This window comes from Cyprinus carpio, chromosome B3 (genome assembly GCF_018340385.1).
Source record: "Cyprinus carpio isolate SPL01 chromosome B3, ASM1834038v1, whole genome shotgun sequence".
Classification (NCBI taxonomy): Eukaryota; Metazoa; Chordata; class Actinopteri; order Cypriniformes; family Cyprinidae; genus Cyprinus; species Cyprinus carpio.
In genome coordinates this window covers 27,497,540-27,613,033 of record NC_056599.1, presented here as the reverse complement: position 1 = coordinate 27,613,033, position 115,494 = coordinate 27,497,540, and the positions used below count along the sequence as shown (strand labels likewise).

Sequence of the window (115,494 nt, the reverse complement as noted above, 5' to 3'; positions counted from 1 at the left end):
TTTGCTTAAATTGAGTATCTCTTTTTATGGTCATGCTGATCTGGCTCATTTTCTATTTTTTTTGGTGGGGGTGGGGAGGATAGGTTTCTCTGCAGTTTCTGGCAGTTAGATGGAGTTTTATCAAGAGTGCGCAGGAGTCTAGCCTAAAGAATTGTATCTGTGTATATGCTCTTATGTCTGCTAGAACCCTAAATTCTACCTCTTATCAATTAACCTAATCACCTTTCTTACTCAGTGAGGTGGTTTTAGAATTCCTGTAATTTGCCTTCAGGCTGCTATGTTCATGATCCTCCTCATCGGATGTCCGTCAAGATCAGACTTTATTTCACATAATGCTCAAGGTACAGTATAATACTCTTAGCAAACTACTGGCGGTGACTACTTCTCACATGCTCCCCATGTCCAGTTTATCATGGTTTTTCACACACAATGGTCTATCGTTGTCATCTACACACAAGGCTTTCACATCACATGGCTTAAAGAAAAGTACATTGCCTATCAACGTAATGTAATGCGTGTGTTTAAGGTAAATTAAGCAAATACTGGTGGTGGTGGTGTTACACCTATTCATTACATTTACTCTTCCACCGCCTCTCGCAGGCTTCCGTCATGGCCTTAGCAGCTATACTCTCTACGGTCTCTTGTAGCGTTCTTTCACGGCCTATCGGGGCCTTTGTCTCTGCGGCTGGTTCAGCTCAATGTAGTCATGTTTAGAAGCTGCGGTCTGTCACCGCTTCTATACACTGGTCACTAATGCTGTTGAACTCGGAGTACAAACATCAGATATGAAGCTACTGGGAAGATGGTCATCCTCCGCATTTGAATTCCACATTAGACCTGAAATACTTAACATCTTAAGGTATATCAAGCTGTCCTCAAGGTAATCTATATGCAAATAATGGTGGTGGTACAATTCCTCTTCATATCACTCCCAACAACCTCTGATTACTGTGGCTTAACTTGTCCTTTCTTTTTGCGGCCCGTCTTTCGTGGCCTTCCCCTCTGTTACCCATCTTGTGGTATTCCCACCGTGGTCTAATTACATGGCCTTCCTCTCTGTGCATACTGCATTTCACTTCATTCTACGGCCTCTTGGCTTTCTCACTATGGTCAATTTGGACATCCTCCTCTGCGGCCTAGCTAGGCCTTTTCTCTGCGGCCTTCGTGGCTTTCTTTTGTGGCCCGCCGGGGCCGTTCCCTCTGTGGCCCGCCGGGGCCGTTCCCACTGTGGCCCGCCGGGGCTGTTAACCATTGTGGCCCGCCGGGGCCTTTTCTGTGGCCTATCGTGGCCTGCCTCACTGGCCTGCCTCACTGTCCGGCCTATCGTGGCCTGCCTCACTGTCCGGCCTATCGTGGCCTGCCTCTCTCTCTCACTGTCCGGCCTATCATGGCCTGCCTCTCTCTCTCACTGTCCAACCTATCGTGGCCTCTCTCAAAGGCTCTGTGGTCTATCTTCATTGCCATATAAGCTAATACTTTAGCTATAATCTGATGTTGTATTCTTATGTCTGGCTAACTATTTCAATTTATATCTTTCGTTCATGTTCCAGGATCCTCTAAGAAATACTTCATCTGGTGCGTATTACATTATTCTTCTTTCTTTTGGGGTAGGCTCCGCCCTGCCTTCGTCTTCGGCAGGATTAGCTGCTATCTACAAACTTCAGATCCACGCTACGGATGGGGCCTACGCCAAAATAATTATATTTTTTGTGTTGTTGTAAATAAATACTTCAGTCTTATCTCTACCTCCTGAGTCTTTTCTGGTAGAAATGGAAGCGTAAGCGTAAGTTCTACTAGGAAGACTAAATGTCACGTCACATTACAATTAAGGTCTAGCCAATCGACTTTCAACACGATGGATATAAAAGCCCACTACTCACATCATATTTTGTGTTTGCAGATACCGCCGCTGTCATTTCCCTCCATCCCCCCCACCACCACCAGGTTGGCCCTGTCCATGCGGGGGGGGTAGGCTCCGCCCTGCCTTCGTCTTCGGCAGGATTAGCTGCTATCTACAAACTTCAGATCCACGCTACGGATGGGGCCTACGCCAAAATAAATACTTCAGTCTTATCTCTACCTCCTGAGTCTTTCTGGTAGAAATGTGGATAAACTATGAGATCAGATTTTCTTTCTGAACAAAAACAGGGTTGTGTGCCATTCAGAATTACACTGACAAAACCTGTAAAATTCCAGTTAAATTTCTTAATTTGAAATTATATACTGTTATAACATAGGAGGATTCGTGACGAAGAAGTGGGAATCCAAGTGCAATTTTTAATTCAGAGAGCGTAGTAGAAACAGGCAGGGTCAACACATCAGCAAACAACAACAGCAGAGACAACGCAAAAGAGTAATCCAGATAAACAGGCGAAGGTCAGGGCAGTCCGCAAAGTATCAAAAACAAGGAAATTGTCCAAGATCAAAACACGGAAACATGGAAGGCAAGACAACGGGAGGCTAAACATTCAATCACTAGCGAAGCCAGAGAGTGTGTGTGCTACTTTTAAAGTCCTTCTAATGTGAGACAGCTGTGAACTGATGATGAGCTCTGATGAAAGACAGGTGATGACCTCTGGTGGTGAACAAACGGAAATTCGTAGACCAGATTCATGAGAACTTTACATGGCAAACAAGATGTAGACATTTGAAATAATGGAATTTGAATTAGCAATTTAAAATACTGTAAGGAAATAGAATTTAATTGAAATAAAAAATGTTGTTTTTTTTTTACGACAGAAGTGAAGTTTGTCAAGATAAACTTTAAATATTGTTAAATTTTAAGTTGTATCTATGATTGATTGACTGACTGAGGAATGGTTGAATGAACCATTACCTGTACTGAAATCAGTAATTTCCTCTTCCTACAATTAAAATTCCTATTCAACTTCCTGTTGCGGGTAGCTAATTCAGTTCAAATTCCATCGCATAGTTTGAAAGGAAGACAACTTTTCAATCTAAATTTTGCACAAACCTATTCAAAATTAAAATACTGATTATATCCCAGACTATGTATTATTACTCAGGATAGCTTATTTACTTTCAAATGAATGAACGAATGAATTAATAAATAGATACTTTAAATGTATTATATTTTATTTAAAAATATATATATATATATGTTCAGAGTGTCAAACTTGTGTTTCTGTTTTGCTGTTTTTCTCCCCATGTGCTTCCCGTGACCCAGTTTCTCCCTCTCATTTTGATTAGTCATTTGGTGTGTCCCGTAAATTACCCTGGTTTGTCTATGTATTTATGCCCCATTCTATTCAGTCTTTGGTTGTCCAGTCACCATTATGTTATGCTGTGTTGTCCCTCACCATTCTGCCCGTGTTCTAAGTTTCTTCATTAAATAAAGTGAGTTTGAACTGCACCTCCTGTCTTCACCTTCCTTCCTGCATCACTGTGAAATATGACCAGACCTAATAATTCTAACTGGGCTGAGGACCATCTATGGTGCCTGCCGCAGGGTGGTTGGCCTTCAGAGAGGTATGTGGATGAATTTCCTCAAGCTTACCAGTTGAGCTGTCAAGATGCTGCACTCGGTGCTTGTTTTCAGTTGGGTCTGGATGAGGAAACGATCCGTTGTGATCTTCCTATGAGTGATTTTCCCTTGGTAGAGTTGATTAATCTCATCCTTTATTTGAATGGTTCTACTTTTGAGGTAGAAGAAGTTAAGAAGAATGAGAATCATCCTCATCCAGCACCCTCTTTTCTCCTGTTTCCCCACGCTGGAAAATGGACTTTTAACAGCGTTTGACCTGGGGGCCAAAGTTGCGGACCCTGCATTCCGATCTGTCAGGTCAGCACTAAAATCTACATCCCTTCTGCTGTCTCCAGCTCCAAGAGCCTTTCCAGTCCTCAGCCCAGAAACGTGCCACAGTCAAGCCACTCCACAGTCAAGCCTGCGGGCCACTCCCCTGTCAAGCCCGCTAGCCGATTCACTCCCAAGCCCTATGATAACAGCAGCTACCTCTTTAACCTCAGCCCAAAAAAGGAGAAAGAGGAGGAAAAAACTGTTGGCTCTAGCCCCTGACCAGAGTCGTGAGATGGCTTTAGCCCCTGACCAGAGTCGTGAGAGGGCTCTAGCCCCTGACCAGATTCGTGAGATGGCTCTAGCCCCTGACCCGAGTCGAGAGAGCTCTCCAGAGTCCGCTCCAGAACGCTCTCCAGAGTCTGCTCCAGAATGCTCTCCAGAGCTCAACAGGGAACCACTCAATTCACATAGCTCAACAAGGCGTCCAACCCTCCTTCATCTCCTGAGTTTCCTTCACCTCCGCTGTTCCCGTCCAGCCCTTCTTCATCTCTTGTTTCTACATCAAGCCCTGGGAGGGCTCCTGTTCCCACGTCCAGCCCAGAGAAGGCTTTTGTTTTACACGTCCAGCACAGAGAGGGCTGTGGTTCCCACGTATGGCCCAGGGAGGGCCACAGATCCCAAATCTATTCCAAGGAGGGCTCCTGTTTCAACGTCCAGCCCAGAGAGGGCTCCTGCCCTCACGTCAAGCACTGAGAAGGCTGCGGTTTCCACGTCCAGCCCGGAGGGGGCTTGTGTCCCAAGTCCAGTCAGGAGAGAGCTTCTGTTCCTGAGAGCAGCCTGGTACGGACCCAGAGCCAGTCCCAGCCAGGGGACCCGGAGTCTCCGTCAATAATTTTTTTTTTTTTTTTTTTTTTTTTATGTGGCTATATGTCTCCGAATGTAGTGGCTGGGCCAGGTGTTGAGGGCCAAGGCCAGGGAGGCCGTCCAGCCATGGCCCCCTGAACTACCTGTTCTGCCATGGTTTCCTAAACTGCCTGCTCCGCCATGGCCTCCTGGACTGCCTCATCCACCATGGCCTCCTGAACTGCCTGCTCCACCATGGGACCCTGAACTGATACTGCCCTGGATTCTGTCCTGTACAAGACTGTCCCTAGAGGCTTCCAGAGTGCCCATCCCCGCTCCCCTCTGGAAGTTAAAGGGTTAGTTCAGCCAAAAATGAAAATTATGTCATTAATGACTCACCCTCATGTCGTTCCAAACCCGTAAGACCTCCGTTCATCTTCGGAACACAGTTTAAGATATTTTAGATTTAGTCCGAGAGCTTTCTGTCCCTCCATTGAAAATGTATGTACGGTATACTGTCCACGTCCAGAAAGGTAATAAAAACATCATCAAAGTAGTCCATGTGACATCAGAGGGTCCGTTAGAATTTATTGAAGCATCGAAAATACATTTTGCTCCAAAAATAACAAAAATTATGACTTTATTCAGCATTTTCTTCTCTTCCGGGTCTGTTGTGAGCGCGTTCACAACACTGCAGTGATGCCGCTGACATATGACGCTGCTGACGTGTTTTCTTTGTTATTGGGCGCACCAGGAGAACACGTCAACAGCGTCATACGTCAACTGTCACAGCAGTCGCGTTCACAACAGACCCGGAAGAGAAGACAATGATGAATAAAGTCGTAATTTTTGTTATTTTTGGAGCAAAATGTATTTTAGATGCTTCAATAAATTCTAACGGACCCGCTGATGTCACATGGACTACTTTGATGATGTTTTTATTACCTTTCTGGACGAGGACAGTATACCGTACATACATTTTCAATGGAGGGTCAGAAAGCTCTCGGACTAAATCTTAAATATCTTAAACTGTGTTCCGAAGATGAACGGAGGTCTTACGGGTTTGGAACGACATGAGGGTGAGTGATTAATGACATAATTTTCATTTTTGGCTGAACTAACCCTTTAAGTGGCGCAAGGATGTGCCTTCCAGGAGGGGGAGGTAATGTCAGACTTGTGTTCCTGTTTTGTTGTGTTTTTCTCCCCATGTGCTTCCCGTGACCCAGTTTCTCTCTCGTTTTGATTAGCCATTTCGTTCAGGTGTGTCCCGTAAATTTAATTTTAAGTATTTAAGCCCCGGTCTGTTTAGTCTTTGGTTGTCAACGTTATGTTAGGCTGTTTTCCCTCACCGTTCTGCCCGTGTTCTAAGTTTGTTCATTAAACAAAGTGAGTTTGAACAGCACCTCCTGTCTTGGCTTTCTTTCCTGCATCACCGTGACACAGGGAGAGTGAGTAAGAACAGGCAAGGATTTAAAACAGACAGAACTAAAAAACCGAGTGCCCAAGAGCACAACAGCTCTTTATAGAAGAACAATTTGCTACTCTTTGTGCTGGAGCTCTGACAGAAAATAACAGAAACTAATTTAAAGTGACTTTGTCTTGCTGTGTTTGTTAACAAAACAACAAAAAGTAAAGTATAATTATCATGTCTGCATAATCATAACTGAGTGTCGAGTCCATTTACATTCATTCAATATGGATAGTTCAGCAGCATTTGCAGAAAATGAGAACATTTGTTCGGGAGAAATAATGGCAGTGTACAGTGATGCAGCAAACAGGATTTGTTGACTTTTGTTGTAGAAGAGCAGGAGCAATATAACGGTTGTTTGATGAAGATACAACCTGTCTCTAGCTGAGACCTTTATGACACGAACCCCAGATCTTCCCCTGTAAGAACAGACCGCTCCTCTGTTATGTAATCGCTTAGCTTCATATGCTGAGGAGGTTAACCCAGACGTTTCCAGTAACCAGGGGAACCGGGGAGAATCGCATGCAGCTGAAGGAGGTTAGCTGGGGGAGCACTATATCTGTGTCCATATATGCAGTGTTCAGTAGGACTATACTTTGTTGCTATAGTGATATGTTGTATGAGTTTCTTGCATGCTGTCAAAATAGGAAACATGCAATCATTACTTTAAAAAGTTACTTGTTTGACCTTTATATAAAAATGTGTTTTTTTTTTGTTTGTTTTTTTTTTTGGTGTAACCTCACATAGTCAGGTCAATTAAGACACATTAAAGAAAATGTTTTACTTGAATCAAACCAACTAGGGGTGAAACGCTACTTGAAAATTTTACAATAGGAGCTTTTCAGTTCGCTAAACAGGTTTTTTTTAACCACTGCACGTGAGGTTAACACATGTTCCCTGTGTGAAAATGTAGTTTTAAATTCTGAGTTTCATATCTAGGATAATGCAGTTATAGTTTATTTCAATATACTCTGTTTTGAACACATATGAAAAATAACAAAGGACACAGACCGAGCTTCTGCCCTACTGTCAGGTATATATGTTGTTCAATTCATTTGAAGTGTTTATTTCCTGAAATCACCACTTGCACCTTATGGTTGTAGTATACTTGTAAATGTTACAAAAATTCACACAAGTATTTCCTTTTTGCGTACAGTAAATGTTAAGCCAGTTATTTTATTTTATTTTATTTTATTTTATTTTATTTTATTTTATTTTATTTTATTTTATTTTATTTATTTTTGGGGGATTTTGGCCATTTATTTACACAACAACGTTTTGAGTGCCTGAAAATGCAAACTTTTAAAACCAGCTAGTCTTCGAAGTGCAAGTTTTTCTCTGTGTAAATTACAAAAACGTAAATTTGTGAAAACAGTGACAATATGCAAGTATGTATTACCTGTACATGTTCATTCTGTAGTAGTGTGTTTGTGCACAGGTTGTATCACCAACTACTGGCCTTGCATGCATAATACAGCATTTTTACTTGTTTAAGTGGATCCTTGTGAACAGGGATCATTTTGACAATGTTGTCGTCTATGTGCAAAAAAGGTTAAAAAAAAAAAAAAAAACTCAAGCATATATATTACATGTAATAGTCAATTACATTTAGTACAAACCTCTGTTTAATAAAAAAGTAATAATAATAATAATACATTTCCCCTATTGTATCAAAAACATACAGAACCATGACTTCAGAACCTACATATGTACCAAATTGTATTTTTTTGTGTGTGTGTGTGTGTATTATTAACACCCCTAGATACAACACGAAGAACCTTTTAAAAACCTTTTTACAATGCACATTATTTATCATCAGCATGTACTCTATATGTTAAAAATTACTATTTACATGATATTACATTACATTTACATATATATTTCTACAACCGTCTACACATTACTCCCTAATGTGTCTAATCCATAGCATGCAGTGAGGAGATCAGCATTATTACTACAACTCACTGCAGCAGAGTAATCCAACTCACAAGAGGCCTGAACAACACCTGCCTAATCTGCCTGACATTAACACATACGAATGAGTGCATTCATCTTTATTATATTAAGGGCTTGTGTTTCTTTCTGTTTCCCCCAAGTGAAAACATATGCACTTCCATAATTGACCAAAATCCTCTGTGGTTTGCATGCCTTGCAATTCAAAGATATATTGTAAAGAGTAAATGGAAATTACACAAATATGTGAACAAGATTTGACTTAAAGGGGTCATATGACGTTGTCAAAAAGAACATTATTTTGTGTATTTGGTTTAATGCAATGTGTTTATGCGGTTTAATGTTAAAAAACACATAATTTTTTTCACATAATATACATTAGTGTTGCTCTGCTTTCTGAAACACGTCAATTTTTACAAAGTTCATTGTTCTATAATGCGAGGTGTATGCTGATTGGCCAGCTATCCAGTGTGTTGTGATTGGCTGAATTCCTCAAGCGTGTGATGGAAATGTTACGCCCCTTACCATACTGTGATGCTGCGTCCCGGCGCAACAAGACAAAACAATAAAACCCATTATAAACAAGGCATTTGTTGCATCCAGTGGGGACATAAGTACTGATTATAATGACTTATACTGTCTTTTTACGCGTTGCGTAGCGTATCGCGCTGTGAAAACATAAAACCATGTCTGCATTTGTGATCAGAGAAACGACAAACAACAAGTGCTACTCTACACTGCTCAAAACTCGCATTTAAATCATCAGTGGCAAATTCTTTAAATATGAAAATACTACTTACAGACTGTGAGTCAGAAGCGCCAGACTGTCCTTGCAAAGTTGGAATTGCCCCACTTTATAGAAACAGACACCGGCATTGTAGGCTACTGGTTCAGGAAATAGTCCTCGTCCTCTGTAATATGCGCTGCACACATCTGAATAGTTGGGTTGAACTTTTCCAGAACAGTGTTATAAATACAACTTAACCACTGATTTCTAGTTGTGTCCTCTTTTGGAAGGCCAAACAAAGCAGTTTTATTTTCACAACAAAACACAGTGTCTCCATGACATGGTGCCGGCGGCAACAGCGAGAATAAAAGTTACGCCTTCTTTCTTTGCGTGAACATTTGGGTGGCGTTATACAAATCTTCCCACATCGTGACGTAGATATGTGGGGGCGTGTTAGAATGAGCCGTTTTAGGAAGGCGTGGTTGACTCATAACTTTTATAAAGAATATCTCTTTGGATTTGCGACTTTAGTCTTTGCAACTTTACAGATCTTCTTTATGCACCAAGAGCTTGTAACACTCCAAAGAGAAAGGAAAATTAGAAATTGCATCATATGACCCCTTTAACTTAACTTAAAACTCAAGTTAGGGTTATGTTGCCAAAACATATTTTTGTAACTTTGAACATGTTCTTGTCTTTTAAAACTGCCAGATGCACAAACTTTGAGAAGCATCCTATTTATCATATTTTCCTGTAAAATCATACTTTTATTAAGGGTTTGACTGTTTAAGGCTCTAAACCAAAACCATCCACATAGCAAACGGACTTGGCCCAAATGTGTCCTCAAGCTGGCACTGCTGGCCTCCTGTCGGCAATGGCATGTACCCTTTCAGCCAGAGTTGGGCCATGTGTGGCAATGACGGCAGGGCGGGGATCCGGCAAACAATATGAGGGCCGATTGTTGGTGGGAGGAGTGTGGCCCAGATCAGTCAGGTGATACGTGGCCCAAATCAGGCTATGATCTGGCAGCATATTATGTGACCCATGATAAACAAGATAAATACAATTTTGCATGATAATGGTTAAATGATCACATACATTTATAATGAAGTGTAGTATTGTTAATATGTAGTCTTTGAAATGGCAAGTCAAAACAGAATGAAACATTATCATTTCAAAATTAAGCAAATTAGTCAAGTGCATTAAACTGCACTTAATTAAAATTTTATTAAATTTTATATTATTATACTTGGTACAAATAATCTTAGAATCCTTACATGAAAAGGGAGAGAGAGAGAGAGAGAGAGAGAGAGGAGAGAGAGAGAGAGAGAGAGAGATCATTTAACCATCATGTAATAATTATTTGGTTTACCATGAGGCACGTCATTATTATTAGTATGCTGTCATGCACAAGCATTAAATAAAATGATCATGAAAGTATTTTATTTTTTATTTAAATCCTCTGTATCCATGTGATGCTTGGTGTGAGGAACAGAACGGATCCCAAATTCAAACCGCATTCATCGGCGATATGTATCTCCTTCCTCTGTAGCTATAGTAACAATAGAAAAATGTTACTTTAATAAGTTTTACAACAAGTTTTACGGCAGCGACATCAAAACGCTCATTGGCTCTCGCCGGTTTCGTCATAGATTGCGACATGCCGTGTTTCCGGTGATGCGTGTTTTGAATGAGATGAACGCGCGCCTTAACGGAGTGGATCGGGATAGTATTTTCAGCGTTTAACAATTTAGATTATTCCCTGCTCCTCGCACTACTATTATATTCTGCCAGAGAGGACTGCAACTGCAATGTATCGTCACTTGGACTACTGTGGTACTGCTCTTTGACACACCTGTAATAAATTATTATGATTAAGTTACATGTGTCTATCTGTTACGTTTCTCTTATAGAATGCATTCTTTATATACTCACTCTTTATTGGTTGATTTGTTCTTTATAAAAATAAATAGAGAAAAATCAATGCAAAAGGTTTTTTTTTTTTATTTATTTTTTTTTTTAATTGCACAGTTACATGATGTTTGAGTTTTAAGTCTGATTTTCTATTCAGTTTAATGTACTTTATTGGCATAGTTTGTGTGTACATTAATGTACAGATGTGGGCCGGATCTGGGCCAACACTATCTTGCTGTCTGGTTTACCAAAGCATGTCACAAAATGAAATAATTGTGATTATAGTAATATACAAAGCAATAATCTGAAATATTAAGATTCTGTATTCCCAGACAGCAATATAGTGTTGGTCCAGATCCGGCCCACATCTGGCCCGCATGAAATCCAACAAACTGCTTGCTGTCTGGGTTGGGTCTGGGCTATATAAGGCTCAGGTGTGGCTCAGATTTGGAGATTCTGGTTTACTTAAGGCTGAGAATTGGCACCAATAATAAAACCTGTTTTGGCCCAGTTCAGGGACAGTTCAGGGTGATTAACTGGCTGAGATTCGGCCCGGTTATGGCCCATGTGTGGCCCTTGTCTGTAATCCAGTTCTGGGCCACTTCAGGGCCGTCATTCTTTGCGGCACTTGTGGCTGGGGTTAGGTGATTGTGTGGCCCGTGTGTGGGCCTTGTGTGATTTGCTATGTGGGTTTTTGGTGTTTATGTGTCTAAACCAATATAGCTGTTTTTAGTCTGTCCATCCTTAGTGAAGGTTACAATGTAAACATCCTGCTTTAAGTTAAATATGATGCTGTGCTGACAGATGAGAGTTCTTTTCTCAAGGACGAATGAAATAGTTGTGACCAATTTAATATGTATGATTATATATGGTAAGATGTTTTTGAGAGAAGTATTTTTTGCCCACCATTTGAACAAGTGTATGTATATATTCTCACTGTGAATTAACTATTAACTATGACTTTTGTCTCAATAAACTCCCAATTTGCTGCTTATTAATAATTAGTGAGGTGGTTGTTAAGTTTAGGTATGGGGAAGGATTAAGGGTAGAATAAGTAAATGCAGAATAAGGCATTACTATGTGCTTTATATGTACTAATAAACAGCCAGTGTGCTAGTAATATGCATTCTAATAAGCAATGATCCCTAAACTATACTCTCAATCAAACATGTCCTGTGACTTTCAGCAACAGCCTGAGTTCGCACTAACATATAATATGGTAGAGCAATTAGTAGCATTTTTGGCATGCTGTCCGGAGGGAGGGTTCCGAGCTCAGAACCCAGTGAACTCCCCCCCCATCCCAAGAATGGGATAAAATTAGATTAAGAGTGAGGTGTTGGGGTGGAGGCGGGATGCTGGAAAACTGTCGTGGAATAGAGGTAAGTTGGCTGTATATATACCCGTGTTGTGCTTGTTAAGGTGATTAGCTGACGAGCTCCAGTTGGGCCAGACTGATTGATTATCTGATCGTGCTCCTCCTGAACCTTGTAAATAAATCATCATTTAGTAAATTGCTTGATTATTATTTACTGTTTAAGTTTTTTAAGTCTGTTTGAAAGTCACCTTTCTAAAGTCACTTATGAGTCAATTTGCATGAAGATCTTTTTTACATAAAACCAACAGGTGTTTGCAGATGATTCCAATGTTTAATATTGTGGAAGGATATCAGTTCCCTTTCAGTTGGTCACTCTTGACGTCACGTCAGATGACTGACGAATTGGGATATTGCTTCGATAGACCAATCTAATTTGAGTGTAAACTAAACGAGCCAATGAACATTGGCATGCAATTATTGCATCCAGCTGCAGCTGATCACAGCATGAGCATAAAAAGGCAGCAGGTGCATTGCATACCAGGTTTTCGCTTCGGAGCCGAGCGACAACATCGTTCTGCTACATCCAAGTGTCTTCAGTGAGCTACGAGTTCAAAAAGATCTTGGAAGCTTTTGGTGTTGGCGGTACGGAGCTTCAGCGGTGGTTGTTCCTGTGTCGAGTGGGTTGCGCACTTTTTAAAGATGCCGTTTTACCCGTGCGTTTCTGGATGTGGTTGTTACCTGGCGCTGGGTGATTGTCATGATCACTGCCTCACGTGTCTGGGCAAACACGCTGAGGCGGCGTTCGTGGATTAGTCATGTTCCCATTGTGGGAAGATGACCTTCTCTGAGCTGCGGGCCAGGCTCTGTTTCCTCCAGGGGGGCGGAGCTCCATTGCCACTGCCGTGATCTAAGGCTCGTCCATCTAGAGGCCTCGACCTCTTCAAAGTGTATACCAGCGGTATCCTTCGGTGCTCCTCCCGATGACTGGATGTCGATCGCTGCATTGGAGGGAGAGCTCTCTGAGGAAGATTCGGCTGCGCTGCCGCCCTCTGGGATGGTGGCAATGCCTGAATCAGATCCAGAGATGACAGCTATGCTTTCCCGGGCCGCCAAGAAGGTAGGGCTCGAGTTGGAAAATCTACCGCGTCCCAAGCCTTCAAGGTTGGACAATTGGTTTCTTGGGGTGGCTCACGCTGTTTCTCAGCACCACGCCTAGGTGCCTTTCTTCCCAGAAGTGCATGAGGAGCTCACCATGTTGTGGGTGACACCTTTTACTGCCAGAAACCAGCCTGATGGTTCTTCCTCCCTCACCACCCTCGACGAAGGTGCAGCGAAGGGGTATACGGGGGTCCCCACTGTGGAGTGGTCGGTTGCAATGCAGTTGTGTCCTAATACCACCTCCACCCGGCAGGGAGAACTGTGTTTTCCCTCCCAGGTCTGTAGGTACTCGTCTGGCCTGTCTGGCAATGATTATATGGCCTGTGGAGAAGCTGCCTCCGCCTTACATGCTATGGCGTTACTGCAGGTGCACCAGGCAAAGGCACTGTAGGACCTGCACCAGAGTGGTCACGATCTGGAAATTCTGAAAGAGCTCCGAACTGCCGCTGACCTTGCGCTCCAAGTTACGAAGGTCACCGCGAGTGCTCTGGGTCATGCGATGTCCACACATGTGGTCCAGGAGTGCCATCTTGGCTGTGTCTGGTTGATATAAGGGACGCCGACAAAGATCGGTTCCTTAATGCCCCTGTGTCCCAGACCGGCCTCTTCGGCGACGCAGTCGAGAACTTGGCCCAGCAGTTCTCGGCTGCACGTGAGAAGACTGAAGTGGTCTGACCTTCTGCCCAGCGGGCAGCTGCTGCCTCCACCCATCTGCTGTCCGCAGTGCCCCAGCCTGCTCGTCGCCAAGGGCAGCCCCCTGTGTCCACCCTCACTCCCACGCTGCATCCGCAGCAGCCTCCAGGAAGTGGCGCCGTGGAGCTAGGCATAGACAGGCCGCCCCACCCGGGCGACCCAGAGAGAGAGGAAGCTGCTTTTTGGGGGATGGTAAAGGCACCTCACCCTCCCCCAGAGGAGGGCCGAGTGGAGAATCTGGAAATCTCGACAAGAGAGTGGTTTTCTCTATCTCTGGGTCCCAAGAGGGCACGGAGAGTTGCGGACGGCCCAACACCGGACCTTCTGCGGACAATCAGCCTCGGCTATGTGATTCAGTTCGCCCGGCATCCCCCAAAGTTCAGCGGTATCTGCTTCACTACAGTAAAGGCAGTTGATGCTCCTGTCTTGCGTGCGGAGATTGCAGTCCTACCGGCGAAGGATATGATAGAGCCGGTCCCTCTACAAGAGGCTGCTCTTGTTCTCCTCAGAGAGCAGGGTGTTCACATCCTCAACTATCTCGATGACTGGCTTATACTAGCACAGTCTCGGGATCAGTTGTGCGAGCACAGGGACTTTGTGCTCCAGCACCTCAGCCTGTTGGGTTTTTGGGTCAACTGGGACAAGAGCAAACTCTCCCTGATGCAGAGGATCTCTTTTCTTGGTATGGAGTTGGATTCAGTTGAACAGACAGCGTGCCTCACAGAGAAACGTGCGTGGTCAGTGCTGACCTGCTTGAATTCATTCAAGGGCAAGACGGAGGTCCCACTGAAGGTATTTCAGAGCCTCCTGGGGCATATGGCAGCAGCACTTACACCGCTAGGGATATTGCATATGAGACCGCTTCAGCACTGGCTTTACGGCAGAGTCCCGAGGTGGGCGTGGAAGTGCGGCACTCACCGGGTCAAAGTTACACCGGCCTGTCACCAAACCTTCACCCGGTGGTCAGATCTTACATTTCTACAGGCAGGAGTGCCCCTGGAACAGGTCTTCAAGCATGCTGTGGTTTACACGGATGCCTCCACCACCAGCCAGGTGGCCACATGCAACAGGCATGCAGAGGTTAAATCCTTTTAACATAAATCCTTTCAATGTAGTGCTTAAAACACTACAGCAGGGCCCATTTGAGCCCTTGCACTCAGTTGAGTTAAAGTTTCTTTCGTTGAAAACTCTGCTCCTGCTTGAATTGGCCTTTATTAAGAGGGTAGGGGACCTGCACCCATTTCAGTCAATGATTCGTGCCTAGAGTTTGGGCTGGCTGACTCCCAGGTAATCCTGAGGCACCGGCCTGGCTATGTGCCCAAGGTTCCTATTACTCCCTTCAGGGTTCAGGTGGTGAACCTGCAAGCGCTGCCCCCGGAGGAGGCAGACCCAGCCCTAGCTTTTCTCTGTCCCATCCGAGCCCTGAGATGCTACGTAGACCGGACACAAAGCTTTAGGACATCAGACCAACTCTTTGTCTGTTATGGAGGCCGGCAGAAGGGGAATGCCGTCTCTAAGCAGAGGATGTCCCACTGGATTGTGGATCAGGCACAGGGTGTGCCCTGCCTATTCAGGTTGTAAGCTCACTCAACTAGGAGTGTTGAATCCTCCTGGGCACTGGCCCGTGGTGCCTCACTGACAGATATTTGTAGAGCTGTGGGCTGGGCGAGATTCGCTAGATTCTATAGCCTTTGCATGGAGCTGGTATCCTCTTGTGTTCTCACCTCAAATTGGTAGTGGCACTGAGGGGCCCCGGTTAGTGATTGCTTGCTAAAACCTCTCCAGAGAGTCCATATTGTAGATCCTGTTGGGCTCCTCCATCCCCTCGGCAGCCAGACGTGGCAGAGCATCCGGCGCCAGGCCATCAGTCACTGAATCCTTGAGAACTGGTAGAAGGCTGGGTTCCATATGTGAGACCTAAGTGGATCCCATACGTGTAAAGTCCATGGTATAGCCTCAGAGCCCGTGTTTCCCCGGCAGACTTCTGCCATTTCCAAAAGGGTTGGAATCACCTCCAATTTTCCATATGCACCTAAACAGATGTTCATATGTGTATTTGCTCCCGAGACCTCCTTCAGGAAGGATGGAGCTTCTGCAGTGTCCCTGTTCCAAGTGGAATGGGTACATTTTCTCAGTGTTATCCAATCTCACTGAGTGGGTAGTGCTTCGACAATGTTGAAGGGAACTTCTTGTTGCGACCTCCGGCCTACACCAAAAAGGGGTGCAGATGGCTCGCACAGGGCACTGGAAGGGGCAGCATCCATGGCGCTTTGGTAGGAATCCCAATTCGTCAGTCATCCAACGTGACGTCGAGAGTCACCAACTGAAAGGGAACGTCTCAGTTACGTATGGTAACCCTCGTTCCCTGAAGAAGGGAACTCGTTTAGTTTACATTTAAAGTAGATTGGTCTATCGAAGCGATATCCCAATTGGTCGGTCATCCGATGTGACATCTCCGTTCCCTCCTTCAGGGAACGATGGTTACCATACATAACTGAGACATTCTCACACTGTGTAAATGAGTGCATCTTTCATCTTTGTGTTGATGCCTTTCTTATTAGAAATGAAATCTACTTAGAAAAAATATTTCCCACGGCCAAAATGTGTGACCTAGAGTAAAAAGTATGCAAGTACACTGCTTCATTCAGAGTTGATAAAAGAATGCAATCAAAATGCAAATATCCATATATTATATACACTATGTTACAAATTTAGCATTTCCTAATTTTAATGCAGTAGTTAAAAAAAATGGTTTTGCTGACATACTGTAGTTTGGACCATCAGAATCCTTGTTCAGAGTAACATTGTGAACACAGCATTTCCACAACCAACCTGACTCGACATCTTTCTCCTGACAATTTGACAGTTCCAATTTATGCATTTCCTTTCCAGTTAAAATCTTCATGGAATGATATTCGATATAGAATCCTGTAACAGATACTCCTGCCCAGACTTATCTTTGACAGTCAGTCTCTGTTATTTTTTTTACCAAGAATTACAACATTTGAATTCCATACATCAAAAGCTCTATTCCCCAAATTTTATGCTGGCTAGATGAATCCTCTCCTGTTTGTCAGCTTATTAAGTTTTGGACTGATATTAGATGCCCTTTCATTGGGACTATATAACAGACCAAAAAGAATATTGGGACTTCTGATGTTCAGTTGATTCTGGGTAGTACAAAAAACAGCATTTATCAGTAACCGTATATTTTATTATTTAATAAATAAAAAAGTAATTCCCCTCCGCGTTACATTTTAGTTAAAAGCATAAAATGATGCAGGAAAAAGAGAATCTGTACTGTACCATAATTCCTTTAAGGGAAGTCAGCTCACTCGGCAGTCATATAAGTATTGCTTAGTCTACTTGAATGAAGAAAGACTGAAATCTCCACAACTGCTTGTAAAAATTGCGATGGTATCATAAAAAAGCTTATTTTGCTCATATCACAGTAAAACATTGTGTGACAATGACAGTAATAATATTTATAATGTTGCAAAACATTTATATTTCAAATAAATGCTATTCTTTTTAACTTTCTATTAATCAGTTTAAAAAAGTTTCATGGTTTACTGACAGCACAACTGTTTTCAGTTTTGATAGTAAGAAATGTTTCTTCATCACCAAATTAAATAGATTTCTGAAGGATCACATAACACTGAAGACTGGAGTAGTGGCTGGTAAAAATTAATCTTTGCCATCTCAGGAATAAATTACATCTTAAAATATATTAAAAAGGAAAACAGTTGTTTTAAATTGTAATAATATTTCACAATATTACTGTGTTAACTGTATTTTTAATCAAATAGATGCAGATTCAGATGAGCATAAGAAACTTATTTCAAAAGAATTTAAAACATACCAACTCCAAGCATTTGAACACTTGTGTATATTATTTTTTATCCTTCTCTTAGTTTTAAATTAAGTTTTTTATGGATGATTGGATGATGGTCCATTATGCCGTCCTCTGTATTGGTGCTCAGTGATTTTTACATTTCTTGACTGGCTGGGCTGCAGCTGTTGCTTAAAATCCCTGTTGTCTCTGACAGTACACACATTTGGATCTGGACTATAAACTGACTCCATTACAGGAAATGGCTTTAAAACACCCAGAGGATTACAGTCTGTTAAAGGTGAATGGCCAGGGGAAGTCCAGCAAATGTGTGTTTTAGAGCACTTAGCCTTTGTGGACCTTACAGTGACAACATGTCAAAGAAAACAATGATAGCAAGCTTCTAAATATATAAGTCTGGCTTCAGAAAGATCGCTTACTTACTCTGAAACACACTTTTGAGGTTACTTTTTCTTAGAAAGCAAGTAAAATAATTCAGAACTACCTTTACACCCATTCAGTATGTACCGAATGACATTGTTGACATTTATGAGTATCCATGTTATTCCTTTGACCTTAACTAGGTGTAGAGTAAAAAACATACATAGGTGATGAATGATGGATAAAGAGAGTGAGAATGAAAGGAATCCTTCTTTCTTCATGGCCATACAGTTGAATGAAGTGAAGTGGTCGTATCTCTCGCTCACTGATGCCTGATTTCTCACATGTCAGATTAAGGAAAAGCTTTCTCTGGGAGAATGAGGCTGATTTCGGGCTGAAGGTGACTCTCCATTGGAGTTCAACAGCTTTTCAGAAAGCCCTTTTCATTATTATTGAGCTATACACCCTATGACCTGTCAGACTGATTGAATGTAGAGCGTTCACGTGGCAAGACGTAGTTCACTGAACCCGAGTCTTTTTTCTTATTCAGCTTGCACTCTGTTTACTTTTACTTCTAAAGGCAAATAGCCTGTTCGGTTTGATCTTTTTTCATTTTTAGAATTTTTTCATTGTTTTGTCTTGCCTGCAGTGACTCCCTGCTCATGTACAAATGACATGGATATACAATTCTGTGGCTTGAAACACTGACGGGAAGTCAGTTATTTATATTCATTCATTAATAAGCCTTTATTGGATATACAGTGGAGTCCAAAACTTTGAGACCACTAGTGAAAATGCTTCTGTTTTGCATAGTTTAATACATATTTTCAGCATAATAATTTGAGTGAAAAGTTGGAGTGAAACATTTTTTCATGCTTTTTTCAATTTCTTAGTATTGATATGTTACAGTATATTGTGCTTTAATGATAGCAGCACTTAAGCTAGTGTGTGTCTGATGGTGTCAGATGAGTACAACTGCAAAGGCTAGAAATTATCACAAACAAAGATGTTATGTTTCTCCTTAATGGTTCCTCTTTGGCTGTGCTGTAGTTAGAATCACTTTGTGTGAATGTATGCTGTGATACAAGTCTTTTAAGATTTCAGTTCACTGCATCTTTTTTATACTTCTGTTTTGTGAATTATACTACCAGTCAGTTTGGCAGTATTTTATGCTCAAGGCTACATTTATTTGATCAGAAATACAGTAAAATATTGCATTTTAAAATAACTGTTTTCTATTTTAACATATTTCAAAAATTAATTTATTCCTGTGATGCAAAGCTGAATTATCAGCATTATTACTCCAGTCTTCAGTGTCACATGATCCTTCAGAAATTAAATTAATATGCTGACTTGCTGCTCAAGAAACATAACTTATTGTTATCAATGTTTAAAGAGTTGCCCTGCCTTACATTTTTGTGAAGATTTTAGCAATTATTTGAAAGTGAGAGAAGTGTTCTGCCGAGAGCTTGTCTTCAGAAGAAACATGCTGATATGTAAGGTAGAGTAAACTTGTTGACAGTGTTTCTCATCTGTCAGCAGGATTTCTTAGCATACACATTCAAACAGCAGGAACAGCCCTTCGGCATTTTAATCCCGTATTTAGCACATATTCCCACCGTAACATGAAGTGAAACTGTGAGATCTGCTCCCATAAATAATCAGAACATGTTCAGCATCACTTCTCATATCTCACCCACTTAAAATGTGTCCATTTTAACAACACATTTAGCTTTGGACATAACAAGCTATGATGTCCTATTTAGATTTGCAATTTGCCCTTCAATTTGTCTAAGTCTGTCTTCCTGCAAAAACCTTTAAAGAGATAATTCACATGAAAATGAAAATCATTATTTACTCACCCTCAAGCCATCCCAAACCCGTGTGACTCTACAGACTCTAAGTTATATAAAAAAAAATAAAAAATGAACCGATAAAGAAATATGAGTTTCCAAAACAATGTTGGAGACTGCTGACTTTAATTGTATAGATGACAGACAGAGAGAGAGAGAGAGAGAGAGAGAGAGAGAGAGAGAGAGAAAGAGAGAAACAGAAGAAACTCAGTCAATCAGGAATGACATGAGAGTGAGTAAAGGATGACTGACTTTGAACTTTGGATGAACTACCTCTTTAAGATTCATTGTCCTGAGAACAGAGTTTAACGTCTAATTATAGATAGCAACTGAGAATTAAAAGGCCCGCAAGAAAGGGTATCTAACATGATGTGTTAATTGGTCCATACACACACAATATAGAGCCATTTGTTGAATTTCTTAAACTGATTATAATGTTAAGCAGAAATTAGTGTTTAAACACGTTGCAGTGGCAGGCACATTAAACATCTTTTTAAAGGGCATGTGAGTCATGTTTCAGACCTTGTCACAATTCAGAGCTACAGTGCATGAGGAACAATCCAAAGAAAAGTATCGAATGGCATTTAAAGGGGGATTTGTGTATTTCCTATTATCAACTTAATTGCAGGCTGCTGCCAGATCATTTTCACACATGTCCATGTCTCATTTTCTAGTGCTACTGAAAAGCTGTCAGATGTACGTTTTGGAACAAATAGGTATATATTCCTCTCACACAAGAGAAGGTTAAGTGATCATTGGCAACAAGAGAAAAACATGCCAAGGTTGCTTCTGTGAACAAAGTATTATGCAAAACACATGTTGTTTAGCATTCGACCATGGGCTCGACATTCATTTGTATTATTCCTCATAATATTTTGATTGTAGACTATTGGTTAGGACATGTGATTCAAAACATTGTGCTGTTGTTTTGAGAGTGGTGGGAAGTGTCATTTTGAAATCCGCATCACAAGTGCAATGCTGTACCAGGTGAGATACCGAGCAAGTTTACCATGTCAGAAACGCAAAACATATGAAATGGATTATGTGATAAATTTTACTATTGTAAAAGTGTTTTGAGGTCATATAGTTTTGAGCAAGGAACTGGAACAGGGTTTATTATCAGTTATCTGCCTTGGAAATATTATTTGTGTGAAAAGGAATTAAAGTTGGAAACATTTCAGCTGGAAACTGCAGTGAATTGAATGTACAGGTACATTTTTGAAACTTTGCAAAAATGTAGAGGCCCCTTTTTTCCAGTGAGCCTAGGTAGGAAATATTAGAGATAGGTGATGAAGTATTTTGTCCAAATAAAGCATTAATTTTGAAAAGCTGTCATTTTTTAGGTTCAGCTAACCAGGGCCATGCTAATTAGCCAAATCATGACCCGTTAAGTTAGGTCATTCGATTTTTACTGTGTTTTGTTCAAATAAGTGCAGTCTTTGTAAACATAGACTTATTTCAAAAGCATTTAAAAATCATACTGACACCGATCTTCCCCAATTCGTGTGCTTTGTGTAGAATAAGCTGTTCTACCTGTTAGCATATGCTAACAAAATAATGGACTATTAAATCCTTGGAGAACTGGCACACGGACAAATCTTCCACGATCCTACAAAATCTAAAGTGTTCTAGTTAACAAAAGCTGCGCTTACCCACATGTGGTGATTTTTATTTTCTTAATAAGTCCAAACTGTAATAGCTGCATATCTCAGGTGGGCCTTATCATCATGGAAACAGTTGGCATGGCTGTTAAGTCCTGCTGTCCCTTCCCCCAATCTCTATTTAGGCAAGCTAAGAATTTGGCAACAAGAAGAACGCCCAGTAAATAAAAGGTGTTTACAGTGCCTCAACCCTCATCTGCTTTATGCCCCACAGCTGTCATTCCAGGAAAGTAGGTTAGAAGGAGAATGGCATATACCGGGTGCCCGGTTGCCGTAAAAAGATCAAACAGGAAAACAGACGAGGTAAGCCAGAAGTTTGCCACCAACTCCACCTTGACCTTGTTAGGTCCAGTTGTCCCAAAGCTTACAGGCATTGCTGACCCTTGATCCACATGTCATGGTGGAGTGACTGAGGAGTAATGAGTCTTGTGCGTCCATGGTTATGATGGCAAAGGACAAAAAGCAAGGTATGTTGGGTAATTATCGATATTCTATTCAGTGCCTGATTAGAAATGATGATGTTTGTGTATTTGTAAATAAAAAATAACATGTTTTAGTTTCAAAACCCTTTTCAGCCATGATACATTAAATTGATAAGTGACATTTATGATGTTACAAAAGATTTCTATTTCAAATGAATGCTGTCTTTTTGAACTTTCTATTCATCAAAGAATCCTAAAAATGTTTCATGTTTTATTAAGCAGCACAACTGTTTTCAGCATTGATAATAATAAGAAAATGTTTATTGAGCGCCAAATCGGCATATTAGAATGTTTTCTGAAGGATCACGTGACACTGAAGACTGGAGTACTGATGCTGCAAATTCTGCTTGCAACACATGAATAAATTACATAAAAAAATATCAAGACATAAAAACTGTTACTTTCAATAGTATTTCACAACATTATCGTTTTTACCTTGGTGAGTATGTGATTTTAACCTTAAAAAAAAAAAAAAATAATAATAATAATAATAATAATAATTAATCTTACCAACTCCAAACTTATAAATAGTAGTATACATATCACATTTTATTGCCAAAACTAAAAATCTAAAATAAGCATTTAATTTCTTTGTGCTTTAAGTAAGCTGATGGATAACAATCTAATGACTTAGGCTACAAGCTTAACATAGTGCTATCGGCTAAGAAAAACTCTTTTAATTAACTATAACAAGAATTCATGATAACATGCTTTCTAATCAGGCATTAAGCAAAGGAGGCCAAAAACAGCAAACCATATATGTCACACATACTTAGGCTACTTTTTTTCTTTTTCTTTTTTTCTTCACTTTTTTTTAAATACAGTCATGTCTTTTCTCACCAGGGTCAACAACTGATCCTGGACTGCCACTGGCACCCCCTCAGAAAACAGGCCCATGTCATCCCTTGTGCAGTCAGTCCATATTGGAGTCCTCAAATGTCAGACATTCACATGACCCTGTATTGAGGGCATCTAGCTGATAAGGACTGACAGTAAGGTTGATTGAACAACCAGATTTCTCTCGAGGTAAAAGCAGCTTTCTGCCAACAGCATCAGATTTTGCAACTACATTTGTAACCATAATCTGGGTCATACATGTAGAAACATTTTTTGATAACTTCTACCAAGAAGCTGACTCAGAACTGAAGAAGTATTGGTGTATGACTGACAGCCATTCTCCGTATTTCAAAGAATTCAGTTCTTCTGATGTCTTGAGAGGAAAGAAAATGAAGTTTGAGGGAAGTCTGAATCATTGCAGCGAGGTTTTTGGTTTAGTTGATTTTAACAAACTGTGAGGGACAAAAAAGTCCTCAGTCAACTTGAACTCCCTGTGCTTTGTAATGAAACTGATCAATCAATATTGTGAAATTTTCTTTAAACTGTGACATTCATCACTGTTTTCAATTCATTAGGGTTTTATTAGCTGTTTTTCAGCATAGGTTCATTGGAAAAACATGCCTCTACCTACATTTTTGCAGAACTTAAAAAATGTACACTGTAAAAAACAAGCCAGTAAAACATCAACAACTTTAGTACATTTCACAAAAATTATGATTATGGGGCAGAATATTAATTAGTAAAGACTTATTTTCACACAGTTACTTGCACAACTACTACATTTTTACATTTGCATCACATAACCAGCTCCATATGTATGACTTTTCTGGACAAAGTAAACTTGCTCGGTAGCTCACCTGGTACAGCATTGCTTTTACGATGTTGAGCACTTGGTTCTGTGAAACATGGCCAGATTTATGGTCATCTGTTTTGAATTAATATGAATATCTATGAAATGCCACTCACTGGATAATTTACTTTGAAAATGTTGCCATATGTGCAACATAGAAGAGGCAATGTAATATATTTGTGCAGACATGTCATTAAATTTGATGCTTTTACCCTAATTAAGATCCTAAATCATTTTTTATTTTTTTATTTTTTGAGATTTTGACTTCTTATGTCACTTTTTAGTGTGGTGAAACTATAGCTACTTTATTTTAAAGTGTAGCTTGAGTGGAAAAGCGTAGCTCATGAGTAACTTCTGACAAGCAACAGAATCTTCCCCAAACACTGGTTCATGACAAATCAAACTCAAGAGCTCAGCTTCAGACATTGTACTGTGGATGACAGAACAAGAATTCCCGCTAGCCCTTCAAATAACATAAAGGTGTATGCTAGATGGAATATCAAAATTGTCATAATTTATTATGCTCAGATTTGAAAAGGGAATATACTGTATAATGTCACTGTTTCCAGGAGCATAGCCTTGAAGGATTTCCGCGGGGCATGATTTAATATTCATATCTCTGCTAATAAATTAACCTTATGTGACATAGAATGTGTTCGCTCCTTCTCAGAGCTTTAAATATGTATGTGCATTTCAGGTCTTGTTCAGCTCTTTGGACAATGTATTGTGACCTACATTTTACAGCTCTTCAACTGGTGTTGTATTTTTACACAAAGACTCCATGTTTGGGTAGCTCTTCCTTTCTTAGTGTTTTCATGTCTATAAAATGTTTTAGACAAAATAGGACATATGCCACTCTTTTGTAAGCTTTCGGTTGATTACTTCTTTGAATAGATTTTGGCAAGCCTTACCAGATGAACTGCAAAATCATGGCTTAACACACCGATTTGGCAAACAATGTTGGCATCACCAACCATGAGTATAAAGGTATATAGTTTTACCACAAATTGATGAGCCAGGGGTTATTTGTTGTAAACCAAGAAATTGATTAATGGTCCAAATGTAATATTATTGATATATTAATTGTATTTCTTACTACTACAAGTAGTATGATGATGATGATGATAACAGCAGTGAGTAATAACAAATATAAGATGCTTGTAACACTATTATTAGTTTGTTTTGCTGTTATATTTTGTTTTACTGTTATTAAAAATTATTTTATACATTTTTATAATTATTAAAATTATTCACAAAATGTTATTTTTATTTTTTTAATATAAAATATTATATTTTTATTATATTCTTCAAAATAATACAAATGAGTAGATTATTATTATTATTATTGTTATTATTATTAAAGCATTCAGTAGTAATAACAAAAACAAGATTCTACTACACTATTATTTTATTTTATATTTGCTATTATTATTTTATTTATTTATTTATATTTCATTATACTATCATTTTAAAAATGTAATAATAAATGAATATACACTATATGATTGTATGGTTTACAATCTAGGGTACAGTAAATTTAATTTCATAATTGAGGCATTGTATTAGATTAAACAAACAAACAAAACTTTGCCTAGTCATTTCATAAATCTCAGATGATGTGTGTGTGTGTGTGTGTGTGTGTGTGTGTGTGTGTGTGTGTGTGTGTGTGTGTGTGTGTGTGTGTGTGTGTGTGTGTGCGTTGCACTGTAACCAGGTCAATTCTTTGTTGTCTGAGAGCTGCTTTGCTCAATTAGTGCTGACCTTGAGTGACTGAAATCGATGGAACCCACAGCAGAGTATGTTTTGTTATGCGTACAACAGACTCATTTCAGTGTGAAATGAGAGTGTGCGAGTCACATCATTTGCAGTGTACGTCCACCAAGCTCAATGACCTCGGGGGTATGGTATCACAGTCTTCAACAAGAGAGAGGGAGTGAAGTTGAGTCACTGCAGGCCAACCGGTGAGGACAGCGGAGACAACTGCATGAAGAATACACGCAGAACACCTCATTACCAAGCACTCAGAAGTATCCAGTGACAAGGACCTAAAAATAGTGGATTCTTTTCTGGCTTGTCTGAAAAGGTTGCATTGAACTGTGGCATTCAGAATTTGAGAGATAACATAACTGACTTGAGCACACTGCGGACTGTCCTCAGGTGCCGCTGAATAATTAATAGACAGGAAGTACTAATGGCTATTAGATTTTCATATTATCAGGACATAGAGGAAGATAGCAGTCTTAGAGCCACATTATTACATTGTCTGTTATATATGTACATTATAGCTGAAACCATTTGAATGTATATCTACTGTTATGATCTGGATCGTATCTGTTGAAATATCATTTGAGCATTGTAACATTTAAAAAAATGAACATGCCTGTTTCGGATGTATGTTTTTCTATAAAAGGGTGTAACAGAGTTTCAGAAATATGCTCTGGTTAGACTCAGACCACATACATTTTATTAGCTATGAATTAATTGCTTAGGCAACTGTAAAGAAATTTAGCAGGATGGAACGAAAGAGCTGAAGTTAGCCATTGCTAAGTGAGGGATTGTCATCTCTGAAGGTGTCTGCTTGAAGGTTTTTTCTTCTCTCTCTCTCTCTCTCTCTCTTTTTTTTTGATAACTTTGGATATTTTCTTGTGTACAGATGCGTACTGTAATGTTTTGTTATACCATTAGGGAGTTTAATAGCATTGCATTCTGAATACATTAATATGGAATTGGTCCCCTTTTGCATTTGTAATTGCCTTTACTTCTCTTGGAAGGCTTTCCACAAGATGTTGACAAGGTATTCACAGTCTCCGTTCCAGTTCATCCCAAAGGTGTCAAATCAAACGTATCCACCCATGTCTTTATGGACTTTACTGAGGTACAGTCATGCTGGAATGGAAAAAGGTCTTCCCAAAATTGTTCCCACAAATTTGGAAGCATGGCATTGTCCAAACTGTCTTGGTATGCTGAAACACACCAAAACTTCACTGGAAGTAAGGCACCTAATCCAACTCCTGAAAAACAGCCTAATACCATTATTCCTCCTCCACCAAAGTAGGGGTTTAAAAAGGAAATATCATTATCATATTAATTCATTATGGGTATACTGCGGTAGTTTAAAACCAACTTTAAGTGTTTTATTGAAAGTATGATATATTAAATGCAATGAACAACTCAATAAATACCATTAAATATGAAGTGTCTGTAAAATATGTGTTCTTTTATTAATTTTTAGGGCTTGTTGTGTCTGTTTTATGGAGGCTGTGTCTAAACAGGCCAATAAAAGGCTATTACTACTACTCTTCCTTTTAATTACATGCCTTATTTAAAACTGGAAAAACGTACCTGAAATCAGGTAAAAAAAACATATAAGCCTACATTGGGTCAATGGTTCAATGCTGGTGGGGTGAATGATTCATGGGTCCACACACACTCATGCATGCACACACACATACACGCATATATATCTACTGGGATTTTCACACACAACCATACAGAGAATGGTCAGAAAAAGAGAAAATATCCAGTGAGCAGCAGTTGTGTGGACGAAAATGCCTTGTTGATGTCAGATGTCAGAGGAGAATGGACAGACTGGTTAGAGATGATAGAAAGGCAACAGTAATTCAAATAACCACTCGTTACAACCAAGGTATGCAGAATACCATCTCTGAACACACAACACATCAAACCCTGAAGCAGATGGGCTACAGCAGCAGAAGACCACACCTGGTGCCACTCCTGTCAGCTAAGAACAGGAAACGGAGGATACAATTCGCACAGGCTCACCAAAATTGGACAATAGAAGATTGACTATGTGTGTGTGTGTGTGTGTGTGTGTGTGTGTGTGTGTGTGTGTGTGTGTGTGTGTTTGTGTGTGTGTGCGTGTAGTGAATTATTTTGTCCACAATAAACATGTAGTGGAAAATCTAATATCGTGACAACCCAACATCAAACTTTACAATTGGCACAATGCAGTCAGGCTGGTAATGTCCTCCTGGCACCTGTCAAACTCGCCCATCAGACTGCACACTACAAACAAAGAAGCATGATTCATCCCAATCCCAAGAAAATATGTTTTGCTTGAAATACTTTGATTACAGTAAGGACAAATTGATTGCATATCTGGACTTTTTTTTTTGGTTCCTTAAACCAAAGTAAATTATGTAAACAATACACCTTAACCCTGTAAGGCCCACTGTTGTAATATTATAACATCGGTTTTAGCTCCACTAAAATAAACCTGTCCTTGTTTTTTAGCCTTTAAGATCACATTTAGGCAAGGCAAGGCAAGGCAAGTTTATTTATATAGCACATTTCATACACAATGGTAACTCAAAGTGCTTTGCATAAAAGAAGGTAAAATAATCATGAAGAAAAATAATAACAAAAATAAAACAAGCAATTTTAAAAACATAAAACAGGCAAAAATTGATGTATTTAAAATGAATTTAAAACAGTTAAAAATAGAAAATGATTTTACATAGAATATAGTGAATATGTAAAATACAGTGCAATCAATTCGGACAACTAGTAATCAATTACACAACTGGTAGGTCCTGTCGTTCAGTCCTTCAGTGTTGTTGGGTAGTAAATTTTGTAAATAGGTCTGTTTATCTGGCCATAAACTTACACACCCTGCACACTTGCTTTAAGGGAATTCACCATTTTTACTGGACTGGATAAACCAACATGCAAGTAAGTATAATGCCTAATTTTCATTTTTTCCTTTTTTTTTAATCTTTCTGTGATAAGTAATATGTGTGGATCACACAGATATTAAGGTACTGTTAAATACTTAATACTTAATTAAAAACTTAGTTTTTGAGCTTGTTATGTCAGTGGTAACAAAATTTGCTTCTGCACCTTACAAGAATGAATTGTACTTCTAATTTGTTAGTAACATACTTTTTGACCATTTTGTCAGTGACAAAATATAATATTGATTTTTAATGTCTTATTTGTTACCATTATGAGTTTTATTCCAAATTAAATGATTATTACAGTAAATGATAAGGTCAAGTTGAATTAAATTTTTATTTTATTTTTTCATTTCATAAAGCTACTAGACAAGTAAGGTCATAATTTTATAATGTATATGTCATTGATGCCATCCAAAATGGGAACAAAGACTTTGAGATGGACTCCAGGCCAATCAAGAACTCAAACCATGTACCGTAACAGGTAAGCTGTCTGAAAAAGGATTTTATCTGTCTCAACATTAATTTCTCTGATTAGGATATCACTAATGATGCAGTCTCCCATCATACACCACTGGAGTACTTCTGAAGGTTTGTGTCAGAAGATATGATCAATGCTCTGATAGGTAACACCAGTGACTACAGTTTTTTGAATATAGAATGGTTATTATATTATGTAATTTTGAGACTATGGAAATTGAAAATGAGCTAGATATGGTAAATACCAGCAAATAGTTTTTGACTGAACATATTTTTATAATAAATATACTGTAATATTCATAAAAACATGACTTGTCTGATTATTATTGTGTCATTATTTGTGTATGGATATATAAGCTGCTGTTATGGGGCTACATAAGCAGTATACCTTGCAAATGAACCCTTAGATCCTCTTTAGATTTGCATTTTATTCTATTGTTTATGACGGAAAATTGAGTGCTGTGTTTATGCTTTCCTTTCTGGCTTCAACTCAAACCTGGTGACCTTTTTTCCAGGCTCAGTGAATGACGGACAGGACAGGTCACTCTGATTGTCAATAATCTCTGGGGGGGCTGGGATGTGGGCCAAGGGTTTGTTGTGTGTGAGCGTTTTTGTAGACCTCTCAGGTTACACTACGGTGGATAAAACCATAGTAATCAAATCACACGACACTGAATAAATCAGCAGAAACTGGAGACTAAACTCTGTGAGAGAGGCAATTATTCATAGAACAGTTTATTGTGTAAACATTCTCCGTCTCGCTTCCTTTTTCAGTCTGAAATAAGCATTGTGATGATAGATTATATGCGTTTGATGCATGACATCCTGAAGACATGCTTAATGTCGGGGCATGAGAAATAGAGCAATAAAGCCCAACTCAGTGGATTAACCATTTAAAAAAAAAAAAAAAACTTTAATCATCCTTAACACTATTTCATTAATTCCCCATTGCAGATATTTAGAGATAAAAATCAACATAAAATCAAAAGAAACCCTAATGCACTTTCGTATTCTTATTTTGTGTGATTAATAGTCTTTGTAATGTTTTGTTAACTAAATTAACTTGCTCTGCCCTTGAAATAAATTGCATTTTTGGCTAATGTCAGAAAATACTTTTCCAAATTATTATCATCTTGATCTATTTAAGTACACACTGTCACAATTTAATGATGTTCCAATAGATGAAATTAAGTCCTGAAGTACATTTTCTCCCCTTATTAAAAATCTTGTTACCCTAAATGTCAGATTATAGCAGTAAATTATTTTATTTTATTTTATTTTTAATTTAATTGTAATTTTTTTTTACTTTTATTTCTTTATTATATTATTTATTTATTTCTTTATTATATTATTTATTTATCTTGGCATCTCTTGCCTTCTTTTAGAGATAAATAGCCTGATTAGAATAATTTTGTAAGTTCACGTGCATTTATGATATTTGAGTGATAAATGTAAAAAAAATTATTTAACTTGCAGTCAACATATGGATGGGCTCAGGAATAGGAATAAACATACAGTAGAAAATGTATAGTAAAACAGAGAATAAACATACAGTAGAAAATGTATAGTAAAACAGAGAATATTTTTATAATTTTCGTTTTTATGGTGCTGGTTTTGGTTATGAGAAAGAATTTTTTATAGCATTTGTTTATAAGCAGAATGTGTCTTCCAAACAGAGGCAACAGGCTGAGGTCTGAAATGCTTTCAAAGACCTCTATAGAACGAGAAATGCAAGTTAGACAACATTCTGGTCATTAACTCCTCTGGAGAGGCGTAAGTGTTTGGAGCCTGTCATTATAGCTCGACTCAGAGACCTACAGATATCATTCTCAGGCTGAAAACTGGGACATAACATATCTGCATGACACATGAGTCACAGTCAATGTATTATTTCTATTTCTGAAACTCTGTTGGGTGGTGTAGAACAGCTTTCTGAACAGGATGGCAAAAGTCATAACTTAAACTCGGCATAATTTTCATCTCAGATAAAGATTAGAGGCTTGTGATCGAATGATCTCTGCTTTGCGCTGTTGGTTTGTTTCTGCAAACTAAAATGATCTGATCAGTCGTGCAATGTTACAGTGCACTCATTATTTTTTTCCACGAGGCATGCAAATGTTGTTTGGCTTCAAAAGGAGGTTGTGTTGTGTGGCATGTTGGCGTGGATCTCTTCAGCAGACATGCCCCTTGTCACCACCACATTCATAAAAAGACTAAAAAAAGGTTTACTGGGTATCTATACTGCACATTGCATTACGCGATGCCTGGGTTTATTTTAAGGTGGCAGCCAAGGTTTGCTGCTTTTAGTGGATGTTTTCTCTGTGTGTGTATGAGTGTTTTATTTTTATTTTTAGATGTTGTATAAATTATAGATCTAAATGAACCCTCTGATGCATGTTCAACCTATTTCGAGTGTGATGTTACAGTCAAATCGCCATGGATGATTACCTTTGACCCTTTCTAATAATATTTTATGACTATCCTCTCTATGTGTCATTGTGTTTTTTATTTATGACAACTTAAATTCAGTATGGCTGATGAAAGTGGCAAAGCAGCCGTCTATGAATGTCTACCTTTTATTCCAGATTATCCAGAGAATTTTTCATTCAGCTCTACTGCCATTTCTAAACTTACTTAAAATGAAATAATGATGTAACTTTTCACAAGATGTTTGGGGGGGATATTTTTTTCATTATTACTTTGTGATTGAATAATTGATGCATCAGATGGTTAATGGTGATCTGAGGGACCCATTAAGACACATAAATAAACATGAACATTCTTAACAGGATACATTTACTCACCTGTATTATTTCTTTTTTTTCTTTTCTTTTTTTTAATGAAAGACAGCATTTTTTTTAATGATTTTTGAAAAATATCCATACAATGAAAAAAAAAGAGAATAAAATGAAAATAATAACAATAAATAGACCCCAATGACCTTTATTTTGTATATTTTTTTATATTTTGACATTGACTAGAAATCGGACACATGGGTTATTATGGTTAACTAAAACTGAAACTGAAAACAACATGTTAATAAAAATAATTTTACTTAAAATAAAATAATAACTATAATGATATTATGAAACAACACACTTATTTCAAGCTATCTGCCGTTTTTTCTCATTTTAATTAATTTTAACTTGATGTACTAAAATAACTAAAACTAAAACTGAAATAAAATAAAAAAACTACATGCACAAAAAAGTCTAAAAATAACAAGAACACAAAAACATTATTGAAATGTGAATTAAAATAAAAATGTAAATATAAATATTATAATAAAAACATATTAACATATTTACAAAAACTATAATTGTATATAATAGTATCTCAATAATACTAAAATAACACTGTTTAGAATGACACGAGTAAACAATAATAGAATTTTCTCCTTTAAGTAGTAATAACAAATATGAAACAATGGGTAGTTAAAATGTGTGTGTGTGTGTGTGTTTGTTTGTTTTTGTGTGTTTGTGTGTGTGTGTGTGTGTGTGTGTGTGTGTGTGTGTACCTGGTATTCCCAGAAAACACAGTTTGTGCAGTTTGTGGAGTATAAAAATATAGTTTTTTCTATGGAATGTTGTGTCGAAATGGAAGTCTAAGGAAACTGAGTATTATTTTCATGCACTTGACCTTTGGCTTTTCACAAGAGCGTGTATGATGTCACCCTCTTTCTCTTAAATTAGCAGTGACGACCAAGACAAATTAAACAGAACAACAAATGAAACCATAAATGCCCTGCATCAAATGCCCTGCATCAAATTAGGCTGTTATGTTTAGACTGAAAATGAAAAGGCTATTCCATTTAAACAAGGGGAGGTTTTCTTTGAAGATATCTACACTGGACTAAACCAATTACCTGTGTGTGGGCTGAATTATTTCCTAAATAAATGATAAATGGGATAGATATAAGGAGAATCTCTCATTTACATTTCCAAGCCTAAAAGGAAAACAAAGTGCATAAGCGCATACTTTATTAATGACTATTCCTCTTGCTTTTATAGCATGCTTTTAAATTCAGTCTGCCTAAAAAGCCAATTCCCTTTGGGAGGACAAGATCACCCTTACCATTTCATTTCTGTTCAAAAATGCCCCAGTGACGATTAGAGACGATATGAATGAGTCATGTGAGCCATATAGAAAAGTGCACCGTGCGCCATCAAAACGGATGTCAATATGTCACAGCCGAGCTGACAGCATGCCATAAAGTAAAATGAGATGTATGCCACAGCAGGTGTTGTGATAATGAATGGTTTCGTCATGAATGGTTCTCTCGGAAAGTGTGGAAGTGAAAAAGAAAAAAAAAAAGATTTCTGACATCATGACATGAGATGTATGTAGATGGCAGATATTACATTCAAAAAAAATATTTAAATAATCTTACTTTTCATTTCTTTTGAATATATATAAAATGTTGCCATATGGCAACAGTGTACCACAATAGAAGATGGCCAAAAAAATTGTTTTTCTATTAAATTGTGATTTTCAATTGAAATCCACATTACTTTTACATTGTGATGCATCCAATCTTAATTTCCATCAAAATCTGCCACACACATACAGACACATATACACACGCGCACACACACACACACACACACACACACACACACACACACACACACACACACACACACACACACACACACACACACACACACACACACTCACTCATCGTTACAGTCACTGAAGGCCAACTCATCCTCATTGTCATTACATAAAAAGAGCCAACTCTGCACTCTTCATATTGCCCTTTCTGTGAAATATTGCTGTATTCATTTTCTGAAAAAAGAATAATAAATTTTCTTATCCATACATCAATACAACTATACTACAGTGAACACTTCAAATAAATAAATAACTGCAATCATATTATTGAAGTTACTATCTATAAAAAATCGAAATGGGGAAATACATTACTTCAGGTCCACTGTGGTACAGCGTTGCCATATGGCAACATTGAAATTTTCTATGAAAAAAATATTATTTTTTTTTTTTATTTTTTTATTGATTTTTGTATTTTAATATGTAATTTTGTTGAAAAATATGTTGATAAATAAATAATCCCCCTTAAAAAGAGATGTTCAGAAACAAGGTTAACAGAGCAATTTCTGGAGCACTTCAACAGGTGTCCCCCATGTGAGGAAAAAGTGTTTTGGAGGAACATTCAAATGTCATTTGACTTAAAAACAACACATCATTGACTACCTTAAGGCTGGCCCTTTGAATTACATTTTTTTTTTTTTTTTTAAATAACAAGGAAATAAGTCGATTTTTTTTTTTGCCATATGTCAAATCCATTCCATAGAGGGATATATATATATATATATATATATATATAATATATATATATATACAGTGTGTGTGTGTGTGTGTGTGTGTGTGTGTGTGTGTGTGTGTGTGTGTGTTTTGCCATAATGCAAATCATCGGAGTGACTTTCATTTCTTTTGTTCTACAAAAGAAAAGAAATGCATACAGCTTTGGAACAACGAAGGTTGAGTAAATGATGACAGAATTTTCATTCTTCTTTTTTTTTTGTTAAACTATCAACTTTAAGTTTAAAAAAGAGATCTTGTAATACAGCTATTAAAAGTAGACATTTATGACAACTTTCTCATAACAATTGTAATAATGCAAAAATGTTTTAATAAAACAAGTTGAATAATTAGGCATATCACTGTTCTCAGATCAGCTTGTGGAGGTAAATGCATTTTGAAACATTTCCTTTCTTAATAAAGCAACTGGACTAAAGTCATCTAAGTCTTTATAAAGCAACTGGAATGAACAACCACATTAATGTGATATGGGGAACGATTGAATGTAGCCAGTTATTCTTTTCAACACCTCTGTCCAGGACTTTCTGTGCTCCTGTGACAACCGGACCCTTTAAATCTAAAGAGGACAGTGTCTGGAAATACATGAGAAGGATTTGCAGTGCTGTCACCTTTAGACAAGAGTAGTCAGTGCTACAACAATACTGAACTGCAAAAGCTGAAAAATGACAGGGTATTAGTATTAATATGCTGATGTTGTCTACTTTAAATTGCATGTTGTAGATGTTATTGTAAGACGAAGGTTGAGTAAATGATGACAGAATTTTCATTCTTCTTTTTTTTTGTTTAAACTATCAACTTTAAGTTTAAAAAAGAGATCTTGTAATACAGCTATTAAAAGTAGACATTTATGACAAACTTTCTCATAACATTTGTAATAATGCAAAAATGTTTTAATAAAACAAGTTGAAATAATTAGGCATATCACTGTTCTCAGATCAGCTTGTGGAGGTAAATGCATTTCGAAACATTTCCTTTCTTAATAAAGCAACTGGACTAAAGTCATCTAAGTCTTTATAAAGCAACTGGAATGAACAACCACATTAATGTGATATGGGGAACGATTGAATGTAGACAGTTATTCTTTTCAACACCTCTGTCCAGGACTTTCTGTGCTCCTGTGACACCGGACCCTTTAAATCTAAAGAGGACAGTGTCTGGAAATACATGAGAAGGATTTGCAGTGCTGTCACCTTTAGACAAGAGTAGTCAGTGCTACAAACAATACTGAACTCAAAAGCTGAAAAATGACAGGTATTAGTATTAATATGCTGATTTTGTCTACTTTAAATTGCATGTTGTAGATGTTATTGTGAGAGATCTTTGATAACTGAACTATTAGAAGTTTTAAAAATGTTTAAAAAATAGATTTAGCTTTGAAAGAAGTGTAAATGGTTATAAAATACATTTATTTTGTAAATGTTTTAATGAATGGCTCATTTGTAAATATTATAAATGGATAGAATAGGCTATAACTTGACTTATTCGTTGGTTTAAAGTAAGATCAAATCCTGCGTGTGACAAGAATTTAGTATTGGCTATGCACACTCAATGAATGAATGAATAAATGAAGCTGAAGTCGGAAATGAAAACGAAGAGTACCGTGTGTTGTTTAACTTAAGAAAAACATATAAAGCACTTAAGTTCTTTGGAAAGATGAGATGACAGTTTGCTTTGGAACTAGGTCTGACAGACTCTGTGTAAAGAGAAGCGCGGGCAGCAGCGGCATCGAAGACACGCAACACCATCGCGTCCGTTTAGAATGACGCACGCATAAATGTGAGACAAAATATGCATCCACTAACTCTCCTCTCCACAGTTTCTTAATATACCTACCTAATATGAATGAGAGGCAAATTATCATATCCACTGTCAGCCTTCATTCCGAAGTAGACTACTAAAAAAAGAGCATATGAAACAGCATATCATAGATTTGCCATTAATTTTAATTTTTGCATGACAAAAACACCCCATTCGATCAAAGCGCAGAGAATGAGTTATTATGTAACCCCTAAGCAGCGACTCTGTGATGCTTTGATTTTAATCAGGGTGCGAATTAAATTCATTTTCGGGGTGGTATGAAGGAATTTTATTTTTTAGGTTATTTTTCAGCTCTTATAATCTGCGTCTCACGCAACCCAAATTGTTATTTTGCTGGATTAGCACAATTAGATCAGATGAAGTCAAAATATGCATTTGAATTGTTTTTGCGCTCTCATGTCATTTTGCCCTTTCTCGTGATCCTTCTCGGTGAGTCCTCGTGATTCTTTCCAAGACATGAACTAAATGATTTGAAATTTAATGTGGGCTAGGGGTTACGCGGGAAATTATCTATTATATTGCGTGCATATTTTTATGGTTCTTTGTTTTAAAGTTATTTAATTGCCACACGACATTAGCCTACACAATTTGGTCAGCATTTGACTCAAACGACGACGGTAACGCGATGTTGTTCAGAACGTTGTATATCCATTAAGCACAACTTTGTGGTGGAAAATAAAGAGCCAGTGACGTCGGTAGATATTCGTGTATGGTGTTCCAAATAAAACCGTAATGCGCCCTGTTCCCTCCAGAGAACACACTTCAAGTGCTATCCCCCTTCGGAGTGAGCGGGGTATAGTGATGCTCACTTTGGAATGGAATTGACTCATTATGAAAGCTGTTCAGCGTTGAGCCTGCTGCTATGCGCACGCGAGAGAATGAATGGGTTGGATAGGATGAAGACGCGCAGCCCGCGTGGGAACGGCACGGGTTAGAAGCAAGACTTCTTACAATTGTCGTCACATTCCGCTCGCAGTACAACATTTATCCGCACGCGCGCAAAATCCGAACGTCGATTTCTCTTATCTGCGCGCAGTAACGCCTCCTCGCTGTCATGTAGGGGCTTCATGTGAACGCATTACTCTTGACCGATGGGACGCAAACAGAGGGTCACTCTCTGTGTGAGGAAGCAACGTGAAGAGGGACCGTCGTGTTTACAAGGAACGAATCGTTTTGGAGAAGAATCAGAGCAAATAGTGACGGTACTCTCCAAAAAGTTGAATTCCAGCCGCAGGGGAGCAGGTCGAAACGCTTATCATATCTAACAGGGGACACTGACTGAGTGTTGCGCGTGACTTTGATCGCGCCTGAATAAACACCTGCCTCCAAGGACCTTAAGAACTCAAACCTGACAGAAGATTATTTACCGAGGATTAAGCGTCCATTTGCATCACAAAATAATAAGGATATATCCTCATGTATTAATTCTAACTAATCTGGAACTAGGTGAAAATGAGACGGCGGTTGAAATACGCGCAGAATTCACCCGTTTATTTCCAGTTCTAAGCGCTGCCCCGATCATCCTTTGGGTGCATATCTGTTGTTTTTCAAACAGAGGTCTGTCACCCCGGAGCGGAGCATCCGGACAGCTGCATCTGGAGCAAAGGAACTCTGTGCTGTTTGAAGGTTTCTGCAGAAAAGCATTGGAGCAATGAGTCGCATCCTCCATCCACAGGTACGAATATATCCCCATGAAAGCGCATAGTAGCTTAACTGGTAAAATGTTAGTGATTTTAACAGTGAAGCGAATGTAAACATGCTACGATGCAATAAAAACCTTTTAATTGGTTAACTGTAAATTACCTTTATATAGGCTACGGTGTAAAATTGTCGAAGACAACACGTGCAATTTTATTGTAACACTGTTTAAACTACAACGTATAAATTACATTATAAAAAGGCTATACACATACGTGTATGGCAAATTCTTATTCAAATAAAAAAAATTTTCCCTCGAGAAAGAGGCTTTCCCAGAACCCTCACAATCCCACACACCCACACAATCACAGTTGTTAACATGTCATTTAAAAAGTTAGATTCTCCTTATTTGTGTTAATTGTTATGCGCATTAGAATGTTTTTTGTTGTATTTTATGTTGCTTTAGTCATATCTGAAGCATTATTTTAGTATTGTGTGTGTTAATCTAATGGTATTATGTTTGTGTGGGTAACACTGTGCTCTTGTCAGTCTGTTGGTATTAGTGACAGTTACTATAAAAGTACATCGTGTGGCTTTCCATTGTATCACTAGTGTTTGGTGTGAGTGCAGTACAGTATCAAACAGATTTTAACGACTCAAGTAGATTGGTATTTTTACAGTGTCATTTACATATACGGTCATAAAAAAATACACCTTTTAACAAAGTATTTTTTACAGTCCACATTTTTGCCATTCAAACTTTTTCCACACTAGTTGCTTTTATCATCATTATTATTATTAATATTGATGCTGGATTAAAAAAAAGTCTTAAATTGATGTTGGATTTAAAAAGGCTTTTCTTTTCCTAATTTTTAATTATTTTATTGTTTGTCTTGTTTAAATATTGTAGAATAAGACTTGTCATTAAGCTATCATTTGACACTGAGATTTTAAGGGAAACAGCGGAGGTAATTAATGACTATCCTTTGACGGGGGAGATCATTGCCAGTGTGAGTCAGCGGTGTGTGGGTGTGCTATTGAATTCTGTAGACAGTAAATACAAGCAGGGACAGGACACAATCCCCTGCCAGTCCTCAGCTGAGCCGCAAGACATTTTAAAAGAATGTCAATTCTAGCTTATAATAGAAGCTTGGCAATGCATCATAAGCATATCATAGATTCTACATAATATAAAATGACATCACTGAAAGGTAAAGAAGAAAAGGGCCTTTATTTTTAACCTTATAAAGGATGCAGCAAGTTTATTAGTCTCCGCTCTGGACCGTGGCCCAGTTTGGCACCATTACGAAGTAATGTGCTGAAACTCTGACAGTCAAAACATACAAGCTTTTAGCTACCATTAATATGTGTTTTATCACCTTCAGCGCTGCGGATAGTATTTTTCCCAGAAATATGATTTGAGTGACGATTGATCGTTTCTGAGTTTTGAAATACTTAGCGAGTGAAGACATGGTCCTGTGATTTTGGCTTTGCAGCTTTTGCCAGTGTTATGAAATGTCCCATGTGGCTGGCAGGTGTGCAAAGAAGCAATTAGGATTCCACACAACTGCTAATTGACTTATATTTTACTCTTTTTCGTTGCCTCAGCACATCAGCGTGGTTGCTGTGATCTCAGAGGAAATTTTATATTCCAAAAATGCAATACCCACATTTCATTCCTGGCATTTGAAGGCTGACTAACCTTTTTTCCAGCAGCTACAGAGGTCAAAAGGTCAGATCCGAGATGATTGACTGGTTGTGCTGATGATTGTGATAAAATTGAGGCCAGAGAAAAAAAAGAAAAAAAAAACCGAGTCATCTGTGAGGAAGAAAGGCTTATGAATGGGTAATCTTGCCCTCCTTAGCCATGAATGACATCGTTATCATTTCATTCTCCTCCCTCTAGCACTTTTGATAGCATATTTCCATCATGATGTCGCCGGTTGTTTATAAGTCAATTGTTTGCCCTTCATTTACACCTTGGCACACCTGATGGGAGCTTGGAAGGCATCCTTTACAACCCGTTCTGCAGGAAACGAGATTCTTTGAGGTCATTCGCCTCACAGGACATGTGTTTGTTTGTGTGTTCATAGCACCCCACAGGAAGAATCATTTCACCTGTACACACGATTCCTTCAGCCTGGTTAAGCACAGGAAGCTTTTGTCAAATTACAGTCGACCCATTGCAGTTCAATAAGCACACAGGTCTAATTAACTCATCACAGAGATGTAAGGATGTCCACAGACCCAACAGCTTCAAGGTGAAGCTTTTAGATAAAGACAAACAACATTTCAGATGCATGCGATGGGCTTATCAGTTTCTCCTCAAGATGTCACAATTTAAATGTCAGAAGAGCCACAGTCTATTTTGTGCTATTTGTCGCAGTCTGGTTTGCTTATAAATTTGCTGCCTTGATTCATTGTAGTGGTTGTGGCTATTTGGATTCTTTCACACAATAGTGTACATATTGAATGGTTTACATGTCTCATTATGTTCTGTTTTGAAGAAGAAAGCCTGTTTTTCTGATTAATGATTGCATTCTTTTGGTATTTTTTGAGTATTTGGGTCTGTAGAGATGGTTTTTGATTTTTGTGTTTAGTTTTGGGGTTTTGAGGCTCATCCAAATGCATTCAGCACTCACTGTGTCTTAGCAACGGCAGGTACAGCCTATTATTTTTGTAGTTTTAATATCTCAGAGGTCAATATTGTGTCTATGATTTAGCATGGCTCATTTGCATGACTAATCGAACATATACTGAGCATAAACACAGAAGAAGATTCCCAGAGCAGCGAACAACCTCTTAAGTACTTAGAATTGGACTTTGCGTTGGGCCACATTGTTCTTTTTGACGACAGGCTCACTTTCTCATAACCAGTCAAGACAGTTATTGTTTTTTATATACTGCAATGTAAATGGTGGCTTATTTAGTGCTAAAGCCCTGCTAGGTAGTTTGTGTCAGCACCGTGTCTCTATTAGGAGCTCTTTCAGTGATTGCTCCTCTACCACATCTCCTGGAATTGTAGCTCATAATAATGACGTTAAGCCATTTGGGAGTTCCTTTTCTGAGTATATCCTTTCAAATCCCCTCTGCAATTCTCAAACTCTGAAAACGAGCTTGCTGCTGAGAATTGCAGGATCTCAAGTTTTCCAGCTCGTTGCCATTTAGGGATGGTTTTTATATGCGACCTTACGCTCCTCTGTCACTCAGAATTGAATAGCTTCAGATCATATTGGTCTTGAATTGGTTGTTTAAATATGTCTTGGTTCTCCGCTCTGGGTGTCGTGGGAGAGATTTGGGGAAAGTATGAAATTATCGTTTTGAAAACAGAGATTAGAGGCAATTGTTCACATAGCTTTAATCATTGCAAACTGCATAACAGAGATTAGAGGCAATTGTTCACATAGCTTTAATCATTGCAAACTGCATCAGTAAGTCCCAGGGGGTTCCAGAGGGCACTTGGAAACATTTTGGTTCTGCTTCTTTTAAATTGATAAAACAGAAATACTACCACGCAGAATCTATGCAGAATTTAGTAAATGCTACTACTACTACTAATAATAATGGGTTAAATCAAGATCAATCTTATATTAAATCTTATATTTTCAGTTCCTTTTTAAGGAAAGAAAGCACAAAGTATTACACAAATTATAGACACGCTGATTGAACTGGTTCACAAATTCATTCATTAATTGGACTGAATCTGTGAGTGTTTGTATTTTATTTTATTATTTTTTTTCTTGGTTTGAATGGATCGTACATATGTACAGTTCGCGATGAGCCAAGAACCTACAAATGCTTGAAAGTGTGTGAACCAAGGGTTTGACTGAAGTTTACCTGCATTATTATCTAAAATTAATCTACATATACATATTGGTACTGCTATAAATAATTATTTTAAACAATTCATTTTGGATTAAAGATTTTATTGTTCAAATGAACTGGTTAATGGAAAGGAGTCAGATTTTCCATCAGGTTGGGAAATACTGGTTTAAATAGTTTAACATTAGGAAAATAATGACTTCATAGTAGCTTCTTTCACCAAGAAAGACATAACAGATTTAACGTTGAGCACTGGCATATCAACCTCACTTACAAACTTGGTTTTATCACCCCCAGACTGTCGCAGTCAATTTTAAAAGCATATTGAGGGTTATCATAAATCACTTAAATTAATATTGTGCTTTACCTAATAAGGTAATTAGGGAATCGTTGGACGCTTTTGGACATTTTAAAAGCTGGATGGCTCGCACGAAATGCATTTGTTCTTTAAACTCCCTTAATTAGTCTAGGCATGGAGCACAGCCGGTCTGCCTGAAGTGAAGATAGCTGGCAAACGAAAAAGTGAGAATAAAAGTGTGTGTAAAGAGTGCCAAGGCTTGCGCAAAAGCTGTATTACACGATAGTGAACATACTCTGATGAAGGGGTCAGTGCATGATTTCAGAAATGGGCTTTTGATGAGGGAACAGGAAGAGCACTTTTGTTAAAGGCTGCACGGCATGTACTCTGTAAGAGCTGAGGTTGCGGTATAGATTTTGCATGAGTCGTTTAAAATGCCTGTGTTTAAAGCAAATGAGGAGTATGAATGAACCTGAGTTGGAGCTGGCAACCTGGGAGTCCTTAAAAACAATGGACCGGAAACCTATGGAAATACATCATATCTCAAGTACCCTAAATATAGCATTCTCAAAATGTGGTAACATCTACAAGCAAAATGAATGCTCCTGAGCTAAATTTCAACTGTCACAGATGAGGGTATGATTACTTATGCAATGGAATCATTTAAGTCTTTTTTATGTTTAATAAAGTTGCAAAGATGTTAAAAACTGTTATTTGCCTTTTCGTTATGGTGTATGGAGTGTAGATTGATGTGGGGATAAAAGTAATTTAAAGCAGTTTAATATAAGGCTGCAACATAACAAAACATGGAAAAAAAATGAAGGGGTTTAAATACTTTCGCAAGGCAATGTATATAACTTTGCTAGATTTACGATGTAATATTTGTGGAAATGTGTCATCACAATCTCTGAAAAAGGTCTATTAGAACATGTGTACAATTCTAAAATCTGGATAATTAAATTTGTTGCATAAGTTTCAAAAGTCCTTTGAATCTTTAAAAAGTCCAAACCTCTTTGAGTGACATAGTCTGGAATGCAGAAACATTTTGGAGAATTGTTGGACGTTTTAAAATGAAATATTAGCTGATGCATGAAGATGATAGTTTAGAAATACGATAAGGTCTGAGGAATTGTTGCCACATCTGGAGGATTTCATCATTTGAACATATTGTTCCATCCTTGATTTCCCATTAGTAATCATGAAACACTTCATTGAATTAGTTTGAGCCATTCATACGTTAAGTACAAAACCAAAAATGTCACATTGGTATGAAGTGGAAACTGACTGTTTGTAATATTAAAGGTGCTGTATGTAAGATTTTGACTCTACTAAAGCATCAAAATAGCATAATATGTTTGCAGATATTTAAGAAACATGCTAAGTTAACATACTTGTTTATCTGAAAAACGATGGCTCTATCAGTTATTCTCCTTTGAAAATGTGCATTCCAGGCCGGAATGTCGACCTTTGTTTTGATTCGTGAAACCCAACCACTGCCAGTTTACCCAATTGTTTTTCGAGACTCCAGGTTGCCAGTTGGAGGAAAACAGAATATTTAATTTCATTCATCGTCAAGTGCGCTCGTTCCTGTTTGTGTCGTCAATCTGGCAACCTGCATGTGCATGATGTCTAACGAGGAGGGGCCGGTTGAAAAAAACCCTCTCCAATATTTTGAATTTCGACTGCAAAACCTAATTCAACCACTTGGTGTCAATCCTACATACAGCACCTTTAATGCAAATTATTTTCTGTTTCACAGTCAAAACTGCATCTGACCCTGCCATGCGTTTTTTATTGTGACTTGGCAACCCCCACTCTTACAAGTTTAATTTAAATGTGAATGGGTGTTTTCTGCCACACTCATTTGCCTTCTCATTTTGGGCATGACGTTCTGTGCCCATGCAACACATGTTGTTTTGTGCTACAGAGAATGGTGGGATTCTCTCGCAGCTTGCCATGGTTTTATATGAGTAAGAAAGATATTCTGTTCGCTGAGTCAGTGATCACTATGCCTACTTTGTCCCAGATCCTGATCCTTTTTTAAATGAAATGAGTATATTAACTCAAATAGCCTGTCAGTGGCTCTTTACAAGCATCTGGTACCTGGCAGCTGTTGCATAAGAAAAGACAAAACCTCATTCACCCCTTTCCAATCGATTTTCCCTTTCCATCCAGCATTTTTCACAACTTGTGTCTCACTTTAAACGGAACACATTTACATCAGAGGGGCTTGCAGTGGCTTCCCAGAAGGCATTTCATCCTTCGTATTGGTTCATCGCAGTGCTGCAATGTTAGGAAAAGGACTGATGTTCTTGTTTGCTTCTATTTATTTTTTATTTTTTTACTTTTTTGGTGGAAAATGTTTTCTCACAGCAGATTAGACATGCAAATTAGTGAGAGCCGTTTGTTTTGAGAAGACTAAATTAGATCTCTGTTGAAAGCATATTTGGCTTTTGCATTCTTTTGTTCTTTCTATTCTGTTCTATTCTCTTCTGTTTGAAGAGATATAAATATGATCTGTTTAACTGTGTCAAATCCAAGATTTCATCATGAAAAAGTACAATATTAGCAAAGCCTTTCATCAAATCTTTCTCCCCCTTCCCTTGTGTTTATCGCTGCATCTATTTCCTCTCATTCAGTTTTCAATGTCAGTTTTCAGTTTTATTGGCAAGAACAAAGCTAACGGCATGTAACACACATCAGTTTAGCTATGGGCAACAAAGAACAGTGCAAAATAAAGGATGCTAAAATGAGAATGATTAAAAGACATTCTGTCAATAAGTTTTAAATAATAATTATAATTATAGTTAGTATAATAATAGTATAATATAGTATAATTATAACAATATATTATACTAATAATACTACTAATAATTATAATAATATATTATACTAATAATAATAATTAGTAATATTAACTTTATTGGTTTTTCATTAGTTATAAAATCAAATAGTACATAAATTATAAAATTCTGTCAAATAATGAAATAATTATTAATTAACTGAATCACTATTTATGGCATGTATCAGTATTTGATAAGAAAAGCATTACATTATTGTGATGGGCACTGAATAGATCTTACAAAAAGCAGCTTTAAAAGTTATTACCAATTATAGTAAATTATTATACAAGTAAAATTAAATAGCAAAGAAAGTTGAAAACGTATCTTTTAGCATTTAGTTAAATTTCTGCTGTATCTTTTTTGTTGATATATTGTTTCTCATGTATTATGTTTTTTTATTTGTCTTTTATGTGTGATGTATTAATGTTCATGCTTTTATGTAAAGCACTTTGAGCTTAATTAAAAGGCGCAATATAAATAAAGTTTATTGTTCTCCTTCTTCTTCTTATTATTATAGTAAAACATATTGTTACTCTGTCATGATTTTTTTTCCAGCATCTCGTGCCTTGAATTTTGATTTCTGTCCTTAGAAGTGGTTTGTTAATCTGGATTTGATTTATTTATTTATTTTACCTGATGATTAATTAGGTAATTTTAGCATGTTATTTTTGTTCCAATTAATTGCACTAAATGAATGTGTTAAATTGACAGCCTTAATTAAAAGTAAAGTAAGCATTCATCAGTTCATCAAACTAGTGAATAATCATTACAGCAGAAAGTGAGAAGATCGGATATTAATAAGATAATTGTTAAGATATATATTCTTTGTCCCTGAAATGCGTGACAGTAAGTCAAGACTAAGTGTACTGAGTATCTAACAGTCTGTGTGTTCATCTAATAGATGGAGTATTAAAGCCATTTCTTTCTCTATTGTCTGTGCATTTTGAACGAGGAAGGTAGCACATTTCCATATACTGTAGTTTGTACAGTGCCTTTTAAAATTACTTTTATGCTGACGGTGCACCCCATCCCCTATGCATGGTTGACACTGACACAACTTCAAATATACTTCACTCTACAAATATGGACCAGTGTTTATAATTCAGAAATGCTTATCAGTTCAAAATCACTGATGACCTTCAAAATCATGAAAGCATATTTGGAGTAAAATTTACAGGAAGTTCTCTTTACTGAGTCTTCAGTTTACACCATAACTTTTCTTTGTTTTAAACAATTCACAATCCTTAAATCTTTTGTTTATTTGTGGGTTTAAATTGGATTTTGAATCCCAGATTTTCAATGTGGTCCTTTGGACCCCATTGTATGTCCCAAAGGAATATAGTCCATGGCAACATCCTCTCTTCCAAGTATACTTGAGCAGTGTGTTTATTTGTGTGAGCATGTTTCCTGTGTTTAAAAGCACTTACGTCTTAGTAACGGTCATATTCACATGCATTCACACAGACGTTCACCCATATGCACATTATGATGGGGCAATAGAAAACACCCCTATTTATGCCTGCGCAAACTGATAAATGTAACTCATTAACTGTATATATTGTCTCACTCTCACTTTTGTGGGGTTACTGAATGAAGTGTGCAGGCAGGTGGAGGGGCACTGCATCCAAGCATCTTTCATTAATTACCCAGCTATGCTTGTGTGGAACGCTGGCATAAAAGATATTAACTCCTTGCGCTAACACTGCAGCCTGTGTCATCTCCATTTATCACAATTAACAGCCCCACAGCGAGTAGAGCCAAGCAGTGCAGCCTCAAGGTCAGGGGTACAGTATATTAAATCTGGGTAGAGACATGCAAACAAGCTCTAGATTCTATTTTTTATTTATTTATATTTTTAACTTTATTTAAAAAATCAATATTTTAAAAATGAAATATTAGCTGATTTTTATTTGGATTTTATTAGTAGATGATTTTTATTTTATTATTTGTTTTTATTTTATTGTATTATTGTGATTGCTTATTTTTATTCTTTATATATTATTCAGTTTAGTTTATTTATTTATTTATTTATTCTTGTTTTTAATTTTATTTAATTGTATTACTTTTGTCATCACATTTTATGTCCATTATGTTATCAATGGTCAGATTTATTTTAACTACTACTATAACAAAAACATAACATGCTACTGTATAATTTTTTTGAAGTTTTTTTTTCCATCCAAAATACCATCTACTATCTTTGCCAAAGATTTGATGATTAAAAAGAATGTGTGTATATTTAATTAAATTTTTTTATATTTAATTAGATTTTTTGTTATTTTTATTATTATTATTATTATTATTATTATTATTATTATTATTATTTCATTAATTGTTTAATCTAATGATTATTTAGAACAATTAATCAACTAATCTGGGATTATTTCACTGATTGATCAGTAGACTTTGATTATTCAGCTTTTGCAATTAGTTAAAATATTGAGTTATATACATATTCTAAAAAAAATGTTAATTACTTTAGCTTTTGAAAATCATATTATGTAATCACAATTATTATACAATTCATTTATGCAAATAAATATATTTGGCATACAAAATGAGATGACAGATAAATACTCTCATTCAGCATTTAATTAGCTACAGTATATGTGACCCTGGAGCACAAAACCAGTTACAAGTAGCACAGTTATATTTGTAGCAATAGCCAAAAATACATTGTATGGGTCAAAATTATCGATTTTTCTTTTATGCAAAAAATCATGAGGATATTAAGTAAAGATCATGTTCCATGAAGATATTTTGTAAATTTCCTACTGTAAATATATCAAAACTTAATTTTTGATCAGTAGTATGCATTGCTAAGAACTTCATTTGGGCAACTTTAAAGGTGATTTTCTCAATATTTCTATTTTTTTTTGCAACCTCAGATTCCAGATTTTAAAATAGTTGTATCTCAGCCAAATTTTGTCCTATACTATTGAAAGCTTATTTATTCAGATGACGTTTAAATCTCAATAAAAAATTAAAATAAATAAATAAATAAAAGACCCTTATTTTTTTGCAGTCCAGGGTCAAATATGAAAAAGTAACAGAATGACATCTCCTTTAGTAAGTTATATTGATAAGAAAACAAAACAAAGGTAAGTGATAAGACCATTTGGATAAACAATTTTATTCACAACATAATCTCTCTTAAAAAAAATTTATTATGATAATAAAAACTGTCCTGAGCTGGATCAAGCTTTGATCTCTGCAAACCAAACAATCATTTTAAATGACACACACACACACACACACACACACACACACACACACACACACACACACACACACACATATATATATATATATAAAAATTTCACTAATAAAAAGATTTTATCATTAGCTAGTTCCACACTGGAGAACTGCTTTATAACAGACAATCTAGTTGTAATTTTAACTGAAAGTGTCACTGGTTTTTCATGATTAATACTGTAAAGCTGCCTGATTTAAAGCTATCTATTGCATAAAGTACTATATAAATAAACGTGACGTTACTGGACTTTACTAGAGTAGGGTAGGGGTTCCTTGGTAAAATTTAAATTCCATGGGCTAAATATCACGTAATTGGGGTCATTTAAACCCGCGGACATGAAAAACAACCTGCAGCAACAGTGTTTAAGTTGCCCAATTCTGCAGGGAAACTGTGGACTTGGCAACACTGGGTTCAGCTGCGTTTGCGCTAATGTGCCGTGTCTTCTACTTCCCTGGAATTGCATCCAATTACAGTCTTGCGCTACAGCGCCACACTGGTAAAACTGCATTATTGTAGGCTCTTACATTAGGTGATGAGATCAAACGACAACAACAAAAATATTTGTTGACAATTTTTTATTGTTGTCGTTGTTGATTATGTTATGCAACTGCGCTTACGGCGACCCGAGTTTGATTCCTGTCTCAAGGTCTTTTGCCAGTCCTGCTCCCCTCCACCCAGTGCTTTCCTGTCATCTTTCTACTGTCCTATTCTAATAAAAGGCATTAAAACCCATAAAAAAATAACTTTTAAAAATCAGAATCAGAATGAGCATTATTGCCAAATATGCTTGCACATACAAGGAATTTGTTTTAGTGACATAAGCTTCCAGTATATATATTTATATATACTGTATATATATATAAATATCTACACACATATGTAAATATAAATAGACAAATATTGAAAAATAAATCGAAAAATAAATTAGATTGTATGAACAGTTGTGCTATAGATGATAGAATGGAATAGAATAGAGTGAGATGGAATAGCAGGAAGTGAAAACTTCTTTTGAATCCTTGCAGAAGCCTCTAACTCAGTTGAATTTTGAGGCATTGGGTTAGACTGGGGTTAAGTTGAGGATTTGTTTGGGTTTATCTTTGAAACAAGGTTGAGGTTAGGTTGAGGTTAGGATCTAGATTAGGCACATATCAGCCATGAAAACCTTGCTCTAGTTGTTCTAAATATAGAGGAGGAGAAATATGTAATGTATAATATAGATGATGTGTGTTTTCATACAGTGTCATTAGGCTTAAGTTAGAAGTCTCTGATCTGAGACTAATTTTAGGCAAAATCAAGCACAATTTCCCTTATGAAAGCTTGGCAAGTTGATGTGAAAGGCATTTCTGTACTCTTGCTTGCTTGTCATGCTTAGACCAGCTGTCATGTTAGAGCAGTAAACACACTGACTGAAGTGATTTTACGCTACTGTCACAGTTAGTCTCCAACTAGTATCTGTAGACATCCATGCACTCAAACACAAGTATAAACTATAATACACTCCGTACAATCTGTGCAAAAGCCACACATGGTTACTCATTCATCTGCATCCCACATGAGCGTGAAGCATCCCATGTCTGGAAGCACACACAGAAAGTTACGTTACGTATTTGTCCATGCACTCTAGCATACATTCACAGTACGCACACACACACACACACACACACACACACACACACACACACACACACACACACACACACACACGGACTTGCATAGCACCCATGTCCTTTGAAAGGACTTCCTCCTGAGTAAACATACGCGCGCACACACACAGATTATTATAGGGTAAATAAACAATAGGGTAATAGAGGGCAGCCTGTGTAAATACTATTATGGCCATAAACAGGCTCCTTTATACAGATGAAGAACAGCAGACACATCTTAAACAAACGGACTGGACACAAGCAAATGTTAAAACAGAAGACACTTTGCACAAATGAAATACATTTTGGTTGCCCACATTTATTTATTTATTTATTTAAAAGGCATCAAAGGAAGCCATTCATTTTCAACCATTCATTTATAGTTATCATAAGATTTTTACATTTTAAATTAAATTTATTTTCATATTTTTATGTTTTTTAAAAGCATTAAAGGAAGATTATCATGACATAATGTTGGCAGCATTTGTCAAGGTCAACCATTCATTTTCAATTATTAAAAAAAAAAAAAAAAATCTTTAAATTAAATGAATAGAAACACGCCTTCCACTAATGCAGTATACTGGGTTGACTATATTTAGTTATTTATTATTTTTATTTATTTGTGTGTGTTTATTTCTCATAGCATAATATTGACTACAACTGTCAAGCTCATTCATTCTTTTTTAGCTATTAAAAATGTATTTTTAATTTATTGGACGCCTTAGTGATCAGTAATTATAAACCAGCATTTTTTATTTATATTTTTAACTTTATATTTAAAAAAATACTTTTACAAGCACAATATTAGCTCATTTTTAGTTTATTGTTTGTTTTTATTTAATTGTATTATTGTATTTGATTATTTTTATTTTATTAATTTTTTTTATTCCATTGGAAGTAATTATAAACCAATATTGTTTAACTGAAGAAAAAAAAATAATACAAAATAATACTTTTTAACTTTATAAAGAAAACAGCCTTTAAAATAAAATATTATCAGATTTTTATTAGTAGAGGATGACAAACTCACATAAATCTGGGTTTTAAACTGTATTTAGACCAAATTTATGGCTCAAGCATATTTAAAACTGAGTAACTTCCCACATTTTGTTAACAGTGTTGCAAAAAAATTGCCTCATATAAAATTAATGGAAACTAAAACAGTTCATGCAATATTTAATTTTATCTTGTGAATTTGTCTGTTAACAGTTAAGCTGTGTCCATTTGTTGAAAGGGTGAAAAGGTTTCAGGCTCAATTGTGAAAGTGAAAGTATGTCTTCCTCACGTCTTTCTTTAATTGATGAGCGCAGCTTTCAGTGATCGTCATCTCAGTTTCCATGGCATCCATGATGCTTAGCGACTGGGCGACCGTTCAACAGCATCACGGGTGGAGTGTGTCTTAACTATGGATTTGAGGGGGAGGATCATTTTCTCACAGAGGGACTGAGCCGTGTGATCGGAGAGTAGCTAATCTAACCCTGACCACCTGTGAGGATCGCTTCCTCCTCTCAGCCCAACCCCACAGGCTTGCGTTGAGCCGGGGAGAATGTTTGAGTGCAGAAAGGGGTAGGATTCAATTTTCAGGGCTTGCTATCAGGTTCTCCCACAACTAAGAGGCAGCGGTGATTCCACGGATCAGTTTAAAGACTTTGCAACAAGCTGACCTACATATTAGAAGATTCGGTTCCTATTGCATTCCGCCTGCAAAAGCAATCAGCAGGAGCGCTCACATGAGACATGAGGATTCACAGCACGCTCTCCGATCCTCTCAGAGTCACTCTCTGTATTTTGCAATTCCCTTCCCTGTAAGTTTCAGCATTTGGGAAAGCGCAGGCGTTTGAAGTGTTGTAGGGCCCTAGAACTTGTGTGTTGTTTTGAAGGTACCTAAGCCATTCATCACTGTCATCACAAATAGCTATACATGTGAATTTCTGTTTTTACTCGGCTAGACTAGTTTTGCTCTTTCTCTTCAGCTCTAAATATATTGTTTGTGTCATGCAGAGAGAAGAAAAGGCAAAACGAATATAGAATCTCATCCCTCACTCCACATACTTTGGCCGTTCGGAGTCAATTCTAATCACAGTTCACTGTCTTGAACTTTATGACAGGACCAGACTTATCCTCATCATTTCAGTTCTTGGGTTCATGAAGTCCGCTTTATTTCTTAACTTTGTTTCACGGCAGAAACTCTCAAAAGAATGTCAGATTTCTAAACTTCTTGTGGTTTGCAAGCATGAAGTTGCTCTCTGGCAGAGTCTCACGTGTTTGAACCCCTGAGGTTAGTAATTTGGTTTTCATTAGACTGGTGCTTAAACCACAGATGTGTTTAACACTTTCAACACTCTCGTTGACCTCCATTGTGACAATTTAATGGCAGTTATAATTTTGTCTCGTTGTTGGCCTTTTCAGAATTGTAACTCAGGACAGCGATAAGCTGTAAATTTTAATAGCTTACTCCTTGTTTGCTAGTCACCTCTTTTAGGCAATAAAAAATGCTTATGCTGAAGTTCAGTTGCGCTCAAAACTGTTTACACAGCTGGCTGTGAAGTTTAGTTTTCTCCATATTTGTTTTTATTTTTCCCAAAGTGATAATAATAATAATAATAAACAGCAATGGCAATTATGAATGTGTTTCAAAACACTAGGTTACAATATTTCTTGAGCAGCATATCTGCATATTAGAATAATTTCTGGAGGATCATGGAACACTGAGGACTGGAGTAATGCTGAAAAATCAGCGTTGCATCAAAGGAATAAATTGCATTTTAAAATATATTAAAATAGGAAGTGCTTATTTTAAATTCTAATACTATTTCACTATTTTACAGTTTTATTGTAGTTTGATCAAATAAATACAGCCTTGGTGAGCATAAAAGTCAAATTTTTTGAAACATAAAAAAACAAAACAAAAAAAACTGACCCCAAACTTATGAATATTACTGTTGGTAGAAAGGAATCAAACAGTATAGTCTTTATTATTGTATTATTATTGTTCTGAATATAAGCATGATTGCAAGTGTGATATTTCTTATTGCAACTAATTGAGTAACTTGTGTGTTAAATTTGTATATGTTTTTTCCTCCATGTTTACAATAGATAGCACTCAGACTGTACAGATATTACAGTACAGATATTACAAAAAGACCTAATTTCATTTGATATATTTTCTTGTTTTAGTATAAAACAGTACTTTTGACTTTCCTACAAAAAAAATAAAGAACTGTTTTCTGAAACAAAAAAGGTGAATTAGTCTACATTCATGGGCAAATGTTTTGGCAGTGAAATAAATTTTGTGTTTTACAAAGTTTGCTGCTTCAGTATTTGTAGATTTTTTTTTCCACATGTTTCTATGGTATACTAAAAAACAATCATATGTATATCATAAGTTTTAAAGGCTTTTATTGGCAAAAAAATATATATAATGAGTCAATATTTACAGTTTTGACCCTTGCTCTGGCATGCTGGAAATTAGCTCCTGGGTCAAATCCTGACTGATGGCAATCCATTCCTGCCTTATTAGTTCTCTGAGTTGATCACAATTTGTGGGCTTCTGCTTGTCCACTCGCCTTTTGAGGACTGACCACAGGTTCTCTGTGGGATTGAGATCCGGGGAGTTGCCTGGCCACAGATCCAAAATTTCTTTGTAATGATCTTTAAGCCACTTCTTTATCACTCTTGCTTTGTGACATGGTGCTTCATCATGCTGGAAAATGCACAGATCATCACCAAATTGCTCATGGATTGTTGGAAGAAGTCGCTCTTGCAAGACATTTTGATACCATTCTTTATTCCTGGCAGTGTTTTTGGGCAGAATTATGAGAAAGCCCACTTTCTTGGTTGAAAAGCAACCCCACACATGGATGGTCTTGCGATGCTTCACTGTTGGCACAACACAGGACTCATGGTTGCGTTCACCTTTTCTCTGAACAATCGATTTTTCAGATGTCCCAAACAGTCGGAAGGGAGCTTAATCAGAGAAAATAACTTTGCACCAGTCTTCTGCTGTCCAATCCTTGTACTTCCTGCAAAATTTCAGTCTATCCTTGACGCTTTTCTTGGAGAGAAGTGGCTTCTTTGCTGCCCTTCTTGACACCAGGCCTTTGTCCAAAAGTCTTTGCCTCACTGTGTGTGCAGATGCTCTCACACCAACCTGCTGGCCCATTGCTGAGCAAGCTCTGCACTGCTGGAGACACGATTCTGTAGCTGACTCCTCAGAAGGAGACCATCCTAGTGCTTGCTGGACACTCTGGGACGTCCTGAAGACTTCTTCACTGCAGTCGAACCTCTCTCCTTGAAGTTCTTGATGATCCGGTAAATGGTTCTTTCAGGCGCTATATTCTTTGTAGCAATTTCCTTGCATGTGAGGCCATTTTTATGCAAAGCGATGATGGCTGCATGTGTTTCTTTGGAGGAAACCATTGCTAACAAGAACACAATGACTGGAAGTGCTTCTTCCCTCCTTTTATAACAATCAGTCTGCTCTTTCAATCTAATTAGTATGATAGTGATTAACCTGACTAGTACTGATTCACACTTTCACATGTGCTGCTGTTATGATTAGTCAGTTAATGTTAGTTGGTAATTTTGTCAGGATCAAAATAATTTTTTTTTTTTTTTTTTTTGTGAAAAGTTAATTTTTTGGACAATGAAGCTTTTTAGCAATTATTTTAAATGCATCTGATCACTCTATACAATAATCTAGAAACAATGTGAATGAACACCACAACAGCTTAAGCAGCAAACTTTGCAAAACACAAAATGTATGTCACTGCCAAAACTTTTGGCCATGACTTTTTAGACAGCAGGGATGATCATGTATTGAAACACTGCATAAGTAAATAATAAAAATCAAAGGTTCAAATGTCTTTATTTATCATCATTGTACAAAGCCATAAATTATACATAAGCAGAATTATATGAGACCAACCATCTGAGTCCAGGCAGGAATGCTGTGGGACCTTACTGAACTGATTTTAGGAGACGTTAGTGTCTCATAGTCTCTAAGCATCCTTCAGTTGTTCTCCTGCATTCACAGATAAATAGCCCACAGAGACTCTGCCTGAAGCTGTCTACCACTGCCAGGAAGACATGTGACAATTGAAAGCATTCTCTTGTTGTTCCCAAATTCTGACTGTAAATGGACCAACATAACACACAGAGAAAAGATAAATTGTGTGCCTGAGAATGAACAGAAAGCTCTCATCCTGAAATCATTGCTTCTGTGAGGCTTGTAGTGGTACTATAACAGCAATCATTCTTATATTAAAGGTTTCATTCATCCCAAAATGAAATTCGTCACCATTTGCTCACTTTCATGCTGCTCTATATCTGTGCTTTCTTTATTTCAGCCACTAAAGAAAATTATGTGTGTGATTGATAATGAATGGCAAACCATGTGCTATCAAAAGAAGCATTAAAGCAAATATTAAAATGAAAAAAAAAAAGCACTGTGAGAGACTAGAGAATAGCTCTACAGTCATTAATTTCTGAAAAACTTTTTCTCTGCTGTAGCTCTCAATTTGAATATGCACGTTTAAATTGTGGCATGATTAATTGGGAGACACAAGAAGCAGATGTTTGCATCATTGATGTCAAACCTGTCGTGCCACTTTTTTGCACACATAAAGCTATCAGATGGATTAGAAGAAGAAGACTTGAATATAAACCATGAGTCATAAAGACTTTATGTCTTTTTTGAAGTTTCACCATTTAGAAAGAAATAAATGACACAGATTGAGAGTGACAAATGAAATAATCTTTCTTTTTAGGTGAAGTAGTTCTTGCAAGGTGATTTTTCTAACTTCAACATCACTCTCTTTCTTGCCAGCCAGTCTGAAGTCACTTTGAAACGAGGCAAAATAATTCACTTCCAGATAATTTTTCTGATTGGCTACTTATCTGATTGGCTAAAACAGTGTGGGACACTCCCCTAGCTTTTTTGTTTGTTTGTTTCTTTTGGAGTTTTCAGAGCCTAGGGCTGGCGCAGACATGTGTGATGTCCGAGAGGACACAGATTTCAGTAATATCTGTATGGTAGTAGGAATATTTTGTCTAAAAAAATACGTCCTACGGCACATTTAATTATGTTATGTGTCTATATATTCAGTGACAGCTTCAGTGCTCAGACATAATGCTAAACTACTTCAGGTACAAGCAGAGTTATTCAAGATTCCAGATCTTACCTTCAAATTGTCCTAATTTGGAATAGAGTGAATTTTTTGGCAATTTTAGCTTTCAAGTGTAGAGGACCTCATCTGAAGAGATGAAGTAGATGAAGAGGAAATTGGTCCTCCTGCTTCTGCTAGACGGACTTATGACTGGGGTTTCTGCTTTGTCCACGGTTAACCAATTTACAGTTTATGTCGCAGCCAGGAGAGTACAATCTTTCAGTGCCTTTTTTTTCTAATAAAGAATAAATTATTTATACACTTCATGGAAATGTCTCTCCAGTGGGGCTGTAAATGCACTTGTCCAGATTGAAAAAAAAAAAAAGTCTTTTAAACTAGACATGATACCATAGGCAGAGTTTCACTTTTATTTTTTGGGGGGGCACCCACTGGCAGACGAGCCACAAACACTTTTTTATATGTTCTACATTTTATATATTTATATAACATATATTCAACATTAAAAATATATATATAAAAAAAAAACAAAAAAAAAACAAACAAACAAACAAAAAAACAAAAACAGAAAAACATACCTAATGCAGAAAAGCCACCTCTTTTTCCGAATTGCATAGATGACCACTGTCTTTCTTTCACTATCTCTTCTCTTCTGATAGCTTTCCAGTCAAATCATTCTCTATGTGCAGTAAAGAAAGATCTGAGAATCTGTCCTGTGCCAGTGAAGATTGGAGCCAGATTCTCCTCATAACTGAGAAACTTTCTGATGTAGCCGAACCAGTGTGAACTGCAGTAGTTTGAAAAAGTTTGGATATTTGTCCTTCCGTTGCCTACTTCATCTTTAAGTTTCTCAAGAGTAATTGGCGATGCGATCACACATTTCACAAGATCCACTTCAGCTTTCACAAGCCGAGGGTGAATCTTAAGGCTTGCGTAATGCTTAAACTGAATACTGCATCACACGCCACACTCAAGGCCATCGCTTCAAATCGGCCAGAAATGACTCAGTCCACCACATTTTTATTAGCAGGTTTATAAAAAAACAAAAAAAACAATGAATATTTGTTAACTTGATAAAGCGGGAAAATAACAAAAAGAGAGTCCTCTCAAGTTGAGAATCATTCACGACTCGAGAGGAAATGGGGCTTAAATAATTAATTTAGCCCAAAACTTACTTATTCTAACCACTAAAACAATAAGTTAATTCTAACAGAATGAGAACATGTGAATTATTTAATTTTTATATTTTATTCTCAGACAAAATCATTATTGGCTGTTGCCCCCCCCCCCCCCCCCCATATATATATATATATATATATATATATATATATATATATATATATGTGTGTGTGTGTGTGTGTATACGTGTCTGCATGCACGTGCACTAGTCCACACAACCACACAAACGCATGTGCACACATAAACTTACCCTTGTTGCTCTAAGCTCAGCTGCTCCAATACAATATTGATGCCAGAGAGTGGAAACCCAGACACACTGGGGAGAAAAGGCTATTTTTGTCTTGCTTTCGTAAGCATCAATACATTCTCATTCAGTTTCTAAGTCTGAAAGTAGAAAAAAGGTTAGCTATTTCCACACTAAGACTGATACAAAACACATTTGGATTTGGAGCCAAGCTGGTACTTCTTGCCTCTTTTCATTTTTTTTTTTTTAATCGTCTGATAATCTGTTAAAGTCTGTGGTCATATTTATGCTCATATATGTGGTTTCCCAACATGCACTGGTGTCTGTGTTGGAGCCAGTCATGTTTCTAGAGCGCGATGTCTTTGATCTGTTAATCTGTTTAATGTTCTAGCTGCTTAATTTCTTATCATTCGGTGATCGTTCATTAAGCTGGATGAGTTTGGGTGTGATGTTGTGGGGAATCTGCCATAGTGCATGATGACTCAAATCAAGCCCACCATCATCTAGACCTCATGTGAGCAGAGCTGAGAAATTGTACACAGACATTAGCTGTCCAAATATAGCCCAAAAGTATTCTGCCATGCAAATCAGTTTACTGCGTCCTGTGCTGCAACCAAATCTCCCGTGCCACAACAAAATCAGTCATGAGCTTATGAATTGTAGGCTTACTGATAAAAAGAAAGACTGGGTGCTGTAAAAAGACAAAGATATTGAAAGTAAACATAAAACAAAATGCAAATTTTACTGACTGTTTATGTGACACTGTGTAATCTTACCGAATGATTTGGATTAATGAATCAGTGAATCAGAAAGACAAACACTTGATTCTTTCATGAATGAACCAGTGTTTTTGAATGAATCTGATGACTAAATGATTCAATGACTCAGTCATAAAGGCTACAGTATGGTTGTAGTGTATAGTACGCTTTCACATACTGTTGTTTTGCCTACTATTTAGTAAGGAAGTATATTCAATCTTAAGGGGTGCTATTACGTTTTTTCATGTTTTCAACTTTAGTTAGTCAGTAATGTTGCTGTTTGAGCATAAAAAAAGATCTGCAAAGTTACAAAGCTCCAAGTCCAATTCAAAAGGAGATATTTTATTTAACAGAAATCACTTTTCAAAAACTACAACAAACGACTTGTTTGGATTACAACTCATATTTTCTGGGATTTGTGATATCACAAAGATCGACGAATGGGATGAGACCTGGTTGAGCTGCACTAGAGAAGGCAATGATTGCTATCACAATGTCGGAGATGCGCTAGTGTTCCCAAAACAGACGAGCTTAGAGTGGTTACAATCATCTGGGTTTAAATCACGCTCAAATTGATTTAATTTTGACACAATATTTACACTGAAGCTCACATCAGGCGGCTATGGTAAGAGGCAGGACATTTCCCAACCAGGTGCCGATAGCTGTCAATAACAACACACACTGGCCCAGCTAACCAATCACAGCACATCTTGTATTCCAGAAGGCGGGCCTTCATTTGATACAGGAACTATTTCAGACTTTCATGCAAGACTAGGGAGAGAGGTATTGTAATAATATAAAATATGTGAAAAATAATGTTTTTCAAACAACCTAGTATGAGAGCCTGTTCTAGTACATCCCCAAAACAAAATCAAGACTTTGTAAAAGAGCATAATAAGACCCCTTTAATTTGTTTAATTCGAGAATGAATCAGTGTTTTTGAAATCTTTTGTTGCCACCTACTGGTGTATTGATGTAAAATACACACAGTTAGAGTCACTGAACAAAACCCTACTACTATTCCCTACTATGATTTCCATAATGAGGAAAACATGCATGTATTTGCAGAATCCCATCATAAAAATGCAATTTACAGTATAATGTGGAATGTCATTGAATTTGGCCAATTAAGGATGAATATATCAAAAGCCTGTACACTTAATCATATCGCAATATGGTCTATTGTCAACGAATATTGAAGTACAAAAATTATTGCTATTTAAATACAAAGTTTACCTGTTCTGCCTGTCTCAGAGTGAATGAATATTGCAGTTTCATTTATCCACAGACTTACTGAAAAAGAAACACTGTTGATAAAATAGTCTCTGTTTTGCTTTGATTTTAGTTTCCTGTTAGGCTCAGTTGGTTTGTGGGAAGGGTGAGGGTATAGATACCACCCCTCCCAAATACAAATGCCAAGACTAAATCCTGTAGGAAACACTAGTCACTGCCATGCTATTCCATGAATAGTTTCCAATATGAACACCAACAGAGTTCATGTGGTGTTAGTCGGGTCTAATGAAGTTCTCTTTCATCTGCCATCAGTCTGGTCCCATGATGATGGGGCTTGATGCTAGATTCATAATTTGCTATATCCATTACCAGCCAGGCATGAATTAGTTGTGAATCCACCTGACAAGCTGAGCTTCAAGCACTCATTCACAGAATCAAAATGACTCTTTCATGTAGTGCTAGATGATTGATACTTCATATCATCAGGGCCAATTATCACCTTCTCCTTTTATTTTATAAACAGCTTCAGTGATTGTTCATAGTGTTAGCGGAGGTTATTGTTCTTGAAACCTGAACAGATTATTAGCTGCCCGAAGAGCATATTTCAAAGCTCTGCTTACTGCTTGTAATCAAGCAACATGAGAATGTATTAAAAAGCACCTGAGGGTTAAACAGATATGTGGAAAAGGCAAAATACAATGGACAAAATAATGTGAACACCCATTATAATAGGAGCTAATATAATTTGTGGAGGTAACAGTGAAAATAAAAAAAAGGAGAGAGTGGCATTCGAGCGGATGACGTAGGACGCAGGTGAAGCATAAGCTCTCGTGAGAATATGCTAGTTTTGTGAGTTGTGTGTTTTGTTTTTTGTTTGAAGAAAAGAAAAAAAGTTTATTTTTTTTTTGTTTTATATTATTATATTATTTCTTTTTTCTTTTCATATTTTTGTACTTCTAATTCGTGACCAGTGTTTTGTTTTGCTCTCTCCTCGATGCTTCCACATTCGTCTCTTCTCACCGGAGCTTACGCTTAGTATTTTTTTCAATACCGTTGAAGTCAATGGCTACAGTGAACAGTTCATTTTGAACATTCTTCAAAATATCTTCTATATTCAACAGAAGAAGAAAAAATCATACAGCTTTGGACCAAATTGAAGTTGGGTAAATGATAAATAAATAAAGAAATACTACCTATTTTCACATTATTTTATCTAACCCCTGTATGTCTATTAGCATTTAAAAACAATCAGAAGAACATAAGACACAGGGCACCGACACTTTAAGGCTCTTTAGTGTTTCAAACAATACATTTTAATAAAGCAATCCCAAACCACTAATGATTATTGGCACTGACAGACTTAAAAGCACCAAAAAACTGAGGTCATCGTCACGGCACTTATTTTTGCCCTGAAAGTAATTTACAATCTTCATGGTTTTGGGTCGCAGAGCTCATTAATTAATGATAATTTAATTAAATGGAGCTACATTCTCTCTCTCCACCAATCACGTCGCAGAAGACCACAGTGCTGGAGGTGTTCAATCAGGCAGCCAATCAATCGACACGTGGCAGAGGTTAAAAACCAAATTGTTTGCTCGCACACATGCAATGTTTATTGTTGCCCACGACAAAGCTTCTGCATGCTAATTACGGGCAACTAATCAAACGCATACTCGCACACATTCAGCATTAGAGCGAGCTAATCACACATACACGACGGCATGTGCATACGAGCCATCCCCGCCAACCAGACCAGTCATTAAAGCAGATGAAGAGACAGGAGCGTGCTTTCTGTGGGCAGATGAAGATGCATCATCATCACTGTGTGAAAAAAAAAGTGACACCCACCCCCGTCCATCTTCCTGGCCATTTAAGCCAGCCCAAGATAGATGGGGAGAGTTGTTTTCTTGCACCCTTTCCAAATTAGCACCCATGAGTCACTCGCTGGTTTCAGAACATTAGACGGAATGTTTGGACTGAGCTTTTTAAGTGTAGGGGATTGCATGTCTCTAAGTAGTGATGACGCATTTCGTTAACTAGCGATGTTGACATTTTGTTGCGAGCAAAATCCCAGGGCATCCTCGTGAGGAAAAGCGTTGACCCTGAGTAGAAGCGCATATGGCTGGGAGGAACAATCACTCTGTGTTCTAATAAGGGATGTGTCCATCTGCCTCCAAGGCCTTGAATGAGAATGCTTTTGTCTTTTTATCTCTAGGGGTCGTGAATCATGAGTTTAGCATTGTGTAAGGATGGTAAGAAATTGTCTTTATCAAAGTTAAGAGACTTGTGATTAATGTTAATGAGTTTTGATTGAATTTATTATAGAGTTGTTTCTTGCAACAGCAATTAAAAATGATGAATCAGCAGTTGGTAGGGATGAAATCAGCAGTTGGTAGGGATGCTGTCTTAGCATCCCTCGTTAGTTAAGCCTTGTTTGACTCATGCACTCTGGCGAATCACTTCGTGATTCACCACGGGCACAAGCACACCTGCGCTGAGAGGTGTTTATACTCAATTTGTTCTCCTGTCAAGCTCCAAAATTACACAAAAAGCACCATCAAAGTGTCATAGAAATGACATGTGGGTTATTTTCCAAGTCCTCCGTTGGCATATGATAGCTTCATGTGAGGAACAGACCACATTTGGAAATTATTTACTATATTGACATCAACTTCAGAAAAGTAACAATATGCTATTTTAAATATTTTAAATATATTATAATAGAAAACAGTTATTTAAAATTGTTATTTTAAATATTTTAAATATATTATAATAGAAGTAAATGCAGCCTTGGTAAACATGAAAGACTTGTTTCAAGAAAAGTAACAATATGCTATTTTAAATATTTTAAATATATTATAATAGAAAACAGTTATTTAAAATTGTTTTCAATAGATAACTTGATATAGTACACTTAAACAGGTTTGAACGAATCATTCATAGGTTGATTCAGTTCTCAAGTTCAACTCATTGACTTCAGTAATAAGGACTTTAATTATGATTATCAATGAATGAAGGCTTAAATTTCAGTCTGTTAGATGCACACAAACATTATATGACTTGGAATAAAATTGATATTTTTAATAATACTTTTTATTATGTTTGTTTATTCTATTTGACACATCTGCTTATGAATGTATAGTAACATTGTTATTAGTAACTTCCAGCGATTGATTCATCTTCAAAATTGTATCAAAGTTGTGTAAAGTCAACCAAACAGATTACAGTTTTCCACACTGAGAAAGTGCTTTCTAGTTTTGTGTGCAATATGTATGGCACTGAATGGACTGTGGGCAGCCTGTGGGTTGCTGTCTGAGACAGACAGTGGTATTGTAGTACAGCATTCCACCTACATTGGCAAATGAATGTTAGATGTCTAAAATTGTTAATGTAGACACACGTCATGAAAATTATTTGTTTCCTATATATATATATATATATATATATATATATATATATATATATATATATATATATATATATATATATATCTATATATATATATTTCACCCCAGTCCTATTAGTCACTTTCTTGTGTTCTCTTTCTCCTGCTTTGGCATCTCATACCATGCCATATGGTCATGGTGTGGTCTGTGGCTTGGCACTAAGACAGTCAGGAGCAGGTGAATGGCAGTGTGTTATGGTCATGGTGTGGTCTGGATGATGCATTGACTGACACATCATCAGCTAGACCAGGGGTGGCGAACGTGGGTCCTGGAGAGCCGCAGCCCTGCAGAGTTTTGCTTCAAGGTGAGTTTTAATTAGGGTTGGAGCTGAACTCTGCAGGGCTGCGGCTCTCCAGGACCGGAGTTCGCCACCCCTGTGTTAGACCCTTTGGATAAAAAATTGGAATTAGAGAAATTAGAGAAATGGACCACAATTCACCTGTGAGCTTAAATTGGCAAATAAACCCACTTTATTCTGTTGAATGTTACTACTGGTAAATGTTAGATTGTAAGATCTTTTTTAAGATATGAAAAAAAAAAGAAAAGAAACCCTGGTTAATTGCGTCTGTGAGGCAAATTAAGATTGATTGATTGTCAGTCTGTGGCTGCATGTATCTGTACACAATACAACATATCACGTGTTCCTGTGGCTCAGTGGTAGAGCATTGTGTTAGCAGTGCAAAAGGGTGTGGGTTCGATTCCCAGGGGAACACAAGTTAGGTTAAAAAAATGTATAGCCTGAATGCACTGTAAGTTGCTTTGGATAAAAGTGTCTGCTTTTTGCATAAATGTAAATATTACAACATCATGTATCAAACTGTGTCATGTATGAAATTTGTGAATAGTGATGTCTGCCTAATATATCTGGCAGCTGTTAAACTCTGCTATATATATATAAATCTATGTAAACTACTAGTTGTAGTAGCTTTTAACTATTGTGAAAATTTGAAGCTTTCCAGGTAATGATCACTGAATTTCTGTAAACTTATTTTAGTTGTTTATAGATAGGGCTGAAACGATTAGTCAACATCATCGACAACGTCGAGAATTAAAATTATTGACAAATAATTTTGTTGTCAAGTAGTCATTTTATCTCATATGACCTAATGAAGAGCCTGCAATAATGCGGTTTGACCAGTGTGGTGCTGTAGTGCAAGACTGTAATTCACCTCTCCCGATGCAGTTTAAGAGAAGAAGACACAGTGCTTCAGACAGAGCAAAAGCAGCCAAACCTGAGGCTGCTGAGTGGTGTTTGGATGAATATGTAAATATATACTGAGCTCTTTCATCTTAATAACAAAATAAACACATCAAAAACTGACAGCGGGGAGAAAGCAGCAGTTTAAAATGCATCTGATTACAGCGATGTGGATGTTTGTGCGACGTTCATATATATAGTACTTTATGCAATCAAGCAGCTACAGTATTAAACATGAAAAACCATAGGCTGCATTTACACTGCAGGTCTTGATGCCCAAATCCGATTTTCTGACTATATCCGATTTTTTTGAGGACCCGCTTACATCATCTTTTAAATGTGACCCGTATCCGATTTTTGCATTTACACTATACACTGCTGAAACTACCAAACGTAGACGTTCTGACCCGGAAAAGGAAGTAAAACAGCATGAAATACAATGGATGCAGATGTAAATAAAATTATACAGTGTTTTGCATTCCACAATATTTTGAAAAGTCAACAAAAAAATCAGCAAAACATTGGTCTCATACTGCGGGGAGAGAAGAGGGATTACTTGACATGAAACCTCCGCATTGCTCCACTGTGTGTATCCTTCGTCCTCCATCGTCACTTTTTTAATGACGTACAACTCGCATTTACTGGGGAATATCCGATTTTTCTGCTTACATGGCACACGCAAATGCATGTATCCGATTCATATCCGATTTATTACCACATATGAATGAGGCCTGAATCCGATCTGAGAAAATCGGAATTCATGCGTTTTTTTCCTGCTTACACGTTCACCGGTAATATCCGATCTGTACCACATGAGAGGAAAAAATTGGAATTGGGTCACTTGAACCATGCAGTGTAAATGGGGCCATAGTCAGTTTCGCTATCAGTTAGAATTACAACTTGATTTTCTGTTATAAAGCAGCTCTCGAGTGTGGAGCTAGCTAATGATAAAATCTTTTCATCAGTGGGGAAAGAAAACATTTAATTAAAGTTATAGTTTGGTTTGCAGAAAAAAAGCTTGATCTAGCTCAGGAACGTTTTTTTTTTTTTTGTGATCAGCTTTTTATTTTTTTATATTCCTCAGGACTGTTTTGATTATCATAACCATATAAGGTATTTTAAGAGCGATTATGTTGTGTATAAAATAGTTTATCCAAAAATAAAACGTCTTATCACTTAACCTTTATTTTGTTTGTTATCCATATGACTTACAAAAAGAGATTTTAGGCAGAATGATGTCATTCAGCTACTTTCTCATACAGCTAATTAAATGGTGAATAAGAGAGTTTCTCTGCCATCTCGTTTTGTGTGCCAAATATATTTATTTGTATAAATTAACTGTCTAACTGTAATTACATAATATTCCCTTCAAAAGCTAAAATGATTAACTTTATTTGTTAGAATATGTATAACTCAATATTTTAACTAATTGCAAAGGCCGAATAATCAATAAATGTCTACTGATTAATCAGCGAAATAATCAATGGTTATACGATTAATCATTCTAATAATTGTTAGATTAATCGTCTGTTGCAGCCCTATTTATAGATAGTTCCTATATTGATTTAATCTTTGGAAAATTACTAATACATGTATGTATGTATTTATTTTCATGGGAGTGGAAATGTGTTTGAGTGTGTAAACACATATTCATTCATTCATTTGTTTATTTATTCATTTAATTTTTTTAAAATCATCATAGCATAAAATTGACAGCCATTCATTTATTTCAGTGTTATCTGTTTTATACACAAAACAGTATGTAATTTAACATTGTTTGAAAGTGCAAAAAGTAACTTTCATTTCATTAATTTTTAATTTAATGCAGGTTAGGGTTATTTATAATCTCTGTTTAATTTTCCTTTTTGCAAACTTTTAGTTGACCCTAAGTTTTCACTAAAATTCATAACATTTTGTGTTACCGATCATAACCTTGCTTCATATCAGTCTAGAAAGCATGCACCTAAGTGTTTAATTATTGTGAATTTGAATTCTTTTCAAAGAAGAAAAAGAAGATTTGAAGGCTCGAGAGTATATCAGTGATCAGTGACATAAGCTACACGCAGTTCTATTAACCCACAGAACATTTAATAAGCTGACTTTATAGTACCTCTGGCCCTCAGATTTAAATCCCCAAAGACTGAAGTTGTCAGATGGAGCTGTGGGATCACACTGGCTTTGCGCTTTCAACCAGCAGGCTGGCATCAATCCCTAGGATTTCTAGCCTTTGTATCCCAAGATCATCCTTCCTTTGCTGGCCGGTGATCTCCAGCGCCTGTGGCTCAGCAGCCCGTCGTGCAGTCTTTATTGGAAGGATCCAGGCTTATGCTCACACTGCACACTGCTTTAGACAGCACAGTGGCTGGCTCCAGCCAATCAAGCCATTTGTCTCAGCGCAGGCTGTGCCAGTGGACAGAGGAGAAGTGTGTGGAACACACCGCTACGTGTGCTGTTCTTGTGTGTTAAAGGCTATTGTTAGAGCAGGATTACACATTACCAACACTGCTGCCAGAGAACCGCTGCCAGTCTCCTCAGCTGACCTCAGAGAACTGACCACAAAATATAATATCTAATTTCAAACAACTGCGAAACAGGGTCAACACACCGCTTACGGTTGTTCTCGTTGCTGTTATGAGAACAGACTCTCCAGGGCCAGAAATTCAAATGAACTGAGTCAGATTGGTGAGATAGTTTTGCATAATATGTGCTAAACGTCAGCACTGGAATATTTATTTATTTACAGATGAAATGCTTTATTAATAGTCATTTTAATATTGCATTGAGCTGGAAATAGATGCCTTATTAGTGTTTGTGGATATTTATTGGAATAAAATTTACTGGAAAGACACTAAATCATGATATTGATGGATGTAAAAAAAATGTAAATATTTTAATGTAAATATTTTTATATATAGACAACTTTAGACACATGCATTTCTTCTGACAACTAGAGAAATTACATAAACTAAAACTAAGACAATAATGGTGAACTTTTGCTGAAAATTACATATTTCAAATTTAAAGTTATTTATTAATGAAATAGAGATAAGACTAGACAGCAAAGTCAAACAAAAAAAAAGTATTAAAAATAAAATAAAATCAACCCATTAATTCATAAATAAAATATTCTGGGAACTTCAAACTAATTGTTCATGTTTGCAAGTCTCTAAAGTTGTTTATTTGTAAAAACCTCAGCATTTTAGATTGATATATTGACATGTATTGCATGCTTCAGGCTACTAGAATTCCTGTATGAATACTAATAAATTCACATTGCTAGGCTTTTTTTTTTTTTTTTTTTTTTTTTTTTACTTTGGAATGATTGATATGTTAAAAACCTGACCAGAACACAATTTTGCAAAAGATTTTATGGCTCCATCTGTTGCTCCTAACCCAAACCACAGCGTTAAACTCAACTGTAACCTCTTTTAAAGCCAAATTTAATAATTTATATGCTTAGTAAATAGATATGGATATCTAGTATGGATATCTAGTATCTTCCATTTCAGATTGCTAGTTTCATACCCAATTACACTTCAGAGGTGGCACAGAAGTGCTTGTGAGGTGCAATATACAGTAGGAGTCTTTACACAGACTGTTTAAATCTGATCAGAGGTGGCATAAAGCCTTTAAACAGCAATGATAACCAATGACACTTATTTACTAGGGGTTGCGGTGGGAAGGCATAATTTAGTCTTTTATGCGACATTGCGTCTTTACACGGAATTTTAAACAGGCACAGAGCAGCCTTAACGAATGTGGGAACCTCGAAAAAATGCAAAGCATTGCATGCATGTAATAGTGTGTTATTCTGGTCTTCATAAAATCATAGTGTTCTCATTAGCAGTAACTATTCTAGTGCCAGGGATTGTCATTAAGATTTTATACAATGGTTAGTTTCAGTCCACTGATTTGATTGGACAAGAAGTGTTCCAAGAGTTCTGATGCAACTGCACTGGAACGTTTGACTGTTTATATCACCTTTCCAATCCTGTTGTTTGCAACAGCTGTGAAGAAAATATAAACTACCAAACATTTGGGGTCAGTAAGATTTATTTTTTATGTAGCCATGTAATGATTTTTTTTTTTTTTTTTTTTTTTTAAAGGGATAGTACACCCAAAAAAAAAAAGAAACTTCTGCCATGATTTACTCACCATAAAATTGTTCCAAACCTGTATGTGTTTCTGTCTTCTGCTCAAGTCAAGTCACTTTTATTGTCACATCACCACAGCACATGTGCCTTGGTGAGTGAAATTCTTGGGAGCATGCTCCAGAAATTGCAGAAACAATTTACATATAACCACACAGACTTCAACAGATGACAATGTGCAATATGCACATGCATATAGTCAGTACAAACAGTGTACTATTAGACATACTTACAGTTAGCACTACACATTATACGCAGTATGTACATACTTAAAGTTAACACTACACATTATACACTATACACAGTATGTACACATTCTACATTATGTAGACATATATACACATAAAAATATGCTAAGGTGCAACAGATTATACATGAGCTGGGTGCACAAAATGTCATGGATGTGCATTGGATGGTATCCAGTGGTAGCAGGTAGATTATCGTATTAAATGCAGTGTGTATGTATAGTCCAGTGTTGAACTGTTGAAGTTAAAGTACGCTGTGTTGCATACCATACTGTGGGAGTATGCTGTAGGGTGCTGTAGGGTGTATTAGTTTTAGTGTGTATGTATAGTCCAGTGTTGAACTGTTGAAGTTAAAGAGTCGGCTAGTGGGGATCGGATGCTGCGGAGCATCTTTTCTGGACTTTCTGAAGAGAGCAATCTGTGGGATGGGTGGCTGGAGTCACTGATGATCCTCCGGGCTTTCCTTAGACACTGCCTGGTGTAGATGTCCTGGAGGGAGGGAAGCTCAACTCCCACAGTGTGATGGGTAGTTCACATGACTCTCTGCAGAGCTTTGCAGTTGCCAGCAGTGCTGTTTCCAAACCAGGCAATGATGCAAGCCCATCAGGATGCTCTACACAGTGCAGGTGTAGAATGTTCTGAGGATGCTGGGCCTCATTCCAAACTTCTTCAGCCATCTCAGGGAGACGAGGCGTTGATGTGCCTTCTTCAGCACTGCATCAGTGTGTGTAGACCAGGTGAGATCCTCACTGATGTTAATGGCGAGGAACTTAAAGCTGTTTACCTGCTCAACAGGTGACTTGTCGATGGTGATGGCCTCCTGGTGTAGATTTCCTTTTGTGTTCTCTGCTCTGTCACCTGAAATCCAGCTCCTTGTTCTTGTCGATGTTGAGTGAGAGATGGTTCTCCTGACACCATTTAGTCAGGTCCTGGTTCTCATCGTTGTTGGTGATTAGGCCTATCACCGTTGTGTCGTCAGCGAATTTGACGATGACGTTGCAGCTGTGTGTGGCTGCACAGTCATGTGTGTACAGGGAGTATAGGAGTGGGCTGAGGACACAGCCCTGAAGAGCACCGGTGTTGAGGATCAGCGGGGATGAAGAATTGTTGCCCATTCTGTCCACCTGACTTCTGCTTGTCAGGAAGTCCAGGAACCAGCTGCACAGAGATCTGTTTAGTCCCAGAGTCTATAGCTTCGCAAAAAGTGTGGCAGGCACTATGGTGTAAAATGCTGAGCTGTAGCCCACAAACAGCATTCGTGGATAACCAAACACTTTTTTTTGGTCCCCATTGACTTCCATAGTCTTCAGTGTCACATGATCCTTCAGAAATCAGTCTAATATGCTGAATTGGTGTACTGCCATAGTCTTCAGTGTCACATGATCCTTCAGAAATCAGTCTAATATGCTGATCCTTCAGAAATCAGTCTAATATGCTGAATTGGTGATCCTTCAGATCTTTGAAATAGAAATCTTCTGTAACATTTTCACTTTGAAATATTTTTTTCATTACATCATGAATAAAGCCTCTGCTGCGTTTTCCTTTTTATTGTAACTTGCATCCTTTTTTTAAACAAAATATCTAGTACCCTAACCTAGATTTTGCAAAAATGGATTGAGTCAAATAGCTGCACCATCTTGAACTCTGTATGATAGCGATAAGACACTTGTGACTAAGTCTGATCATTGTTTCCTAGAATGGCTGTGCCATAATGCACACAACAGCAAACTGGACCTTTCCTCTCCAACTGCGCCTTCAGACTGATGGATTTAATCCGAAAAAGTTCAGCATCAAGAGCCACTGGGTGGTGGAAATAGAGAGAGGAGAAAAAGTGCAGGCAGAGATGGCAAAACAGAATCAGAAGGAATGAAGCGGATATCGTTCAGAATAGTTTGGACATAGCTAGTTAAAATGTGGCTTTTTTATCCTCTTGGACTGTAAGGAGGATTAGATGTTTGATTCTCTGCCCAAAATAGACCTGCCTCGGAGAAACATGCAAGCAACGCTGGATAGAATTTGATCTGCTCTAAGCCGCTCAACAATGGCTTCTAAAGAGCCAGACTTATAAAGTTCTGCTAGAATACGGATCAGTGCTAGGGGTGGGAGTTGAAATTGCATTTCCTTTACATCCTATTTGCAAGTCACAATGGGAAAGATGGAAAGCAATGGTTAAGAGCCATTAGATAAATCCACTAAGATGCCATCATTCATATATCACTGCATTGTAAATAGTTTATATACTGTGCCAAAGCATATGGGGAATTCTGTCACATCTCATTCCTGTTCTAACCGAGCGTCTAATAGCTTAGACCAGTCATTCTCAAGGTATGCCCCAGAGAGTTCTATATTTAGGATGTTCCAGAGGTTTCAGATTTCCTATGTTAAACCTAAAAAAAAAAGAAGTTCTGACTTAAATGTGCTGTCATTTGTTTGAAATATTCAAGAAAAGAAAGTAAATGGGTCATGTAAGATTTGCCAATTTGTCATATGACCTGTGGATGATATTTCATGCTTGATAATGAAATTCTGTCACACAAAGACTGCAACTGTTGTTGACCTTTGTTATCTAGATTTTATATAAGAATAATTAGCCGTTAGGTCTTTTTTGGGGAAAGTTTATTGTCCAAAAACTTGTGATAAGAAGCTTAAGCTTCTGAGCTACTTGGTGAGGTATTTTTTAAATTTATTTTATTTTATTTTATTACATTTATATTATTTTTCACTTGTACTTATTTTATAATTTTATTTTATTATAACACTTATTACACTACATAACAGTTATTGTACTATAACATTTATTTTAACTCTTTTTTTCAAACTTATTTTATTTGTATTCATTTTATCATTTTTATTTCATTTTATCACCGTTATTTTTAACATTTATTTGTTTTTTATGTTTTTTTTTAGAACAATAAGCAATCATAAAGTACAGTTTAATCTTCATCATAATGGCCACTTGAACAACATAAACGACAGTGCTAAATTATGTCCATTATAATGAGTAAAAATAAACACATTTCTGGTCAAGAAAGGGGAACTTAAGCCTTGCTGGCTTTGGTAGTAAAGAAAAGCATGAGATTTGAGGCAGACATAAAACATGCAATTTTTTTTTTTTTTTTTTTATTCAGGTGGTCTTGTGATCACAGATCATAAATCAAGAGACCTTTTTGACACATTACCTTTCAGGAGAATGAGACCTGTGACTCCTCAACTAATGGCTGTTTAGTATCATCTAATTTCCTCATGGTGTTATATCTTCCCTCACTTATCAGCTTATTTCAGATAGCTGCAGAGCTTTTTATCCCATGAGGCCTGTTTTCCCAGTGTCCCATTGCATTCATCCTTGATTTGTTAAAAGACCTGGGGTTCTGCTAAAGCTCTGTTGCTCCTCTCAGGCAGTTAGTCTCTCCTCGTCCACTGTTCTTCAGGGACCAGCCCTGTAAATGCGTGATAGGGGACCTCTCTGTTCTGCTTTGCAGCAGGGTGTTCCTTTCGAGGCCAGTCTGAAGAGTTCCTTGAGAGAGACAGAAGGAGGCAGAATGAGGTAAAGGCTAAGGTTAGACAGAGTGGTCTTTGTCTGAAATGTGAGGTGTCACATCTACAACATGTAGGTAAGGTATACTGAGACAACAGTAGTTCATTTCTGGGTCTGATGCCTTTTCATTAGCTCCCAGTCTCTTAAGAGGAGTATCAGAGAGGTGCTTAAAAGCTTCCCTGTGGAGTCTGGGGTGTTTCGATAATAAACAGTAATGTGTGTTTTGTACTGTTCTTACTTTTGAAGGAGATCAAGGATGGTTAAGTACTTTGCTTTGAGAGCAAGACCAAAAAACACTGTTGTTGAAAAGATGAGTTGAGAGCAAGACCCAAACACACTGTTGTTGAAAAGATGAGCTTAGACCTGCATGAATTTATATGCTGGTTGAGGCTTGTTTATGCTGGCTAGAGCTGGTTATATATATACAAACACACACACCATTGCTTTATGTAATAATTCATCGCAGTGTTAGTTTTATTTTTGTCTTTCACACACAAAATGTATTTATTTATTATTTTGAGTGTTAGTTTTATTGTATACCTTTCATACACTGTTTAGTTATTTGTATTAATCAATCAATTTATTCATTCATTCATTTTCCACTTCATTTATCCATCAAATTAAAAAGAACAGCAATAAACAACAGCATTTAATTAGTTTTTTACTTTTTATAATTTTTTGTATTTTTTTTTTTTTGTATTTTTTTGTTTTTTATATATATATATATTTATATATATATATAAGTCGAAAAACTTATTTTAATTTGATGGTGGAGCAAAAAACCAGTCTTAAGTCACTGGTTCCATAATGTAATGATAAAATTAAGCTTTTCATATAGTTTTAGATTCATTGCACACCAACTGAAATATTTTCAGGTCTTTTATTGTTTTAATACTGATGATTTTGGCATCGCACTCATGCTCATCCAAAATCCAAATCTCAAAAAATTAGCATATCATGAAAAGGTTCTCTAAACGAGCTATTAACCTAATCATCTGAATCAACTAATTAACTCTAAACACCTGCAAAAGATTCCTGAGGCTTTTTAAAAACTCCCAGCCTGGTTCATTACTCAAAACCGCAATCATGGGTAAGACTGCCGACCTGACTGCTGTCCAGAAGGCCACCATTGACACCCTCAAGCGAGAGGGTAAGACACAGAAAGAAATTTCTGAACGAATAGGCTGTTCCCAGAGTGGTGTATCAAGGCACCTCAGTGGGAAGTCTGTGGGAAAGGAAAAAGTGTGCAAAAAAACGCTGCACAACGAGAAGAGGTGACCGGACCCTGAGGAAGATTGTGGAGAAGGACCGATTCCAGACATTGGGGGACCTGCGGAAGCAGTGGACTGAGTCTGGAGTAGAAACATCCAGAGCCACCGTGCACAGGCTTGTGCTTTTTGAACCAGAAACAGCGGCAGAAGCGCCTGACCTGGGCTACAGAGAAGCAGCACTGGACTGTTGCTCAGTGGTGCAAAGTACTTTTTTCAGATGAAAGCAAATTTTGCATGTCATTCGGAAATCAAGGTGCCAGAGTCTGGAGGAAGACTGGGGAGAAGGAAATGCCAAAATGCCTGAAGTCCAGTGTCAAGTACCCACAGTCAGTGATGGTCTGGGGTGCCATGTCAGCTGCTGGTGTTGGTCCACTGTGTTTTTATCAAGGGCAGGGTCAATGCAGCTAGCTATCAGGAGATTTTGGAGCACTTCATGCTTCCATCTGCTGAAAAGCTTTATGGAGATGAAGATTTCGTTTTTCAGCACGACCTGGCACCTGCTCACAGTGCCAAAACCACTGGTAAATGGTTTACTGAGCATGGTATTACTGTGCTCAATTGGCCTGCCAACTCTCCTGACCTGAACCCTATAGAGAATCTGTGGGATATTGTGAAGAGAAAGTTGAGAGACGCAAGACCCAACACTCTGGATGAGCTTAAGGCCGCTATCGAAGCATCCTGGGCCTCCATAACACCTCAGCAGTGCCACAGGCTGATTGCCTCCATGCCACGCCGCATTGAAGCAGTCATTTCTGCAAAAGGATTCCCGACCAAGTATTGAGTGCATAACTTAACATAATTGTTTGAAGGTTGACTTTTTTTTGTATTAAAAACACTTTTCTTTTATTGGTCGGATGAAATATGCTAATTTTTTGAGATAGGAATTTTGGGTTTTCATGAGCTGTATGCCAAAATCATCAGTATTAAAACAATAAAAGACCTGGAATATTTCAGTTGGTGTGCAATGAATCTAAAATATATGAAAGTTTAATTTTTATCATTACATTATGGAAAATAATGAACTTTTTCACAATATGCTAATTTTTTGAGAAGGACCTGTATATATATATTATCTAGGCAGATATCTTTGCAGTACATCAGTGAGTCATTTGTTTGAAGTTCATTTAAATGAATCACTTTAATGAACAGAATCACTTAAACTAATCAGATTTCAAAATGCTTCATAAGGGAGAAACTGATACTGGATAAGTTACACTATTACATAGAGCTTAACTGCTGTCAGGCTACTGAAAATTGTAGTTAAGTTAGTAGCATCACTACTATTAGTTTGTTACTCCCCGCTGGTAATGTCAGCACGAACCTCTCTAGTCTAGTTGTTTGTCAAACTATCATGTGCGTACAGTACGGCTTGAAGCCCTACTGGGTAATCCTGTCCAGCACATGGGTTATACAATGGCCCTCCAGTGTTGGTGACTGAGGGTGATGAAGTGAAACTGTTCCAAGTGACAGGAAAGTCTGAAGGCACAACTGTCCCTCGACACGAAACCAGCCTTCAGCGCCATTGCGGAACAAGCCAGCCTGGATGAAGTCTGTGAAAGAGACAGCGGATGGATTGGGAAAGCCGGGGAAAAAAATAGTATTAGCATTTGTGATGTTTCTGGAAGGACCTGAGGAAAAGGCAGTTCAAGGCTTCAAGAAGATTACTGGTGAGTGAGCCAACAGCTGACCAGAGAGAGGAGCGTTAGTCTGCCAGCTCATAAAACACACCAGGGGCTGTATTTCTTCCGTTTTTCCCTCCTCAATCCCGCTGTTTGTCTCCCGCTAGCTCAAGTATGTGCCACAGATGGTCTTTAGAGCTGTCAACACTGAACTCTGTAAACCTGTCCTCATGTGACAACGGAGGTCAGGGACCAGAAGACAGCGGGCTGCTCACCTCATGCCACTGGGAGCTTTCAGTCATTTTTGTACAGCTAGTAAAAATTTTAGCGCTTAGCTGAAAGACTTCACTCGACGTGACAATGCTGCTTTCCGTTGACATAATAAGTCTGTGGTGGTATAAATTTTTATGGTTTCATTATGGGGTGTGGAAGGATCATCCAGCTAGCCCTGCAAGCTTATAGAGGTCATGTGACCATCTGGGGCCTTTGCAAACTTTATGACTGAAGGCCTCAAGCTCTTTGAGAATGGAAGTGCAATGTATTGGGTTCAGTCATATACTGCTGTCCATTTCTGTTTTAGGATGGTGATATCATTTCATTTGTCCCTATTCTTTGTGTGGGTTTAGTATGCTGTAAGGGTATTTGTATCCAGGGCTATGAATTAGAGACGGTCACATAACAGCAAATCAAGCACATGCAGAAACTCACTGTTTCTCTTTCAGTTCAAAGAGCTATTAGTCTTAAAGCTGTGTTTTAGTAAAACATATCTAATGGATTCTGCTTGAAAATAATAAATTGCATTTAGTTCGGTTAGAGGGAGTCATTTAGTCTGTGTGATGTTAGGACACAAGGGTCACATCTGTGATTTTTCCCTCTCATTTCCTGAACATGAATGTTGAAACAAAAGCCCTGGTCTTCTGGGTATTAAATCTTTAAATCTTGGAGCTTAAATCTTTTTAAAATCAAAGTTGGAAAGAATTTAGTATAAAATAACTGTGCAATGAAGTGCTACATTGTTGCTGAGAACTATCCTTTTAAATAAGAAATTAGAAACTGAATTACAGATATTTAGCACATTAATACAGTAAACATCTGCTACAGTTGAGTCTGACTATGTAAAAATAAAACCGACTGCTCTGAGACTGAATAGTCAAAACTAAATCAGTAGGACTGAAAATTTCACATTACAATTTTTAATTGCGATTTTAATGTTTTGAATTTAGTTTGAATTGTTTGATTTTTATTTAAGTTTTTGTAATACTGTTGTTGCAGGGGGGTAGGGCAGTTTTTTTTAATTATTTTTAGTTTGAATTATTTGTAGATTTTTAAATTTTTTAGTTTGACTGAAACTTTTTCGACATATCGTGTTGTAAAATGTTGTGAACTAATTCGAGTTGAATAAGGTTGGGTAAACTAATATGTGGTGACAAAGCAAAGGCTCATGGTATTTTTCAGTGTCTGTTACATTATGAACTAATACACATACACTACACTATACATATGTGGTGCTCATGGTATTTTCAGTGTATGTTGTTATAATAGATGTATTCTTAAATTTAACTTCATGAGCTGTTTCATTTGTTAACACCTATGGTCAAATACACGCTGCAACACAAAGGTCTTCACAACAAACAACCAAACTAAAAGTCCAATTTAACTTGAAGAAATTATGACAGAAATATATTATTATTAAAAAATGTACCTCTCTATGTAATAAGACTAATTCATTCATTCATTCACGTGTTCGTTCGTTCATTTATTGTTTCATTTTATTTTAAGTAATTGATTATATTTAATGTTAAAAAAAAGAAATGCAAACTTTAATTTGATTTAATTTAATTTAATATTTCTTACATTTATTATCAAGTCTACAAAAAAATTATTTTTTGTAGACTTGTTAAAAACTGTGGAGGAGACGAGAAGATGAAGGAGCACGGAGACAAAGGAGATGAACGATCAACAGTCTTTATTTAACCAAATAGGGAAGTACATGGAACAGGCAGGAACAAGCAGCAACACACACAGGGGGGTTAGACATACAATACCGGAGGAAGAAACTCGGAAACGCAGGGTTTAAGTAATAAGGGAGGAAAATAGGGAGTTGGGGAAACACAGCTGACATAAATCAAAATTGTTAATGGAGAAGAATTGTTTAGTTGGATGGTAAAGTTTCACGTCTTCGAAAGCAACTTTAATTTCAGTCTGTTTCTCACACATAGCTAGTGTATGACTTCAGAAGCACAACCGTGTGACAGGCGTACCTGCATTAGCATGAGACAGATGTTGACCTGATTTACTTTTCCGTTGTATGCTGTCTCTTTCTGGATATCCAGATGGATGCTTAAGCCACTCTTTTGTTTTCCCTCCACAAATTTCCTTTCTTTGCACTACCATTGCAGGTGTTGACCATCTGGATTACGCTAATCTCCAGGGCAACAGCTGACCTGACCTGCGACGCTCTGCTCCTGCTCTCCACAAATCTTACAGGTAAGTCTCCATAACTGATCTTAAACCGATTTTGCTTTGTGGTATATAAGAGTTTAGATTTGGTTTGGAAAGAGTGGTCATAGATCAGTTACACTAGTCAACTTAATTGCCTCTGGTGTTAATGGTCTCCCGTTTGAGGTATTGATAAAGTGTCAGGGTGGACGATGGGATTTGTGGTTAAGCTGCATATCACCAGTACATCTGAAAACGGACTCTGTTGACCTTGAGAACATTTACTGAACACATTTGCAGGAGACTTTGGTCTTTACACATGTCATGCGTGAACCTGCGGAACATAAAAAAATATATATATTTGAAAATGGCTTTGTCTGTTAATTGAGAGTCAGTGTGGTATGATGTCATTTTGGACCCCATAGGCTTTCACGGTATGCACATTCTTTAGAACAGAATCCACAAAAGAAGCTCATACAGTTTCACAACATAAGGGTGAGTAAATAATGAGCTCTTTAATATAAAATAATACTATTAATATTAGCAGTGAGGCCCTTGAAGCGGAGTAGCCCTGGTTTAATGCTTTTATATTCTGAACTCTGAGCTCATTTTTCCATATTGCAAAAGGGGACAGGGTGCAGCAGGATTTATTGACCATGTCCCATGGGATACGTGACATTTACTTCTCAGTGTAGACAAAACGTCATGTGTGACAAACATAACTGTTATTGCTCAGAAAAGGCAATATAAGGAGATAAAGGTTGTGATGGCTGGATTCAGTTTGTAGTTTTTCGCTCTGCTTTGAAAAGCTCAAGACTTACTGGGGTTTATTTTGGTTTGCAGTTGAAGCAGAGGGGTAAATCAAGCACTAATGCAAAAATGCTGGAATACACTGCAGATCTGTTTGCATTCAGAGCTTTGCAAAGGCTTAGCGAGTGTGAATTGGTGTGAAACTCTAAGGGAAGAAGTAACAGATTTTCTATGCACAGTTTTTCACCTGCAAATAGTACGTTTAATGAGTAATATTTGTAAACTTTGTTTAAGGCTTGTGTTTTGTACATTAATCTGATATAATTGCTCTATGGTTGCTCTTTTATACAGTAGGGTAAGTTGTATGTTTCATTTCAGGATCAACTCTGTCTCTTCATAAAAAAAAAAAAAACAAAAAAAATAAACACTAATGCAGATAACATGCCCTGTATAATTTGGTCTTGGAAAAACTTTTGATTGCAGACCATATCAAGGGTAATTGACCGTAACCAAAACAAGGGTCATTTGATAATTCAATTTCTGTCTAAATCTCAATGTCTGAGTTTGCATGGAGCAATTGGTTAAAATGTTATTTTAAAAATCTTAAGTAGCTGGTGGTATTTGGCAAAGAGCATGCTTGCTTCAGAGAGGAGTGAGCCGAAATTTACTATGGCCACGTACACTCTTCAGAAATGTTTGATTGACAGTCACATTCAATATGGCTGTGAACTGCTTAAATTATTATTATTATTTTTCTTCATTCCTGAAAAATAACCACCAACCATGCCATAATTGTTTAAACCTTTTGTTGTTTTGTTTACTAATTTCTAAGAGATCATAATTTATAAAGTTATTCTTTTTCACATTTATTCTGAAATTGTATATTAAACAATTTAAAAAATGATAGTTGACCCAAAAATTAATATTACCCCACCCTCAAACCATCCTATGTGTATGACTTTCTTCTTCCAGATTAATACAATCAGATTTATATTTATATTTAAGTTATATTTAAGCATCTTCAAGCTTTATAATGGCCGTGAATGGGGGTCATGGTTTTGAAGCACAAAAAAAGTGCATTAGTCCATCCTAAAAAGTACTCCACGTGGCTCCGGGGGGAAGCCAACAGGTTTTTTTTTTTTATTATTATTGTTTTGTTTTCTAACTTCTAAGAGATCACAATTTATATTTTCACATTTATTCTGAATTCATATATAAACCATTTAAAGATTAAATTAGAAACATGGATGCCAACAGTTTAACATGTTTGATGTTAGTTTAATTTATTTTTCCTTGTATTTATTTTAGAAAAAAAAAAGCTAACTTTGTTACAAAATGTTTATATTGTCCATATAAAACATCCTAAGTAGTTTGAACAATAACATGCAAGTATTGTAATCGGCTGATTGTGGCGCGTGAGAAGGTGAGATCTACAGGGAATGATCAAAGGGATGCAAATACCGCACTTGTTTGTTCTCTCTTTTAACCGTCGCTGTACACCAATCATTGTATGACAACAAAGTACTGCGAGAGCGATTCAAAAAGCATAAGGAGCCGTTTGCTCTGCTCTCTATATAGCTCTCGTGAATGTCATACAGTGATTGATCTTCACAGTGCAAACAGCCAAAACCTGGATATTTTAGGCAATATAGAAATCCTGGCAAGGACCGGTCCCGTAAAAATGGCCCGTATGGTCACCCTGCTAATAGCATTCAGTTCAATCAAAGCCAAGCAAATGTTATCATGTATGAAATGAAAATAGCTCATGTAAAATTCAAAAATTTTGGAATATTTAAGACTAAGAGTTTAGTAAATTATAAAATTTTGTATATTAATAGATTGTAACGTAAAAGAAGAGTGGCAATAATATTTTGAGATCTCAACACGTGTGAAATTACTAGGGTGTTTTTACTAGAAGACCTGGAAATTTTATTTTAAAAATATTTTATCTCAAGATTTCTTCACACTCTTTACCTCAGCTATTATACATCTTGATTTTTCTATATTTTGCTGAAAAGTTAAACCTATGTTCAGATATTCATAACAGGCCATTTGAGACCAATCTGGTGTGAAATCTGGCAAGCGACGCATCCTTAAAACTTCAAAGAGTAAATCTCTCACATACGGTGAAGTTAGCGTGGCTTTCTTCTTAAATACAAACATGTGCTAATCCATCTGGTAGACAGATTAATGGATCAGGTTTACACCACTGAACTATATACAACCATTCAGTGAGTCAATAACCCACTGGTTAAACCTGCAGTTATTTGCAGTTGTCAAATATCTGAATGGTCTAACAGTCATATTTCTTCATGCAGCATTAAAAAAAATAATAATAATTGTGAGTGATTTCAGATAAGATTTTCCAAGACGAAACCAAACATTGTATTTTTAAATGCTCACCATATAACGGATAATTAATCTGTCCTGAACGCCTGTAAAACCAGAACCTTACACTGGCCAGCTCGACCAAGTGATGATATGATTGCACAAGTCTTGTGGAATTCAACCACTAATCTCCAACGCAGCTGCAGCAACAAAGCCTGCTGGTGCCAGCACAACAATTGCAAACTCAAAAGGAGTCAATGTTGTGTAATATCACTGGATAAAAAAACTCACATTGGCTATCTGAGCTGAATGATGAAAAGTTTTTAATAGATGTTCTGCGTCTTAGATTCAATTTTGCTTGTACTGCATCGCAAGGAAGGAAAACAGGCCAGGGATGTGGCTGTCTAGGGATCACAGTTCCCTGTGGGGACGATTATGAAATGCCGAGTAATACCTTCAACCCATCTGTCACGCTCAGTATCGACGCAAAGAGACAGATGATGTTGAATGTTACTTCCCTTCCTAGCTGCTCTCATGAGAAAATCTGGCATCCCGAACTACATAGAAACATCTTTTGAATATCTGCGTCTGAAATGATTGTCATACGGTCCAAAAAATGTAATTTTTGGACCAAATTTCTTTCAAAGAAAATTGATTTTCAAATAATGCCGTCTTTCGGGACAGATGAGGGTGTATATGTTGCGTGTGTACTGTACCAGAAACTATCTCTTTGGCTTTGATTCTTTATAGCGTCTGTGTCTTTGAGATTGTTTTGGACCGTTTGTAAATGCAGAGTTTTGTACCGTCTAGTTCTTAAATTGGCAGTAAATACTGTGCTTTGAGAAAGAGTAGCTAAAAGGGCCTGTGTTTTGAGGTGCAATTGGCTAATTAAGTGTTTCTGGCTAACTGGATTTTCCTGATTTGTTTGTCTGTGGTAACCTTAGTGATACTAATTGAGAGTCTTGACGAAGAGAAGTTTAAGAGTCATTTAACAAGCTGACCTTTGATTACTGCCTGCTTTTTTACAAGGTGCTGTTTGTGTTTGTATCAGGACGGGTCAAGAGCTTTGTCATTTATTACTGGTATCCAGAGTTTTGTAAAATAGAGAAGCAGGGTTATTTCAAATGAATTTGTCAGGTGAAATTATATTAAATTATTTTTTTATTTATTTTTTATTATTTAGTAATTCATTTATGATGTAAATAAATATACAATTGTAAAAAAAAAAAAAAAAAAATTTTCTTTGTCAGAACATGAATCACTAAATAGCTATAGGCTAGTTGCCCTCATTACGATTTGTATGAGCAGGTACACACATTTGCAGGTCAACTCAGCCTGTCAATCATACTATAATATGAAACTTCATTCTATGATAAAATTATTCTGAAATCAGACGAGGCTTGACTGAATGTATGATATTAGAACAATTTTTTACACTTGACTTGACATTTCCAAGCGTTATTATTTTGTTCATTGGCTGATGTACATACATACAAACTTTCATACATACTGTACATTCATTTTATTTTATTTTATTTTCTTTTCTTTTATTTTTTTTTTTATTGTTTTATTTTTTTTTATTTTCTTTTATTTTATATTTATTTTTATGTGATTGTAAATGTTTTAAATGGATTTGAAATATTGTTTGTGAGAATTACGCTGAATGTCCGGTCTCCTGGAGGTCATATTTGATATAATTAACTATAAAAAATCAAGAGCTGAAGTGATTGGATTTTGTGTCATGTGCCATTTTATGATTGTTTGTGTAGCCATAATTGACGTAATTCTGAAATCAAAATTCACAGATCCAAACATGTGTAAAGATCAGGGTGCTCACGACAAAGCTGTGATTAACTGTAATGCTGAGCCCACTCAATGTAATTAACACTGAAGTACAAGAAGTATGTAATTTTTCTGTTCAAATGGCTTTGTTTCCCTGTATGATGGCTTTGTGGAGTTTCACAGAATATATAATTAATCACACAATAAGTAATAAAACTCTAACCATTTTTTTATTATTATTATGGTCTTCATTTAAATGCATTTCAGTGACCCATCACATTTATGTATTTTTCTTAAACTTAGTCTTGTAGCAAGTGCAGTAAGCTTTATGCATAAGAAAGTTATGCTTGTAAAATACAGTACGTAGGCTTGCTTTAAGTAAGCACAAAAGCTGAATGTGTGATCGCAAATATGTTTAGCCTTTTGTGCACTCTCTTTCTTCTCTCTCTCTCATATGCACACAAACAGATGAGCACAAATACATCTGCACACAAATATTTCTGTTTATTCACACTGTGAGCTGTGGGTGTCCTCTGCATCATTCAGTCACTCCACTGCACTGCTATCACATGTAGTTTGACGCCAAACATAACCAACATATTAAGTGCTGAACATCTTGTTTTTGATTTTCAGTACAAACCATGTTCAGATGGATATGCATTAAATAAGTGTCCTTTTCAAATTCTGATTGAATGATTCTCTTTGTTTAATAATACAGCTGAGAATCAGTTTGAGTTTGTTTGTCTGTTTGAGTTAATTGATTATAACCTGATTAGTTTGCATTTTGAGTAGACATTTATGTAAACATTGCTGTTTATTACAATTTATTGTTATATTAGAGCATAAAATAATAGAATTCAATAATAATTATTCATAATAATTAAAATTGTATTCATTAAAATTATTAAGCACCCTCCATTTTTTTGGAGTTGATTTTGCTGTATCACCTAGCCATATACTATAGTCAGTTATTGGTGAGTGTCCATTTTTATGTTTTTTTTTCTGCTGCTCAGATCAGCAGATGTTTTGAGAAATTTATGAAAGTAAACCCCAAACTATCAGCGCAGTCGATCCTATCCAAGAATGGATTTTTTTTTCCCTGAGAGATGTGTAGTAGCTTGTATAAAGCAAGTCGAGATCATATGCGTTTATTTCCTGAGAGGCATATTGTTCCCATAAAATCTAAAAACATGGATGTCAGGATAAATTACATTTGCAGGAACAGCAGTGTCCATCACTGTGCTGCCAAATTAAAACAAACTTCATTCCGCAGGGTGGGACCTCATTTTTGAATGAATATGTTTACGGCACGCTACTGAGAATGCATTGTTTTGCACATCCGTTTCTGTGATTTGAAAGGACTTCGAAAGCAGAGCTGCTCATATCTATTATGAATAATTCAGCAGCGATATCCCTGTCCGTTCACCTGTTATTTACAGGCCAGAGGATGAACAGACACAGTGACATGCTAGCTTGGGTTGTTCTGCTCCAGTGTGTGTGTATGTGTGTGTGTGTGTGTGTGTGTATGTGTGTGTGTGTGTTCTGCTCCAGTGTGTGTGTATGTGTGTGTGTGTGTTCTGCTCCAGTGCCATGGAGCCAGAGAAACTGTCCATTGCTTTTGGAGGAGAAGATTAATAGCTGTGTGCTTGTTTTTTTGATAAGCAAAGGTGCACAAATCCCTAAAGTAAAGATTCAAATGCTATTTGCTTGACAAACAGAATATTTTACAGTTTAAAAGTTTCTCAGAATCATTTAGATTCTTTTTTTTCTTATTTGTTCACTTTGTCTGTATGAAATTGTTTTAAACATCCAAAATTATCAAAGCTAAGCTTTCCAACACATCATGTTTGTGCAATGTTTAAATGTTATGAGACCTTGTAAACAACAGATTGGCTGCAGATACACAAAATAAAAAAATTAAAAAAAAAACAACAACAATGAATTATGTTGTTGCTCAGTGGCTTTGTTCACATCTCTGCTGAAATGACCCAAATTATTTTCTAGTTCATACAGGTTTATTTTTGTTTGGTGCTGCCAGGACTGTATTAAATACACAGTGTCAATGTGGTATAATGGTTTTTCTGAATGAGTTGGTGTTTTTGAACAAATTGGTTGTAATCGATTCAATGACTGACTGACTCACTTATCACAACCTATGGGTGTAATGATGTAACCTTTAGAAAGAATCACGACAAAAATATATATTATATTATATTATATTATATTATATTATATTATATTATATTATATTATATTATATTATATTATATTATACAAACAGCCTTGTCTGCTAGAGCAACATTTTGTCTTCCTTCTTTTATTTACATAGATATCATCTGCAGACTTTGTGCTTTTATCAGCAAGAAACCCGGAAACATGTGCTGTAAATTAAATCTGATGGCAGCTTGTGTTGAGATGAAAGAACAAGTGAATGCGGGAGCATTTGTAAGTGTCACACTTTCAGCCAGGATTGTCATCATCCACCAGTCATTGAGCAATATAAGGTGTTTTAAGCCATTAAACCTATTGATGGAGAAGGTTCTGTATGAGATTGTATTATCTGTATGAAGCACTGCAGTATACATGTATTTCTGCACAGGAAACGTTGATAAAAAATGCTTAGTGTATGCAATGTATTTAGCTTTTTCACAATTTTTACTGTAAAAAATACATTTTATTTAATTTATTTTCATTTTTAAAATTAATGTTTTTATGAATTAATTTAAAGGGATAGTTACCCCAAAAATGAAAACTCTGTCATTAATTACTCACCCTCATGTCGTTCCAAACCCTTAATTCTTTTGTTCATCTTCAGAACACAAATTAAGGTATTTTTGATGAAATCCTAGAGGTCTCTGAACCTCCATAGACAGAAACACAACTGACACGTTCAAGGCCCATAAAGGTAGTAAGGACATCATTTAAATAGTCCATGTGATATCAGTGCTCCAACCGTAATGATATGAAGCTACGAGAATACTTTTTGTGCATAAAGAAAACAAAAATAACGACCTTATTCAACAAGTTTGATGCATGTTCATGACAGTACCACGCATGCATGTGTATTCCACTGATCACAAACAAGCAGCAGCGCATGTGATTTCTTCGCTGATTTCTGCATCAGCAGCACCACACACAAGCTTGGTATTTTCATGAACGTGCGTCAAAGACTTACGTGGAAGAGAAGAAATTGTTGAATAAAGTTATTTATGTTTTCTTTGTACACAAAAAGTATTCTTGTATTCTTTTCATTTTCATTTTTCATTATCATTTTTGGGTGAACTAACCCTTTGAAGAAATCACAAAAAGTAAAAAAACAAAATCTGAAAATGTTTTCTTCTTCTCTTTTCTGTTCCCAGCTCGCACTTTGATTTTGTGGAATCAGACGTCTAGTCCCACCAATTCTACAGGTCAGTTTACAACTCAAGTCTTTATCTGTAAATATGACAAACTGCAAACAGAAACACAGTGTTTCAGCCAGTGGTCATGACTGTGATATTCCCAAGAAAATCTTTAGTGTAGGCTTGAGCATGTGAAAATACTTCAAACGCTGAAATACATTTTGGCCATGATATCATGCACTAGATATTCTGTTTTTAATAATACATAACAAATAGTAAATTCAGAAATGATAAGATGTAGTGTATCATTTTTGTGCCAATAGAATAACCAGATAAATAAAATAACATGCTTTAAAATAGGTTTTTGCAAACACAACCCATGTCTACCATTGTTTGGACAAACAGATGGACCCATGGCCAATTTTTTTTTTTTTTTTTTTTTTTTTTGCAATAAAATGTACCCAGAATGCAGTGGATTAAGACATATATGTCAAAGTCTTCAGGGAAGATTAAGAATTCTTAAAAACACTTTTTAATCTCTGCTTGGCTCCACAGATCCTTTCTGTTTGTAAGAACAGTGTGTGAAAAAAAAAAACCCTCTGAATTCTGGAAAAGAGGCCAATTCAGATGATATGAATGTGCCCTGCAGCTCACACAAACACATAGAAAAAAGCTTCAGAGATAAAGATGGATAAAGAGATATTCAATTGAAACCATCTTCATGAATCCCACGTGTCTCCCATGCAGTCATCACCATTAATAGCCTTATGCCAGAGCCTCTGAATATGTTTACTCTACAGTTTCTTAAGAAATAACATTTCTTTAGGAAACATGAGACTTGATCGTTGCCCAGATACCACATAGGAAATAACCAGTGTTAAATGATCTTCTGCATATGTAATAGGAAACACTTTGTGCTGATTGACTCAATTTAAAACGGTAAGTATTGATTCTGTGCATGTAGCGGAAAGCTCAGTGCATTATCATCAAAAACTGGAACACCAGTCACAGAGTTCTGCACATTATCTTCAGTGTTTGTTTAATAAATATTTTGTTTAATCAGATTATGCTAGCGCCCTCGTGCTCTACTGACATGGCTACCATAACTGCTTTATGCAAACCTTTAGCTTCAATATTTTTATGAGCGATGCAATTGTGTCCTAAGTCCACCTCCTCCTGGCATGGAGACCCGGTGCTTCCTTCCCGGGCCTGTAGGCATTCGTCTGATCTAACCGGCAGTGCCTATACGGCTTACGGGGAAGCTGCTTCCGTCTTACACGCTATGGCGTTACTTCAGGTGCACCAGGCCAAGGCACTGAAGGACCGAAGGAGTTCTGAAAGAACTCCAAACTGCCACTGACCTCGCGCTCCGAGTGATGAAGGTCACTGCGAGTTCTCTAGGTCGTGCAATGTCCACACTCGTGGTCCAGGAGCGCCATCTCTGGCTGTGTTCGGTTCCTCAATGCACCTGTGTCCCAGACCCGGCCTTTCTTGTCGGCGATGTGGTCGAGAGCTTTGCCCAGCAGTTCTCAGCTGCCCAGAAACAGACTGAGGCCATCCGACACATCCTGCCCCGGTGGGCAGCTGCTGCCTCAACTTGTTCACCGGCCACAGTGCATCGTCGTGAAGGTCGGGAAAGTGATTCTGCTGCATCGGCGAATATTCAGCAGCCTCCTGCAAAGCAGTGGCAAACGGAAGAGCAAGTGGCCCTGAGACAGGCGACCCAGAGATAGAGGGATCTGCTCTTCGGACGATGCTGAACGCACCACTACCTCCCCCGGAGGAGGGCCAGGTGGAGAATCTTTTGCACCCCACACTCACACCACACTCCGGCCTGCTCACAAGCTGCCCGAGTTGGGTCCCTGTGTTCCACCTTGCTGCCCCACTGCGGGTATGGCTGTGGTTCCGTTAGTCCCGCTTGTACGGTTTCTAAGCGCCTGGTCAGCACTACCCAGCCCGTCTTGCTAGCTTCTGCTGACCATCATTGGCTAAGTGATTCAGTTCGCCCGGCGTCCCCCCAAGTTCAGGTGGCCGATGCCCCTATTCTGCAGGCAGAGATCACAGTCCTACTGGTGAAGGATATGATAAAGCTGGTCCCTCCAGCCGATATGAGGTCAGGGTTTTACAGCCCTTACTTCATTGTATCCAAGAAAGGCGGTGGGGTACGGCCAATCTTGGATCTGCGAGTTTTGAACCGGGACCTTCGTCGGCTACCGTTCAAGATGTTGACGCAGAAGCGCATCTTCGGGTGCATCCGTCCCTGAGATTGGTTTGCAGTGATCGACCTGAAGGACACATACTTGCATGTGTCGATCATTCCGTGCCACAGACCATTTCTGCGGTTAGTGTTCGAAGGAGGGGCATCTCAGTACAAGGTCCTGTCCTTCGTTCTGTCCCTGTCTCCCCGTGTCTTCACGAATGTCGCGTAGGCAGCTCTTGTTCACCTCAGAGAGCAGGGCGTTCACATCCTCAACTATCTAGACAACTGGCTTATACTAGCACAGTCTCGGGATCAGTTGTGCAAGCCTAGGGACCTGGTGCTCTGGCACCTCAGCCTGTTTTGCCTTCGGGTCAACTGGGAAAATAGCTAATTCTTCCTGACGCAGAGGATCTCTTTTCTTGGTAGGAGTTGGATTCGGGCAAACAGATAGCGCGCCTCCCAAAGGAACGTGTGCAGTCAGTGCTAGCCTGCTTTAATACGTTCAAGGGCAGGACAGCGGTCCCACTGATACTTTTTCAGAGGCTCCTGTGGCATATGTCACTTACACCGATTGGCCTGTTACATATGGTACCGCTCCAGCACTGGCTTCATGGCCAAGTCTGGGTTGTGGGCGTGGAAGCGTGGTGTGTGTGGAAGCGTTGACTGTGTGGTAAGATTTTGCATTTGTTTGGGTATTGGTTTCCTCTGAGCAGATCTCCAGGCATGCTGTGGTTTACACGGATGCCTCTACCACCGGCTGGGTGGCCATGTACAACGGACATGCAGTCTCAGGGGTTTGGACGGGCCCGCAGCTGCACTGGCACATCAATTGCCTAGAGTTGTTAGCAGTGTGCCTTGCCTTGAACCATCTCAAAGGTCACTTACGAGGCATGCACGTGCCGGTCCGAACAGACAACACAGCAACCGTTGCGTACATCAACTGACAAGGTGGTCTGCGCTCCCGTCGCATGTCGGTACTCGTCTGCTGCCTCCTCCTTTGGAGTTGGAAGGTTCTGAGGTCACTTTGTGCTGTTCACATTCCTTTTTAATTAAGAATAACAATGAATCAATCTTTTGTTTTAGTCTTAAAATGTGAAAGGTGTATAGATATAAGCAAAACAGACAATTTTTTAGATAAAGCACACTTTTTTTGTAAAACGTGACACCAAGATCGCAAATTCGAAGTGAAAGCGTCCAAAGTTTAGCTTATAACACAGCAAAAGAGAAATTCCTGTTCACAGAATTTAAGTCACAAATAATACTGATGAAATAGAACGGGTTGAATGTTGAACACTCGTTACCATATAACTGTAAACTATCATAAAAGTTCATCAGCATGCATTGATTAATGCATATAATATTAACGTCATATGATGTTGTGTGCCTGCTGTGAGAAAGTTAGTCGCAAAAGAGTGACCAGTGGGTAGAATGAGTCTAGAGCCCTGTATAGCCTAAACGCGGCATTATGTGGATGCCGATTTTAGTGAACTGTGTAGAATTATGTCGGAATTTTTTGGGTTAGGGTGTCATAATTTATTTGGGATGTGTAGTCTGTGATTTTATTTAGTGTACTTGCCTGCCTGTATCTGGAAATGATAACTTTATATATTTTTATTAGCCTATACCCATATACACTCACCTAAAGGATTATTAGGAACACCATACTAATACTGTGTTTGACCTCCTTTTGCCTTCAGAACTGCCTTAATTCTACGTTGCATTGATTCAACAAGGTGCTGAAAGCATTCTTTAGAAATGTTGGCCCATATTGATAGGATAGGCTAGCATCTTGCAGTTGATAGAGATTTGTGGGATGCACATCCAGGGCACGAAGCTCCCGTTCCACCACATCCCAAAGATGCTCTATTGGGTTGAGATCTGGTGACTGTGGGGGCCATTTTAGTACAGTGAACTCATTGTCATGTTCAAGAAACCAATTTGAAATAATTCAAGCTTTGTGACATGGTGCATTATCCTGCTGGAAGTAGCCATCAGAGGATGGGTACATGTTGGTTATAAAGGGATGGACATGGTCAGAAACAATGCTCAGGTAGGCCGTGGCATTTAAACGATGCCCAATTGGCACTAATGGGCCTAAAGTGTGCCAAGAAAACATCCCCCAAACCATTACACCACCACCACCAGCCTGCACAGTGGTAACAAGGCTTGATGGATCCATGTTCTCATTCTGTTTACGCCAAATTCTGACTCTACCATCTGAATGTCTCAACAGAAATCGAGACTCATCAGACCAGGCAACATTTTTCCAGTCTTCAACTGTCCAATTTTGGTGAGCTTGTGTAAATTGTAGCCTCTTTTTCCTATTTGTAGTGGAGATGAGTGGTACCCGGTGGGGTCTTCTGCTGCTGCTTCTGCCCATCCGCCTCAAGGTTGTTCGTGTTGTGGCTTCACAAATGCTTTGCTGCATACCTCGGTTGTAATGAGTGGTTATTTCAGTCAAAGTTGCTCTTCTATCAGCTTGAATCAGTCGGCCCATTCTCCTCTGACCTCTAACATCAACAAGGCATTTTTCGCCCACAGGACTGCCGCATACTGGATGTTTTCATTCTTTGTAAACCCTAGAAATGGTTGTGCGTGAAAATCCCACTAACTGAGCAGATTATGAAATACTCAGACCGGCCCGTCTGGCACCAACAACCATGCCACGCTCAAAATAGCTTAAATCACCTTTCTTTCCCATTCTGACATTCAGTTTGGAGTTCAGGAGATTGTCTTGACCAGGACCACACCCCCTAAGTGCATTGAAGCAACTGCCATGTGATTGGTTGATTAGATAATTGCATTAATGAGAAATTGAACAGGTGTTCCTAATAATCCTTTAGGTGAGTGTATTAAACCGTGTGTAGTGCTCTAACACAATGTAGCCTACTGTATGTGCATTGAGCGACCATACATGGTCCTCTCTGATAATGTACTCAGATAGCACGCAAAATTATGACAAAATTATATCCCAATACATAATTTCATGATGATAGATTTCCTAGGATTCTGTAATCTTCTGCATTCTCTCTGACCCTCTGTTTTTCAGGCTTGTTCTGTAACACTTCGATTGATGGCATTGGGACATGTTGGCCCAGGAGCAGTGCTGGAGAAGTGGTGTCCCGTCCCTGTCCAGAGACCTTCCTCGGAGTCCGTTACAACACAACCAGTAAGTGCCGAGCATCTCACATCACAGTACCGTCTGGAATGCTCTGTCTGCTCCTGTTTATGACAACACAAGCTGTTTCTTTTTTAAATCTGTTTTATATAAGACCTAGGCGCTTGACTTATATATTCTCACATCTCTTGTCAAGCCGATGTTGTTGGACTTCAAACAATGGCAGGTCTTTAGGGATATTTTCAATGCCTGTAAGGTGTTGGAGTCATGTTTTGGATGAATGTATACATCTGGCACTGCTTGATGGGAACAGCAGCAGTTTGAGGATCATAACCAAGCCGACAGCTGAGAGCTACACTAAATAACAAGCTTTCAGATTCATGTTTATGTGTGTCTGGAAAGGGGGGGTGGGGGGTGTGCACAGTTTTTGAGCTGGTGCATGCTACCAAGTTATGTTTTACCACTGCTAACAAGCACACTAATTGTTCTGCCAGTGTGAGTGTGTGTGTATGTGTGTTGCTGTAATGAGAGAGACTCACTGCTTTGACAAAAGTATTCCAGTATCCCCGAGAGATGAGTTCTAAATGCTCCCTGTGGACAGAGGTGTAGTTTTTTTATGAAATTATACATTGCCACATTCTCTTTATTCATTCTTTATTCCTTCTTTTGTTTTCTCGTTATTCCTTTTTTTCTTTTTCATATTTTTTCCTTCCTTCCATTCTTCCTTCCTCCCTTCCTTTCAATATTCCTTCCCATTTTTCTCTTCCTTCCCTTTTGACATTTTTTCCTTCCTTCCTTCCTTCCTTCCTTCCTTATTTTCTTCCTTTTGTTTTATTTCTTTGTCTTCTATTTATTCCTTTCTTTCTTTTTATTCTTCCTCCCTTCCTTCCTTTTGTTTTCTTTCTTTATGTCTTCTCTTTATTCCCTTCTCTCTTTTTATTCTTTCTTCCTTCCTTTCAACATTCATTCCTTCCAGCCTTCTCTTTAATTCATTTTGTGTTTCCTTTCGTTTATGTCTTTTCTTTCATTTGTCTTTTCTTTCATAATTTTTTTGTCTTTTCTGTCTTCCTCGTTCATTCTTTCCCTCCTTCCTTTCATCTTTCCACTTTTGTGTCCTCTCTTTACTCTCTTCTTTCCCATTATATTTCCACCCTTCCTTCATTCCATTTGTTTTCTTTCTTTCTTTCTTTCTTTCTTTCTTTCTTTCTTTCTTTCTTTCTTTCTTTCTTTCTCAAAGTTCAGTTTGATTTACTTCTGTCAAACAAACCCTGTGGCTGCAGATTCACAAGCCTTTGCAGGTCTTTCAAGTGTTAGAAATAGTAGCTGAGATGTGTTAAAACTTAGACATTAAAATTTAATGTAATCTTAATCCTTAATTTAATTTATATTTAGGGAGATGAAAGTGTTGACTGTTCTCGTGGAGCCAAGGCTCTCTATGAATGTCCATTAGTCATATTTCTTGAAACACGCGTAACTTGTTTAGCAAAAAATGGAAAAATAGACAGGAAAAGAGGATCTAAACAGGAGGAGAAACTGAGAGAGGAGGAGATTGAGAGAATGAAGTCTGATCCCAAAGTCATTATTAAAGATGACATATATGAGAATACAAATGGACGGCCAGGGGACAGAGAGAACTCAGGAGTAATGATTTGATTGCACTGTTTTATCCTTAATAATTCCTTTTTTCTCCTACACCTGAAACATTGCTTAGAAAGACCGTGAAATGTGTAATAAAGCAGGTACTTGTAACATTCTTGCTGTCACAGGATTGCACATTTGTGAGTGTGGTTAATATATTTTCTCATACACATGAAGGAATGGCCCTACATCCATAGATGCTGGGTTAGTTGATTAGTCTATTAAGATTCACTGGAGCTGATAGCTTGATTGATTTTTAAAGTCCCGTGGCTGCAGCATATTGTAGGGCTTCAGGCTGTGTGTAGCGCAAATCAAGAACATTCACAATATTCACAGGGCACTGCACACTGTCAGTGTGCTTATATCAGCTTTTCTCATGGTTTTTATTCCCCAGTCTGTCCGTTTTTAAATTACAGAAAAAAAAAAAAAAGATTGTTACAAGTAATTTATAACAAAACATAAAAAATTTTGTTTTTCTAGAAAATGTAACTTTAAAGTAATAGTCTTTCACAATATAATTAAAAAATATATTTTCTTTTGTTCTCATTCATTTGAACAAATTTTACCATCACTTAAATCAAGTGGTCTTAAATGTTTTGATGTTCCTTAAGATTTTTCCTTATGTCTGTTAAGTATCAGACAAATCAAAACATAATGAATGAAATGAATCCAAAAATAATGAATTTTCATCACAGAATTGGCAGTCACCAGTGTGTTATTGAGCATTTGCATTTTGTCAGCACAGAGCAGCATAGACTGTAAGGGTGATGAACCAATCAGTCTTTGTGGAAATGAGGGCTTGTCAGACAGATTAAAGAGGTGGATATTAGTTAAATCAATAGTAAACAATCAAGATACATATTTCAAATCAATGAAAAATGCTACAGTACTGCAATGTACAGTCATCACATTACAAACTGCACTTGCATTACCCAAACAAACTGACATAAAATCCATAATGTTTGTAATATCTAATAACACCGCCATAAGGTTTTCCGTTCTGCCAGTAGAATAGAGTGTACTGTCAGAACTGTTAATTATATTGACTTTTAAAATTGTACTTGCCCATCTTCATTATTTCTCTAATGGGCAACATCGTTCATTCACACAATACACTTTGAATGTATATGGTAAACATATATTGTGGTTATCAGATGATGTTCAGATGATCAGATGCACATCTGACAATGTGTAGGGATACCAAAGGATTTGTTAATGAACCATTCAGAACAGTTGGATTTGTTGTCAAATTGCACTTGTAAACAATTAAACAAAATGAGAACAGGTGCAAATGAAAAGTTTAATGTTCAAACTACATTGTGAAAGTAAATTGTGCCAAGTTTAGTAAAATATGCTTAAAGATTTGAAAGAAAAAAATGAAAAAGATGATACTCATTTGAAGAAAAATCATTGTTTGAATTTGTGTGGAGAAAAAAAACATACAGTACCACTCTAATGAAAGTACAATAGCAGGTTTTATATGAAAGATTATGTGTTACAAGTGTGAAAGATTTGTCATTTTGTACTGAGAGTTTTGAAAAGTGTTTTTTTTTAGCACATTAGATTGAGTGAAATGACATTGAAGGCTTTAAATGAATTAAATATAATTATTTACTTTGTCTTCTTTTCTAAAGTCTTCTTTTCTAAAGATCATGCAGGGTGAAACAGCTTTATTTAACAGTAATGAAAAGAATGTGCATTCATTGCCATTGAATTTAACATTGAATTGGCTATCAAATTCATGAAAGAGCTTTGAACCCAGCAATTTGCCCTGACTTCATTTAAAGTAAACCACATCTAGTAGCGATTTGTTTTTGGGGGCGAAAATATAAGAAGCCTAAGTAAAATTAGAAAGTAAGAAAATAGGCTATTGAAATGGTTAGTCGGATTTCCAAAAATTAGTATTTTTTAATAATCTTTTCTATAGTTATAATGTTGTCAGATGGTGGACAGTAAAATACCAGCTTTAATTTAAAGAAAGAAGTTTTTTTTTTTTTTTTTTTGGAGCATTCTGTGGAGCAAACAACAGATGTTGTTTTATGTAGTACATGCAGTTCAATTTATAGGTCAGAAACTACACAGCCCACCCACTCTTGATGCTTTGTGCTACACATCTGTCGATGCAAAAGAAATAATCACAGCAATATCAGTTTAAAATCTTCATTTGTAGCAGCTATACTGCTATAAAGGCAATCTTGATTGTAAAAGCAATAATAAAATGAACTCGGTTAATCAAGCTCTCAACCAAAATTGTCCCGAGGAGATCTGATCATGTTATTTCTGCATCTCCGGATGCAGAAATGGTTGATTAGGGATACAAATAGGCTAAAATATTGTAAGCTTTGTACTGTATGTGTGATTCTTATTTTTATTTTCCTCTAATTTTCTATTGTTGTCGAAAAAATATTAATTAACAGACACAATATGTATTTATAGCTACTCTGTTTAATTCTTTTTTTATAAATATATTTCATTTCTAATGATATTTTCTGCAACTGTCCAGCACACATGATTTACATCAGCGTGAGAAATCACTCACCTGTTTTCATTCACTCAATAATGATTAATGAGTAAATGAACAATTACATTTTTTTATATAATATTTTGTTTCCTATAAATTCTGAAACTCTTTGGCACAAAGGATTTAGATCAGCATCTAAACATCACTCACCCATTTTTGTTCACTTAATAGTGATTGAGTAAGTGAACATTTTTTTTTTTTAATTGCAAAGATACACTGTAGTGCACTACAATATGTGTAATATGCTATATAGAGAATAGTGAAGTGAACATGCCAAAAATCTTTGGGTTCAGTTGATCTCTCTTTAGTGCACAATGTTTGGATCGAATATTGAATTCACACAGTCATTTTCATTCACTACCTCCTATGTAGTGCACTCATGTTTAAAGTATAGTTTAAAAATAGAATATTGTATAAAAGGTTTTGTTGTAGCATATAACAACCCTTGGGAGAAATGTGAAGCGAAAAGCTTCAGCTTCTGAGTTGCCACCTCAGGGCAAGTGTGTGAAAGTTAATTATACTCCCACTGTGGGAGGAGGGTTTTACATGACATAACATAACTCCTCATTTCTCCTCTCTCTCTCCTCCTGTCTATCTCTTTCCCTGTCTCACTTTTCTTGCTCTCCTTCAGGCATTGTCAGTCACTGTCTGACCTTGACAGACTCTTTTATTACTGCCTGGGCTTTCTGCAAATGCTGCAATTCAGCACCATTTCAAAGAGCTCTTATGACTGGTACAGAGAAAGCCAGTTCAGTGGCAGCTGAGCAGGGTCTTTTTTCATTATGCTAAGTGACATTTGCTCTCCATGGGTCACTGGCGGAGCATGTGAGCGAAATGGAGCTGTGACAACACTCTCTGTATGTAGCGGTGTGCATTTTTGTCATCGTTCCTACATTGTTTTACAGTAGGGTTTTGGAACTGTGACCATTACTGGCTCCATATTGGACCCCTAAGTAATGATCCAGATACATCCATGCATTTATTCATTCATTGTTTTAATTATTATTATTATTATTTTATATAATTATTACATTGGCTCGTGGGCAGCACGTCAACATACAGTATAGTGCCATTTTGGTTCATATGGTACTATTTATTTAGTACTATTTATTTCTAAATCTTTTAAAAAATCACTTTTTTACAGCTTGTGCTTTGCTGAAGTTCTTTATTATTATTATTATTATTATTATTATTTAATTTTTTTTTAATTAATTTTATTTTAATTTTATTTTTGGTTCCATGAGACTTGGGCTGTGTTCAATTACTTCAGTAAAAAAAAAAAAAAAAAAAAAAAAAAAAAAAAAAAAAATATATATATATATATATATATATATATATATATATATATATGTATGTATGTATGTATATATATGTATGTATATATGTATCTTTTGTAACATAAATATCTTTACTCCTACTTTTGATAAATCTGATGCAGATTTGCTGAATAAAAGAAAAAAATCTTATTGTATTTAATATGATTATATTATTTAATATAATTTTTCATACTCAAAATTCCTTGTGTGTGTGTGTTTTAAGTGCTGCATGTCAGAAAAGACGACATGTCACTTCCAAAAACAGGAAAAGGGAATTTCCACTCCTCTCTACTCTTCATCTTACTCTTCCTCCTAATCGCACAGCAATTGTTTAACAAATACTTCAGCACTCTGTCACAATGCTGCATTGTTTTCCAGCATTGTTCACTACACATCCCCACAGAAATGGCTATGCTGGCTCCGAAAGCACTGACAAACTTCTATTTGTCTCGTCACACCATCAGATCTGCTTCAGGCAATTGTGCGGTTGATCAAACCGGCTGGATGTGGAGGTTTACAGGAGGCAGATGACTCACCGTGTAGCAGTTCCTCTGTGCCCTCTTTGCTGGTGTGATCTATGGAGCTGCCATTCACCTTCAGATGCTCAATCAATATTGCCATGAGCAAAAGGCAAAGACGAGAGGAAGTTAGTAAGAGAGAGTAATGGAAAGAGTGTTTCCTTCCCTGCAGTAAGTGTTTGGGTTGAGTTTTGTTTTTAAATGCAAGTGAGTTTGAGTCACTGTTTCAAGGCTCTCTCTGAGGTCTTCTTCTATTTTTACCAGTCGAGTTAAAGTTTTGAGTTGTGTCAGAAGCGTCCTAATTACTGTTATTTTTTGGATTGTTTGTTTACAGCTTGTCTGTGTTAGTATTAAAGTCTTTCCCAGGAGACAAAACAGTTAGAGAATGAACTCTACAAGGAAAATCTAAAAGGAAAATATTAGTATCTGGTTGGGATTCCAACTTTTCCATTCCTCTTTACTTGGTGTGACAGTAACATAAACATTTCTAAAAGCAGTATATAAAATGCTACAGTACATCACAGTTGAGTGAATTTGTTGTTAATTTGACCAGGGACTCAATCAGGTTGAAACAGATCAATGTCTTTCAGTGATGAAGCATTTTTATATATTTGTCGGACACTTGAGAAGGAGGCTATAATTTTATCATCATGTGGTCAGTTTCATTGCCAGTCAGCTTGAGGGACAGAGACATCTGAATGGCTATAGTATGATGTTTGACAGATGTTAAGTAGTTTGTGGTGTTAATTGTTAATGTTAATGTTAATGTTAATGTTAATGTTTTTTTTTTTTTTTGTAGATCATGAGAAAACAACACATTAAAAAGAAATAATGTATGGCCTTTTAGTGAAAAATATGACATAACATCCCCCACCATCCCCCAAAATCACAATTACCTAATCATGTGGAAACCTTGATAGTACTAAATACTTTTATTTCTAAAGTTGGAATAATTAATATGTTAATAAGATAGATAGATACTCAGTTCACACGTGATGGATGTATGAATGGATGGATGGATGGACTGACAGATAGATTCCTTTCAATTTCTTCCTGACTTCTGCATCTCACCAAACTTATGACACTGTGTAATGACAAAAAAAGGTGCAACTATTGCTGCATGTTTAACATTCCCTCGATGTATAGTGTGCCTCCAGCCTGCATGGATTAAGAAAAACAGCCATGTCCTTGTCCTCTACTGTCACAGCTCTATGATGGATGGTAAACTCTAGCTGATATCACTCCAGTAATTGCGTCTTGTTATGATGGGTGCTGATGTCGGGCCCGTAGGGCAATCAGGGCTCTAATCATCTTGTAGCATCACCTCGACTTGAATCATTGCTCTACATACATGCTCAAATTGGCAAAGTTGCAACAGTTGCACCAGTTCCCATGGAAACTAAAATAAAGTACAGAAGATTCTGTAACAAAGTTTTTTATTTTTTATATTTTTTTTTATTTAGTATTTCAGCCAGTGGATGACTTTCATATTAGCTAAAAGTTAACGAGCAACCTTTGTGCACTGTCAGTTCAAAGGAAAGGAATATTTACATGCATCATTACAGTATTCCAAGGAAAGCTGTAAAGCCTAAATGTTCAAATATGTTGTCTTGTTATTCAGCAAAATACCAATGCGTCCTTTAAGGAAAATTTTGATTTGTTATTTTGAATTGATTTTGAAGTACCTTCGAAAATAGTGAATGTTCTCAGATGCTCTGCAAGTGCTGGGTCAAACTCTGAAAAGGTTTCTAGAAGTTGTATTTTTTTGTTTTTTATTTTGAATTGATTTTGAAGTACCTTTGTTATAGAACAGCAATGATCAGTTGTGCAAAAGATCAACTGAAAAGGTTTCTAGAAGTTGTACAATTTCCTTTGTTTTTAGTTGTGGGGAATTAGTGAGTGCGTCATTTTTTATTAAAGATCAGGACTTCTTCAGCTTAAGAGCGGAAGATATGTGGCTCAGTTTTTGCATGTCTTTCCACAGCTCTTGCTAAATTCTTCATATATGAAACAGAGTCATAATCCATGGATTTAATCCTCCAGTTTTCGTATTTTTAGGAGAGTTTGTTCTCAAACTGAGACTGACCACTCGGTTTTGCTAAATAATTTTAATTAGTTTCTAAAACAGCGCGTTCGGCCGCATAATGAAGATTGTTTTATGTCCAGATTAGGTGTAAGTCTTCCTTCATTTTTTATTTTTGGTTGATGGTGAGATTTGTGATTTTTTTTTTTATAAAATATTCAGTATCTCATCCCTCCATATTTACTACATTATAGGTGCCACAGAGTCGTTCAAGCATATTACAGCGTCATTGAGATCTCAACGGTGATTGGTTGATAAACCAAGGTAGGCTAGCCTCCCATGTAAATTTTGTAAGCCATTAAGAAATAGAGCCACTCTGCTAATGCAAAGAAATACTCAATGCTAATTGGTTAATTTTTTATCAATGGAGGCCAGAATCTCAGTTTTTGGATTGTGCTTCCCCCTCCCCTTCTCTATCCACAGAGACATTCACTGGGAATACAGCAGTGGTAAAACACGGGATTCTGACTTAACTACTATTTTACTGTTTGCATTGGTGAAATTACAATTAAGAAATACACATTATGAAGACATTAAATATTATCTTGAGATTTCATTAACATTTAATTGTAAGCTACTATTACTATTTTTACACCTCAAAATTTGGCATAGGCTGTGCCTCCCCTGCCTCCCCTGACAAGCCGCCACTGGTAAAAGACAGTTATTAATGTGTGGGTTTCAGATTAGCGGTTAAGTTAGTCTGGTTGAGGTATCTGTTAGACTTGAACAGGACAGCTCCCGGAAGCATAATGCAATACTAACCCCATTTCCAACCTTAATACTATAGAGGAAGACACTCGGATTGTTCCTGCAAGAGAGTAATATAAGTGTCGTTGGATAAAATGCTTATGGCTCTACTGTATTTCAACATTTCTGTCAGCAGAGTTCTGAGTGCTCAGTGAAAATATCTTTGCCCCAGATTCTCATGTGGTTGGATTTCAACCTATTCTATGTAATTGTGAAGAAGAAAACTTTCAACCAGATCTAACAATGGCTGTTCAAAGCACAATATAAATGCCTCACAATGAAATTGGAAACCAATGAAATGAGAAGTGAAACCTGAAATCTCTTTTTCATTCATACACATCTGCACCTAAAGATGTTTCAAGTTTCAGGAGATGTTTGTAAACCAAAATTAAGTAAAAGATGTTTGATGTGTTCCGTTCTTTCAGTTTTACAGTAGGTTACACTCGACTCTTCACTGCACAGTATGGGGGGTTTGCAGTCATAAATCAGTTTTATGTGAGACTGGATTTTAACATATAGTCAAGGTTAACTAGATAGCCATACTAAGGTCAAACCTACATGCACCATGAGGTCAAATATTGACTGTTGCCCTATTAATATTCCTAATGTTTTGGGTCATATTGCATAACTTTTGAACTATGTAATGGATTACATACCATGCATGAAGAAGTGGCATATCTGTCCACAGATGTTCAGAATAAACATTATATAAACTATTTATCTGCAATAACCTGTGTGTGTGGTTTTTTTTTTTTTTTTTTTTTTTTTTTTTGTGCAGATAACGTGTACAGAGAATGCCTTGCCGTGTGTGTGTGTGTGTGTGTGTGTGTTTTCTACAAGTACGTGGGAAACTTTCATACAGTTATTTCACAATGACACATAAATCATATGTTTTCTTATAATAATTGTTCAATTAACTGTTTTATACAGTGAGATCAAAAAGTCTAGGTTTTAAAGTTCATTATAAAAAAGGTTTTAGTTTAAGAATTTTAATATATTATATAAAAATATATATATACATATAATATATATATCGAGGAGGTACGTGGTTTCACTTTATTAAATTATAAAAAAATACTACATCAAATACTAAGTTGTTCTTGCTTGCACAGTAGCAGAAACAGCTTATAAAGCTTGCAATAAAGTTTTTTTTTTTTTTTTTTTATGAAAATTGTTGTATTAAATAAAAGTAGCATATAAAATATAAGCTATTCTTTGCACCCTGTATCAGTTTTATTCCACATTTTACTGCATTTAGACTTTGTGAATCTAATCTAATGTGAAGGTTACAGAAGTGTTATTGAATGAGGGACACTAGTCATGTTTTCAGGAGTTCTTCATTCGGGTAGCTCACTGTAAAATCTTCAAAGACGATAGAGCCCGTGTGTTCTTGTTGAGAGTTGTCACTTGGAATCTTTAGCAAGACTGTCATCCGACCTTCATAGACACGGTTTGCTTTTTATTTGTGGCTTATCTTTATGGTTTTTTATGTGTTCCAAATGTTATATATATACTGTATTTATGTCAGTATACAGCATCCAAAACACTTGTTTGAGTAAATTTGCAGGTTAATTTCTCTGTGAAACACAGGATGGCCGTTAGACAGAGACGTTGACGCTACAAGTCTACAAGATTCATTAGCTGTCCTTTGGTGTAACAGAAGTAACATGGGGGGGATTAATAATGTATGGACTTTTATCTTCCCTCAAAGGAAGCAATTTAACCAGCCGTGCTAAGCCTTTATTCACACAGGGATGGCGAAAAGCAAAATCGCTCATCCAATCAGTGGGACGGAGGAGTGGGCTAGCAAGGATAATGCTCAGATTTATATTTAGACAGCAGGGAGGGCTTCCACCACAGCCAGTGGCTTACTGGAGCATGTGATTACCACTAGATGCTGTTTTTTAGCTAGCGATAAAGGTTTCCCCTCATTATTGAGAGCACTGTTGGAATTCATGTGCATTGTATTTAAAAGTAGAAAAAGAGCCACTTAATCAGGTCATGCTGTTAACATGTGATCAGCTGGAGGAGTGGTGTTGTACTGTAGTAGGTAGCTACTCTTGATCCAGGCAAGTAGGTTCAAACACAGTTTGCACTGTACAGTGTAGGTTCAAATTTGACATCAAAGATGTACCTTTTGGCTTTTGTAACTTAGAAAATAAAATACAAAGTACAGGTTTCATTTTCAGAATGCAGATGGGGACGCACAAATACGGACATGTCCACATTTCAGTGGGCCTAAACAGCTTAACCTTTTACAGCAGATTTATTTCATTAACAGTAAATCATACTTCTCGCTCCATAAGTTGCACACACATTCAAAGTCCAATCTGATTCACCAATGAATCGTGCAATCTGCAATCTGTTAACCTTATCGACAGGTTCATTGGAAATATTCAGCTTGTTCATGAATTGGACAGCGTCTCAGAGAAGGTGGCATGAATTTATTTTTTTTAGGATACATAACGAACAACAATGTTTTTATGTGATGTAGTGGAGTAAAAGTATGGTATTAGATTTTGGAATGTAGTAAAATAAATGTAACATTTTCCCCAAATAAAAATATACAAAATACAGATACTTGAAAAAAGTAGAGTAATGATGTAAAAATGCTTCTGTCCACCTTTATCATTAACTAAAATAATTTGTTGTTCACTGAAATTAAACATATCTATTGGATTGAGATCTGGAGACTGTGGAGGCCATTTGAGTAAAGTGAACTCATTGTCATGTTCAAGAAACCAGTCTGAGTTGATTTGAGCTTTGTGACATGGTGCATTATCCTGCTGGAAGTAGCCATCAGAAGATGGGTACACTGTACTAATAAAGGGATGGACATGGTCAGCTACAATACTCAGGTAGGCTGTGGTGTTTAAACAATGCTCAATTGGTACTAAGGGGCCTAAAGTGTGCCAAGAAAATATCCCCCACACCATTACAGCACCACCACCAGCCTGAACCATTGAGACAAGACAGGATGGATCCATGCTTTCATGTACTTTATGCCAAATTCTGACCCTACCATCTGAATGACGCAGCAGAAATCGAGACATCAGACCAGGCAACGTTTTTCCAGTCTTCTATTGTCCAATTTTGGTGAGCCTGTGTGAATTGTAGCCTACATTTCCTGTTCCTAGCTGACAGGAGCGGCACCCGGTGTGGTCTTCTGCTGCTGTAGCCCATCTGCTTCCGGTTTCGATGTGTTGTGCGTTCAGAGATTGTATTCTGCATACCTTGGTTGTAACGAGTGGTTATTTGAGTTACTGTTGCCTTTCTATCATCTCTAACCAGTCTGTCCATTCTCCTCTGACCTCTGACTTCAACAAGGCATTTTCATCCACACAACTGCTGCTCACCGGATATTTTCTCTTTGTCGGACCATTCTCTGTAAACCCTAGAGATCGTTGTGCGTGAAAATCCCAGTAGATCAGCAGTTTTTGAAATACTCAGAGCAGCCCGTCTAGCACCAACAACCATTCCACGTTCAAAGTCACTTAAACCCCCTTCTTCCCCATTCTGATGCTCGGTTTGAACTTCAGCAAGTCGTCTTCACTAAATCTAGATGCCTAAATGCATTGAGTTGCTGCCATGTGATTGGATGATTAGCAATTTGTGTTACCAAGCAATTGAATAGATGTACCTAATAAAGAGGCCGGTGAGTGTATATATATATATATATATATATATATATATATATATATATATATATATATATATATATATATATATATATATATATATTTATTAGATTCGACATTATGATTAGATGATACTTAAAATTTGAAATGCTACTTCAGTTATAGCGAACTGAAATAAGTTGAAGCACTAAATCTGTTAACTGGAAATAAATAAAAAATAAAACTGAAATAAATATACATATAAATAAAAAAAATACATTTTTAAAAGCACATAATAAAATTACAAACATTAAACAACAATTAAAATTAAAACTGAAAATATAAAAATAAAGCTAATTGAAAGTATTAATAAATCTGTAATAGTATAGAAATAATACTAATATAATGCTGGCCCAATATACTTTCCACCATTCCCTTTAAGTAATTTATGTATTTCCTTGCAACTGCTGTTTCTTGCCACTTAATATCTGCATTTTACACAACAAGTCTAAAAAAGGGTGCAAAAAAATGCAGGGTCATGAAGTCTTTGGTATCTTAGCTTAAAAGCTTAACAGAGGTACGGCGGAGTCTTTAAACCTTTAAGCCTCTCTGTACTAAGACAGAGTCCCCAGTGGCCTGCCTGGTATTTGGACTTGCCACTGCGGAGCAAATGAAGCACTGTGGAGAAAGTGCCCACTGCAGAAAATTTCAAATGTGGCTTTCAGAAGAACTAAATAAATGTTTGTTCTTACATTATCACTCAGGTTATTGTAAATGGAAATGTTTTTTTTCCCCCAGGCCAGTGGTTTTTCAGTGCTGCTCTTCTGTCATTGTGTCTGTCTATTCTGCCATGCAAAGGCAAAAGACCGTAATTTCGATTTTTGTCAAAAATTAGTTGTTGATATTTTTGGGACATTCAATACATCCTTTATCATGTGTATAACTATCTTAAGTCAATTTTGTTGTTTTTCCGAGAAAATAATGGTTAGTCTCAACCGTAACTTTGAAAAGTCCCGGAGAAACCAAGGCAGAGCACCGTATAACACCAGTTACCGCTCTTTCACTTTTTTTGGAATGCTCAAATTGAATTACGGCATTCTGTCTTTGTTTAGCCGCGCGTCAATATGAAGTTCCGGTTCCGGTTTGGAGTTATACGGTGTTCTGCCTTTTTTTGCTGTCCATTAAAGTCTGCGGCATTTTAATTACGGTGTAGACAAACAAATTAGATAGATAGTGATCTACCAAACAGCTCCATATAACAGCACTGTAAAGACTATATACCTTGGCAACAATACATAATCGTGAATAACTTTTAAAGATTTTTTTAATCAATATAACAATTATGCTATGGCTAGCATTCTTTTATGTTACTGAGCATACCAAATAAATTGGTATTCACAATATCCACTTTTAGTCTGCTTATGATAAAAAAACAAAACAAAACAAACAAACAAAAACCCTTAAAACAGTCACATTACTTTATACAATATCCTATATGAGACAGCCCATGATCACTAGATTTTATACAGGTGTTACTATAACGATTTTGTAAAAGGTGATCAGCAACCAAATATAGATAATGTGGAAGTTACTGTCTTTTGCCTTGGTGTGACTTCTCACGTTTTGCAGACAATACAAAGGCAGAGTACATTAACTTCAAAATAGGGGTAAATCAATTTTGAGCTCACAATTTTTTAATGTAGATCATTTTCATTACTAAAACACCTAATTGTTAAATTTCCAGTGTCCTACCTGTAATTAATTTGGCTGGACAAGTAAAAAACTAGTAAAAAAGTCGTTTTTCTCAGTTTCACACTCTATCGAGTTAAGGTCTTTTGCCTTTGTAGGGCAGTATTGTGGTCTGTGAAGAGTTCTTCAAGACACAAGCAGTTGCCTGGTCACCCTCAGCAAGTGTTGTTGTGAAGTCTTTGGCATCACTCGGCCACCATTCGAAAACCATATTTTAGCAAGATGAAAAAAAAGATTGAGTACAGAGTCAACACTGATGAAGATTCCATTCACATTCAATTAGAATCAGAAACAGAAGGCAATAAAGCTCAGAGAGAGAGCGTCTGCTCTCAGCCAAGCAGCAGAGCTTATCAAGCCAGATTTATTCAAAAAATAAACATATGATTTATAAAGCGACTTTCCCAGAACACATCTCCTTGGCAATTAACAAAACTCACTTTACCATGAAAAAAAATGCATTAAGCCAGTTGTTCAGCATTAGCTGCACCATAGAGCCAAGTATATTACTATGCATTCCAGGAGCGGATGTGTTGCATTAAAATTATTTTGGGAAATTCAGTGAAAATGTTAATATCAGGGTCAATTTAACACATTAATTTATTACAAACCATTATTAAGCTACTTTTTGAAATGTCTATTCAATGAGTTACTTTTCTGCCCCAATATTTCATTATTTGCAAGCTTTTTCAGCAAATAATGATGTATGTGATTATTTGTATTTCATTTGATTATTTAATCAGCATATTATATAATAAAACAATATTTAGGAAAAATGTAAATTCTATCATCATTAACACACCCTAGTTCAAAATCTGCAAGAGTTTCTATTTTTAAACACAAATATTCTGAAGAATGTTGGTAAACAAACAGCTGCTGGTAGCCATTGACTTCCACTGTATGAAAAAATATGACTATGCCTACCAACTTTTTGTGTTCATCAGAAGAAAGAAACTCAAACAGGTTTTTAACAACTTGAGAATTTTCATTCTTGAGTGAAATGTGCCTTCAATTATCATTATCCTTAAGTCAATTTTCTGCCCAATGCAAATACTGTAGCTGAAAGTTACATTTTGAGAAAACAATCTGAATGAATCTGGCTTTACAGGTTCTCTGTGATGCAGAGTTTTAATATATGAGGCTTTTTTGTGTTAAAGTTTGTTTTTACCAACACCATTCATTATAGTAGCACAGCATGATGTATTCATTCAAGCCTCTTGATCCAAATTGAGGATGCATTAAAATAAACGCAGTAGTGTTTATTGATAACAAATGCTAGTTAAACGTGAGATGATGATGGCTTTTTAGCCCTTCAGTTCCTGTCATTGTAAACACAATGTAGCAAAAAGAACAAACAAAAAACAGACTTTTGTTTGGATTTTAAACCAACTGAACAACTGAAATTATCCTCTATAGTGATATTTATGCAATACACACAATTCAGCATCCGAGCCAACTGGCACAAGGTACTGCTGGGACATGTGACAGATCCTAGGTAGTCTAAAACCACCCACTTACCTACAGTATCACACACACACACAAAATGCCAGGCAGACGTGCGTTAGCTGCCCGCTATCTGTGCCATCTGTTTCCTATGGGATTGTTGATTTAATAATTAATAAGTTCACTCACATAGAAGAACATGTGGTGACTCTGTGGTGCTCACAGCTTAGGCAAATGTGGAAATGGAGCCAGCAGGGGAGGCTGCACTTGCGTGGGTTTCGCCCTGGGGGACATACAGTACGTGGCCAGGCAGGTTGAATAAACCTACAATTGCTGCACTTCAGGCTGAAAATAAACGGCTGAGAGACTGTGCAGTGTGGCAGCTGTCACAGGATTCAAGCAGAATGGATTGACTTTCATTAACATTATCATAATGTCGTGAAATGTGTACTTCTAACAGTAGGTGGATGTTCCTGCGGCTACAGGAAGTTTTGTGTTCCAGGAGTTGATTTTTATTAAAACTAACAGATTTTAACTTTTTTTTTTCTTCCTAACTAACAAGGCCACATTAAGTCCTTGGAAACTTTTCATTATTTATTGTATCTCTTCAAATGCATTATTATATAGATTTGATCATTTTGCCCTCTAGACCAATACTTTCTATCTCAAAGTACAATAATCTATTATGAAATATTTTCTTTTCTTTTTTTGTATTAAATACAGAATTTCAGTATTTATTGCATGAAAATTCATTGTATCAATTTTGAAAGAAATTTTTACCATACCCAAAAGTTAGTGTACTTGTTCACTAATGAGAAAACAGTGTCGGTGAAGAGCAAGCTTGAAATGAAATTTTAGACATGCGATGTGCAAAGAAAAAAATTAATGAACAAATGTTTATTGTGCGTCATTGCAGTCATGCTGTAATTTAGTCAAAGTATTTAATTAAGAATGATGATATTATTTTTTTGTTGTTAGTTGTTATGTTTTGCATAATTGGTAGGTAGTTAGTTTTTGTTTGTAAATGGCTGGAGCCAGCCATTTTATTCCACAAATGCTGGAAATTGAATTTCTTCAAGGTGGTTCTGTGGAAATAATGAAAGAATATGTCTGAATGCACTGTTGAAACTCAAATGAGTTTGAAATTAGTGGTGATCAAATAGTACTTTAATGGCATTTATGTTAGTCCACAGGACCAAATGTGTCCACAGATGATAAAGCATCCAGTAACTACAAGTTTGTTGTGACATATGTTCTATTTTGTTTTTGATATTTAAGGAACCAATCTTTCTGTCACTTCTGACGATCACTAGAGCTTGATTTGAAATTTTGAGGATATTATTACCAGAACAGTTTATTGTTCATCTGTTTTTAAGTATCAAAACACTGAAGATAGCCAAGATCATCTATTTCTCTTGGGAAATTCATAACTTTGAGCCTTCCTGTGTAACCTTTCTCTGACTTTTTGAAATGCAAAAGCTGGTGTCTTCCCCTCTAGAAGATTCAAAACATATTTTTGAAAACTACGTTTGGGAGAGCCAAGGGTAGTCTGGGGATTGATTCAAGCAATAAAAAGCAGCTTTGTCTTTTACCTGTGAGATTTCCGAGCCAAAAATATACAAACTCTATCACAGAAGGTGCACACAGCAATCCAGTGTCTCACAGAAATAATAAGATTTCAATTTGAACCACTAAAGGAATCTCCACAGGCAGGGTGCAACAAGTTAATGAAGGCCAGTGACTGGTTCAGGCCCTCTAGCCTGACATGTTTTTAATCCAATTCCACAATTAAATCATTACCTTCAGATGTTCAATGAGCCACAATAATTTGAGGTCTTTTATCTCGTTATATTTTTTGCTAAGGTTTAGTGTTTGTACACACAGACACACACAATCAAGTATTGTCATTAAATTTGAAGAAATTGTCATATTTTCAATATTAAAATCAAATTTCTATTCTTCGCCCACTTCCCCCACCCTCTTTATTCCTGAAAAACAGAACAAATGCCTTGTGTTCTCAATAAATTGTTTTTTGTAGCAAGGTTAGAGATCATAGAGGATGACATTAGATTTGATTATGCTTATCCTGAATGAGCAATTGCCCTAAAACCACCTGGTTATGAGACAGAAACATTCACAAGATCAGCAAAGTGGTGCATGAGCTGATTTTTATCCTACTCTAAATTATGCTGGTTTGAGAAGTTACATTCCTAGAAATAAAAGGTTCCAAAAGAGGGTTTTCACAGCAAAACCATAGAAGAACCATTTTGGTTTCCTCAAAGAACCATTCATCGAACAGTTCTTAAAAGAACAATTTTTGAAGAACATTTTAATAATATTAGGAATCTTTTTCTTTTGTAAAGAACCTTTAGTGCATTGGAAAGATTCCATGGATGTTAAAGGTTCTTTAGGGAACCATAGATGCCAATAAAGAACCTTTAAGTTTAAAAAGGTTTAAATGTCTAAAATATGTTTTAGTCTTATATATATACTTTTTTTTCCCCAGAGGAACTGTTGACATATCCAGCTAATAGTAGAATTTCCTCAGGATTTTGTAGTGGAAATGTAAAAAAACAAAATTACCTCATGAAATTTTACACTTTTGTTTCCGTCTGCATTGCAGTCCTTTATAGACAGAAGTTCAAGAGCAAAGACATCTCTTAAAGACTATGTTTCCTCTTTTCAACTGCCTAAAGTATTTTGCAAGCCACATAGGTGCTAAGATTGCTAAACCCTTATGCTCTCTCAACACAAGAAAGCACTCTACAGAGGAAAGTGTAACAAGAGGGCATCGCCAATGCATCTGCCATTGCCTACAAGCTCCCTGCGGGGTCTGTAACAGATAGGGTGCTAATGCAAGAATGTAGTCAGCCCCCTTCCAGCTAGCATCCACAGAGAATGGCCCACTTTTTATGTAGCATTTCATGTATCTAGTGAAGTAGAAATTTCCAGAAAGCCTACAAGAGGCTTTGCATTGTAAAAACACAAACTGACAGCAAAATTCCGAATGCGAAAGCAGGCACTCCCACAGGCTCTCTGGGTGCGAATCCATCTGCCTTTAGACGACTCGTAGTCTAGCCAGGAGACAGAAGCATCCCGAGGGGGAACATTTTGCTCTGTATTGGTGAGCATACTGTGGATGTGTTGGTGTGCCGAGCCTCCTCTTAAAATAGGGCAAGCGTGATACAATGCAGGGATCAGTAGAGGCTGCTTTGAAGAGCCCTTCTCTTAGGATTTATTTAAAAGAAGTGGCATCAGAGGGGAGAGTGTGAACCCCTACTAATGCCCAAATCATAGAAAATGTGAAGGGTTCTTAGAGTCCTTTAGTCTGACAGTTGAAAGGGAGAGTTTAAAGGTAAAGCGTGTAATTTCAGTGCAGCACCAAACAGAATTGTAATGGTTTATTTTGAAAAGCCTGACTGGGCCAGACGTAATGTCATGGGCTCAACCAATGCAGTGAGGTTGGGGTAGGAGTTGGGCCTTTTATTTGGATCTTTGACATCTTTGATATGTGTCAAATAGGGGTGGGTAATATACTGGTAGACACGCTTAACCGCTTTAAAATTTGTCAACCGTTAGAGATTTTTGGTAGTTTTGATTATCTGATTTATTTTTTGTTTTTTTTTAGAGATTTTTGGGTTAGCACATGTTTTTAAGTATTGCAGTTAAAAACAAGTGAATTTCTACTATAAAAACTTTGATGGCATTGATTGCGTCTGGTGATGGCATTTGCTGAGATCGCTCATCTTCTCTCATCTCCTTGCAGGAGTGTTTCTGTTTTGGTTATTTTTTACTATGCATTGTGTTTTCCTTGACTTTTTGATTAACCAATTTTAACTGGTAGTGGATTTGTTTTTCCTAGTTCACATTTTGCTATTTGTATGTGTCAAAAGGCTTTGCAAGCATCTTCATAAACACAGTAATTTAGGTTTTAAGTGAAAGCAAACAGCTGAGAAAGAAAACACATGTGTAACAGTGTTTTGGATCCAGGCAGCTCTTAAAGTGACAGCAGTCTAATATTCCTGTTGTCTGTCAATCATGTTAATCAAACAACAAAAGAGAGAAAATCGTCTCAGGTTACGCATGTAACCATGGTTCCTTGAAGGAATGAGGCGTTGCATCGGAGGACGCTTTGGGAACGCCCTTCAGCGTGACCGGCCCTGAATCATGTGTGTAATCAGTCCAATGGATGGGCAAGACGTCATAGGCGGGTGACATCAGAGACCAGGAAGATTAAAAGCCCATGTGGCAAAGCCAACATTTAGCCTCTAGGAATGAAGCAAGCGCCGGCAGAGATGCCGGAAGTGTGGCACTGCGACAAACTCTCTTGTTCCTTCGGTGAACCATGGTTACATGCGTAACCTGAGACGTTCCTCTTCAGGAACTCAACCTGCATCAGAGGACGCTTTGGGAACGAGAATGACCACGCCGCCAGACTTTCAAATCTCTGCCTAGTGTGGAAGAGCACAGCTAAAGAGAGAGAAAGAGCCAGGAGCCTGACAAGTAATCGGGGACATCCCGCCCAATGGCCAAACTTCTGAAGGAGTGAGTCTTGACCCCCAAGAAGGGGGAGACCAGAGGACTCAAGGTTTTAGGATAGCATCCTGATCCACCGTCTAGCATAAGTTTCTTCTGGCCGGTGGCCTCAGCCTTAGTGCACTGCAGAGGAAATGTGTAACCAGAGGGTGTCTGCCCACTGACTGGCCACCGAGAGGGGCACAGTAGGCCTCAGTGGCCGCCACATAGACCTTCAGGGTGGAGTGGGTCAACCCTGCAGAGAGAAGGGCCTGCAGGAACTCCAGAACTGTACCAACTGGGCAGTTAACTGGGTCGAGCTGGAGGTCTCCGCACCAGGAGGTGAAAGTTTCCACCTCAAGGCATACAGTTTCCCCATGGAGGGAGCTCTGGATTCGAGGATGGTCACAGCAATCTCAGTTAAAACACTGGAAGCTATGAGCTGTGCCCCCTCAGGGGCCACACCCATAACTTCTAACTCCGAGCGTGGGCGTACCCTCCACTTGTGAGAGGAGGTCCCTCCTGATGGGAATCTCCCATGGAGCACCGTCGAGGAGGGAAATCAGGTCCGAGAACCATACTCGGCCCGGCCAGAATGGAGCTACTAACAGCAGAAGAACCCCGTCCCAGCACACTCTTTCCAGAACTCCCGGGAGCAGAACAATCAGAGGAATGGCGTACAGATGAAGCCTCAGCCATGTCTGTACCATGGCATCCAGCCGCAGTGGAGCTGGATGAGTCAGAGAGAGAACAAGAGGGGACAGTGCAATTTCTCTTGAGTCGCAAACATGTCCACCTGAGCCTGGCCAAACATTGCTTGAAGCATCCATTCCCCGCGCCTCGGCCCCTGCCTCAACAGGATGTCTGCTCCCATATTCAGATGCCCAGAAGTATGGTGACCAACACATGGTGACCTCTTAGGTCTGGGAGAAAGTGTTGTAGTGCCCGAAGCACGGCCAGCATCTCCAGGCAGTTTATGTGCCATGTCAGATGGTGACCACTCCACATACCGTGGGCAGGGTGGCCACTCATGACCACACCCCAGCCGGTGAGGGACGCGTCCGTCGCTAGCATTACGCGGTGACAAGGAGCTCCCAGCACCGGGCCCTGAGACAAGAACCCAGGCTTTCTCCACATGTCCAAGGCACGTAGGCATCACTACACAATCTTGATCATACAAAGTGGGTTTCCCCTCGAGGAAAACCCCTTGGTCTTGAGCCACCACTGTAGGGTTCTCATATACAGCCGGCTAAGAGGTATCAGGTTGGACGTAGCTGCCATCAGACCCAGCAGTCTCTGAAACTGCTTGACAGTGAGTGACCGGCCTTCTCTCACTCTCTTGACTGCGGTGAGGATCGACTCGATCCGAGCAGGTGACATACATGCCTGCATCGTGGTCGAATCCCACACCATGCCCAGATAAGTGGTTCTCTGTGCTGGAGAAAGCATACTTTTTTTGGCGTTAAGTCTTAACCCCAGCTCTTTCGTGTGAGCGAGAACGACACCTCGATGCCGAACCGTCATCCGTTCTGATTGAGCTAACGTCAACCAATCGTCGATGTGGTTGAGTCGTGAAAGTGTGGGGTGAGAGTGCAAGGCCAGAGGAAGAACCGGTATTGGTAGGCTTTTGCCCTCAAAAGCAAACCTCAGGAACTTCCGATGAGGAAGGATGGAGATAAGTGCATCTTTTAGATCGATCGTGACACACCGGTCCTCGGACTTGGTCTGAGATGAACTTACCTGCGAGCGTGCTGAACTTCAGTCCCCTGACTGAGCAGTTCAAAAAGACGCAGATCTAAAATAGGATGCTTCTGTTCCATTACCAGAGCCTGCTCGGGGCCCACCAGGGTGGGAAAGTCCCTGTTGAATTGAGGTGGAGGAGAACCGAACTGGATTCTGTGGCCTCTCACTACAGTGTGCAGGACCCACTGAGACACATTTGGCAGTAGTTTTCACGCTGCCAAATAGTCTACTAAGGTAATCAGCCTCTCAAGACTGATCTCTGGTGTCATCAGAGCAGTTAGCTTTGTTCCCTGAAGCACCGGCAGGAAATGGCTGAACTAGCTGCTCTGGAAACATCCCTGAAGGTTGCGAGCCTCTTAGCACCACTACGTTTCTGGGCGGTAACTGAGAGAAGTGCTCGCTGGAACAGCGGCAGGGTTGGCAGATGGATCTCCTGAGGGCACTGAGGAGAGACGGCCACTGTGTAATGCGGTGTATACCGCTCTTCTTCCGAGGGGCCTGACCTCTGAGGTCCTGAGCCACAGCATCTCATAGCATTTAGGGACTCTCATCGCTGAAGTCTCCTATTTAAAATGACAGTCCTCAGACCCACATTGTCTGAAGAAAGACTAGACCAGGGCCTGCTCTGGGCAGGACCCAATGAAGCATACTTGGCAGGGGCTCCCACACCGCTATGTGACCTCCTGAAGGAACAAGTCTCACGAGACTGGCCTCTGGTGCACCTAGAGCAGCTAGGTCTGTGCCCTGAAGCGGCAGACTGGCAGGGGAAGGCCGTACTATTTGCTCTAGAGACCTCCATAGAGGTAGTGAGCCTCTTAGTACCGATACGTTTCCAGGCAGTAACTTAGAGAAGAACTCGCTGGAAACATGCAGTGTACACCACTCTTCCCCAGAGGGAGCTGGCCCTCAAAAAGTCCTAGGCCTAGGCATCAGGACGTTTACAACGAAGACTATACAGCGAGAATGACAGTCCGCAGAATCGCATTCTGCTAGAAGCTTTCACCTGGGAGCGACACTCTGACTCTAGACTCTGCGGAATACAAGAAGTGACACCCCAGCACGAGGGGCTGGAACACGGTAGGGTTGGGAATGGTTAGGCTGTGATGTCATTGTTGGGCGCCTCAACCTCCTCAGAGGAAGAGAGGTAAACACGTGCTCTCACTCGAGAAATTTTTATCCCAAGAGCCCCTTTATATATCTATATAACTTCTCATAGTCAGATAAATATTCAGTTTTGTTCCTCAGAATAAAAAGGTCTGGTCTGGTGTAGAAAAATTCACATCAAAAACTAAATTTTATGTAATATACGCGTTGCCTCGACAGCGCGTGAGTTTTTTTTTTTTTTCACTCAGTCACACAAACAACATCAGTCTCCTCAGAGAAAGATGAACGCTGCAGCAAGCTCTCACTCAGAGGGGGAAGAAACCGCAGCGAGGTCTTCCAGGCCTCGAGAACGAGCTCTATATCTAGGATACAGGGCTAGGATGAGCCATCTCCAACCCGTCCGCCAGATCATGTGCGATCCCCGTGATCTTGGTCGCCGCCGTGCCTCAGCAGCAGCGGGACAGCAACCACAAGATCGCATGCACGGACACACTCCTTGGAGCGTGCCCGGGCAAGAGTGGAGCACTTAACAGCAAGAAAAGCACAATCAGCCCCCCGAGAGCCGACTGCGCAAACTCCACTCCTCATTAATAATGCTCATTATAATATCAGGCATAATATGCTTGTGTAACTGATGCTTGTGCAGTTGATGCTTGTGCAACTGATGCTTGTTCAACCGGGCGAGCTCATCGACGCCCTCCATATCAATCTCCTCAGAGAAAGTCAGGCAGAGCATCGCGCCCTCTCCCCGGAGAAGTACCGCAGCGTGGGCTTTCGAAACTCCAAGAACGGGCGGCGGATCTGGTGGTTGAGGAAGAAGATAGGGACTCACCCGTCTACATTCCTTCCATCGGCGAAAGCGGGGCTAGCACCACGAGAAACGCCAGTGAAGGCTCCCTCCTCAAAGAGAGCCTTTTGAGAGTGAAGCAAAGCAGTAACAAACGCTCGCATCGCGGGCCGTCAACCCCCTCGAGAGCTGATTCTGCATGCTTCACAAACTGCGTGTGTCCCTAGCCCAAACTTTTTCTTTTGCGGGCAGGGACAAACACACAGCCTGAACGCTACTTGCTCTCGCCCTAAACTTCTCTTGACTGAAGCTTGACATAATGGAGCTTATCAGTGGACAAACAACACTAAATAAGACTCAAAAACAGATAGCGACTGACACACACACACACACAGAGCGCTTGCTGAAAGACAGAAGGCTAAATGCCGGCTTTGCCGCACTGCTTTTAAGCTTCCTGGTCTCTGACGTCACCCGCCTATGACGTCTCGCCCAATCATTGGACTGATTACACACATGATTCAGGGCCGGTCACGCTGAAGGGCGTTCCCAAAGCGTCCTCCGACATTCTTGACTAAATTACTTTTATAACTTTAAAAATTATTTCTTGTTGTTGTTGTTTATAGGCTAGTATATGTTGTTTGTGGTATTGACACTGCTGACAAGAATTATGACATTTCTATGGTATCAAAGATCTAGATATCATAAAGACCTTATTTAGAGCAAAAATTACTATATTGTGGTATATATTGTTAGCGTGAAATAAAATTACTCATATCGTGATATAATATTTTGGTCATGTTGCCCACCCCTTAGTGTCCAGTTTCATTTGGATATTGGCTAATATAATTTACACTGCTGTTTATTTGTATTTTTTAATAAACAAATACATTATTCGGAAAGAAAGCATTAAATTAATCAAAAGTAACATTCAGAATGTAGCAAAAGATTTCTGTTTCAAATGCTGCTCATTTGAACTTTGTATTCATTACAGAATTCTGTATAAAAAAAAATCATCATGTTTTCCACAAAAAATATTTAGCATTATGACTGTTCTAAACATTAATATCAAAAAATGTTTCTTGATCAACAAATCAACATATTAAATTGAAATTAAAAATTAAATTTGAAATTAAATTTTTTAATCATAAATAATAAATAAATAATATTTTAAAATGCATTATCAAAAACATTTATT

The 115,494-nt window shown here is 37.6% G+C and overlaps 1 protein-coding gene across 1 annotated transcript; it reads left to right on the top strand.

The window, feature by feature from the left end:
- Positions 1–36,686: 36,686 nt before the first annotated feature.
- On the top strand, positions 36,687–114,431 carry LOC109057154. The gene is made up of 6 exons (XM_042721396.1): positions 36,687–37,734; positions 76,963–77,050; positions 85,222–85,272; positions 90,453–90,572; positions 100,123–100,148; positions 114,159–114,431. Exons 1-6 carry the CDS (start codon positions 37,711–37,713, stop codon positions 114,429–114,431), a joined length of 582 nt encoding a protein of 193 aa, XP_042577330.1. The 5' UTR covers positions 36,687–37,710.
- Positions 114,432–115,494: the final 1,063 nt, after the last annotated feature.

Coding starts and splice junctions, on each gene's coding strand:
- LOC109057154 (XM_042721396.1), top strand. CDS start 37,711: ATGAGTCGCATCCTCCATCCACAG. Junction 77,051..85,221: donor GCTCTCCACAAATCTTACAG/GTAAGTCTCCAT, acceptor TTCTGTTCCCAG/CTCGCACTTTGATTTTGTGG. Junction 85,273..90,452: donor TAGTCCCACCAATTCTACAG/GTCAGTTTACAA, acceptor TCTGTTTTTCAG/GCTTGTTCTGTAACACTTCG.